General features: G+C 36.5%; 1 protein-coding gene and 1 long non-coding RNA gene across 2 annotated transcripts; both read right to left on the bottom strand.

The window, feature by feature from the left end:
• Positions 1–12,155: 12,155 nt before the first annotated feature.
• Positions 12,156–29,666, bottom strand: LOC125692389 (uncharacterized). The gene is made up of 3 exons (XR_007376634.1): positions 29,607–29,666; positions 24,663–24,730; positions 12,156–12,458 (listed from the first exon to the last, which is right to left on the bottom strand). It is a non-coding gene; the product is annotated as an uncharacterized LOC125692389 (long non-coding RNA).
• A 26,811-nt stretch (positions 29,667–56,477) lies between these two features.
• KCTD8 (potassium channel tetramerization domain containing 8) lies at positions 56,478–141,720 on the bottom strand. Its single transcript, XM_048942796.1, has 2 exons — positions 140,802–141,720; positions 56,478–57,801 (listed from the first exon to the last, which is right to left on the bottom strand). The coding sequence occupies exons 1-2, from the start codon at positions 141,643–141,645 to the stop codon at positions 57,341–57,343; spliced, it is 1,305 nt and encodes a 434-aa protein (XP_048798753.1). The 5' UTR covers positions 141,646–141,720; the 3' UTR covers positions 56,478–57,340.
• Positions 141,721–144,179: the final 2,459 nt, after the last annotated feature.

Below are 144,179 nucleotides of genomic sequence, written 5' to 3'. Positions count from 1 at the left end.
AAGTAGCCCTGGAGATGTTCTGCAGTTAGCATGGGACCTGTTTCATAGCATGGGCTGGATTGCCCTTTATAGGACCTACTCCAGTTGCCTTACCTTCAACTGTATGAAATAAAGTATTGCTGTCTATTTAATACTGGTGCTTCCACCAAGGACAGCCTCCCAAAGAGTTTGAAAATCAACAAGTACCACATTAGAAGCAGAATTGCACTTGAAAGTAAAAAGACATATGAGATTATGCTTTCAGCTGAAAGGACCCGTGAGTGGATTCTACTTGAACAGTCATCTCTTAGGGCTTGTTTTGTTTCTTCTTTGTTGTTTCTTTTTCTAACCTGCTTCTGTTTGCATTAATACAATTTATTTCTGATTAATTTATGGCAGTAAGAGCAAAAGTAGGCACTAGATCAAAATCCAAGCTGAATTTGTAGTCTGATTTCTTAATGCAAATCACCAACGGAGGAAAAGAAATAAATCAAAGGAACAAAACACTCTTCCATGCAGAGAAGAAAACATATATATTTATCTAATATCTAGTGAATTTATCCTTCTTTTCCTTGACTTTCTATGTAGTCTTGTCTAGATTTTAAAAACATGTCTGAATTTACCAGATTATATTTACAAGTGAAATATTGGAGAATTCCTACAGTCACTACTACAAATCTTTATTTGCACCATTGATAAAGCTGCTTTGGTCTATGTACATCAGGATTTAAAAAGAAAAAGCGACACAGAGGAATATTTCAGGTAGAGGAAATGGGCAAATAGTATTCTTTACTCAGTCAGTCATCACATATTTGAAGCTACTCTTCAATAGCCAGAGTACTGAGACTAGAAAATGTATACCATTATACCTGTGGAATAGTACATAGACAGCAATATCCGAAAAATCAAAATGCATTTCAAACAACTGTATAGGCAGGATAATACAGTTTATCTTCCCTACCAACCAGAAAGAATGAATATCCCCTAGTAATTGCTTCCAAATTTTACTAAGAGAAAGCAGAAAAGCTACATTAACCTGGTAAGGAAAACTGAAAAGAGTACAGAGCAGTGTAGCTATTGTTTCCTGGCATTCAGAAACAGTGACTATAAGATGGGCTTTAGATAAAACGTAGGTGTAAGTCTACATTCTTGGCAAATTCTAAGGTCAGTAGGGTTAGAATGAAAAGGATAAGTAAGAAATCAAATACTTTATGCAACTTTCACAGAATTGCTGATGTTGGGAGGCACTTCTACACATTATCTAGTCCAACCCCTGTGCTCATACAGTCTGAGTCCCTACAACTCATTAACACAGGACTGTGTCCAGAAGGCTTCTGAATATCTCCAGGGAAACAGACTCCACAACCTCTCTTGGCAGCCTATTCCAGCGCTCATCCACTCACATAGTAAAGAATTTTTTCTTTGTGTTTGAATGGAAACTCCTATGTTCCAGTTTGGGCCTATTTCCCCTTATTCTATAGCTGGACATCATTGAATAGGCCTACTGTTAGAGAGTTATAAGCACTGATAAGAATCCTTCAGTCTCCTCCAGGCTCAACAGACCCAACTCTCTCAGCCTTTCTGCATAAAGGAGATGTTCCAGGCTCCTAATCATCTTTATAGAATCACAGTATATCCAAAGTTGGAAAAAACCTCCAAGATCATCTAGTCTGTTTGTCCACTTATCACCAATATCTCCCACTAGATCATGTCCCCAGGTAGAACATCTAAACGTTTCTTGAACAACTCAAGAGAGAGTGATACCACCACCTTCCTGGGCAGCCTGTTCCAGCGCCTAACTACTTTTTTGAATAATGTCCAATCTGAATCTTCCCTAGTGCAATTTGAGGCTTTTCCCTCTAGTCCTATAGCTAGTTACGTGGGAAAAGAGGTCAACCCCCACCTTGCCACAACTTCCATTCAGGTAGTTATAGAGAATGATAAGGTCTTCCCAGAACTTCATCTTCTCCAGACTGGACAATCCCAGTTCCCTCAGCCACTCCTCATAAGAGTGTTGTGCTCCACCCCTCACCACCTTTGTTGCCCTTCTATGGACATGCCGCACGGCCTCGATGTCTTTCTTGCAGTGAGGGGCCCAAAACTGCATACAGTACTCAAGGTGTAGCCCCACCATTGCTGAGTACAGAAGGATGACCACTTCCTTGCTCCTGCTGGCTACACTATTTCTGATATAAGCCAAGATGCCTTTGGCTGCCTTAGCCACACTACTGACCAGTTGTTCATGAGCACTAACACTCCCAAGTCGGTTTCTTCTACTCAGTTTTCCAGCCACTCTGACCCAAGCCTGTAGTGCTGCCTGCGGTTGTTGTGGCCAAAGTGCAGGACCTGGCAATTGGTCTTGTTGAACTTCATCCAACTGGTCTCAGCCAGTCCATAACCCTCTGTAGGGCCTCCTATCACCCACACTTCCTCCCAACTTGGTTGCCCTTTTCCTTTTCCTGCACAGTCTGTACTTAATCTAAACTACTTTCAGAACACTCAACCTTGTGGGTAGAAAGGATCTGCTAAAGTGCCCATTTCAATAAATTGATGCAGTCAGGAAGCTCCTAGCAGAGAACTATTATTAAATAACAGAGCAGCACTCAGTATTGCAGCACCTGCTTACTGAAAAAGCTTTTTTTCAACAATATAAAACTATATGTTACCATTTTGAAATATTTCAAAACATCCCTTAAAATTGAGACTTTCAAAGTACAGTTCAGAGGAAGTGTTCAATAAAATTGTTTCCTCTTTAGAATTACAAAATGTTGTTGACTGAACAAATGTTCTTTTAGTAATTTCATATCCTAGGAAATACTAAAATTTTTACTTTGGGGAAAGAAAATAAATGAAAATGGAAAGTCCTGTCCAGCACTAATGAATCTAAGATTCTTTTTAGGATGAATACTTTTGAAATGTGTTCCTTGCAGCAATCTTCATGGTCAATCATTAAAAATATGTAAAAATAAATACGTTATGATAGGATTAATTGATACACTCATTCACCCAAAAGAGTGAATTAGGTTCTAGATAACCCTAACCCCAATCTTTTAATATTTTCATTGAGGGAAAAAATGTAGTAAATGAACCATGGTAAAGGCTAAAGTATGTACAAGAAAATAAAATCTCTGCATACTTCACTGGGTATTTTTCTTCTAATCTTCCATGCTGTGAAGACAACACTCTTGAGAAATAGGTAGATATATATTGCACATTCAGTAAACTCAAATATAGTCTGAACAATTGAACACACATTTTTTCTGTAGAAAATTATTACTATTATAAATGATGACCTGAATCACTGGAAACCTTAGAAATAGAAGTCATATGACAATAACTTGTCCGTGTTCAGGTAACTCAGATATAAATTCAGAATTACAAAGTAGTATATATTCTTTGCTTTAATATTTTAAGTGTAAAAATACTTTCTAAAAAATCTGTCTACACTGTAGTTCAAAACCAGCATTAATTAACGCTTAAGTGGTCCCAGATACATTCTTAAAAATACTCATCATATTTTTATATATTTTCTCTAAAATTTTAATGCACTGATAAGCAAATTTCTCCTAACTGAAAAATCTAGCACTAAAATAGACAAGGACATAAGGTTCAGGATTTAATTTAGAGGTGAAATACCAAAAAGGGAAATCCATGTTTAAGGTTTTTCTTCTCTATGTCAGAAACACTACTGTTGGAACAATTAATAAGAATTAAATGAAATTTAACATTAAAATAAAATAGCTTCTTGTGCCAGCATATAAATACATTAAGTGCATTATGGAATATTATTTGCTGAAAGGATTATTCAGGAACTTGTGTTGCTCAAAATCAGATTTATCAAAATGTTAAGAAAGAATACAGATAATTGTTTGTAATTGGTCGTGCCAGTCTCATGATCTAACACAAACAGAAACACGATCATATAACATATACCACATATACCAGTCTTCTACATAGAATCATAGAATGGCTTGAGTTGCAAGGGACCTCAAGGATCCTAAGGTTCCAACCCCATTGCCACAGGCAGGGCCACCAAACTCCAGATGTGGTACCAGGTTGCCCAAGGCCCCATCCAATCTCGTCTTGAACACCTCCAGGGATGGAGCATCCACATTTTCAGGGCACCCTGTTTCAGCACCTCACCATTCTCTCTGTAAAGAACTTCCCCTGATGTAAAATCTAAACCTTTCCTCCTTGACTTGAAAACCACTCCCCCTTGTCCTATCACAATCTACTCTTGTAAAAAGTTAATTCCCCTTGTTTTTATAATCAGCTTTTAAATACTGAAAGGCTGTAATGAGGTCTCCTTGCAGTCTTCTCCAAGCCTGGTTCCCTCAGTCTTCATAAGGGAGGTGCTCAAGCACTTTGATTAGCTTCATGGCCCTCCTCTGGACCCTCTCCATATTCAAAGATTACTTCACACAGATATATTGCCATATCACACAAACCATAAATATCAATTAGATTCATTTTTATTGCTCTGTTTGAAGGAAAGATAACTTGTGATAGAAATCCATTAACCAAACTGCCACAGATTTACATCCCCTGCTCTCCTTACTGCAGGCATCCAGGCACCCCAGTGCTACACCCAGATAATTAGCTCTGTGATTTAACCTTGGTCTACAGGACCTTTCAAATCACTGCACTGCTTTGAAAGACATCCACATAGGAGCCAAGAAAAGGAAGCACCTTAGAGTAGCGAAGGAAATCCTTTTGGAGCTGAAATCTTTTTTGAAATATTTCTGGATCTGAAGAACCATAGGCAAAGAAAATGATACAAAGGACCTAGTCATAGAGGTGCATAAAGAATACATCCAAATTGAGACATCTGATGTATTAAAGATGTGACACTATGAGATTGCTAAAAAGTAGTGCCTCTAATTTGTGGAAGAAAGTATCCTGTAGAAAGAGTAATATGACATCAATTTAGGCACTGCCATTTCTGAAGCAGAATTTGACTGGTGAGAGGTTTCAAGATGGAGGAAAAGCACAATTAAGAACAGAAATTATTGAGGTAAGGGCAGTACAGTACAGATATACTTGAATTAAAGAGGAGAGAATAGCACTGAGTGGTGGACTAGCAGCTTTTTTTATTTAAATAAAAAAAACAAACACACACAAAAACCTAGATCTGTTACAGAGCACAATGAATAGCAGCTAGACTAACACACCATATATCACAGCTGGCTCACTTATATCCTGGAGTAGCTAATCACAGAAAATGGGTCATAATTTGGGAATGACTCATTGTGACAATTTTTGGCATAGCTATGTCAAGCTCTTTTTATTTACAAGCTCACACACTAACAGAAAGCTTCTACCAGCAGCAGATTTGACTTGTGCTGTGGTGAACTCCAGGGCTGTATGACTGCATTTTTGTAACAGAGACCATCTCACAGCCCTTCATTGAAACACAAATCCTCCCTCTGCAAGTCTAACCCTTCTTTGTGTGGGCCTATAATAGGTAAAACTGGGCACATTATGACTTTAGGATTCCAGTGGTTATTACGTTTGGCACCCTTATTTTTATGTTTATAGTGGAAATGTTCAGGTTCTGGCAGTTTCGTGTTACAGCCTCACTCGGTAATAGCGAGGAGACAGAGAAAGTGTGAGGCTGCTGGCTCGTAAAATATGTGACATCAAAAGCACGGTTTGTGAGCAGGAGTGAGAGTCTCTTTAGTGTTTGAAGATACCAGATGGAAGAAGCTTTGTATCGAAAGGTAAGAATCGGTAAACAACTCATATAATGACATGTCCCTTGCCTTCCTTTGCTGACTGTTCTTTTTCCTGTAATTTATTTGTAAGCCAAAATTTGTGAAGAAATGACCACCTTTAGTTCTAACGTGGACTACCCTTTCAAGCAGAGAGATTTGTCTAAAAACAAGCTTGCTAAGCCTTATTATCCTTCTTTAACAAAATTGTAACAATCTCCAAAGCCAGACTTCATTCTGTTTCCTGTCTGGTTGTCCTGTAGTACTGCTGTTTTGCCTACTCTCCTTCATATGATCCAACCTGTCACTCACATATTGACTGTAATGGACTGTAAGGAAAAAAAACAGACTGCAATTTTGAATGATTTTTGACAGTTTGTTTACATCTCAGATCCTCACTTCTGTCTGCAATATGGGTAATGGGTTTATTTACTTTCCAACAAAAGAAAAATGTGGGATCATGTGGAGAGTTGTATATCAAATTAGGTAAACAGTCTGATGTGGGTCCTATGAAGTCATCAGCGGCTTTTCACTAATATATTTTCTCTCTAAAAACAGTTAAGAGTTTTGATTGTCATTAGTTACACTTTAACTACAAGATCTGGGCCAAAGTAATGGCTTCCCTTACCCCACAGTACAGTCAGAGTGAATTTGCTGAAGTTATTAATGACATCACACCAAAGGTCAAATGATGTAGGGAAAATGAGATTCATGCCCTTCATGTTAAAGGTGATCTCTGCTATGCATGCACTCTGTGAAAATCTACAGCCCTCAGGCAATTTGATTTTCTGCCTGAAAATTACTGAAGAGACTTCAGTATCTGTGAGGCAATCTCCTTTATTTTCCTCTGTAAAGGATTAGTATGAAGGTCCGAGGGAAGATATTAAAGATCAAAACTGAACTAAGAATCTGGTATTAATAGTCATTTAGCTGTAAAAACAAGGCACAGTTCAGAGGTGCAAGGGCAGCTTGTGCAAGTTTGGTGGTTTCTGATGGCACAGAATCTGCTGACTGCATTTTCCATCTCATTAACCTGAGGTTCCCTAAGGGGAGAAAAACTCTGCGGTGCTGGGGAAGTGTCAGGCACAGCTAAATCTGTCATTTGTTTGCCTTGTGAGAAAGTAAAAACATTACTTCAGTATGACTGCTGCATTTCTCCTACACTGCCCGTGGAGTATCCCCAGCAGCTGTTGCAATCCCTCTACTGGTCATGTGGTTGGACACAGGACGAAGGACTTTCCCTTTCTCAGGTATACTTGGAGAAGACACAGAGCTCAATAAATAGAAAAATAAGCCAGAAACAACATCACTGTGGTCCAGGCAACAAAATAGAAAAATTAAAGGTGAAACATAGCCTTTCCCTCTCTCAAGCTCCATCGACCTGTACAGAAGTGGTAATAAAGGACCACAAGGCTTCCTATGTGGCTGAACATTGAGAGACATACATAGGAAATTCGCAACAGAGCTAATATACAACACCACAGCAGAGGCACCCATATGCAGTTGCTAAAACCTCCTTCAGCACAGGATATGACAAACAGACCTGGCCAGAGGTCAGCCACTGCCCAGGCATTCCGGGTCAGCTGCAGGTGGCAGTAGAGTGCATGGAAGGCGGCTCCCTGGTGGCTGCCAAATCATGGAAGCTGCCTGGAGTGCACCTACAAGGAAGCCAGGCAGGACAGCCACAGCTGTCACTGTGCAATGAAACTACTTAGCACCTCAGAGTAGGTCATAGGAGCCTAACTGTAGGCACTCAGATTTTAAACACTTATGCTAGTAAGGATCATTTATCATATTTTCTGTATTATGCAAGTGGTTTATTTTTTTCCCCAAAACTAGTTGTCAAAAAGTATCAGGAAAAGAAAGATTATGGTCTCATTATGCTGTAATTCAAATGATTTATTCAAACCAGATCTGCCAAACATGGCTCAGTGACTCAGAAGCTAGCACATAACTCCCCAAAATTTCTCTTGCTCACTCTTATTTCTGTTTTGAGTTCATGATGAAGGACAAACCTCACAAGCTCTGTTCAAATTTGCACCACTGAGACTGAGTTCAAACTGCATTCAGAATAAGTAAAATGTATCAGAAAATAATTAAAATACTTTTGGTGCCACAGAGCCAAGTCTTGAAGGGCTCAAAGAGGAAAGAAAAGCAAACTGAGAATGTGCTGAATTGCAAAATTGTTCTTGCTTCCAGTGAGGAGAAAGATACAGAGAGAACTCAGAGCAGAAACAACTGAACTCCAAGCAACCATACGCAGCTTAGGATAGAACACCTGGAAGTGATGAGGTGTTGCAGCTGTTCACAAAGAAGGCAGTTTCCAAAACATGACCTGGCTGACCAGAGGAGTTCAACATTGGACAAATGCATCACATGATCCAAACATGAGATCAAAATAGGGAGGTGCATGATGAGGTTGGACTGAGAAAAAAAGAAGGTGCAGAAGTTCATGAGACAAAAACTGCAACACTAATGAGTTGGACAGAAGGCTTGACATGTACAGCCTAAGGGGAAAATGAAAAAAAATGGAAATAGATGAAAGAGGATATCTGTTTTGATAAATTATCTAAACTTCAGCAGCTGAAATAGAAAGCACATTTTATACCTTGCTCATCTTTCTGCTGAATAACTGGAGAAATTTAGCAACAGCCAGTGGGTGGGAAGGGAAAAGGGGAGTCTGATTTAACATTCTTCCATCAAACTTGAGAGTCTGAGACCATGGTAGAGTTATCTTACAGTGATGAAGAAAAGGGAAATGGAGAGGCAGAAAGCAAATTAAGAAATATGACATTTGTATAATGTTCTTTTTCTGTACATGTAGGAATAATTAATAAAACTAGGAATAAAGGCATATTTTATCTTCCCATTTCCTGTATCTGTCAAGCACTGACTACAACACAGTCCAGTAATGGCAGAGCACTATCTGTTCTCAATGAGCAAGGATGAGGATAATTCATTTTTGTGTCATGTATCACTCACAGCTGTCTGCTATGATTGCAAAAGTCAAATTACCCCATCCTACATTCTCACTAAGCCAAATTTGTTTGGGAAGTGTGGGACAGAAAGTGGGAGTGTTAATAGCAGATAATTTGCTTCCTGAATATATTCAGGTCAAAATGGGAATTTTAACAGCCTTGCCTGGTATCTTGCACTATTGTAGGTATAGGACCAATTTTCTTGTACTGCTTATTCAAAGTATAACACGCAATAGTTTAATTTTGTTATACTTTAGAATTCTATACCATCTTGTATTTTTCTCTGTTCTTTCTTCTCTTTCAGTTAACTTGGTATATTCTTAAGAAAACATCCTAATGGATCATATTCCTGAGCAAAATTCAGATGAAAACCAAATTTATTAAAATGCAAATAAAGGGGAATTTAAAGGATTAACCATTTGTGCCAGTTTGCCAATGCTCACTGCTGCACTCTCAGACACTTTGGAGATTATCCAAAAGTACATCCTTTGCAGTCTTTTGCTTTAGGTATATAATGTGAAATAAAATTCAAAATAAAATAATGTGTGATTCTTTAGTTTTGAAAAAAATTCAGTGATGATCAAATCTCTTTTCTATTTCAGCTCTGACTACTGTTATATCAATCAAAAATGTATGTGCTTTTTCACACACATAGTTGCGTGGCAATAGAGTTGGAATGTGAAGGACAATTTTTCAAAACAAAAGATAGTGCAATCACTTTTAAAATCCCAGCCTTTTCAAAATATATATATTTTTTCAATTCAAACAGTAAAGTCTTATTTTTCAGGAATCACTGAGGTTGAATCATCTAAGATCATCTATTCCAACTGTCCACCTACCATCAACAGTGCCCACTAAACCACATTCCTAAGTACCACATCTAACATTTCCTTAAACGTCTCCAGGAATGGTGATCCCATCATCTCCCTGGACAGCCTGTTCCAATGCCTTGCCATTCTTTATGAGAAGGAAATTCTTCCTAATATCCAATCTGAACCTCCCTTGGCTCAGCTTGAGGCTACTCCCTCTAGTCTTATCACTGTTACCTGGAAGAAAAGGCTGACCCCCACTTTGCCACAATCTCTTTTTCAGGCAATTGTAGAGAGCGATAAGGTCTACCCTACACCTCCTCTTCTCCAGATTGAACAATCCCAATTCCCTCAGCCATTACCCTCGGACTTTTGTTCCAAATCCCTCAACAGCTTTGTTACTCTTATTTTTCTACAGACAAGCTGGATTTGTCATCACAGGTTCTGTAGATTAACATAGCAAGTGTAGAAAGTGTCATGTCTTCTCTCCTTATAAAGTGCAGTTGGACAGCATATTTTCCTTGAGTTCAGCATGTCCTCTTGCATGAAAGACTATTTTAAATGCTACTGGTGTTGCTGCCCACTTAAAGGAGGCTGGAACAGGAACTGAGCCACATTTAAGACATTTCTTCCAGGAACCATTATTTGTCAGAAAAATGGCTTTCCTGGAAATAGCTGAACATCTGCCTATTTCATTTTCATTGAGCATGAGGCTTTTGCTTTATCTAGTAAACTGTCTCTATCTCAACTCACGTGTTCTTGCATTTTCATATTTCCAACTCTTTCCTGTACCCTGCAGTGGAAGGAGTGTGTAAACAGCTGCATTCCAGGCAGGAAACTCAGCACTTATTTTAATAGCTCTTCAATCCTTTAGCAGATGAGAGCTGATTCTCTCTTTTTAGGGGCTGTCTATTTCCATCAATTCTGATGCTGTCAAAACACCCTGCCAGAGAGTAAGAAGAAAAATCAGAAAGATTTCCATAGAGTAGTTCAAAGACCTCAGTACCCTCTGGTATCAGTCACCATTTCTTAGGAGTTTCACTTAAAGGGCTGTAGCACTGCCAGTTATACCAAAACACAGCTGTACAGAAGATATTTTGTTTTTCTCTATTTACAAGAATTTGAAAAACAGGGTGAAAGATGAAAGCTGTTCGAAGAGCACATTAAAATCTTATTTGGTGAACAACTACAGCAGTATATTTAGACATCATTTTGTTTTCTAAACTCCTCTGTCTTCCTAAATGTGTATTCAGAAGTACTCTATAAGGATGACTTACTTTGCTGACATCATAAGCAGTATTTTATTTTTTCATAGCATACTTTGTATGAGATTTGATTTAAAATATGTGTCCAGAAAACAGAATAACTGAAGAAAAGAACTAATTATATCAATTATCAGCCTGCAATAATGCCCTTTTGCTTCTTCTGAAATTCGTATTTTCGGAACTTACAGTTGTTCAGTGACTCAAAAATTGTAATTGATAGTGCTAAATTGCCAAACAAGTGTAAGTTATCGGGCAAATATATTTGAAAGATACAAACTTTCTTCTAAATAGGAAGTTGATCATAAAAATAAGAAGGTAACTTATAACGATGTAGTAATTTAATGTAAGAGAGTATAAGTTTTATAAGAATTTATAAGTGAATTCTATCCTGTCAAGAATAAAACAAGTGTTCAGAAGAAAAATTTTCTCTTCAGAGTTTTAGGACAGAAAGATTGAAAAAAGTGTATTGGAACAGAAAATTTTAATAAGATGCCAAGCATAATAATTGAAATTCCATTTTCCACTGGATACACAAAGGTACAAAATAGTCAGTTGTTGTTGATCATGTGATTACATTTACAGATTCCATTTCATTACAAACTGTATTTGGAATTCTAAAACCATTTAAAAAATACAAACAAATGATGCATCCCATTCCAGCTCAAATGAAATATTACATTTGACAGTTTAATCCTCTAAAATGATATCTGACCTATGCTTTTTTTTTTTTTTTTTGTTTTGAGGTTGGGCTTTTTTTTTTAGGGGGGGGGGGGGGGGGGTTATCTCTGGTAGCGCTCAAGTCGTAATAGATCCAAATCAGAAATTGTACCTGCATTCTTACTGGCAACCAGAAGCACTAGTTTATTGCATTGTCAAATTGCAGATTCACTTGACAGAGTAGTTTAAAAGGTAGATTCAAAACAACACAAAGGAAGTTTTGAATCTAGAACAGAAGCTTGAGGACTTCACACACCAAATAGATCCACAAAATGTACTTATATCATGGAAAGAAAACTGTAGCCCTAAGAAGTCTTGGATTCTAATTCCTCCTAATTAGATTGCTCTTCATCAACAGTAAACTATTTAATACAGGTAAAAATATCTTTATTACTAGAACTTCACTCTCCTCTAGTTCCTTGAAATAATATTTAAATAAAGACGATATGGATGAATTAGTACGTTAAGCAGAGGTACTTAGGATACCTAAATGTAACACAAATGCAATAGGAAACCCACCTTTGAACTGTTACCTTTTTTGGTCATCAGTCTTGGATTACTTGCTCCCCTCCACCCCCCTCCCACAGTAGAGTTTACATTTTTCATTTTTCCTCCAATGTGTTTGATTTTGTAGCATGCATAATACATAATTTCATTAATGAATGCTCACTTTTTTAGTATTTAATGTCTGGAAAGTGCGATTTGCAAAAAAGTACAGCAACATATTTTGATCCTCATGTAATGGAGGCTGAAATGTGCCTTAAGAAGAAAATGGAAAGTTAAATGTATAAAAAAACAAACAAATCTTGTATTATACTCTATAATCCTCAGTGTATTAATGCACCAATGACATCAGAAGATCCGATTTAATATTTGCTTTCTACATATTAATGTAAAAAATTAGTAAGATGGTAACATTTCCTGTAAAGGACATCAAGGATGATTTAAATTATAAGATGACTTTGTTATGAGAAGTACATTGATAGACTTGGGAGTGTCCTGAAAAAGAAACAAATAAAAGGGAAGATATGAGACAGTTCTTTAAATCATTAAGTTATATAAAGAGGGTGAATAGAATGAGAGAGAATCTGATCAGATATTCACTGTCTTCTCTAATTCAGTAGTAACAGGCCATCAAATGAAATGAGAAGGTAATTCCCAAAGCAAAAATAAACAAATATAAATAAATCACATAATTACTTCTTATGATAAGTATCTAAGCACTGGAAAATGTAGATTTCTAGTTTCTAACAGGTGAACCAAAATTCACTGGACAAAGATGTTAAAGAAAAATCCATAATTACTATATACAGATATACCACTGACATACCAAGGAATTCCATAAAGCTCCCCCACTCCCATAACTTACAGAAATTCAAAGCAGAATCTATGGGAGAGAGCACTCAACCAAAGCTCAGAGCATTAGAGCTCCTCAGATCTTTATATCCTTTCCAGGAAATCTTAGCCAAAAACTGCCCTTACAGAGGGTACAAAAATATGATGCTACTGAGCTTATTTTCATGTAGTTTTATATTTAAGCTAAATTACACTATCAGCTAAAGTAGTGCAATACAGTAATTAGCTACAATTGATCAGAAGAATTAATACGTGTTTCCTACTTTCTTCGACCTGACAAGTAAAGGAAATAAAGAGAAGAAAAATGATATGCTCATCGTAGGAGAAATAATTTCTCAATAAATTTCACAAAAACAATGCTTATAATAATTTGTGAAGTGACTAAGGGGATGCTTATGCCATAGAAGGAGACATTAAAATTCCCTAGTAAGATTAAAAATGAATGTATGTGACAGGTACTAACATGTTATGAAAGTGTGTGCAAACTTAAGAAAATTAAAAGAATGTGCTCATGCACTTGTAATATAACGTGAAAAGATAGTATGTCTTAGTAATTTAAAAGTGAAAGTTAAATCATAACTTTTAAACTGCAAACTAAAAGAAGCTAAAGAAAATACTATTCTTAGTTGTAAATAATTTTATGTAAGGTATCCTTCTGAAAGCTAGATTAGCTGTAAGGTCTTTTTTTAAAAAGCTGAAAAACTATAATATCTTTAGTGGAAAAATGTTTCATGTTTTCAACCCCAAAGGTCTTCAGTTAATAGTTTTTCTTTGCCAGACTCCAGCCCTGCAGGTTTCTTACACAGGCCTGGGGTATGAAAAGCATCCTGGCTTCATAGAACACCTCAATGAATGGGGACCTCTGATTTAGTTTCCTAAGAAGAGATATGAATTACCTTAATAACTGCTTTAGAACATGCTACCACTTCAAAGTACAAGTGACTTTTCTTTCCCTCCCACACCAGATGACATAACATAAAGGAAAACCGAAAAGCACTATTGCTGAAAGCACCATTTTGTATCTCTGATTTTTTTTTCATTAATTTACTTTTAGACCTGGGGGACAGCTGCCTACATCACAGCTTTTCTTAGAAACAGTGCTGTCATAACTTCAAAAGTAGTGAAGAAGCTTTGAACTGTACAAACAGTTATTTCCTTTGCAGACCATAAACAAAGATGAAGAAATAAAAGTTATTAGGATCTATAGCACATACATACATCATATAAAAACGTTTTAATAGGGACTTAAAAAGCAAAAAGATTTTATCTACATGCACACTGAGCAGTTTGTTTGTTATAGCTGTTGCATCCTTTAATTAGCCATACACAAAACGAAAACCACACAGTCTTCTTGGTCCAATGCTTCTTGCATTGGTTCTGAATCTAACACATTGCCTGCTTACTTGGTTTAAATGCACTCTGTTGTACAAACCATAGAATATCCTGAGTTGGAAGGGACCCACAAGAATAATCAAATATTCATCAGCAAGGCATAACACGAATCCATCCTGACTCAGTATTTTCTTTTACATCCTTGACTCATTCTTTTCTGTTTTGAGGAGTTTAGTAAAAACTACTTTATTATCTTTTTATCAAAGCAATGCTATTTCTACAGAATATCTCATTGTTTTGAATTTACAATCTTTTTTTTTTTTAATCAAATTCAGTTTGTATCTCAGAGTCACTTCATATTTATTTGTGAAGAGTCGGATTTATTAAACCTCATTTTGACTATCTGAAAGTTAATAACCTATCTGTGCTAGTTATATAGTTCTCTTGAAGACAGTGGAAGGAGGTGAGCTTGAGTCAGGAAATTGTTCAGGTTGTGAAGACAGATATACAAGATCTGTCTCCATTGACTGAGGGAACATAGTTGTTAGATAATGGATAGCTATCTTAGATGAGAATTTTTTTGGTAGATAAAGCTAAGGGAGATGCATTTCTGTTTCTGTCTTTCATTGGAAGATTACTGGATAAAAGTATCAAATCTAACAAGGAATGAAGTTCCTCTGGTAAGAACATGGAACTTCTGTCCAAGTTTCAGTGAATATTATCTATATGAAAATAAAAACTTCTAAGACAGAGTGAGGCAGATATACCCATATTTAGCTTTGAACACTGTGGAGGTGTTCAAGGCCAGGTGATGGGGCCCTGGAAAGCCTGGTCTAGTATTAAATGGGGAAGTTGGTGGCCCTGCCTGTGGTAGGGGGGTTGGAGATTCATGATCCTTGAGGTCCCTTCCAACCTTGGCCATTCTGCAATTTAAAAAAAAAATTTTTTTTTTTTTAAGCATCTTTTTGGATTTGGGACAATCTTTCTAAAAACTCCACAAAAGCCCTGTCCCAGTCCTAAAGAGGATAGAAACACAAAAATAGAGTTCTGAATCTAACACATTGCCTGCTTACTTGGTTTAAATGCATTCTTTTTTGATGCAAAACCCCTGAGATAAATTATTGGTGTTACATTTTAAAATGTTGTAACTTATTCTGTACTGAGCTGTTCCTTCATCTCTTATATATTGCGGTATACAAGATTATATTTTGAGGAACCTCTTACCACAAATTTTTGATTTTTTTTTCCTACTTCCCTTAGTATGGGCAGCAGCTATAGTTTCTTGCATGTTATTTGAAACTCAAAGAACCTCCTGGACTTCTCCCAAGAAGAAAGAACATATCCAAAGAAAGCAAAGTGTATAAAAATACGTTCATCATGTACTTGAATTCGTCTGAGGACATCCAAAGAGAAACCGGTCATCTGGGTTTATTTTTATCTAGCATGTGACCAAGTCTATACCTTACTGAAGTTAATGGTATCTGTTAACTGCTGTGACACCAGGATTTTGCTTGTGCAGCTCAGCATTGTATCTGAAAGTCTTCGAGTTACAGACAGCATAAAAATGTTATTCAGAAGTATGCTTAGAAAGAGAGAAATCACTTCACAGTAACTTCTTATGATAGAATTTGTACTACAATACCTTATTTCAACAGGATGTGGGAATTCTCCCCCCCACCATGACTCACATTCTCACTATGAAGAGAAAAGATTCACTTAGATATTTAATATTTTCTAACACTAACATTTAGTTTTTTTATTTTTGGGGAAGGAAGAGAGTAAAATTGAAATTAGGAAAATTGCAGACATGAAAAGCAATTGTTTTGTCAATTCTTTCAGTTTTGTACCTTCTTTTCCTGGAAAACAATGCCATTATCAGTTTAAGAAGGGATGCTCTCAATTTTTCTTTCCTTACTGGTGAATTAAAATTAGCAAATATGTCTAAAGAAAACATGGAGCGGTTTTTTTACTTCAAGTCACATTGGATGAAATTTGATTTCTATAACAAAGAAACCTCTATAAAATCATACATTATCATTAGACATTAGTTGTAAATATCCTTTTTCACTTTATCAAATTCTCTAAATACAACATAATCTTAGCTGTAGTAACTTTACTTGAAAACAATGTAGTCCCTATTTTTCTTCCATCCAATTGATGCTAGCAGAAAAATTTGAAGTACTGGCAGTACTTGATACTTAGAATGTTTCTGGTCACTGAATATGTCCTATAAAAGCCAATAAATAGTCGTGCACGTCTGTTTGCAGCATTTAGTATTAGCTAACATGAAATTGCAGAGCCAGGAGATGGACTTAATGGTCCTTATGAGGCCCTTCCAAACTCTGATAGAGGAATAGAGATTCAATTGAACACTCCATGATTTCATGATTCATTCTAACTGGAATGAGAGATTACACAGATGTTGTACCTGAACTACCAGTCAAAATATGGCTAACCAAAGTGGTACCACTTTTTTTTTTTTTTTTTTTTTTTTTTTTTTTTTTTTTTTTTACAGTTGAACACAATGGATTTTTCTAAGTTGTTTTGGAAATATATAGCTGCCATCACAAGTTGGTTCATATCTCAACTTGAGTGGGATAAAGAGACAGGACTTTGTCTTGTATCCACATTCTCTCCCTGTATACTGTAGATGAATTTCTGCAATGGCTATGTTTAAGGATAAATCATTCAAACTGCTGTCTTTTGGCACGGTGTTCTACTGATACCTCTCTCATTAATGCATACTGATGCTAAAAATGAATAACTTCTCCTTCAGTGAAAAGCAAGGAAGTTAAATTGTGCCTAAGAAGAACACTCTAAGCTTAGCGCCAGAGCACATTAATAAGAGCAGAGCAATCCTGCTAGTGGTATCACCAAAGGCATTATTTTAGTCAGTGAAAGGGAAATCAGAATATTCCTTACTAGCAACTGCTAATCCATTTTAGAATTTAATATTGAATTGTGGAAGGATGTCACTCAATTATCAGGTCTCCACTGTGCTAGACATACAGTCCTGACTGGCAAAGCTAAAGTTAAAGCTAAGCCTTTTGTCTTGCACAAATGAATTCTGGGTTTGATAGCTGGTGGTTATGAAACCATTGTTCAAAATTCCATGAATAATTCAAAATATACTTTTGTTTGCAGCAAGAAGCCCAGAGGAAAGAGTTCCTGAATTGCTTTTGTAATTTTCCATGAAGCACACCTGACTTTAACAGGAGATAACACAGAGATAAAACTCAAAGAGGTTTCCATGTACTCTAACTACTACTGGGGCTGAGTATTAAGCATTAAAATTCAGAATTATCTTGATTATCCTTGGTTTCAGAGTTGGTGTGATCCTGCTCTATTCTTTGAAGTGAAGGCATAGTCCCATTCTTTGAAAAAGCATGTTCTAGCTTTGCTGACTAGCAACCTTAGAGAGCATCTATCAGAAAAGGTATCACCATTGTGCTGACATCTGAATTCTCCAAGCAAGTCACACAAAAATCTCTCTGATTTAGCTCTGCATCCTATTCCAGGAGGAAGAACCAGGAAAGGTCATTGCAGTAGAGCTGGCAGTGTGTGAATAAACCCCCCCTACGTAAGGTGACTGCAGAAGTAAAATGACATATATTAGATATGTTCTGGGAAGAAAGCGTATATTGAACAAGAAGAACATACTGCAAGAAGCTAAACTTGTTTCCCAGTGGTCTTCTGGGAATGCACATTAAAGCATGATGAAAGGTAGCTCTGAAACCCAACCAGAAATAGGCTCCTTGTGCTTCTCTTTTATATCACCTCAGCCTGAAGGGAGGATAGATAGTGAGGACTAGTCTGACTCACATAAGGGCAGACATATGTTGGCTGTACCATGCTAAAAATATTGATAAAGCTGTAAAAGTAAAATCATCCTTCAAAATGAAATTCTTTACTTATACAAGTCAGAACTGCTTGCAAAACATTAGTGCAATTAAAACAGATATTCTCTGTACAGGTGCAGCAAATTACCATCTGTAACTTCCTGAATCATGCAAACAGGGTGGTTTATAAAAATTAACAAAATAAAAATTTCCCTGCAGTGAGGCCTTTTCAATGCAAAAGGTAATGAAGGTTTGATAATAGAAAACCTTTAGGTGTACAAGACGAAAAAAGACTGCACAGAAGGATTATATCATTGTACAAAAACCTACAAAGCTGGAATTTGATGCTTTGTCAATTGTCATATTTATTAACTCTAATACATCAATATTACCTAGTTAGAATGGGAAGATATATACATTAATTTAAAACATCAGTTTACAACTATTTTATATAAGTTTTCTGAGGGATCAGTAACATATATTTTTTTTAATTTTTTATTTTTTTATTCTTCCACTACTAGATCAAAACTCTTTTCAGATTGTATTCCCACAACAGAAGTATTCTTATTCTAGAGAATGAGAGAAGTAAGATAAGGCCTGCCCTGTTCTTTCCCAAGAAAGCGTGTCATATAATGTTTTGGGTTGGACAGGACTTTCAAGATCATCTAGTCCCAATCTCCCTGCTGTAGACAGGGACACTTCCTACTAAACCAGGTTGCTCAAAGCCCCATCCAGCTTGGCCTTGAATACCTCTAGAAAAGGGGCATGTAACAAGGGAACAAATATTGTATGTGATATTCATGTAAATATATCTATAAATTAATTCAAGGCTCCATGAAGCTGAAGTACATATGCCAGTGAACACATTTTTCTATACATTTTGGAAAGCATAAATATTTGTCCTTTTTTGTTTAGGACACAGCTTTTCATTAAATATTTATTGAAACAAAGATCTAACAACCCAGTTCAATAATGGATTTTCACTTGACTTCTCTCAAAGTCATTTGAATTTTTGAAGGGGCAAAGACTTCTGCTTTCTGGTAACTAGCCTGCAAGATACAAATTCATCTCCAATAACATTGATGTACTTCAATTGTTTAGGGTGTATTTTGATCTCTATAGCTATCTTCCTTATACGTTGACACATTTCTCATATAGTCAGAAGAAATAATCCTACCTCAAATTTATTGAAATATATATATGGTTAGTACTGTAACATTTTCTTATCTCATTTTCCTTGTTTTCAGATATAAGATAAGCTTACAGTTAATTATTTTAGTGTTGTAGTCAAATATAAAATGCATGAAGGCAATGAAAATTATGCTTATGTTGAGTATTTTATATTTTTTATATTGAGTTTATATTGAGCCTCTATCGCGTAGAGGTGGGATGCAGATTGTTTTACAAAGATGTGACATACACAAGAGATCTTCCTATCAGAGCCTCATCATTTTAGGCAAGCTTCTGGTTAATTTACTTTCAATCTATTTGGCTTTTTAATTCAGACCTGACTGCAACGTACCTAATTTCATGCAATTAACAGAAGTGTTTATGTTAAAATTACAACCACCCTAGGTTTATTTAACAGTCAGTGGAGAAAATAAACACCTTTAGACGTCCTAGTTCATCAGACTTCTCAGTTTTAGTTTAAAGAGGCTCATTCCGCTGTCTTCCTGGCACTGGGAAGACTCCAAGGGGACAATATCCCTAACTCCTGCACTTTACTGCAGTGGAATTATTTCAGTGAAAAAGTGTGAGTTTGTCCAAGCTCAGACATGGCCTAAAGCAAAATTGAAGTAAATATGCTGAATCTAAAATTCAAGCTCCTTAAAAACATTTTATTTTTCTTTCTGGTTTGTACATGTACCATTCTGAAAAAAATTTATTCAGAACTGTACTGATGTATTGAATTGTTACTTGGGTAATGGTTAAAGTTATAGATCCCTGTTACCATACTCCTCTTCCTCCAAACCACATTTCATGGTAGGTCTTGTCATTAGATTGCACAGTAAATTTCAGGTAGTGGCAATGTAATTATATGATGATTACTGTAGACATTACAGAAGAAATAAAGCCAGCATAGTTTACACAGCAATTATTCCTTGCCCTACTGAGCATTTTACCAAGTAATCTGTAAGAACATGTAATTATATTATCATGAAAGAAAATTAAATCTACCTTCTTAACTTCCACATTCTTCATGATCTCCTTATAGATTTGCTACATGTTGATTCTGTGTCTCGCTCTGCTTCTGAAGCCACTCATTTCTGTCCCTTCCATTACATTGTAAACATCAAGATAAGAGTTCCCTATCTTGTCATATTAACATTTACAAATGCAAACATTTGCATTTCTTATTTTTAGGTAGCCATTCAAGCATAAATAAAATACTGCTCACATTCATGCTCTGGGAAGACACAGAACCATTAAGGAGGCTTTGTTTTCCAAATAATTTCTGTGGAAGGATTTCTGCAGCTTTACAAGAGATTACCACTTTTCTACTATAATTTCTGCTAGTGTGAGCTTTGAAAACATTTTAGCTACAGCTATACCTAAGATTTTCATAGTTCACAGTCAATATACAAGTCTTTACATAGAAAGGAAAAAAATCATGTGGCAGAAACATAACATTTTGTGTTATATTTTATATTTCTACTACTTATCTGATAGTTAAATATCTGATGCTTGAGGCAAATTGTTCAATATTTAGTATAGGAGAAGGATAACAAAGACAAGCCAGGAAAAAAAAAAAAAGGAAATATTTCCCACTGAAAAATGACGTACTTCTAAACAACTGTTATCTTTACTTGTGCTCTCATTGCATTCTCCATACCTACTCTTACATTCATCCAAATTTCCTTCTGCTTCACCATGCTTGAAATGCTTGTGCAGTTCAACTGCTCCTTGTAGGAAAAAGGACTAGAAAGAGCCACTGAATAGGACTGCTAAATTTGTCCTTTCTTGGGGTTCTCCATTCAGTACAGACTTGTTTTATGGCTACCAACACCCAATGACTTAAATTAAGGGGTCTCAAACCTTTCCCATATTTATTATATTCTTCTTCAACTTTTTTTTTTTTTTTTTTTAAACAGGATTCAAAGATCTAGCTTGCATCAACGTCAGGAAACTATTCTAGAGATCATAATCCACCAGGGTTGAAGAAGTTTTTCGGCACTTTTTCTTTTGCTGACATTTTTCTTTCAGTTAAAATAGGAACAGTTGTTGAACTACTTCACTAGGATATGTATATGCTCATTTGCAGCTCATTTCCGCCCCCACTAACAAGCTTTTCAGCAGCCATAAGTACTTGGAAAGACAATATTCGCAGCTATTAACAAAGGCACTGTTTCATGACATTATAACCCGTCCTGACTGGAGCCTTTTACTAGATATTGGATTGCTTGTTGAAAGTCAATTTTAAAACAAAATAAACACTGTCATGACAAATTTCACTGTTTTAGTTTTATAGATGTAGTTATATTCCCTCCACCCCAAAGAAAAAAACAACGTGTGCAAATGAGTTTAGATACACAGCAACTGAATTTCCAGTGGTGATATAATTAAGGTTATAAAAGGAGTGTACATACATAACAGCTACTGTGGGAGCCCCTCTCGTGCTCTTCTATGAGTGACAACGATATTTTTCTAGGTTTGTTGTCACATTTACTTGCCTTTTGGTAAAGTAACCAAATTATTCAGTGTCTAAAAAGTTTCTAAAAGACTGAGAAACACAATAATTAGACCACTCACATTCAAACTTTGCATTAGAGAAAAATAAACATTGCTGAATCAAAATGCATCCAATTTGTCTGTGTTCTCACTATATACATATGTACCTCACGAGAACAAAGTTAACTTTTCTGTTTCCAATTCTTTTCCAAGATGATCACCTGATGTCTGAGATGAGCGTCTATTAGCTATTTTAAGAGAAAATATTGGTCCACTTTGGCTTCACTTATGATTGGGACACCACCGAGTAGGCACAGTGCAGTACTTGTGTATCAAGGGAGGCTTCATTGCTTTTTTTTCCGCCCCTTTACTGCTACCAAAGGAACTAAGTGCTGCAATTACAGGCACAATTCATCTTTCTGTTCTCTTTGTTCATCTGAGAAAGCAGAAAATAAGTGATTGTGGCTCTCTGTCAGCTTTATAGCACTAGGACTGAGAAAGGGGGCTGCTGAGTGTTGTAAGCACAAGAGTAGAAGGAAAGACACCTAAACACAATGAGCTGAGATCCATCACTGATCTTAACTTTTTAAAAATATATTTTGGAATTCATGAATAAGAACGTATAAAACCAGCAGTTTTAAATTTCATAAATATTCATAAATTGAACTTCACTCTGTATTATGAAGTGGAGAACTATCTCAATAGATATTCAGAGCCACTTTTAGCTCATGTTCTGCATGTAAAATAAATTTCATAGATTTCTCTGGCAGCTTTGTTTCACTGGGGAAAAACTCAAAATGGAAGAACTAAATAAAAAAAAAAATAGATTTTCTGTTACATAAGAAAATGAAATTATTTCTCTTCCATCACAAACTAAGGAAGCAAGCATGATACTTAATAGTCATATCAGGTCATAAACATTTCACTCCTATTAAACTCAATCAGATTAACCAGCGCTTTTTTTTTTTTTTTTTTTTTTTTTTTTTTTTTTTGCAAAAATAACTGTTTTTAAAAGAAATGTTGATATTATGTTAGAAAACCAAGTGCTGGAGAAATGAAACCTTTGAAGTTTTGAGAACTCTGTATTTTCCAACAGAAAAAGGAAAAACAAGCTCGGAATTTTTCTGCTGTGAATTATACTATTTAATTGAATTCTAGCTCATAAATCATGCAACATGTCCCACATCTTCATTAAGAGGTGATAAAGAAATGAATAATGTGAGAAGGAGTCAGAATGAAGAACCCATCAAAACAGAAGAATGAGATTATAAATCCTGAGCAAAAATTATAACAATGCCTTCACTTGGCAAGTGCCACCAGTTTAGAGAGACTATTTCAACATATATAAATTTTGGATTAGTTACTGAAAAATTGAACTTTTCCTCCTTAAAATTGTGAAGTATCAAAACACTCTCAAATCTATTAAAATAATTTGCTGCATTCCTTTTTATGTAGTATACATGCTCACAAGGCATCACTCTGCACAGGATGTAACCTGTTCTTTATTGAAACTATTATTCCCTTGTTGCCAATTGAAATACCAAGTCCAGTGTTTTTGGACTCTTGCTTCACTTTCATTAGAGATGCTCATGCAGCCTCCATGGTTAAATCTCAGATTATATCCTCATCGCAGCTGTCAAACAATCATAGGCACATTCACAGCCAATACAAGTAGTAATGAAGATCTAAAATGTGCTGTTAAAAAATAATGTGGGGCTGCAAGGGTGTCATTCAATCCATTTGTTGTACATTACTGCTATTCTTTGCAAAAAAAAAAAAAAAAGTCATTTTGGAGGTTTTGATAAAAAGAAAAGTTTTTTTTCCTCCCCTACCCCTAATTAACCATTTAAAAGTTCTTCATAATGTCCTGTTCTCCCTCAAAACACCTTTAAAATAACATTAAAAATAATGATATTTCAGGTTGCAATGCCCAAATAACCTTGAAGTCATATAATCCTATTAGATTCAGTCAGTATGCAATAAAGTCTGTCGCAATATTTCCATTCAGCCATTTGACTGTTTCAAAGCTTCACAAGTTCAGAAGTGAAATATATCAGCTCTTCATAGTTTTCTATTCACTTGCTACTAACTCCAAAAACTTTTGTCAGGATCAGAAAAAAAATCAAATATTTTGGTGATCACTTCATTGCCTACAGAAGCATATTTGGATGCTTGAGAACAGTTTACAGAATTAGATCCAACTGTTTCTCATCATTCAAAAGTGACAAACAGCTGACAATGTTCCATACAACTTTAAAATACTTGGAAAAAAAGAATGTTCACAGTGCTTGAACGTTGCATCATAGCCCTGGGTTGCTTCCAGTATTCTGGTTGTGATTTTTTTTTTTTTTTAAAGAGTGAATGTGCAGGCTCATTGAAATCTAAGTTTTGCTTCTATCCACATAAAAAAAGAACAAAAGGAGTCAACTCCATAGTACGACTACAGAATCTTTCAAGTTTTCCAGACCTTGTATGATATCACGTAGTACAAAAGTATACTCTGTTCATCCTCAGCTACTTAACTGATCAGTTTGTTATGTGATAAAGAAATACCAAATGCTTGGACACACAAGAAAAAAAAAAAAAGTTGGTGCTCTGTGGTTCTTGTGGCATAACATGAGAAATGTAGTAGCATATTCAGAATGTGTTCCATTTTTGACTACTGTTGCAGTAGCATGTGATTCCAGCAGCTCTAGACTTAACCTCTGAGCTTGCTTGTTATTAGAAATCTGTTGCTTATCTGTTATGATTTTCTTGTACTTCCATTACTGTTGTAAGCAATGGAAAGCATAAAAGAAATGCTGACTTCTGAACATCTTTGGAAGTGTAACAACTGGTTTCACAATAGTGAAGATGGTTAAACATATAAGAAACTCACAGCTGCTTGGTAGGTATACCTTATTCCAAGTGCAACAGACAATTATAAAAGTATATAAAAAGAGAATCTAAATAACATTTTGCTGAAAGCAGAGAGCAGAGGGAAACACTTCTACACACAGGAGCTTACCTCACAATTATTAATGTCTACTTCTCGGCAGTTACAATCAATTTGTATTTGATACTCCTTCAAACTGTCTGAAAAATGCAAAGTGAAGAGTCATTAGATTATGCATGGTATATAATGGATGATATGATTAATGATGTCTCATGCTTTAATATAGATATTTCATACAAACAGTAACACTGCAATGCTAAAGATAATCTGAATGAGGAAATATTCACAGACATGAGCAAAGGGTACACAAGATCCTGATATATAATTTTCTACTGACTTAAAAATGATAGTTTGATTCCCTACAGTAGATACAACAAAAACAGAACTTCGCTATTCTTAGAAAACCAGAAGATTCACTTTAGATGTTAAGATGAATAAATATTGGAAAACATATTAACTACAGTAGGTTCTTGTGGTTATGAACCTATTTGTCAGCTACTGATTAAGACAACTCAGTTTTGTTATTGCTTTAAAGAGAAAAAATGCATTATTTTGAGAAGGGAGAAAAACAGATCAGGAAACAAAAAGAAATAAAAAGAATCTTTATGCAGAAAACTGTAAAGAAAATATTACTAAGGAGTAAGGACTTGTTTGAAAAAGGGTGACTGAGATCTGCACATTTACAACTGTAAATAAAATTCCCACTCAAAACTACAAAAGATGACACACAACATTGGAAAGTCACTGTGTCTAACTCCTTGTCTGAGTAGGAAAAACAAACAAACAAACAAACGAGATCATTCATAACATTTTCAAAACTTCTAAAGTGATAAAGAATCCTAAGGTCCTCTCCTTACAAAAATAAAATATTTTCTATTGGGCTTAGTGGAGTTCAAGTTGAAGTGCACGATGTAAAAAATAATTAAATGTCCTCCTCCGGGCCTCCCAGCACATCCCAGGGTTGGAAGCAACGTGCTCCAGTGGAAAGTTCTGCATGAAGTTACTCTTTTATTCAACGCTGGTCCCATTATGCTGTATAATAAACACAGAATTAACGTATTTTGAGATCTATGTGCATCTCAGTTCAGATGCTGAGAGTGATTTCAAGAACTGTGTTGCTGAAACCATATGTTTTGTCCAAAATAAATGAGTGATGGTGAGTACTTGTTTTCCAGAAATGAAAACTAGGAACTGAACCAGAGAGAGAACCAGTCTGGATACATTTTTGTCTAATTATTTATATAAGAAGTCAAAATAAAATATTCAAAATACAAGGCTCATGGTGGTAGAGTTTTCGTATTCCTAGTGACAGATTTCATCCCTATTTGCTACATTTATTTTCTATTTTTTATTTTCTATTTTTATTTATTTATTTTATGTATACAAATACATAATTCCTTGTATTACATGTAGTTTTTAATTCATATCAAATAAAATGTAACAAATTATTAATTTCAAAATGAAAACTATGCTTGCAAAGACTGAATATTTTCTCCAAAACAAGTCATTCCTGGAACCACTTTCTGCTTAGAATTTTGTCCTATATGCATTTTATTCATAAAAAAATTTTTGTGTTGCTTGGTTGCTTGGAAGATAAATTACTGCTGTGCAATGAAGGTAAGGGCTTGGCTACTCATTCAACCATGTAACTGATCATTCTGAATTCAGATGGTTCTGTTGTTCATAGAACAAGGGATCAGCAGAGCTAAGCAGGAAGGTAAGAGCTGTAGCCTTCACTTTAGTCTACAATATTATATTAAGATGTAATAAATGCGTTAAATATAAAATGCCACAGGTCAGTCATAGTGCTGATCAGTGGTTTATAATTGGCTTAATAGTACTCATAACCTGTTCCCACTGTATAGTCAATGGATATTAAGATGTTACAATCACAAATAAACAAGAGAGTTAGGCGAAATAGACTATGATAACAAAAGAGAATAAATGGAAGGCTTACCCTTACGCTGGGCTCACCCACAAAACACCAGAAGGAGGGATCTCCAGATGAGATCCTTCCCCACTGGTAGCCAGCTCTTAAATAGGTCTAGGAGGGGGGGAGCCAGGCTCCACCCCTTCCGGCAGCACAGGTGAATTGCCTTCACCTGTGCTCCTCTGGCTGGCTCATGGCTCGTCTCAGGTGATCAATCAGAGGTTCAGGCCGTGACTCAGTAGTTCCCATACTCTCCACCCCTTCACGGCGTGAACCAATGATCAGGTTAACTAAAGGGTAAGCTTTCCCTAACACAGAGATCCGGTATATCGTGACGCTTATACAATTTTATTGTGACGTGTGTTGGTACAATTCAATACGAGTGATGATCAGTGGATGTCCATATTCTTCTATGGGCCAGTGCTCGATGATGTGACTGGAGGCATGAGGTCCTGAGGTGCAGGTTCGTTCTATGTTCCAGCAGTCCCATGCAGACCATCACCGGGTGTTGTACGTGATCTGACAGCAACACTGGAACGCTTGATGGCATTTTGTTCCTTCCAGTGGTCCTGAAGGCTCACAGACTCACGGGGAGTAATACAGATGTTTCAGAGGTACCAGGAGGGGAAGGTCTGCTCTCCAGGGCAAGATACAGGCCGCATTTCTATCCTGGGTCAACACTTCCGCCTGTACTGGGGCACGTCCTGGCCGCCTGTACCACACCTTCTGGCCAGATGTCTGCGGTGCATAACGATATCAGGCACCAAAGGAGGTGTCCTGATCTGCCACAGGGACATGATGGGGGTCCCTTTAGTGATAAAGATCGGAGTGTTGACCACAATATCAGTAGGCCATGTACCTATTACTGGAGGGACTACTGAGCCTGATCTTTCTTCTGCTCCGTGCCAAACCTGAGACCAGAAACCAATGGGGGTCCGAACAGAGCTCTGGCGTTGCCACAGGCCCCAACCAAAGCAGTCTCGAGTAACACAAACGTCCAACTCAGCTGGGAGGGTAGGATCGAATATACCCAATGCCTGGGCTTGTTTAACTGCCAGTTTTGCTTGTTGGAAAGCATCCTGTTCGGTTTTCCTCCAGTCCCATAGCTGCCCCTTTTTTGTGAGTCTGTATAGTGGCCTTAGCAGCTGTGCTAGGTGAGGTATAAAGGAACGCCAGTAACCCAATATACCTAGAAACTCTTGCAGCTACTTTGATGTTGTAGGGACTGGGAACGCCCGAACCTTATCTATGACAGCACTGGGTAGCACTTTGGTCTTTCCTGACCAAACCACCCCCAGCAATTTTATGGACAGGCCTGGACCTTGCACCTTTGGGGGATTTATAGCCCATCCCCTCTGTTGTAAATAGGCAGTTAATGAATTTGCCGCCTGTTCTACTGCCTCCAGTGAGTCGGATGTCAGCAGGAGATCATCAATATAATGATATAGGTTAACATCATCAGGTTTTGTCCAATCAGCCAGGTCACGCGCCACTAGATTGTGACAATACGTTGGTGAATGCACGTACCCCTGTGGCAGGACCTGGCAGGACCTCCCATACACCCACACAGTTACATAGCTTAAGTATAGCTAGGCAATAAAAACCTACAACCACCAGAGGATGAGAAGGTCGTATGTATCATATTAAACAAGAGTATCAGGGGCAGAAAGCAGTCACCATCTCCATCAAAGCCAATTTAATAAGTCAGTGATTATATGATTGTTCTTGGACTTCATAACCCATCAACAAACAAAAATTACAGAAAAAGTACTGAAATTCTTTCAGTTGCATGTGAGCTGTTGGTTTAACCTGGCAGACACAAGATTTTTAGCTGCAGTGAAGCTGTGGTGCTTCCTTGGAGTTAAGCAGAGGCTTTCTTATCCTGCAAAAGTCTCCCTACCTAGTTTTAGAATCCTCTTGCATTTGTTCACACAGTGCTCATCAGTGTGTGAAATTAAAGCATGAACTGATCAGGATGCAAAAGTGAGGTTCCTAGAGTTAATTATAAAGGGATGCTGAACACATTTAAGACTGACTGCGCAGCCTGCTTAAATGAGCTACTACCTCATTGACAGCAGAAACAGGAATGACTGAAAGTGTATACTGGCTGGTATTTAGTTATGCCAGGCAGATATTAGCAAGTTATTTAATAAGGAAAATTAATTTCATTTTGTTAGGGTGGCTAATATTAAATCATATCTTTAAACATGAAAAGTGAGTTCATAGAAGCTCTGTTTTTACTGTAAAGATGTATAGCTTAAAGACAATATTTTCATCTGCTGAAATTGCTTACATATAAACTGCAATTTTCTACTTAAGTTATTGAAATCAATGCTTGTATATGTAGTTATATTATCTGTGCATTAGGAATACTAGTGCTTTACCTCCTTAAAGCTATTTTGAAGCCATAATTGGACATACTAGCTTAAGTTAGCCTGGTATGCCTAAATAAACTGTATCACTTTCATACAGTTAGCTCTCAAAGAGACTGTGAGCCACATGTGGAACCAGGAACACAATGAAATGAAAAACATAACAGCATGCAAAAATGTTGTAGCTAAATGCTCCATTAGACATTAAATCCTACGGAAACTTAAAGTCTCTGGGAAAGATTTAAGCCATAGACAGTGTACTGATAGGAAAACAATAAGAAAGTAACTTAACTTGCACTGGTAGAAAGTTCCTGTGCACTGGAGATGTCTAGAGAGACAATTGTATATGCCAAACTAATTTTGCTGGAGATGGAATACCTAGCACAGTTACATCGGACTTGATTGAGATCTTATGCTCCACTTTTCAATGAAGTGATGGGCTTTGACAGAGTAATATATAGGTACTCTACAGCACATGGTAAGAAGTATTACATGGAATTCTATGGATATGATGAATAATAAAAATAATAAGGGGAAAAGAAATAATTGTACAACTTGTCCCACACAAGCATATATTTACCACCCAAGTGGGATGAGGGGGAGAATTAGTAATACACTAGAACACTGATAATAAGATAAAACCTATTTAAAAGGCAGCAAAGGAGAAACAGAAATAAAAATGAGATAATAACGATCCACAACAAAATTACTTACCATCCAATGCCCAGCTAGCAATTCACCTGCCTTTGGACAAACAACCTACAAACCAATACCTGCCCTCCTCCTCACAGCTTTATGGACTTCTGCTTGTCACCTGGTATGGAATAGCCCTGGGTCTAATTCAGGACACCTGTCCTGGCTCCACCCTGCCATAAAGGCAGTGGCTCTTGCCCAAGTGTGTGCCTATTACTCACTAACAACCAGAAGAATTCTGTGCTATTAATATAGTTTTGACTGAAACTAGAATAAAAACTATGTTCTACTGAGAGCTTTACGAAGTTTAAATGCTTGAAACACAAACTTGATAAAAGCGTCCTCACAAATTTCATGAATACACATAAGAATATGATTCCCAGAAAACTGTATGTTTCCTTAAACATTTGAGCAAATCAAGATTAAACTATTTTTGCTTAATTAACTATTGAATTTTCTTAGCATCTTCTTTTCAGGTCAGCGTCCTAAAAATGAAATTATATTGACATAAAAGGTTTTCACAGATCTACTTAAACAAATTTTCTTTCAAGAATACTGCATAGTAGCATTTTGATATTTTGGGAAGATGAGATTTGTATATGCATTTTGAAAATTAATATTTTGTTTCATTTAGAAATACATACGTGATAGAAATCAGAATATTGGCTTTAAATTCACAATTGTTTATTTGTGATTATTTCAAGCAATCAGACAATTTTGTTTCTTTTCTAATGTTGGATGGAAACATTTTCTGAAGTGTAAATTTGTGCAAAAGAAAGTAGACAGTCTCAATTTCAATGAAATTCTAATTTATCGCGCTTCAAAAATCAAATCAAAGTTGAAGCCTTATTATAAATGATGGCATTTTTCAGAGTTAAAAATACTAAGGCAAGTGGATTCAAGACTTACAACAAGGAGAGGATGAGAGGATGTTACTTAGAAGTAGAAAGAAATACATGTTTAGAAGTAAAAAAAAAGCCACACAAATATACCTTGTATAACAACTTCAGTGTAATTAATGGAGCTTGGTGTACTGCTGTACTGAAAATAGAAGATGTACTTCTTGTCATAATCTCTGATCTGCTAAATTCATAAATCACAGCTAAACATATCAGATAACTCTCTCCAGTTCTTATTAATCCAATTTTTAGCTTGCTTTTGTCTGGACACACTCGCGTCAGCTGAAAGAACACAGCCACTTTTGCTCCTGTTAGGACAACTTTTATGGTACCCTTTACCTTAGAAGAGAAATGAAATTTTCCAAGTTTATTTAAAAGCAAACAGGTTTGTTAACATAAAAATGGAAATGTGATCACCTGTATATGTGTAAGTTGTACATAATTTACATTTTAAAAGTCTGTAATCCTCTGTGTGCTTTTATTGTTTCACATATAAAAGTACAACCTCATGCACAATTAAATCATACAGAGAATACATTAAGGGCTCTAATGCTGCCTTGTATGGCTTGTGAAATAATGAACATGTTCTGCTCACAGCCTTGGCCATTATAATGTTATTACATAGTCATTAAATTGAAGCTGTTATTCCACTTCTAAAAAAACTGATCAATATCCATTACCATTCAGTGATGATGCCAAAATGCGATTATACTGCAAATGAGCCACAGACAAGGCAATGATCCCTCCACTTCAATATATTTAAAGGCATTCCCTAAAGCAGATAATTTCCTTAAGAAAAAGATCAACTTTTCCATCGTCTCCAATGTAGGTGAAAAAAACATGCTTTAATTATCAATAACCTTATGTAATATGGTTTGTAATGAAATAATGGTGTCCGAGGCAAAGATAACTACTGCTTGATCAATTAAATCATTTCTAGCTTCCATTGAGCTCTGTAATTTCTGCATTTTTACATGCTATGTAAGGAGGTTGCGCTTATGCCTTACCTAATAAACTTAGCAATTGATATAGGCTAGAATTCAGTGTCCCTTAATGAGATAAATTTTAGTTTGTTCAAAAACAACAATAATAATGACAGGAGAAATTTCTTTAGAAGGATCTTTGTGTCACTTCCGTATGAAACCCAGTGTAATTTTGCTGTTCCCTTTCTAATGATTTTTAAAGTTCTGTTTGAATCTCTTTCAAATTGTTCTTGGATAGTTCCTTCAAAGGCCCTTCAGTCATTGAACTGAGATATCTTTCCTATCATCTCATTGGCTCTGTAAGGTATTTATTCATTCATTCATTCGTTCGTTCGTTCGTTCGTTCATTCATTCATTCATTTCATTTATTTATTTATTTATTTATTTATTCTTCCTTTATCTCAGCCTGATATCCTCAAAGACAGATGTCTTACAGTACAGCATCTTCTTTAAATTCTGCATTTCCTTATGGTACGGGCTACTATGCCCAGTTCTGGTCTCCTAGTTGGAGAAAAATAGGGACCTTCTAGGGAGAGTGCAGCAGAAGGCCACAGAGATGATGAGGGGCCTGAATCACAGAATCAAAGAATCACAGAATTGTAGGGGTTGGAAGGGACCTCCAGAGATCGAGTGCAACCCCCCTGCCAAAGTAGGTTCCCTACACCATGTCACACAAGTGTCCAGGCGGATCTTGAGTATCTCCAGAGAAGGAGATTCCACAGCCTCCCTGGGCAGCCTGTTCCAGTGCTCTGTCACTCTCACTGTAAAAAAGTTCTTGTGCTCATTTCCTATGTGAGTACTTCCTATGCTGCACTTTCTGGCTGTTTCCCCTTGTCCTGTTTCCACACACTGCTGAAAACAGCCTGACTTCGCCATTCTGCTACCCACACCTTAGATATTTATAGACCTGGATCAGGTCCCCTCTCAGTCTTCTTTCTCAAGGCTAATCATCTTCCATATAAGGAAAGGGTGAGAGACCTGGGACTGTTCAGCCTCAAGAAGAGAAGACTGAGAGGAGAACTTCAGAATGCTTGCAAATATCTAAGGGATGGATTTCAAGACGATGGGGCCAAGCTTATTTCAGTGTTGCACAGCAGCATGACAAGGAGTAATGGGCACAAGCTGGAACACTGGAAGTTTCATACAAACATGGGGAAAAGCTCTGGGGGTAACAGATCACTGGAGCAAGCTGCCCAGACATGCTGTGAAGTATACTTCTCTGCAGATGTTCTAAACTCACCTGCATGCTTTTCTATGCAACCTGCTTTAGTAGGGGCTTGGACTGGATGACCTCCAGAGGTCCCTTCCAGCCCCTACAACTCTGTGATTCAGTGATATGCAGAACAAAATATCAGCATCTTGCATCTGTTTTTATCTAATCTTATAATTTTGCTAATAAAGCAAAAAGCTTCACAATTAAACAAATTGTAAGTTTATTAATATTCTTGTGATATATAGCACAGTACTATATTAATATAGTAATATAGTAATTAATATAGTATTAATATGGTATAATATATTAATTCAGCATATTTTATTACTGTATCTCAAGTCAGTTTTCCATTTTTCATTTGTTTTTCTTCTTTATCTGCTGGATTTCATTCACATATTTCTGAGACTGGCTGTTGCTTTATCATACACGTACAATTCTCAACTTCTTCCAAGTAGCTCTCTTAGAACCATAATTTTTATTTCTTTTTACTTCTGAACTCAATCTTCTGTGACTGAACATATTCTAGAATACTAAGAGCACTGTAACCCTCATTTATACAAAGCAGTTGAAAAACTATAGCCTTACTTTTGAAAGTGTATTAACTATCTGGAAGGAAAAATGACTAGCAATTATGATTGGATTACACAGGAAATTTTACATTAAGTATAGATGCTTCCAGTGTCTAAAAAAATACTTCCAGTGGTAATGTAAAAATATTGGAAGTCTAAAAACTCTTCGTTGCACACCTACTTGTTCCTTGGAGACTTAGTTTCTGTTATAAAGTTCAGTCTGAGTTCTGCAACAAGATCAGAAAGACTTTTGGGGAGTCCAAATGTCAATTTCTCTGCAAATGTGGTGAACTGAAGAGGCAACTTGTAACCATAAAATTAAATAGAAGATACAAAGTGGACATGCTGTTCATCTGAAGTACGAAGTCAAAAACCCCTGTTGTTTATAGGCTGAGTTCTGATAGCAGCATTTGCAATTGCTCTCTTCTTTTTTTAATGTAAAGCTATGAACTCATATTTTTCACAAAGGGCATGTTTCCAGGACATTTCTTTGAACAGGTCATCTTTAGTTTCTCCTTCATCTCATGTGTTCTTTTTTTCTTTTTATGAAGTTTTCTCTCTTATCAACCCCATTTGCTATCTCTTACCAAACACAGCTGTTTTTGTTTTTCCACCATTATGCCTGAGGCTTGAAAGAACTCTACAAAAATATTCAGTGAGTTATTTCCCAAACCTCCTCTCTTTAGAAGCCTTGAATAAAACTTTACTAACTTTACCAGATAGGCAGCTGGTGTTCTGTGACTACTGTGTGAAATACCAAGCCTCATTCTACTATTTCACTACACTGGCCATACTGGCATTATTACACCTTGCTATACATCATCACTTGTCCACAATGATGTTCAACAAATGTTTAGCTGCCTAGCTTGGTCACCACCACCATCACTGTTGCACCACAGATTTCAGTGGGAGCACTGTAAGACCATCCAGGATTGCAGGAATGGGCTGAGACAGCTGAGCTAACTGTGTATGCTACAGTGATTTCACTGTCATGTTACCCACGGTAGAATGAGCTGACTCAGGCATGCCTGTTATGCTGTGTTCCTGCCTCTGATTGCTCATTAAGCATACTTTCAATTATAAGTTCCTTGGCAAAATTGTGTACTCTAGTGAGAACCATTGGAGTCCATGGCTACTCTGAGGCACAATAAGAATATCAATAATAAATGATAAACAACAGCAATAACCTTGCATCATCTGGCAGCTCAAAGGCATATTTAATGCAAAAATAAATAAATCAGTGTTGTGAACAGCCTTTTACAGTCCCTTCTATACTACTGTATTCTGCTTCATTTGATATAAAATATGCATCCTGGACTGACAGCCCTGATAGCAGAGCTGTCAGAAGACTTAGTGGAATTGTATGATTTTCCTTCTCTGATCAAACTGGGAAGCTCCTTGTCTTGGCAAATCTGTAATGAGGTTTTAAATGTTGACAGAAGAAGGGCATGGTAGGGAGAGGCACGGGTCATAAAAACTATCTAATTTAATGAATATTATAATTCTTATTAAGTTGTGTCTTTTTTGTTTCTTTCGGTTGTTTTTTAGACAGTCTTCGAGTGTTCATTTATGTATTCTATATGGATGCACTAATTACATCTCAGCTTTCAGAGATCTGAGGATTGTGCTAGTAGCAAAACTAGATGCTCCTATTTTTAACAACTGTTTGATCAATAATATATTGCAGATGCACAGCCCATAGTACGGTGTTACAAACATACACGTGGGATGCCTTCTTACAGCTCCCGCACTGTGGTAACTCGCTTTGCAGTGCCCAGTGTTCTTTACACCAGATTAGAAGCCTGTGGAAATCTATTTAATTGCATGACCGTTAGAACAATACCATAGCTTAAATTACAGCTGATAATTAACTGGTGAACAGGCAAAGCCTGAACAGGAGAAAGGAAGTGTGATGTTATTTTTATTGCATGAAAAGAGTAATTGTACTGAAGATATAAGGATATTTCTGCTGTTATTTCAGACCTATATAATCTTTAGCTTTGGCTGAATATCATAACAATAATAACAGAAAAAAGAAGAACTCAATTTTCTTTTACTTACATCTGCCTTGTCAAGACTAACTACACTGCAGAAAATATGTAGAAAAGTATGTAGGGGAGTTGATTCTGATGGGTTGATTCCTGCTTTTATGACATGGATGCCAACTGAATAGAATTTCGTTCTTGTTACTTCATTAAATTTGGATGATAAAATTGAGAAAAATCACCAACATAATGCTATGCATTATAGACTGCAGGTATATTTAGATCTGTTGTCATTACAGCAAAAAAGATATTCTATCTGGCAAGTGATAATGAACAGCCTATAAATGCCTCAGCTCAACACAGTGGCTTAAATAGCTCTTAGCTACATACGTAGTAATGAAAAAAACATGTTATTTTTTAAAAATAAAGATTCCAAAAGCTTTTTCCTACCTAAAGTAATAGCATTTTTTCCAAGAAATCAGACACCTTCATCTGTACTTCAAGTGCTTAGATCTGTATTAAATTTCTCTCTGAAGATATTCAACTGTCATTTTCTCATCTGGATGCAAAAACTTTCAGTAAAATTCTACTGCTTTTGTTAAACAGAGCAATATAATGGTCTCTTTTAGTTTTGGAGCTAATTATATTACCTTTTATAGCATTACTCTTATTATTTAGAACAGTATCACACATAAGCAGCACATTCAACATTGCTTACATGGTAACTCATGTTAAAATAAAGATGTTTTCTTGTTTTCAAAAGCTAGATTAAAAGTTCTTAACAGATTAAACTGAAAAATTTGCTGTAATTCTTAATTTTTCTAGCTTTCTTTTCAATCAGTCTCTTATTTTGTCTATTGCCATACACTATTTTGCACAACTCCCATTGTCTTCATAAATGTTTTAGCCATTTCACTGGGACTTGACATAATTCATTTTAATCAATTAATCTTAACTGAGTGGACAAAGATTCTGATGTCTGAGAATAATTCAGAAGAGAATTGTTTTCTGATGATTTATTTTAAGATATATTTATTTTAAGATAGTCAGGTCCGTCTAATGTACTAAAGAAATTACAGGCTTTGATTGGCAACATCATTCTATAGGCAAAATACCTACAATAATGTTTAGAGGCTAGCTGGTAATCATAACTATCACATTAAATTTTATTTTAGTTTTTTAATATTGGTCTCACCTATATTTCTGAGTAAAATCGTGTAAGTTTATATTTTGGTGTTTAATCTTGCTGTTTTCCTAAAAGGTTGTTTTTGTTTTTTTTTTAATTCTTTTTTTGTGTACTTAACAACAAAACAATGACAACTGTATAGTGTTTTATATCTATGCAACACTTTAGTTTATAAAATGAAAAGAAAAAAAGACAAATTGTACCAATTCATCTGGGTTTTCTTGCCTTCTAAGCACATCACTGATGTGTGTAGTGTTGTCTGTGGGATATCCCTAAGTTATTGATGATACTTTTTACTTACCTAATACTCTAAGTTTTTAGAATAAAATTATTTTTTTCTAATGGAGTTCACCGGAGTATGAACATCATCAGGGAATGTATTAGCAGCTTTTAGTTTAAACAGTCCAGTCCTGTTCTAAATGAGGTCAAAGAAATATTTCCATTAATAACACTAGTTTAGACTACAAGAAATTCAGGATTAAAAGTCATAAAGCATGAAGATACAGTGGCTAGATTCCAGAATCCTTTATACCAACTCTTATGCGTGTAAATCTGTCAATATCACTGGAGCTTCTCCAAATGTACATTGACATATAAAACAAGTGGGCCCATCCAGAGATTAAAATAGGTCACGTGAAGCTTCACCTAGTAATTCTTGTTCAATGCAGTAATTCTTGTTCAATAAAATAAGCAATTTAATTTCTACAGGATTACCTCCATAGACTAACAGGTACAAAGTTCAATACAAAGCAATAGGTATCTACAGTTCTTCTGCACCATTGGTTTAACCATAGTGGAAGATTATATGAAGGTTTTATGCATCCATATGTATGTTAGGCATGTCTCTGAGGAGTTGAATGTTCATGACTTTGCCCCCAAGTAGAAAGGGGAAAAATGCATCTTTTTCTTTTAGGAGCTTGATCTACCATCACGCTAAACACATAATGGAAATGTCAAGGGCTTTGAATTGCCATAAAAGTCAGAAGTTTGAAAGGTTGAGTCACATAGACATTTATTTTATAGCAATTAATACCTTGAGACATGAAGTCACTAAGATGCTATACATCTTAATTAGAAGCCACATCTCCAGTTCAATTTAATTACCCTCCTCTTTCACATCTTCAACTCAATTATTTTCTTTTGCAGCTTGAATGACAAAGGTACTATTCTATGTAAGATTTACACTGGATTTAATTGTTGTTTTGTTGTTTGTTTATATGAAACTTGATGAGAAGATGGATGAATAATAAGTGATTCATTTACACTCTCCAGTTTTTCCTCCCAGAAAAGCCCATTCCTTAAACAGGAGCCTCATGACAATGCCCACATCTTAGACCAACATTCTGAACACACACCAACCACCAATGTCCCAGCTTTTCACTTTCTCATGTATGTGCTACAACAGGAGTAAGTACTCACACACCTCTGCCATAGTGTAGCCTCCTTTGAATAACAAGCTAGTCACTCAAGTCACGGGTACTATAAGAAAACACAACAGAATATATACATACTGGCTCATCTTCCAAATCTGCTTCAAAAACGGATGCTAGTACGTTCTTTTTTAGCAGTGGCTCAATGACTGGATTACTGCTCTGGGCTGGGTTTTATGTCTTTTTCTGCCTCAAGGATTTCAAACTAACATCTCTTCTTCTGTGAGCTATACTAGCATAAGGGGCTCTTTCCCCGATGAGTCATTCCAGTCCATACAACATACCTGAAGTCTTCCTGATAAATGAAGTGTGAAACAGCTGTGGTCCTGTCTTCCAGTGGTAGAATGGGAGAAAAGGAAATTGCAGTGTTGGGAAGTGCTCTACATAGTTTACTTTTCATTAAAAGATAACAGAAGGTGTGAACTATTGTGAGTTCAAGGACCAAGACAATTTGCTCTTGCTGAGGGTCAAAATCTCTAGTTTTCTCTTTAACTCTTCTGAAATATTTAATTATATTGAAAACTTAGGAAAATAACTTGAACAAGGTAGAGTTAAAACAGCTGTGCTTCCCTAACAATTCTATTACTTGGTGGGTACAGCACATATGGTTTTCTATTATAAGCATGAAACTGAGGGCTAAGTTAGCTGAACCCAAATGTCCCACATCAGTGTTGAATATGCTAATCATCCAAGTTTAATGGAAGAAGGAGTTAGCTATCGAAGTATAAAAGCATAGATCTACACATTTACATGACACTCAGAGAGGTTTAGATGAATACTAAGCTGAATCCCAAGGAAAACTTCACATAAATCCTTTGCTCAGTTTTCCTTCTAGTAATTTCAGGCCCTCGGTGCTCAGTGTCAATTTCAGTAGTCTCTGTGTTGCAGTACTTTCTTCATATTTTGCATAAAGAAGCCAAGATCTGTAAATCAAGGCTGTGGATCCTGCTTCTATGAGGGCTGCTAGGAAAATAATTCCTCATATTCTGTTATGTTGGCCCACTGTGTCAAAGGTGTTTCCCCATCCTTGGAGACATTCAAGGGCAGGCTGGACAGTGCTCTGGAAAATCTGATCTAGCTGTAGGTGTCCCTGTTCATTGCAGAGGGGTCGGACTAGATGACCTTTTAGTATTCCTTCCACCTCAAATGATTCTGTGATTCTGTAGAAATATAAATGTGTTCATAGACAGTTTTCTATACAATAGATACCTATCAAACATAGTGACCTTTTTTATGTCAGGAAACCCCCAGCTGCTGGAGGATTGGGTGTGAAGATAAGGAGGCTCTGTCCATGCTGTTTCCAGAGATGCCTATTATAAATTGTATTCCAATACAAGTCATATACAGATGTTTAGACATCTAGATTAAGATATAGTTTGATTTAAGGTACTTAGGTTGCCAGAATAAATTCAGATTGAGTCATAGATATCTGAAAATAGAATTGTCAGCACTGGAGAGATTGAATTTTGTCAGAAATATTATCCTCAAGCAAAAGGCAAAATTAATAATGATGAATTCTTCAGATAACAAAGTTCCTTCAGTATAAGGTTAAAGATTCCTTAATTATAAGGTTTCTTCCTTAATGTAGTTCTTTTTGTCCCAGTGAACTGTGCATTAAAAATCTTAACTTAGCAGTATCGTAAATAACAACTGAAAATTATATGTACATACATACATGCATGTGGATTTCTGCTGATTTTAACTGTAAAATATTAAGACACAAAGTGCTGATGTTAAGGATATATTGACAAGAAGTAGAAACAATAGAAAAAAACTACGCTCTTTAAATAGTAGCTTTAAAAGTTACACTGACAATATTAGGAATTCTGTGAACACGCTAAGCCACTTTTGTCCCATGAACCCTCCTAAAGATAGTGGATGTTTGAACTGTTTTCTCTGATTCTTTGTACAGCAAACTGATAGATAGAGTAAATCTACCTTTACAACCCTCCAAAGACAGTTACTTTCCTGACATTTTAATAGCCTCAATTCACATTTGATTACCATTGTTGTAATGCCAGAGCCTTTCCAAAAACGGGGGTATTCTCAGCAGCTGTGTTTCTATCTCATTGCTTGCAAATGTTAGGCCACCAGTTCTTAAATATGTTGTAGAAGTAGTGATCATGAAGTGTTCTTCTGTTGGATGGTTCACGTCCTGAGTTCCAAACTGTTAGATTTGTTCAAGCTAGTAAAATAAAAGTGAAAACAATTCATGGATTGACAAAAATGACATGCATTGTTTTTCAAAAATCTACTTAGTAGAAAGTTTTCTCTAAGAGGATTTCAAAATCTATTTTGGCAGAGCAGACACACATCCCAGAAAAAACAAACAAACAAACAAACAAAAAAACAGAATAACCAACAGTAACCCTTTATCCATGTGCAAGGAAGAGTTATACATGACTAAGTAAGCTTTTACAACCTGTTGAGAGTGGCTCTTTTCCAGCTGGTGTTAACTTTGCCAAATCTGTGTTCGTGAACAGATCTTTCCCTTTTCCTTTTCAGCAAGATGAAGGTGTGGGAAGGAAGTGGTCCAAGCCAATGGAGACACACAGGCCATCTGAAGGAGGAACAATATGAAAAAAAGAGAATTTGCAAATCATAACTTCAAAAAGCAGCAGTATGAATGATTGGGGTGTATGATTGACAAAATCTACAGCAAAATATATGATTTATCTATATCTCATTCAAATTTATTCTTCCATATCTTCTTTGAACTAGGTCTACAGCAGGATTTTCAAGCATCACTGACAAAGAATCCAGAAGAGTAGCATTGCTCTCTTCACAGGGTATGTTCAAAGTTCTCCCATATTTACAAGACAATATCTCAAGGAGGTCTGCTGGTAATCTGTCAGTCTGCTGAGCAGCCAAAGCCCCAAACTGTCCTTCAGCAGCATCTCTGAGCAGCCTGTTCCACTGCTTCACTATACTTATGTATTTTTTTTTTCTCCTTATATCAAGTTTAAATCTCCATCTTTTCGTTTGAAGCCATTTCCCCTTGTCCTACCACAGATCTTGTCCTCTTCTTTCTTATAGCCCTCCTTTGGATACTGAGAGGCTGTTTATGTGGTTGCCACACAAAGTGAGTGAAAGGCTCTGGCATGCCACATCTGGTGGCCTGGATGGCTGCATGTTTGTCTGGGAATTTGGTCTGGAAATCTGGATGCTCCATCATTTTTACAACAGGACATTCCTCTGCTGATACTTTGCTATCCCTTGTGCATTTTTCTCAGCCTCCACATTGTGCCCCTCTTTTGGCATCCCTTACAGTTACATCAGTTATTAGGATAGGAGCAGAAGAATAACAATCAGTATATCATTTCTCCATGTTAACTTGTATGAATACAATGAGAAATTTTTCTCTCTCAGATCAGATCTAGTGAGAATTCAGGAATTGCCACAGGCAAGAATGCATCCTCTTATCCCTTTTTCCAGTGTGACACTTTCAAGACAACTGTGAGGTTTGCACTGTGTTGCTCTCCTGGGCAGAGCACTATGGTCAATGGATGTTTTGCCAGGAACATTTCACATCCCTACCGTGATTCCATTGTTCACTGGATTCTCTGCCTAAAACATTTTTATCTAATGGGAGTACTTCTGATTCAAACAGCCCAGCAACTTCAATCAGAGAAACAATGAGCTGCACTCCAACAGGTACCTACCTGCCAATTAATGGTGCACGATCCTTCATAGCAGCTACTGTAGCACCTCCCTGAGAAAAATCATGTCCTGGGAACTAAGGGCAATCACTACTCCAGACTCTCAGCTGTTGGTACAGGGTGATTTGAATCCTTCAGGTCTCTGAATACCTTTAGGCTTGGAAAAGCCTATCTTCAGAGTATCTCTTCATGTCCTAAGTTCAGCAAATGATATTCTTCCTAAGACTCATTCTAGAATGGTTAAAATCCATTTCCATAAATGTTATGGATGTCAAAACAATTTGCTTTCTTTGCTTTCTTCCTTTCTTCTTCTTTTCTTTTCTTTTTTTTTTCTTACCACTATATTAAGTTCTACACCAGAGAACGTGAGCTCCTGAAAGCACCTGAGCCTGTGTTATTCTTTCAGATGATGTTCAAAATAATAAATGAAAGTACAAACTCCAGGATAAATTCAAGAGATGATGAAAAGCATTCAGAGATTTATACATAGTATTTTCAAGTACTTTGAAATAAGTTAATTTAAGAAAAACAAAAATCACAAAAACGAGAGTCCTCTGCTGCAATTGAGTGTACAGCTGCATGACAGAGGGAGTGGGGAAGACAACTTCTCTGCAACTTTTGGAAGCATTTATGATTAAGAAAATGACAATTTCTCAAATCTAAATTTTTAAAATTATTTAATATTAGGAACAGTTGGCAACATGGCATATACTCATCTTGTGCATTAATTCGCAAAGGCTTTTCTGCGTCATGTGAGACGGAAATTTTTGGATAATACTGATAATATTCATAGTGCTTAGTGAAGACAGGTTGGGTGAGATAAGTATTTTCTTCTTCATCTCTGAGAAAAAATCGATTACAGTCAACTGCTCCTTATGAAATATTCTCCTTAGAACTGTTTTCCTACTTGGAAGAAGGTGAAGAGAAGACAAAGACAGAAGATGAAGAATTTCAAAAAGCTAAAATGATCAAAGAGGCCTCAGCTCTTGAGAATGCCCGTTTCCAGAAACTGATCTTTCAAGTTGTGAGTAGATAGAAATCAGTACAAATGATAGATGCTTGGTTGCAGTTGTAGCTGTAGAGACCTAGCTAATTAACTTGCTACTTGAAGCCAGTAGTACAAATGCAGATCCACTGTTATAATGATTCCATTATTTTGTTTTCTGAATATACTTATAGGTTTAAATTTTATAGAGAAAGGATGATCTCAAGTACTGTCATATTAAATTGGGACACCAGTTTCACTCTGCTCACCTTAATATAAAGAACACTAATAAAGATCAAAATTCAACTGCCTTTGTGTTGCAAATTCTTATTAAAGTAGAAACTGGGACTTTCCAGTTTAAAACTGTTACTAAACAGCTGAATCTCATCGGGAGACAAAGACCTTATCTAAAACGTATTAACATTGCTGTGAATGACCTTGCTAATTTTAACTGGCTGCAAGAAATATAAATAAAAATGTACCTCTGATTAGGAAGAGAGGGATTCCAGGATCTCTGGGTCATGCATGATGGCTAGAGGTTAAATTTCATTCTTAAACATCTTAGTTTGAAACTGTAGTCTACTGTCTACTTTTGGTATATTGACTTTGTAATTTTCCTTGTTCTGATCATTATAATTTGTTCCATCAGAATTGATAGAAAGTTTGTTTAGATTATTAAGACAGCTGGAGCTGTCTTAAAAATCTTACAGTTCTTCCTTACACTAGAGAAAACAAATTTGCAAAGGCAAAGCTCCATTAATCAGATTGAATCTTAGTCATTAATGACTGGTAATTACAATTTACAAATAAACAAACATATCCCTCAACTGTTTTGTTCTCTTCCAGAGAGATTCCTTTACAAATTTTTGCAAGTTAGATTATTTCTAAAATAAATATGCTCCACTTCACCAGAAATATAATTTAATTTTAATATAATATGCTATGATTCTAAATAAAAGTTTCTGTAAAACAGTAAGATATTTTTACTAAGATAATGATTTGTGTTTCACTTTATTAGCATTCAATTTCTATTCTTATGATTTTAATATGATGCAAATTAAGTGATTTTTCGCTGAAACAGAAATTGTTATTCCAATCAGAATTGCTCTATACATCAAAAAGATTAATGCCTGTTAATTATATATACATATCTAAATTATATATATATAATCATATATAATTAGATATACATAACTTCCTTTCCCCAGTGCTTCTTGAATGAAATAGTGTGAAACTTTTACTTCAGAGCAGTGTCATACTAAATTATTAGAAATCTGTCGAAAACAGAGGGGCATTAAATTTTTATAATGGCAAATTTTTCAAGTAAGAACACCGCTAAGTTAAAATGTTAATAGTAAAAAAAGAGGAAAACCAAAACTTCAACACAAATATCTTAGATAATTTTCTAATCAAAGAAATACCTTAGATAGTTTTCTAATCAGAGCCTCCAAGTTAATGAAAACTCAAGAGGACTCTGTCAAAAATACTTGATATCTTCAGTGTATTGAGATAGATTCAAATGCAACTGAATCTCCATCTTTAAGAATCAGATAACTCAATTTGCATCAGTAGGCTTTCAAAGACTGTATTAAGTTTCAAAAACAATTCAACATAATATGGCTTCTGCTTCTCAGTAATGTTCAGTTCACTTCTGGGAAGGGACAAATAACTTCATTATCCAACATTTGTACTAATACCTGCATAGTCTCCTCATCTATGGCAGCTGCTGTGGAGCACTTGCTCCAGGTTTGCACATTTCATAGTTTATACTTATAATTTGTTTGTCCATAGTCTGTTATTGTCAGTAAATTTAGCTGCAATTGTCCCCCCAACTACAGACTTATAATGTAATACTTTTCAATCTTTCCTTCTTTATGAATAAGCAAAAAAAAAAAAAAAAAGAACTTCTTACTGCAGGTCACTGCTGTGAAAGGAAAACCTATTATTTAATGCTGTGAAGTATGTAAGTTTTGCTAATATGATAGATGGCTAAGAAGTGGAATTTAATTATTTACAAGAACTTTAATTATTTAAAAGAACTAGTGTTCTAAAAAGTAAAATTAAAAATGCCATAGGCTCTTGCAACAACAAACATGAAAAATTGTGCATGGATTTTTTTTATTTTAAAAGGCTACTCCTTTCATTTACAGTTATAGAAAATAAATCTGACAGAGTATATGATGTGAGAGGAAAAGAATTATGGAGTATGAGCTGCAGATCACAGAGGGAGAGAGATGAAAGAAAAACTAAATGGAGAATTTTCCCTGATAGATTGTGTAGTTACCTACATTTTACATACACATAAAGAAGAGGTTGTCTGAATTGTACACCTCTGTTAGAGTGATATGTTATCCTTAGTTTTAAAATATGGCGTTATCTTAACGATATATTTCAAAGATTCTTCAACAGAACTTTAGGCAATATATGATGGCAACCATATACAGAAAAAAATAGGAACAGAGAATTTTAATTGAAGCTTTTAGGAAAAAAAAAAAAACAAAAAAAAAACTCCAAAGATAGAAATAACTGCATAATGATTATCTTGAAGGAGTTAGAGTGGAAGGGATTGGAGGTGGTATTTATTTGGCAGAGCACATCTGTCATATGGACTGATGTGAGTACTGAATAGGAAGGAACTCCAAAATGTGGCAAGGGAGATAGATGAGAAATTTGGGGTATCAGGGAAACAGGTTAAACTGCAGTGCTGCTGCAGGTAGCTGAAATCACACTGATGAGCAGAGCGTGGCGGAAGAGCAGGGAGCAGCTCCATAGATGACACCCACAGGTTTTTGCACTTTTAAAGGAGTGTAGAAGGGAAGTAGACGCCACAAGTGACACCAACAAGTGCTCATAGAGTCAGTGACAGATATTTGTATTAACACAATTCCCAAGTTACATTCTTCCTGGGCAGAATGAAAGAAAACATCTGTTGCAGAGAATGCAGAAGCTTTGCATTTAGGAGACATTTGAGCTTTTATGCACAATTCAGACTTTTATGCATATTATGAGACTTTTATAGCGGTGCCTCAAATAAACTGTGTCTCCCTTGTGAAATTTCACATTGGATTGGTGATGGGAAGCCAGTAGCCATTACAATGGTAATTTGAGCAGGGACAGAGTAATAGCACCGCATTATGAAGGAGTAATGGGATACTAATGTTTGTAGTGCACCCTGGCAGTGCATAATAATGAAGGGGAAATATAAGTTTAAAATCAATCCTTAATTAGGTGAGTGACTTTCTGATTCTGAGAAATACTGACTCTTGCCCAGAACTTCAGTACTGATTCAATTTTTTTGCAGTTTTCTACCTTACAACACACAAGTTACCTGCCCAGTAGTTTTTTAGAGGCCATTTGCTTTAGCTTTGATTGAATACAGCCACCTGAGTCTCTGAGTAGCTTCTCAAATCCCTTAGATTTGCACACAGCTTTATTCCTGTAGTGCAAATTATTTTATGCCATTTGGCATCACCTGCCAAATGAACAAATTGCATGATTCTAGCAGAATGAAAAGCAATGAAAAGGGAAAATGCTGGCATTTCGGGTGCACTTGTCTTCATTTTGATAAGTGTGAGGAAACAGCTGCTGAAAATTATTTCAGTAAATACAGTCTAAGTGTACATCCAAGTGCTTCAGGTGCTTCCCAGCATGGGTCATAGCAGGCCAAAAGATTAAATCAAGTGGTTGTGTCAGATCCAGTGCAAATGGCAACTGCTGGCATGATGCTGTGGCTGCTTTCTTCAGTTCCTGGATGGCCTGAATATCATGCCTTAGTCATACATGGTGGGGGAACTGGTAAAATAAACAGATATATGGCATGATTAAATCTGCCATAGTTCTTACACTTGGCCCAAAGCCTTTTATGCTGTGCGCTAGCTTCAGTCAGTATAAGTGGCAGTGAGGTTGAGCTCCTCAAAAGCCAGACTGCAGAACTTCATTTTTACTTTAATATTTGTGATCCTTTTAAATTATTTATTTATTTATTTATTTATTGCAAATGACGTGTGAGAATTCTGCCCATGAGTTCAGCTGTACCAGCTTCATAGTCCATTAAGTTAAACATCCCTACTATTCTCACTAATTTTATAGACGTGGTGTATGGGTTGGGCAATTCTGCTAAATATCTTGCAAACACATTATCATCTGAAGACTACATATACTGTATATAGAGCATGTTCATCAATCTATGCCTTCACACATCTGGAAAGCCCAGAGCTTGCTGAGCACTTGTAGCACAAGGGAATCAGGAGTTTAGGAAGGCAGCAAAACAGAAGCAGAAAGCAAGCTCTCCTGTTCTCAATTCCTGCTTTAAATGCTCATTTTGGGAATTCCTTCATTCATAATATTACTTGAAGTCTCTGTGCTGAAGTCTGTGGGTGTTCCTAGAAATGCACAGAAACATGTTTATAATGGTAATGGGCCAGGGATTAAATTATTGTGTTTTCATAAATTAGTGCATTTTCTTCTCCTTAGATTATTACTATTTCCACCTCACACTGCTATTTACTGCTTGCTCACTGGTTAGGTCAAGTAATTTAATTTTTTACTGTCCAATCATGATTTTAGGTCATTTAATTTAGGGCAATTAAGTAAGCTGCTAGAAATTTCAGGACATCTCAGGTCATTTCATTAAGTTTTATAATTCTTCTGACGTTTAAATTTAGTACTTTTCAGCTGAATTACAGCTCTAATTAATTATCCTCTACACTTTGCATCAAAAGCAGTAATCTGCTCCTATCTTAATCTGTTAATAAATGGCAGTGTTTATGAAAAAGAATTTGCCAGATTCTTATTTTCACCAAGGCACTCCAAAAAATGACAGTAGAAGAGGCCTTATAGGGATGTAAGATGCAATGTCTCTAGTTTTAAAAACAATTCTCTACTGATATAATGGACAGGTTTTTTATAGTATCTAAATAAGGAAAGATCTAAGATTTTGTGAGTGCAGAGGCAAAGACGCAAAAAATAAAATATGCTAGTTCTAGGATTTAGAGCCCATTTTTGTGTATATATATATATAAATATTATATATATGTGTACGCTCCCTTTTGTTTGATATAATGTTGTATACTGGTATAGGAAGAGATCTTTTCTCAGTATTCCCAGGGGCATGCCTAACTCTCTCCCTGTTGACAAGTCTTTTTAAGGTTCATATGTTTTCTTCTACCAGCTTCATTGTTTTTAAAAGCCAGCCTGAGCAGTTTTATAAATCGAAGAGATTGGAGTGGGAGTGGGAGGGCAGAGAATGGGGTTATTTTTTTGTTTCTCTGACAAACGGTTATTTGCAGAAACATGCTGACAGTTCATCATCCCTAGGTCTTCTCTGGTCTGGAAGGAGAGCTATATTTTGTGTGTGATTGCTTCTGATCCAGGAAGTAACAGCTTCATTCTTGTCCTGTATTAGTATAAGCACATAACCTCTTTGTCCTGAATAAAATAATTATGAGCTGTTTAGAATGCAAGGAAGAAGGGATGAACAGGGAGCAAATCTGTCCAAGGCAGGTATTTGCACAGCTTCTATTCTCTGACCTGAAAAATATAATAAAATTGGAGGAAAGAGATTATTTTTAAGCAACCAAAATTGCATTATGACTTTGCATTATTGCTGTTACTGAATTATTGGTGTTTGTTTTTTTTTTTTTTCAGTACTATTTTAGTGTTCCAGTCTAATTTTTATTCCTAAAAATAGACTTAGTTAAACAGCTCTTGTACACATATATGTGATCAGGAACTTGAAGCAGGGGGAAACTGAGGCCATCTCAACTCCTCACTTAGGACCAAGGCAAGCAGAGGGCAGCCTGGAGCAGCCACAGTCCTAGGTATGGGGCCCTTCTCTGGGATTGGGAATGGAGAAGCCAGATGTCAGACCCCAAGTAGAATACCTTAAGAAGCAGAATGGCAGCTTTGTTTGCAGTCTGGGCATCCCAAACATTGTTTAAACTGTAATTCATCTTCAGCCTAACCCTCCAGGTATCTGCTTTTTCATCATCACATACATGCCAAAGTGGCTGCAACCTGAGCACACACCAAATGGTCACACTCCAGGCCTGTACCCAGCAGCAGTCCCCAGCTCATCCAGCAAATGAGCACCTGGACAGTCACATCTGCTGCCTCTTGGAATTCCCTTGCTGCTCCAGATTTCTCAGGAAGACTGTTTTCTTCACAGTGAGGAAAGGAAGGGACCCATCATGCAGTCAAGCTGAAGCTGAGTAGTCAGTCTCCATCACAGAACCATGTCTCACAGTTAGCCCTTCTGCTAAGCAGTCCTTCAGAAGGCATGTGAGGAAGAATATCCCATCAGCAAATGGCTAAGGGGGGCACTACATTTACCTCTGGAGGCATGTTTCTACTCTCTGTAGCTTGCAAGGGATAAGGAAAGAATAGTGTTTTGTTTCTCATTTCACACTCACCATCTGACCAGACTGTTTATTTTATAATGTCCCCTATTCTAGCCTCAACCCCTCACACAACTTCTCTCATACTCCCCAGAGCTTCTGATGGCTTCCTCACAGCAAATTCACTATTTCCACTTCAGCATGCACAATCCACACTGGCTGAACACATCACACCTGTTTCAGCCTCTTCCAGGCCCCCTAGGACCACTTAGTGGTGATGCCACGACAGCACTTCAGCTCTGTGTGCCTGGGGAGAACTGAGATCAGTTCATCAGAATCACTTCCTGGGGCTCTGCTTGGCCAGAAGCCTCCCTTCTGCAAGTGGCTGACTCTCCATGTAGCACTTACTCAATGATCCTTTCTGTAGGTAGCACCAAATCAACTCACCACAGCCTGCACAAGCATCACTTGGTTGATACAAGCTGTGCAGTCTTCCGCTGCCCTCTCTGCTCTTATTTTTATTCAAGGAGAGACAAAGTTGGCTGCAGGCCCAGATTTGCAGCTGGTGTCTCCAGAAGAGAGCTTACAGAAGGAAAAGAATTACAAACCAATAAAGAAAATAACCCAAATTCCATGCTGAATTTGCAGGCAATGCAGCCATGTAAGATACTGGAGATGTAGAAGAAGGTTAAGGCTTAAGCTAAGCAGAGAATAGCAGTAGCCACTTTTCTCCTCTGATTAATAAGCTGAGAATCCCAGGGGAAGCAGTGCTTTTACTTACATGGCTTTGCTGTGCTGTCCAGGAATTACAGTCTAAGAAAGAAGAAAGAAAAAATGGGGATTTGCTGACCATGATTTGCAGAGAATACAATGAGCTTCTGTCATAAAATACCCCCATTGCCTGAAATAAATTGTTGTCTTGAAAAAAATATATATATATTTAAAAAGCAGATTGTTTTCCCTCCTGAACTGTACATAAAACAGCAGTCAGAAGGTAAAGAAAGGGATATTCTGCAAGGAGGAAATACAGCTCTTTTCTACCATTCAGCATCGTGCTTGGGTAATTTAAGCAAATGTAAGCATTGCAACAGCTGAAAATAGTGATGGACCAAGAAAATTGTTTTGGACAAGTGTGTTCCACAGAGCTGAAGCAGTCTATTTTCAGAGGCATTTTTGAGGAAAGTGGATTATCCTATATGAAAGTGAGCAGAAAGATGCCCCAGTAATTGAAGAACTCTGTTGTGTGGCATCCAGATCAAGAGATCCTAACCAGAGTCACAGGAATGATCTGGATCTCTGTTTTTACAGGCAGTTGAACTCATAGAACTTCTAAATGTTCACTTTTTGTTGTTGTTGTTTTTTATTATTATTATTCTTTTGAAAAACCTTGATGCTCTTTCAGCTATCATTAGAAACCTTCTTAAAGCTTACCTGATGACACAAGACAAAATTTCTCAGATATCACACTCCAACCAGAATGTTCGATGCTGGAATAGGTTGTATGTGAAGCTTTTTTCCTCTGTGTTGCGTTCATATGACGTAACTTCTAAGTTAGCTGATCACACAGTTGGAACAGCCTAATTGACAATGATTTTCATTGACTTAAAAACAAAAGATTTATGAAGGGATTGTGATTGCACTCCACACTGTAATAAAGTTAAAATACCCATTCGAGGGAATACTAATGGAAATGACATGGAAATAAACAATCTCATTGCATTTATGTTATGTTCATTTCAACAGTCTCAGTTCCTGTTTTGTCATTTCCAATTGTTTTAAGACGGGAGACAAGTTTGTATCCTTAGCTGAAAAGCACTAACCATGTATCTCATGCAAAATAAATAAAAAGTGAAAGAATCATGATAGGCATTCTGTGTTATTAAGTAAATCAGCACACACCTACTGCATCAATAATTATTTCTACCGAATATCCTTTGGTGAATGAGGTGCCATCAGGGAAGGGGAAAAATAAATAACATATTTTCAGAAGTGGAAGGAAGCATCAAGCAGATAATTGCACAAGCATGCATACAGCTTCCAACCCTGATCACATAACAGCTGAAAATAATCCCTTAACAGCTAGAGTAAGAACAATATATAGCAATTCTGGACATGAGTCCTGCTGTTTTGCTGAGATTTGAATTCAGACTATGATGGGATGTGGCGTACATCCAAGAACATAATTCCTGTGGGTAGTATACGCCTTTCCCACCATTATTACAAGTACAATCTATGAACTTACCTCCCTGATTTCTATGGTGGTGTATTGAAAGTTTTAGGGAGATGAAGTCCGTGATGGCTATTTAGAAGTCAGGCAGGATCTCATCTCCTGTGTACCAGCTATAAACCAAGAACCAACTATAAACAAGAAACAATAAACGAGGCTCCAGCTCACAGGTTGTTCATCAGTGGAGAATCAAGGTAACCAGTCATATGCAGAAATACATTCAAAAAACCTAAAGATCTCTGTGCTTCCCAGATACTAAGAGTGGAAGAAAGGTCTCAAATCACTTTCAAAGCAAAGCCATGCAGAACATTTTTGTCCTTTTTGTTTGTTTTTTGCTTTATTTTTCCACTCTTCCCTCCCCACATCATCTTCACTGTGTGTAGACTTAGAAAGGGAGACAGAAACCTTCAAAAAGCTTTTGCAAGTTTTCAGAAACACTGATGTACATCTAATGTATTGGTAGCTTGTATGTATGAGTTCTCATTTCTGTACCTCAGAGAGCAAGATGGTGGCTTCCCTCCTGCTGAGATGCCTATCACAGGCTGCTCAGGCAATTGCTGTTTACAGCAGTGTGAGAATGAGACAGACTCACAAAGAGTATTAAAACATAGCTCTTGTCAGACAAACTTGATTATTCCTTTTAGTAAGCACTGTAGAGTAAGTGAATGAAGGGAATGTAAGGATATAATCATGTCTGATTTTAATGTTAAGAAACCTTGCTGGTATGATAAATTTAAATCGCCTTGGAGTGGAAGAGGAAAGCTGTAGTTAAAAATGATTGACAAGTCCTACTGAGATGAGGGGAAAGGCATAGATGATAGGAGTTTTTCAGAGGTAGAAAGAAAGTTAGGTACTCAAGTCTCAGTAAAGCCATGGAGAATCAGGTCTTTATCACCAGTGTGACTTTGAAAATCTCTCATATTTTTATTTGCCATCTTCTCTAATTATCTAAGATAAAGTAAGTGAGATGTTCATAAAATTAAAAAATAATGAAGACAGGAATACTCATGAATAATTAGAATTGTAAAGAAAGATCAAATGTATCTGACTGTGAAGAAAGTGATCTGGTCAGAAACAATTGAAAACTGGTGTATTTGCAGGGGGCTGAAGTAACCAGGAATACGAACTGAAAGAGAGAACAAGAAAGAAAGAAAGAAAGAAAGAAAGAAAGAAAGAAAGAAAGAAAGAAAGAAAGAAAGAAAGAAAGAAAGAAAGAAAGAAAGAAAGAAAGAAAGAAAGAAAGAAAGAAAGAAAGAAAGAAAGAAAGGAAGAAAGAAAGAAAGAAAGAAAGAAAGAAAGAAAGAAAGAAAGAAAGAAAGAAAGAAAGAAAGAAAGAAAGAAAAAAAGAAAGAAAGAAAGAAAGAAAGAAAGAAAGAAAGAAAGAAAGAAAGAAAGAAAGAAAGTGATTCCAACCAAACTTCAGGCCAGACATGAGTCTGCAATACAAAGAAAGTAAAAAAGTGACCATAAAATAATGAATTTTATAAATGTGAACAACCTTTTATGGTGCAGGAATGAAATATATTTTTTTTTCTGCCTCTGCCCATCCATTACTAATCAAAACAAGAATTTGTGCATCTGTGGGTACTTATTTCCCAAAAAAAGTATTGAACAATTGGAAGATGTTCAAGGAAAGTAAGAAGACACGTTTAGAGATGGAATAAATCCCAGTGTCAGCAGAGATACTTGCCAGGGAAATTCTGGACAACTATTTGCATAATTTAGTGACTGGTCATAAAAACAAGAGCCAAAATTTCTTTCTATTTAGGGACCAGGAGGACATTCTGGATCAGCATCATAAAACCTGTGAAAGAGCAACATTTTCTTCTGCGAAGACTAGGCTTAGTTCCGTGAAATGGTGAAACCAGGCTTTCCTTGGGGAAGGGAATCCATAGGCTTCACATCTCTCCCTGCCTGGAGAGAGAAGCATCACAGGCTGCATTCCACATCCACAACAGCATGGAGGATTATTTTTAAAACTGTCTTCTTAAAAACCCATTTCCCTGTGCAAGGTCTCCAGGGCAGACTGCATGGCAATTTTTTCACCACTCAGCAGTCATCTCAATTGCTGTTGTCAGAAGCTTACGAATGTAATTTAAATCAAAGGTAGGTATAAATCAAAATAATTCAGGACCAATGTGCCAGTGACTGTACTGTACTGCATTGAATCTTATACTACAGTCACAGATAAATAACATCAAATGAAATTCAAAATTCACCTAAATAGGAACAAAAACAGAAGGAAAAAAAAAAGCATTTTGGCCACTGATTGATGGTTCCTACACTTCATCCTAGGCCAAACTAGCAATCTAGTAGGGATAAGAAATATTCCACAGGTGTGGCCTGCCATCAGAATTTACATTTACTATTCTCAATATACATTTATGAACTAAACAGCCTGTCAGAATTTTAGCATGAGGTGCTGGGCACATTATGAATTGATCAATATTAAATTAATGAATTGCATGCATGATAAGCAGATAGTAGATAAAGTGATGGCATTTCAGAATTAAATGTTGCTTCAGAATCTAGAAAGATTATTTATTACCTACTGTGACCTCCCTTATTTTTATGTTAATTTAATTTTCTTCCTGTTACTGTCCTTTATTATTGGGTGAATTCTTGCTAAGAATTACAAAGTATTTAAATCAAAATGCTTACTACGTTCATTATTAGAACTTCATCCAATATATGTATGAAAGATTACACAGTCTAGTATCTCAAAACCAAACAAACCAAGTATTACTACACTCCTTCTATCTGTAATAGGATAAAGCAACATTTTAAATAAGCATGGGATTTTCTTTGGGAACCTCAATACAGAACGAACACTGATGTGTGGAAGCAGGTCCAAAGCAGGGCAAAAAGGCTTGTGAAGGGCTTGGAGAATATGCCCTACATATACAGAGGAGCAACTGAAGGCACTGGGGATGTATAGTCTGGGGAAGGGGAGGCTGAGGGAAAACCTTACTGCTCTCTTCCAATTTCTGAAAGGTGCTTACAGCAAGACCACAGTTGGTCTCTTCTCACTGGTGACAGGACAAGGGGAAATGGCCTTAAGTAGCACCAGGGTATGTTTAGGTTGGATATCAGGAAAACCTTCTTTACTGAAAGGGTTGTTAAGCACTGGAATAGGCTCCCCAGGGAGGTGGTTGAGTCACCTGGATGTGTTTAAAAACCATTTGGATGTGGTGCTCAGGGACATGATTTAGCAGAGGGTTGTTAGGGTAGTATGGTTAGATTGCAGTTGGACTTGAAGATCTTTAAGCTCTTTTCCAACCTGAACAATTTTATGATTCTATGATTTTTAAAAGGCAATACAACAAGAAACCGAGATATTCCCACTACCTCTGTCACTTTTATTATTGCTTCTCACTCTCTTTCCCTTTCTTTTCTATCTGAGGAAAAGAGATGGCCCAGCAAAAACTGGAGAACTTATCAGGAGAAAAATTTCAAACACTTATTCTCTTACATATATTATATGTATATTATATACAGTCTCACTGTACTCAATTTGTTCTTTTCCCCATTTTACAGAATATGGTGTATGTAATTGAGGGATGCTAGGGTGCCAGGCTCCAAAAAGATAGGACCACAGTCAGTGCTGTTCTGGGCACCATCTGCACTCTATTTTCTCAGCATCCACAGTGCATCACTGTGAGGTCAGCTTCAAAGATGGATGAATGTGCCAGCGCAGCAGAGATCTCCATCTTCTGCTTTGGAGCTGCACACAAAGATATGGTCCCATGGAACAACTGTCAGTGCAAATAGTGCTGATCCAGCAGGATTAACCAGCAGTCCCAATTCAGATGATCAAGGGCTTGCCTCTGAGAAGGCAGATACCCACCACAGCCTACGGTAGATGGTGTACCTCCACAAAGAGACATACTGCATGAGTAGTAGCTCTTATCTGCTTTGCACAACATGAACTTGGATCATCTCAGCTGCAGTACCAACACAAGGCATGTATGTATGGTAAACTGAATGTTGACAGTATTGGACTCCTTATGTGTGGATAACACATTTTTTTATTGCTTCATTTAATGATCAGACAGCACTAAAAAGATGTAGAGTGATGCCCCTGATTTAACCTTCCAGCTTGTGCCAGGTCAAACTAGCAGTCTAGGAGGGATTTCTCATCCCCACTAGAAATGAGAAATGTTATGCCAGCAATGCTTAAGGTTCTTCAAACCAGCAACATTCCCTGGTGTGCTCAGTTTCCCTCACCACTTTCTCATACAAAACTTGCTGTAGTCCCTTTCAAATTTGGTTATGTGGCTTCAAGTAAAGAATACATAATTTCCTAAATAAAAGTAATTGTAAGAAAGTCCATAGGAAAACAATGGAGAAAAGAGAGAAGCAGAGTAAAAACATATGAAATGGGATGAAAATTACTTCTAGGTAACAGTGCCTGGAAAAAATAAAACTATTTGATGGCCTGCAATATATAAGATGAAGTAAAGTGTGAATGCTATTTTTATAGCCACACCAGTGGTGTCATCCTGCTAAAAGCTAAAGACTTCTTGAGAATTTCTGAGCACTCCCAAGCATCTTGGTTCACTTGTAGAGTGAACCTAACATTGCCCTCTTGTTACCAAGTATACTAAATTGAGTCTTCCACCTCCAGAAGGAAGTGTAATTTTGAATATCTTTACTGGAACCGTAAAGACAGCATTAGAAAGTCAAATGATTTTGCACAAGCACAATTTTTAAAGGTGGACACAAAATGACATCAAACTGAATTCTGAAGTACACTTCAAATTAATTTCAAATCATATGCTTAGTGATACTATTACGAACACTAGTGATTTCTGTCAAAACACTTTTGCTCATCTGATATTTTTCATAGATTTTTCTTTCAGTAGATAAACTGAAAAATCAAATCCAATTCTTGTAAATTTAGGTTGGTGGAAGAAAAGTTCAGAAATAATTCTTCATAATTAATCAGCCCACCATGTGATTATGACCTTTTTTCACACATTTTAAAGGTACCAACTGAATTGCATGTACCACTATTCCCCATCTGTTCAGTTAGGACAATAATAATGTAAAAATAGGCAAATATAACATCCATCATGGCCTAAATTAATTTTTATAGTGAGTAAACATGAGCAATAATAATTTATTTATTTATTTATTGCAGATACTGATTAGAATAGAGTAGACTAGACTAGACTAGTTGTGTTTGTGAAAATGCTTAGTTTTTAGGTCATACCCTCTCTGCTTCCTAGCATATCACTCTTCCTTCTGGAGAGTCTGCATGGTGATTGCAATTAAATAGCACTACACTAAACATTGTTCACCCACTCCTGAAAAATATACTTTTTTGGTTCACTTTGTTGTTTTTTTTTCCAGCAAAGTGGTATGAAAACATTAACAAAAAATAACAATTGACAAGAGATAGGAGATACCAACAGCCAAGAAAATCTACTAGATGGTTCTTTCAATAAATACATCAAGGTCTCTTTTATTTTTCTCCAGTTTTAGCAACTAACATAACAGAAACTTTCAGACCATCAAACCAGTTTTCAAAATCTGCCATAAGTTTGAATTTCACAGAAATAATCCTGACAAGCACTAATAGATGAATGTTGTTGGTGCAATAATAAAACAGTATAAGGCATATTTACACCATCCTTACGTACAGAACATTTTACACACAGAGAAATCACAGACCCAGAACAAAGCAAATTTAATCCCTTAGACATTTTACGCTTATAGACTTGGAGTCAAACAAATAATTCTCCAAGCAACAGACAACTCTTGTTCTTGTGTGTTTTATTTGCAACATTGTGCTCATGCAAAATAGGTATTTGCTTTATTGCGTTGACATTGAAAAAATATTGGGATTTAGTTCTGAAACCAGTTCGATCAAATTTTCAACCCTGTTTCTCTTCATCCATAGCAAGTCTGAGCCATTTATATTTGTGACATAAAACGAGGCATTAACTGATGATTGAGATTTTTATTTGACAAGTTCCAAAATGATCATGAAGCTCAAATGACTACAGTTTGAGAACCATCTTTCTTCACCATGCACATTCTTCTTCGCTATCATGAGGTGGTTTAAGATGAGACACTTCTTGTATTTTTAAGTTTCTATCTTTTTATATATATATATTTTAAAGAAACGATGTACTATCCAACATCCACTGTTCACAAAAAGAAATAAGCAGCAGGAATAGCTCTGGTGGCAGCACTGGCCGGAAGAAGGACATCAGTAAGTTAGTGGCAACTTAATAAACAACAAACGTCCCAGAAATATGTCACGAAAGAGCTGAGTACTATAACCCATATTTCTGTAAGAGTTCAGACTGCCAAGGACGTTTGCGCTCTGGGAAGTAATCTGGAATGTGGATTTTTTTAAAATCTTGGATGCATTTTCTCATTTCTTCTTCAACGCTCAGCTTCTCGCATACCTTCTTTTTGGAAAGATTTGTTTCTCTGGACTTGCTAATGAGAGTTTGAAATAGTTCACTGTTCCTGCGTTTGTCTGGTTGTGGCATCCACTGCACAGGAGCCTTCTTAGATGGACGATCCAAAGTTAGAGTGTTTGGCTGGTGGGCTGTGGATTGTTGAGTGCCAGAGGCATTTTCTTGAGGAGTGCTTGCATCTGAGTGGCTGTCGCAGCTCGAAGTGGATAATTCGTTACAGGAAGTCCCACTTTCACTTCCCTTGTCCAAGACTTTGTCGTGCTTCCTCTCCTCATGGTCTTGTTTGGGGGAAACAGTTCTCTGTGGGGGCCCTATTGCAAAACAGGAAAGAACGAGTATTAAACAAGTACTGGTTTACACACAGAAAAACTAATTAGTTAGCATTTAGAAAAACATGACATGGAGTCTTGGCTGGGATAAAATGGTGGTGGCATTTTGCTTGAGTAAAAAGAACTATACTAGATTGGTGCACATCTTGAAAGTCTGCTCCTACACATAAGTTCAGCTGACAATGTTCTCACACCTAAAAATGTCTTAGGCAAGAATTAATTCACTGCTTGACTAAGAATTCAGGTAATGAAATGTACATAATCCTTACAGATTATCTGCACCACAAATCCCTGCAGGCAAGTTTAAATGAGCTATTTTGCCATTACACTCCAACAAGCTTATTATGAGAAATCAGATTTTGTAGTATTAGGAAAATACTGCCATACAAACTGCAAACTTTCTTTTTCTTAAATAAAAATATTCCAAGGGCATCAATATTTTTTTGGAAACTCTAATTTACATTCTCACAACAGTTGACTGACAGCATGCCTGCAGATATCAAGTATGAGAAGCCCCAGCCTGCAAAAGAGTATTAATCCTGAAATAACAGAGATTGTTCTCTACTGACAGTCTTTAAGGTGTTTTTTTGTTCTTTTTCTTCTCTTTTTTTTAATTTTTATCGTATAGTTAGTGATTTCACTGCACTTCTTACTGTCAGTTATTATCCTAGCCTTGCTTCAGTGCAAGTTCATGATTCAGTAGTACATCTCTTACTGCATAAGCTGGCAAGAAAAAGAAGGCTATGAAGTTATCAGCAAGAACCACTCTGCAGCAGCAGAGGGAACGATCTGGTGGCCTATCAGTAGGAACCGCTCAGAGCTTTGTGCAGCTGAAAGTGGGATCAAGGCTGTATTAGCACCAGATATTAATTTTGCTTTGAAGTCCTAAACAGAATATGAAAGTGAAGAATTAGGTGGTTGTCGCTAAATCTTTACAAGCATTTGCAGTTCCAAAACCCTTTTTTAAAAATTCAGCTGTGAAATGATGCTATGCTGACATCACATGAATGTTGTGATCTCAGTTCAGGACAATATCTAAAGCTCACAGGAATATCTACAGAGCTTAACACGCTTTGGATCAGACGAAAGAGAAAACTTTCAAGATGTTTAAACATCAAAATGAAAATGAAGAGTGGGATTTCAGTGGCAGTTGTGTGTCTGCTAGGATTTCTGAAAGAGTCCAAACAGTTTTAAGTATCTAAATGTCTTATCAACCTTGCTTATCCTTACAGTTTACCCAAGAATCACCAGTGTCAGTTACTGTCTTTGCCTGGACCAAATCTACAAGTATGACAATCCACTCCTAGGACAAAGTTGGAAGGAGATTTTAGAGTCACTTGCTATTGTTTTTCAGAATTACAAACTAGTAAGATAATTTAAATTATAAAGAATGCAGGAGCAATAGGAACACTCTAGTGTTTTTGATGGTGCAGGTCTATGATTCAAAGAAGATTGCAGTATTTTATATGAGACACGGGAGAAAACAAAACAAAGCAAAACACAAAAGCAGATAAAAATAACCTAACAACTACAGCACTCAGCAATCCCCTTTTCTTTTGTTTTGAACAGCATCCCACAATACTATATCACATTTCTGTAGTCCACCTAGAGAAACTCATGAATAATCAAGATCAAAAGATGAGAGACATTATCCATCAGGGCTTGACTTACATTATTCTGAGTGGAAATCACAAGTGATTTTCTACTTCTTTGTATTCACTCCAAATACTTAGTGCATAGCTGCATAATTTCCCTCCTCCTTCCCTTCCAGAAATATGTTCCCCTTCTTAAATAGATTTACATGCCTGCTTTCTTTTATTATATCTGGCATTTCATTTCATACCTCAATACTATTGCATGAAGGCTTAGAGTCAGCTGACATTATGGAATTACTCTGGCTGTACAGCATGTGATTACAAAACCAAGCAATTAATCACACAATGATTTCAGTATTGTTACTCTGATTTTCAATAACATAATTAACACCAGTGTCTAGCTTACAATCAGAGCTTCTTCAAATGTAACAACATACTCTATGACTAAGAAATTAGTTTACTGCTAACTACACTCTGTATTCTCTCCAACTCTCTCTTGTGTCCCCCCCTCCCCTTTTTTTTTTTTTTTTGTAACTTCATGATTGATGTCTAGTTCCTGTATTTATAATTACTTCCTCATTGCTCCTGCTTACTTCTCCAGGACTCAAGCCTGCAGTGTTGTAAGGTTCTAGCTCAGAAAGACATTGAAATATACATACATACCTTCAAGAATATGAAAAATTCCATTTCCTGCTACAAGATAATTCAAGCTCTTGACATTAGCAGGTATTTAAATGCTTTTTTTGATCAGAGCCCTAAGGTTCAATGCCTTTCAGCACTGAGCTCTCTATGCTTCACTGAATTGCCTAAATTCACAATGAATTTAATCCATGCAAAGGTTTTTCTCACACCTTTCCTTTTAAAAATTAACAACTACTCCCTCAGAAAGAATTCTTTGTATGTTTCTGTACTTCTTTCTCAGTAGTGTGTTATTAAAGGGGTGACAGTTCTGCTGGAGGAGAGTTTTTTTCTCATATTTTCCGCCTACTGAAAACCAAAAAGAATTTATAAATACACAACAAAGGATCCTCAGAAGGCATGTGTTTTATTTTCAGAATTAGGGATCATCAGACAAATTCCCGTATCTCTCTAATTCAGAAAGCATCTACTTATTGTCCTCATTTGTGGCTGGGACAGTGTGGTGGGATGCTGGCTCCACTATACCTCCCCAGCCCTTCAAGTTTATCATTAGAAACATTCAAAAAGACCAGTTAAACCTATTTATTTTCCAGGAGTGTACAAAAACTCAAAGTATATTTACTCCACTATGCATGCAACTCTAAAAAGCTTTGTACTGATTTCCAGCTTTCACCCTTTCCTGCCTCTCCCTCTCCTGCCCTTTTTAGAATCTCTTACTGCTGCTGGTTCTCCAGTTTAGAGAACTGAAAGATATAGCATTATGCAAATGCCTCTTGAGCACTGACAGGCACAAGGCATCAGCCACTTTGCTAGGAAGCCTGTTCCAGCATTTGATCACCCCCATGGTAAGGAAATATCCAAGCCTCCCCTGGCGCAGCTTTGCGACTTTCTGTCATTTTGTATTGTTGGTTCCCAAGACCTGGAGCCTGATACCTCCCTTTGTTTTCCCTCCTCGGAGAGCTGCAGCGAGCAGTGGAGTCACCACTCAGCCTTATCTTCTCCAGACTAGGCAGGCTAAGTGTCCTCAGCCTGTCCTCACAGGAGAGACTTTGTCACCAGCTTTTGTGCCCTCCGCTTTGTGCTCTCATGGACCTTAACATCCTTGTTATATTGTAGAGCCCAGAACTGCACACAATATTGAAGTGAGATTGCACCAACACTAAATAATAGCAAGAGAATAACCTCTCCAACCAGCCAGCTAAACTGTGCTTGATGCACCCCAAAATGCAGCTTGTCTGCCCTCTTGGTTGCCAGGGCACAGTGCTGACTCACACTGAGCTGCTGTCACCATCATCCCCAGGTCCCTTTGTGCTGAGCTGCCACTCGTCTCCTGGCCTCTGCCTGTGTCTGCCATTATTCCATCCCATGTACGGTATCCTGCATTTTCCTTTGTTGAACATCGTTCTGTTGCTTATTGTACAATGCTCCAATCTACCTAAATCCATCTGAAAGATCTCTCATCCCTCCAGAGAGTCAACAGCATCTCCCAGTTAGGTATCATACTCCTCCAGTATCCAGATCATTGATAAAAATGTTGAACAGGACTGGCACTAGAACTGAGCCTGGGGAAAAACTTCTAGTGATCAGCCACCAGCAGGTGTAGCCATGTTCACTACAATCCTATGACTCCATGACTTTATGTTTCTATGATTCTAAGACACTTTGAACTCTGCCATTCAACTACTTCATTATCCACCATAGTGTGAACCAGTTTATCTCACAGTTGGATAGTTTGTCCAGAAGGATAATCTGAAGGCCAGTACCAAAATTCAAAAAGGCTATAGTGGAATTCAGTGTGGTACATAACCCTGTAAATACCCCTGACTGAATTTTTCTTCTACTTATTACATTATTACATTATATTGAGTGAATATGACATGCATTCCATTGTGTTTTATGTTTATTTTATGAATCTAAGTAAAATTAGTTAATAAATTATCATAGAAAAAATACTAATTAAATCTTACATTGTGATGGATTCACTAACCTTGCACATCTAGTTTAGGCTTTTTTAATTACTTTCCACCAGCATTCAAAATATTAGACTAAACTGAAAGCTTACAGAGAAGTCACCTGTGAAATCTAATGAGAGGTTATGGCTACTATGGGAACATTTTCATTACCAGACATTTGAGTATTTAGCATCATACTTAAACGGTAAGGAATTATGTTTCATGTCTAATTTCACTTGGATTTTATTTTCAAAAAAGATTTTTTTTAGAGTTAAAACAAGGTAGTTCTATAAACCCAACATTTTCTGTGACATCTTAATGATATTTCCTTTGTTAGGATAAAATCCTGTTCACAAAACCCAGGTCATTCCTTGAGACCAGCATAGGATTTAGCTAGCCTTTCACTACCAGAGCTGTAAGTTAAAATTAGCAACTGTAACTTCTGTGCTATATCATCTCTGTATGAGCTTTGCGACAGATAAACTTACGAGAGGACAGCTGCGCTCTGTCCTCTTTAGTACACAGCAAAATAAAGCCATGTATTAAATAAAGCTGGCCAGAAAAAAAAATAAGTAATTTACTTTGTGTTTTTTGTTGGTGAGAAACTATATAGTTTCTCAAGAAAAATTCTGTAGCTATTGTAGGTCCTGCAGTTTATACCTAATTTACTCCTGTTGGTAGAAAGAGGAGAAAGGCAGACATACACACACCACTTAATTGTAGTTGTGAGACTACTGTTCAGGTCTACATAGGAGTTAAAATGGTACTCAATCACAGAAGCACAGCACAGCTGAAGCTAGCAGGGACCTCTGGGTCACTCTGGCTCAGCCCAGCTCCTGTAGGAACACCAGAGCAGGTTCCCAGGCCCAGTGCCAGGTGGCTTCTGAAGATTTCCAAGGAGGAGACACCTCAGCCCCTGGGCAGCCACTGCCAGTACTCTGTCACCCATACAGTACTTATCTCACATCTTGCCTACAAATTAATTTTATCTAGTTACCATCCCAAGCAAACAGTACTACTAAATAACCATTTAATGTAGAAATATCCAAATGCCCTTGACAAATAACACTCTTGACTAAAAAGTTCAGTATCCAAATTTCAGTGGAGCAAAACTTTGTGAGTCTATGGAGATAAGTGCTTGGCCATATGGTTTCAGATCACTTAAGGCAGTAAACAAATAAATAAATAAACACAAATTCAGTTTTCAGTTTGGTCCTTGTCTGGAGCTAAGTTGTAAGCCACTTTTTGGTTAAAGGCCTGATCCAAAGAAATGCTTGGTATAAAATAGTGAAGTATTTTTCAAAAGGAAGGTTGAAACTCAGCTTTTCCTATTTTCATCCTCCTTTCAGATGAGTGACTAATTACCATAGTAGCCAAATGCTTATACTTTTATTTACTTTGATCTAGCTGAGACTTGGCTTTAGTCAATGCAAAGCAGAAGAGCTTCAATGAACTGAAAAGAATGTTTCCTTCACCTGCAATTACTCCAGAGCTTTCAGGGTAATGTCCTCAGTTGGAAAAAGTGAGTTAACTTCCTTCAAACACAAGAGAGAATTAGTATCTGTAAGGCTTTGATTTATTAATACTTGAAGTCCTGAACTCTTGTGTTAAAGGCCAGCACTGTTGACAGACCAACTTTAGTCCTTAGAGCAGAATCTTAACTTTATGTGACCTAAAAAATCCAGTCAAGTCAGCTAGCAGATGAAACTGCCACAGAAAAATCTTGTAAATCTCAGCAGGGATTCATAACATGAAAGTAGCACTTGAGTTACTCACACTTTATTGAAACAGATTTGTAAATATGACCTATGTCCTGGCAAAGTTTCAAGTTCCTATCTGCAGGGCATTGGTTTGGCTTCATAAACAAGCATGAATCTTGTTCCAAAAGTGCATGCATTTAAGTAAAAAAAAATTTAGATTAAAATGTTGACCTCATTCAAGACAGAGGCAACATAATTTGCGACCTTAAACTACAAATGATTGATTGCAAAAGAAAGTGTGTTCTTCGTAGTGTGAACACAGAAAATCAATCAATCAAAGATCTTAGAAGGAAAGAAAATTAATGGTGAAAGTACAAGGGAAGAAAATATGCTGTCTTTTAGGTCCCAAATATTCGTGCAGGAGCATGTGAAAACATTATGCTCTAAAGAAAATCTCAACATAGAAGCATCATCTTTGGTAGAATGGAGAATCTATAAAATAGAGCGTTTGGTGAGTCTTTGCAGGAAACCAAAGAAATTAGGAGAAATAAAAAAAATAATAATGATTTCATGGCTATTTGATGAAGGCAAAATATATTCCGTGAGTATTTTGCTACAAAATTCAGTTTTCCCCATAATATTTCCTGTTCTCTATTGCCAGGCTCAGGAGGCATCTCACATAGTTCGATTTCAATACAAAATTTCAAAGTGGAAACCATACATGAAATCTTGTTAATGTTTAGTATCATTAAAATTTTTAGGACTGTTTACATGTTTGAATACATGGATGCTTCAATAGCAAGAATATGAGTGTGACTGCACACCTGATGAATCTTTTATTTAAATACCCTTACCTGCCATGGGAAGTTTAATAAGCGGTGCGTAGAAACTAGCTGTCCTGGGCATAGCTCCCAGAGGAGAAATTACTCTTTAATAGTGTTAAGCTTGGTGGTGTGTGAATGGTTATGTGGTACTTGGAGGGAATGAACCAATTCATCTTTCAAATTAGGACCACATGCCTGAAAGTGATAAGTGTTGTCTCAAAAGAAGAAAATGAACACAACATATTTTTTTTTTTTTCAGTCACATTTACTACCATCTGATGATAAACTAACTTCTAGAAAAGGTACAGTAAAATGAGTAAAATAAATCAAGAAGGATTTTTTTTTTTGTTTACTTCCAGTTAGGCTGTATTTTAAATATCAACATCATTCACAGTATAAAAAGATTAACTTACATAGTGGAAACTATTTTTGTTATTTGGAATGACTGAAGATAAGCAACAAACTCCCCTGTGCCCAACTTGAATTCATTAGATAATTCACCCTAATCTTGTTTTGCACAGATAGCAAAACCATACTCTTTCCATTTATTAGTTTTCAGAGTAGTTTTTGTTGTAGGCAGAACAGTATTTCCATAAAGGAGTCAGTGATATTCTGACAATTTGTTGCATTCTAGTACAATCAATGAAGAGCCCACTAATTTGTTTTTATGTATCTTAATCTGAAAACTGTGAAGTTGTTCTGAGAAATGCCTTTTGACAGACCCATATCTTAAACGCATGCATTTTCAGATTATTTTGGTACTTCAAGAAAAAATAAAAAAGAAATGCATTGGTATATGTGACAAATGTGAAATACTTTCATAAAAATCAAGTGTCTTCCTGCAACAGTGAACGGGAAAATCTGATTGCATTTCAGTAGTATCTCAGCAACTTCTGGTATACATCCTTATTCATTTTCAAACTGTCAAGTTGGTTTGTGCCCAGCTCTGTGTGCCAATATTGTCTGCTCCCTTTTTGACTGGTTATTTTTCTGTGGCTAGCAAAGTTAAGAACTAAAATCTTTAGTTCTGTCAGTGAGAAATGTTAATTTGTTTTCAAAATGATGCAATATCATTTAAAGAAATAATATTAATTTCCTTAAAGAAATAGCTCCTTAAAGAATAGTTTTTCAAGGAACAGTTCCCCTATCTAGTGCTGAAAGAAAGCTGTAAATATCCATCACTGGACATTAACCCTTGACACAGACCCCACACTTCCATGTCCCACTTGAAAGCTAAATGGAAAAGTGCTTTCTCAATTCTTTCAACACCAGAATAGTGGTCACTTCCAGAGAATCTCAATTTCAAGGATTCAGATGCCTTCAAGTTGTTCTGTCTAAACTATTTTCTTGAAATCATCTCTACCACAGCACTAAATTACAAGAAAAAAAAAAAAAAACCTACTAAAAAGTACAATGTCTTTATGCAGGCAGAAGTGACAAGAAAAGACAGTCACTGCATCTTTGTATGGCAGAAACAAACCTCATATTCTTCTGCCCCTGAGGATTCACAGGACATACTAAAAATTACTGCTCAACCTACGGGTTTAGTGACTCATTATTCTCTTTCCTATTTTATATCCTCAGACTGTATTCAGAGAAAACAGCTGTGGTGCTAGGGAAGGACAGTGACTTTCAGATCCCTTTGCTTTTCTTGAATCTCTGAGGTTGTCAGGTATCATCACTGACATTCCTCACTCTCTTTCTTCTAAGAACCTATTTATGGATGATCGGGAATTTCAATATGTCATTTACTGCATTACTAGCTGCTGCCTTCTGATTTGTAAATATTTATATTGCTTGGACATTCGCTCAGCAGTGAAATATTCTTCTAGCCACTGACTGTGTTTGGTAAAGTCCTAATCAGGGTTTTAGTCAACGTGTACGTGAATCACTTTCCACTAAGTTAAGCCACACTCTTCTTCCTAAATTAAATTTAAGCTCTCAGGTGTCCAGTGTGGCTCCTTACATGGCCACACAAGTGCTTGTGCCAGAACAAAAGACATCAGAGGGACAGGGACAAATACAAGGCAAGAGATTGAACTTTTCAGCAGCATCTTATGGAAACTTGAATCTGTAACATGTTTGCTGATTTTTTTTTTTTTTTTTTTTTTTTTTTTGTGGCACATACCTACAGCAAATATACTGACATGTCCTCATCAAAATATAGATTAATTTCAACAGCAGTATGAGTATTTTATATCATTAAAAAATACCATTCCAAATAAGATTTACCAAAGACAAACTCATTTCAATGAGATTTCAGGGATTCTGTCACTGCTCCTCCCTTAGAAGCTCAAACATGATTTCAAAACTGAAAGAGAGGGATTATGACAACTATCTCCAGAATCTTTGTCATAACATTTGCTTTTAGTAAGTTCATTCACAACTCTTATGCTGCTAAGTGCTCTTCTCTTTGTGAAGAATATTGTGAGCAACAGAAAAAAAGAATGAAAAGGAGACATTCAGTTGTCACCTTTCTGGCTCACTTCCTGATTCAATTTCAGATACTAAACCAATTTTTTTCCTCCTTAATTTTAATTCCAGTTTGTTTGGTATCATCTAATATTTCTTTGCTTTAACAGCTACTTTAGATAAAATGTGTAATCTTCACTTCTTCCTTCCAGCTCTTTCAATTTTACAGATTTCTTTCCTACTGGCATACAAAGTAAATTAATTTTAATGTGAATTTACAGAATATGTCCAAAGCATGTCAGCAGAAAGTTGCTGAAATACCATGTGCTGGCTTTAGAAGAAGCGTCTCTTTAAGGAATTATTTTAGACACCACAAATTTCGGCAGGCTAATATGATACTAATTATAGCATTTTAGGCAATGCACAAATACGAAACAATGAGAGATAAACACTTAAATTAAGTCCCCATTTTAATTTTGATTATTGGCAATTAGCAGATTAACAAACAGAATAAGAGTTCCTAGTGAATTTTTCCTAAAGGTTCAAGAAGTAAGAGAGCAGCAACTCAGAATACAGACAGACTATATTTGTATAGCTTTATGTCTTTTCTTGCTGGTTCCTGGATAATGAAAATGTGTCAGTTTTCAAGAATTCTATGAAAAAAACAGAAATATTTGCTGAAAGTTTTTCCTAATGGCCATAAACAAGATCCTTTTCACTTCTGTGTACAAACTTTGAAATAGAATTCATAAATTTTATCATTAAGGTCAGTTATATGGAAAATTTAGTAAAATACTACAAAATGAATGGGTCGTTGCATTCTAAACTATGTGAAAGACATGCTCATAATAATACATTACCTTTAGATCTAAATTCTAAGATCAGCCTTATGGAACATTCATAGCATGCACTGTAATAACTACAGAAAATATGAAGACATGGTGAAAACCAATCTAATTTATATACTATATGTTTAAGCAAAATAAAAGTTACTGAATAACGAATTCACCCCACATACATCTCTTCAAAAACCAAAAGAGCGCAAATGATTTGTATCTAAAAATATTCTATTCCATACTTCTACAACTAAAATATTATGACTATGCTATATAAACCCACAAACAGATACAAACGAAGGAAAGCTGAATTCCTTAAATTAATTAACCCCGAGAAACACTGAAACTTCAGAGATTACAAGAGCAGTGCAGTAAAGACAGTGTGAGATTCTTAGCAGAAATTTTGAGTATTTGCAGAAGAGCAAACTACATTTGAAACAACATACAAAAACGTTTAAGGAGCAGAAGTACACCAATCGTATTTAAAAATTCAAAACATATCCCTAACAGCAACATTTGAAACATTACAAAACTTTCTTCTTGAATAATATTTGAAGATAAAAGTACATTATATATGTTCAAACAAATATTATCATCTAATCCTATACAAGTAATAGAAACAAAGGCCCAGAAAGGATTTACCACAATAAAGGTGGCTGTGATTATTAATATTTATTCTCCTTGCAGAATATGTATTCCAGTAATGTGCTACATTGCATACGATGTAGTTGGACTGCATCAGCATTAATTAATTGATGACCTTTGCCACCAAACAGTTAAAAATCTAAGAATAAGAGGAGAAACAACAGATGGGAAGATAAAGACAGATGGGAAACTACCAAAAAATGTAGTATTGGTCAGCACGATGGCCTGCTTGTCTCAGACCTCCAGCTGTCTAATCTTTTGTCAAGACTTACATGAGCAGCATAGAAGCAGAGAGTTTTAAAGAGGATTTTGAAGGAGAACAACGAAAAAGCTGCTCAGATTTAAGTGGTATCTTCTCCATCAGATAAGAAGCAAAATCAGAGATAACATGAACGTGAGCAGTAGATAAAATCACCAATGTCTGGTTGGAGCTAAGAATAATACGTAATATTTGGGGCGAGGTGAGGATAGTGAATCAAAGGCCCGCATGAGGACAAGTGGCCCGCATTTGGCATGAAGTGGAGAGACAGAAACTGAGAAACAAGGCTCAAAGAATGAAACTACAAAAAGGATATTTTTATTAACAATATGAAGCAGATGCTCAGGAAGGAGATAAGTTTTGTTTTTCACAGTTAGGCATTTAAAGATTGGATAGAAGAGATGGAAAATAAAAACCCTTTCTTAAAAATATGATTTACTAATTAATATTTCTAAGAAAGTCTATGTAAGACTAAAAATCCATTTTGTTGTTAATGTACATAGTTATTATTATACACAGTTATATACACAATTGCCCTTGAGCAATTTTCATTCTAGCACAAGAATCTGCTTTTTTAAATGCATCTGAATGTCATCTGGATATACCATTTGCCAGAAGTTATATATTCATTGTTGAAAATACTAGTTACCAGAAGACTTTTGTGTGTCCTTGGTCAAGCAACTTGACCTATGTCTGTGGGCATAGGTTTATGCCTATGAGGCAGGCTGGTCCTGGTTAGCTTTTCTATCCTTTCTTCAATGCTCCCTAAATACTTTCTTACGACTTTTATAGCTCTTAGTAACGAACACTTCCCATCTTATTGCAGCACCCAAACAAGGAACGAATGACACCAGAGCTGTTCTGGGCAGATTTGTAAGGTTTGTCCTGCTGATACTATATAGCTTTCTGATTTTTACTAGCTTATGCATGCAATATAACATCTACTTTATAAGCAGAGAGATTTTGCCTGCAAAATCTATTTATTCTATTTATATAAAATCTATTTATCTAATTCTCTCATCAGAAAAAAATGCTGCAAGGTGCTTTTAATAGTGTCCAATAATTGCATTTACATGTGACATTTCCAGTCCTGACACTGATTTCTACCTCAAAGGAAGCTAAGATTAGGAAGAGTAGTAAGAAGTAATCTACCTCCTACTTCCGAGGTTTCAGATGCCTTATCAGGAAACACAATAAGTATACATAATTGAGATATTTAATCACTTAACACTGTTGTAATGAATAAATTATGCCCAGCTCAGAATGAAAAGCGTCTATTTAAACTCTTTCTTTGTTGAAATATTAACTAGGTTTGAAAAGATTTTAAATAAAAATGCTAAATAATAAAACATGCACTGATTTTCTTCTATCCCACAAATTGAATATAAAATGAGTCCAAAAGATTGTTATTTCTTACATTATTGTTACAATTTGGGTTTTTATGTAGCATACCAAATCTTGAGAGATTTACAAAATTTGTCTTAGCAGTACTGAAATATAGGTTCTATTAGACAATATATAATCTAGCCCTAATAGAGGCAACACAAACAAAAAAACCTTTATGAAATAATAACATGAGAATTTAAGAGGAAAAGTACACATTCGTTTCTACATTTTACAGTAATCCTACATTCCAGCAAATTACCTGAAGAGTGCAACAGTTAACAACACAGAGGGCTTTGTAGCTTCACATGGAAGCCAAAAGAACAAGAGCTTGAAAGGAAAAATATATTAAAAGTAATTTTGGGAGACTGGACAGTACTACTGAAAAATTTTTACATCAAATTTCATTTGCCAAACAAATTGGAGCAGTTTTCATTTTAACGTGAAATCTACCTTATAGTAAAAATACTTCGCAGATAATTATAACCTCAGTCTGACCATCACTAACTGTTCTGTCTTAATATGATCGATATAAGATATGAAAACACTTCTTTCTTCTAATAACCATAAGGCTGGGGAATACTTACTCTTTTAAAGTATCTATCATGTAACAGATGGCAGCAGAGGGGCAGTCTGACAAAATGGCATCTGACATGGAAGAGTGGATGAAGCAAGGATGTGTCAATGAATTCCTTCACGTGAAGAAAACTGCACACAGTGACAGTGGGTCACCTTCCTGGTACAGATTCTTATGAGTGTGGTACGCAGGTTCTTGTCGCTCACTGGTGATAATACATAGCCAATGGTGGTGACTACATCAAAAAATAGTTTTGTAGCTAAGAATTTTCTATATCTAGTAGTATTATTGAGCTCTTTGTAGCTACTGTAGTCTCAATAGAAATAAATAGGAGGCATTACTTTTGGAGTGGTCTATGTATGATGGAAAAGAGCAGATTTCTGTTTTCTTTTCCTCAAGGTGTCATTCACTTTTTCTCTCATTTTATGATAAATTTTGCCATTTTAGCAAGTAGGATGCTTGTGGATGCTTGTCCTGTTTTGTATATATAACGTAAAAGAAGAAAAAAGTAATCCATATAAATTAAAAATAAATAAATTTATTAAATTAGATTCCAAATCTTTGGAAATTATTTGTTTGCCTTTTGCTTATTTGTTTATAAGAATAAATTCAGTTAAATTTGCATGCTTCAAATGTTTGAGCTTCTAACTTTTAACAGAAAAAAATATTTTAGTAGACTTTTCTGAGCACCAGCAATACCACAAATATTTTCTCCACTTTCTATATTTCCATATGTCTGTAACATAATTAAATTGCTAGATCCACAGATTATTCCCTTATAATATATTTCTTAAGCAATCTAAAGTCTTTATATGAAAGACTAAAAAGAAGTACAAAGAATATGGATAATTTTAACATATATTAGAAAAAGAATATCTATGGATTATGCAGAATCCATAGATAATACTTTCTGTATTTTCCATAGATAATGAAGACATGGAACTTAAAATACAGGTGTATGAATGCATTGATACTAATGGCAAGGCATTATATAACATAATATACAATATGGCACTTTTTCTCAAAAAATGGAGGCAGGCAATTATTTTACAATCATCATGTTCTTTGCTTCTAACTACTATTGCTGCACTCAGTAATATTAATTTCAGTTCTGGCACATCCATATGCATAATCTGACAGTGTGGATCAGATCCTGATTCAAGTTGCACTGCTCTGAATCCAGCTTTACTTGAAAAGTGCTGAAGAAGGAGCTGTGGTCAGGCTTTAAACAGAATATGAATTAGGTTCAGTGAACAGTTCTGATTTATTCTCATGCATCAACCTGAATATATGCAGGAGATCCACAGTCCTGTATTCATAAATGTTATAGTTGGACCTGAAGGAACATCGCACCCTATGAAACATCTGTTTCCAAAAACTCATAAATGCTTTCACAGTCATCATTAAACAGCACTGCCAGGATTGAAACCAATGTATTGCTCCTGCAGTTCATTTTTTATCGTTTGCTTATTTTGATATATTTTTAAAGCATAGCTCCTAGGAAAGGATTCATCATTTTTTGATGATTATTTTCTGCCTTGTGGAACAATCTCAGCAGGCGGTCCAGGCACACAGACATGGGAAGCTAAAAGCCTGGAAAATGGAAAACTGCTATAGATCACAAGTGCATCCAATAACGAAGCAATAGCTGAGTCAGGTTTTTAGGGTTGATGCTTTTGAACTTGTCTGAATTCATGAATGTATGCCTAAACCTTATGGTTTTTTTTGTTTTTTTTTTTAAATATGAATTTCCCTTTTTCCCTAACTGGAACAAAGCTTAGAGATATTTAAAAAATAATTGTTTGATGGAAAACTGCCATGTAAGCAATTGACAATTCAGTCATGTTTTCCTCCCTCATATTTCTTTGATAAAGACTTCATCAAGTATATTTAGAGTTTCAGTTTAGCCAAAGTACTTAGAAAAATGTTTGACTGTGAAATGAACGGGTGAAAGACTCTTGGAAATGGTAAATGATAGTGCATGGTTGATAAGGTACTACATGGCGCTTCGCACCAGCAGAATCCCTAACCCGTGCCTGAGTTTTTTTTTACAAAGTAGACACAGGTGAGAGCCCTCTTTTTCAGAATGAAAATAAAGCTCTTGCTTGCATCAAGGAACACCCTGAGAATGGGATCAATTTATGGAGAAGCAAATATTGCCTGATATGCACCATTTCAGACATAAGAAATAGCGATAGTCACAGAATGGGAGTTGTCAGCATTAAACTAAACCCTCTCTGTGAGCAGCATGTCTTTTCAGGATTAACAATTTATGAAGTTAATGCAAATCTAAGTATGCAGCTGTCCTTTTTTATATTTAATAACCAAAAAGAAAGCATCACCAAGTGAAGGGAGAAAAAGCTGCTTCTCAGCTGGGTCTGCACAGAAAACAGTGGCTGCGTTTTTTTCTGGGATGTAGAATGGTACTAATTTTGCCATGCAGCTTAAACGTATGAAGATAAAAATTTTAATCCATTTTCCCTTTGTTTTATTATTAAAATGTTCTTTGAATGAACTTTTTAAAACTGATCATAAGATAGATATGACTTTGTCATGGTGTGGTATAAACAAGCATTGCTACTCTAAATATTCCAATATTCCATTGAGTTTTCTTACTGTTTTACACAATAATTGATATACATGATGCCTATCTTTCCATGGTCATTTAAGCATGAAAAATCCTGAAGTGTCTTTCAAAATTATAAACACAAAGGAAAACCTTTCAGTGTTCAAATTCAGCAGTCTGTGTGTGGACTTTGTATAAGTGTATTTCTGTTCACTACGGGTTTGGTGGTGGGTGCACAATAAATACTTCAATAAGAATAGAATCTGCAGCTGCATTAAAAGTTTAATTCTGAGCTATAAATATTTTAATACATCAGCACAACTTCTCACCCTTTTGAAGAGTTTTGTGGAACTTTTATACCAACGATGTGCAAAAAGCCAGACAAGAAGAAGACTGATCCACAAACACAGAAGTGGCTACAGCTTTGACTAAATGGGAGGTGAAGATGCACTGCAAATTGAATTGTTGAGCTAGAGAAAAGTGACAAGTGGTTTCCCCTAGGAATCATTCTTGAGAGGAAAGTCTCATTTAATATTAGTAGTAATGACCCCTGTGCAATAGCATGCTGCTAAAATATGTTGTTGACACAAAGCTGTAAGATATGGCCATTAAGAGGGAAGTTCAGGACATAGGAGAAGTGAAGAGATGCTGTAGACCAAAATGATAAAATCAGGATCAAGATTCTGAATGTTATTAATTTATTCCTTAAGCATCTAAGCTGGGAAAAACAGGAGAATAACTGGTTATGATAATTGATCACAATGCCTCTGAACAAAGTAATGTAGACATTTAAAGAATGAGATGTATGCAATTCCTCAGCAAGACAAGTAAGGCACTCCTAGAAAAAATACTGAGCAGCTCTATGAGGAAAAGGTAAGTCCTGACCCAGAAGTTAGCATTTAATTACAGCTTTCCAAACTCATGAAAGACAGTTTCAAACCAAAAGAACTGTAGGAAGAACTACTATCTTTTTTCCCTTTCTTTCTTGTTTTTGTTCTTTTTTAATTTTTTTTGTTTCAGAAATGACAGAGTTGGTACAAAGTAAGTTGATTTTAATCATTTATGAATACTGTAGCTTTTAAACAAGCAAAACAAGAAGTTTTTTTTTTGAAGTTTGATACATTTATGATCAGGGGTATGTATTAATGCCTGTGATAGCACAGGAACAAATCCAATAAAATGGTAATTGTTTTCCAGCCATATATACAATGAGCCATCCAGATGAGCTACAGCTCTGGAGTGAATTTGCTAAGTGATTTTCCTTATTGATACTTCTCAAAGGCTCTTATTAAATGAGAAAAATGAAAAAAAGAAAAAATGAACTGGTTTCCTTAAATTGTTTGTTATAAGCTATCAGATTTTTTTCTGAGAATTGTACATTCTGCAACTTTACAGACCTTTTCCCTTCCAAGTGACCCAGTGAATGCACCAGGTGGAAGCAATCCTTCCTTCCTTTTCTTAGCCCGTAATAAAAGATTGCAGAGTACGAGCTTAAGGAAAAACAAGTTCAACACTTGCTGTCATGACTCCGTGCCCAAAATGAAACCAGTCAGCTATACACAACATTTTTACATAACTCCTGCACCTTGATCAGAAAAGCAAGCAAACAAAACATACCACCTTATAAGAGTTTCTGAGATTTTGCTCTGTAGTTCCCAATAACACACATATTACAGCGTGATGCTGAGAACACAGGAATTTTGGCCAATCTGTGGGTCCGAGACCTTTAACCACCCCCAGGAAGAAGAAGCTACAAAATACTTTGAAGCAAAAGGAGAATAAGAAAAACAGAAGAGTAGAAAAAAATGTATTACAGTTCAGACTTCCTACTGATGCAAGACAGAGGATGAGACTGCATTAGAAATGCTGCTGCATTTGACCAACTTTATCTATTTAAAGCAAAACTTGATTCCCTTGATCTTTTGATAACAGATGTCTGTCTTATCAGCTCAGTTTGAGTGTAATGACTGTGGGTCTACTACTCAGTGAAACCGTTACCATAATTGCTGAATATGTACCAATGCTGTTGATTTCCTAAGATTTCATCACCTCAGTTGCTGTCAGTCTCAGCACTCTCAGCACTATGTTTCCTCCTCCCACATTCTCCTTAATTTCCTTAGGATAGGGCACATAGTGGAACACAATGCTTGTGCTGCTATCTCTGCTGCTGTAACTTCCACATCCAATGAAACGTGAGATAAGTAGTTAAGCCATTGTGAGAATAACATACATTATGACACAGGTTACTTTATTATAAAAAGCTATGCAGAAATGCTGTTTTTAACATAAAAATAGCTTCACTTCATCACAAAAGTCTGCATAAGACCAGTTAAAAGTCTGGTAAAAAACATATTCCAGGGCCATTAATACTACAAGTTCATAAATAAGTATGAAAATATTTGTTCTAATTCAATAATGCAACTAATCCAATGCTATGTTAATAACCTGTACATTTCCCCAGTGCATCTGTAGTAAATATCAATTACTCTGAAAACAACAGTCAACTATGCCTCTTTCTGAGGCAAAGTGAAACATACATCTATCCTTTGAAGATCTCAGTAGCAACTGAGTGTAATACAACGATACAACATTCACTACCGACTGGTACTAAATATATGCTCATGGGAGACAAATTTTGGAAGTTTCTTCCATGTTCATCCTGAAAACCCAACAATTCTATGATTCCAAGGGGGAAATTTAGACTTTTCAGTCCCTCTAGAAGACGAAGTGTTGCCACAGCATCACTGTGTATTTAGACTTATACACTTATCTATTCTTCTTAGGATATTTATAGGGCAGATACCACCATGCATCAGCTCAAGCAGTCATGAACAGGGATAAAATTTAAGGGCAGTATAAAATTAACAAGGACAGACATACTCTGGTGAATCTTACAGAAGAGCGACAGAAGATATTAAGGTTAGTATCATCTGTTCTCTGTGCACCTCTGAAGAGGGTATGGATCCCTGAAGCAATAGGAAAAAATCAAGGTAGCTGAGAAAGCACATTGATTACAGCCCAATAGACAAATTTATTAATTAAAAAAATATATATAAAGTGTTGTTCTAAAGGAATAAACACTAATGAAAATCTTTCTTGCTTGGTTCCATCATCATACATCCCTTATATCGCTAAAATTCCATGCATTTTTAATGTAACCAATAGTTACAGCCTGCTAACTTCTATTTCATATTTTTACAGTCTTTTGCTGAATTATTCTGTAGTCCACATTCTGTAGTAAATAAATCCCAAAACTGATATGTAACAAATACTTCATACTCATAACGGAATATTTTCAGATGACTTCATATATTCTGCAATTTCACAATTAACACTGAAAGTTAAGAAAAATGTGGACAGGTAGAGCACCTTAGTAATTAGCATCACAGTGTGTGCAAAAACCATCCACAAGAATACAAGATATTGTATATTATACAAAGAGATTGCAAAGAATAAGATTGAAAAGAATATTTATTATGACTAGCACCTTGAATTTAAATATTAGATAGTGTCTATATAAAATAGTCTATATGGTCTTGACATCAATGCTATTATGGTTGTTTGTTACAGGAATCTTATCTGGACTTACATTTAGTTTTCAGTTCTGTATGTTGCCCAGTCTGACTTTAACTACTCTGAACAGACATTTAAGTGTTTTATTTATTTATTTTACAGCATGACCCTTATTAATGAAATACACTGCAGTCCTTGGATCATAGCATAAGTCTGAATTGTGCAAAGGAAAGCCCTGCAGATAAACACTATTAAATATAGGAGAATTCAGCTAATGACCAAAGACTGTCCAGAATGTAAAATTGCAAGAAGTTTTCTTTGGACAATTATACCAAATGCCAACAAGATATTTCCAAGCAATAACCCTGCCCAATAACCTAACCCCAGTCATCCCCAAAACTCCAATAAACTAATTCTAGCCTGGAAAAAGGTTACACTGAAAGTAATGCCACCTTCTCATTTCTGTGGAAACTACAACTGATAAAAAGAACAAAATAAGACCCTATAATAGATCAAATTCTCAGCTGCAGAACACTATCTTTCAATGTAGTCACCCCCCATTAGCTATGCATTTTCACTGGCAATGAAAAAGCGCCTGCATGCAGTGCTCATAAAAATCTGCATGGCCGTCCAGCATGTGACTTGTCTTTCATGTCACCATCACCACTGCTGAAACGTACCATCCACCACCTCACTGTGCTCACTTCCACTGTTTAGTATCCATAAATATTCAGCAAACATCAATGAATGTCAGTGGGTGCCACTTTCTCCTTGTGGAGAAAAATCAGTGACATACCTTTGCTTCACTCTTCCATGTTACGTGCAATTTTTTCAGAGTGCTCCTCCACTGCCATCTGTCACACAGCAACAAAACGTAATGGCATATTGGTGGGAAGATTCCACCCCTACTGCCACAGCACCATACCATCTGCCTCTGACATTGTGGACCAGCATAATAAAATAGAAGACATTACTTTTGAAGATTAGCTTGTCAACTTAAAGGAACTATTTTGGAAAAAGAGAACATAAGTGGATAAAAAAAAAAAAAAGGATATGAGATGCCTTCCAGGTATATAAGTGTATGTCTTAATGTGCTGGATGCCTCCTATATGTAAAGCTTTTTTTTTTTTATCCCCCCAAACAAAAACCTCAACATATTAATTGAAAAGAAGTATGTCGAAAAACTAAGGAAGAAGCATTTCCTAATCCTACAAGGTAATGTAATAAAAAGCCAGCTATAAGTATAATGAGATAAGGAATACAGCCTAATTGGTGATAAAATGTCAATATTCCAATAGATACATACCAGCAGTCCATTAGATTTAATTAGGTTTCCTCAGCAAGCAATAAATCAAGCAAAAGACAAACTGGAAACAAAATCAGCTAACTGATGTGAAGCGCTCATGGGCTGGTTCACCAAAACTAATCTCTGGATAAATTAAGGACCAGTACAGACATGTTAAGCTGAGGATTTGAAAAAAAGACCAATGTCTAATATTAGTACAGGATTAAGAGATTACACATGAAGATCTAAAGGCACCATTGATCTGCTCAGGTTTTAATTATGATCTCATTTATTGATATTGTAAATAAGAGTTAGGAAAGATTTGAATGAAGTGAAGCATTAGACTGGAAAACCAGGCTGCTTACACACAACCAGGTTATAGAAACTGTTAATAAGTAGTGTGCAGCAAGAAGATGATGCAGCTTCATCCTGTGTTCAGAAGGGATCAATACGCCTGCCTCTGTACACACTAGATTAAAACCTACAGTTCACAGTGCATGAAAGGAAAATGAAATGCAAATGACTCAGAGGCCTCATTTGCAGAATTAGGGCAGAAGATTGGGAAGTGCAACATGAACTGACTGAACACAAAAAACAAGAAAGCAGAGGGTATGCAACTATGAAATAATCAAAGCACTCTTTCTTGGATTTTGCTAAACAGTGAAAATCCAATAGGACATAACTCATCTGTCTAAATTAAAATTACTTTTAGATTGAGATCTAGGGTGGGATTTTATGTTTCCGTGACTCTTTATGAAAAGATGTCTGAAAAAGATGTGACATTTTAAAAAGCTTTCATCAAGGACATAAGCAAGAAAAAGAAGTGGAGGTTTCGTGCTAAAATTTGGTAGAAGCCAGAGCATGACAGGAGTAAGAGAATATAAGAAAACACTTTCAGACCAAGTGCAAAAGCAACTTAAAACATTTTTTTCCCAAGTTTATCTAAATAGTTGAGCTTCTACTTTATTTAAAATGGATCTGATAAAAATGGGAAAATGGGATAGAACTGACAAAGTTCAATTTCCCACAAGTTAGACATGCTCTAGTCATGTGCAAAGCGCAGTAAATAATTCTCATTTATTCAGAAGTGATGCTCTGACAGTTTGCATTAAGTACTGAGACAGGTATTTAGGCTGCACAGTATGAATAGGATGGGACTGGAAGGAGAGAATTTTCTGGATTTGCTCGTTTCTTTTTTTCTTTTTTTTTTTTCTTTTTTTTTTTTTGGCATCCTGGTAAAATTCTATATTCTTTTAAATCCCTGGTCTTAATCTACCCTCTGGGAAATTATGGGGAGGAGGAAAGAGATAGGAAGTTAGAAGTAAAGTCTGGCAAATGTTTGTTGCATATAATTATTACTTTGAGCTTGCTTTCTTTTAACTATATATTAATACTCTATGAAATTATCTCAGCAGTAAAAACGCTAACTGGAACAGCGATTTGCAGTGAATAATGGAGAATAGCAGCAGAAAATAAGCTTTCAATTTGTAATCCAGTAAACTCTCAATTTGTCTCTCTCTGTGGGAGATTGCCTTAATGTAGTATCAAAAATATTTAAAATTGAAAGTTAATAACCCATCTGTCAGCACAGTAAAAATAAGTTGAATATTGGCCTTTTTAATAGTTGAGCTCGACATCTGCATAAGACTGATTAAGGAAGAGAAATTCTGTACTTTTAAAATAATTCTGCTTTTAAAATAATTACCTACTCTTCTTCTGTACCCCACACCTCTCTCTGTCAAACAGCACTATGATTTCCTCCGTAAAATATGACCTCTCAAAAGAAACCACATTCAGATTGGAAAAAGCAGTCCTAGGGAGTTCAGTATAGATCTGGATTGGGTATCCTGCACCCTCTGAGTATCCCACTTTGCAGAGATCTTGGCTCCACGTTCGCAAAATATTTGCCCTGTCTACTTATAAGAAAAGTCTCCTACAGAGGCTACTTTCCAGTTGTGCTTCATTTCTTGACATAGCAAATAGCTTAATTCAAATCCAGGTGTCAATAACACATGGCTCACTAAGTCTACAACAATACTGTGAGAATAAAAGTAGTGCTTAATATAATGTGCTGCAGTCAGGAGCATGGATTTATTAAGTTCTTTTCACTCCAATAATAACCATTTGCTCAGTTAAACTTAGGCCAGTACAAGTTACAGGCAGATAACATGTTACAGCAATAAATATCTATGGCATATTTTCAGTACTATACCTTATCACCAGGGTACTACTAACAAGCATCAAGTATATCATTTCTGGCATCAGATGAGCTTCATCAGCAGTAGCTTGGAGATACGCTCCACTTGGGAGCATATATGCCCTATAGGTGGGAAAGGATATTCAAATGCTGGTATATCTCAAGCAGCTCATTCTTCTTCATTTTGTTCTTCATTATTGATTTGGAGATGTTCTTTGTATTTTCCAGTTGTAGAAACTGAAGCCTCTCCATACAACTTCTACATGGTTATTGTGTTTTATAGGTGTTACTATTACATCGGTAAACTACGAATCTACATGGGAAAATTTACTAAATGAAAACCATACAATTGCTCAGGTTAGAGGAGATCTTAAAGATCATTGAGTCTAACCACAACTTAACCTTACAACCCTAACTCTAACAATCCCTCACTAAACCACATCCCTGAACACCACATCCAAATGGTTTTTAAACACATCCAGGCATGGTGACTCAGCCACCTCCCTGGGGAGCCTATTCCAGTGCTTAACAACCCTTTCAGTAAAGACATTTTTCCTGATAACCAACCTTGTATAATCAATGAACATAATGATGCTATATTCATGAAATAAACAAGAGAGTTCAGCAAAGCAGACTATAATAACAAAAAGCAAATGGATAGAAAGCTTACCTACGTCCTGGGCTCACTGCAAAACTCCAGAGAAGGGATCCCCAGAAGAGATCCTTTCCCACTGTTTCCCACTGGCAGTCAGCTCTTAAATGGCTTTAGGAGAGGTGCAGCCAGACTCCACCCTTTCCAGCAGCACAGGTGAATTGCCTTCACCTGTGCTTCCACGTCTGACTCATTGCTCACCTCAGGTGATCCATCAGAGATTCAGGCTGTGATTCAGCAGTTCCCATATAAACCTAAACTTACCCTGGTGCAATTTAAGGACATTTTCCCTCATCCTGTCACCAATGAGAAGAGACCAAACCCACTCTTGCTGTAAGTGCCTTTCAAATACTGGAAGAGAGCCTCAGTCTCCTTTTCCCCAGACTAAACAGCTCCAGTTTCTTCAGTTGCCCCTCATAAAGCGTATTCTTCAAGCCCTTCACAAACCTTATTTGGTAGTAGATAATATTTAGGTATTGTGTGGCTTCTGAAAGACTGGATCTTGTCATCTGTCTCTTTCTGATAAATAAGGACTGTTAAACGTCCATTTTTTCACTAAGTTTCCTGTTAAAGTCTATGTTTTTCCTGGGGGATAAAGGTATTGAAAAACTAGAATTCTACATATAAGTTTATTTGTTGGATTTTTTTCATGATTACGTTCATGAATGTCGCATAGATGCTAGAGCTCAGCCTTCTGAAAGTATTAAAGTATTTAGCTATTCAAATTATTGAATAAAACAACCCTGAGAAAATTCTTCAGTTAGGATTTGTACACCAGGGCTGCTGCAGCTTCCTTAGACTCATTTAGAATATGTATAAATATAGACCATTTCTGTTATTAGCTTGAAAATCTAATTGGTTTGATTATTAAATTTAAGTTCAGTAAAGAATAATTTGCTGACTTGACTTTGCTGTGATAGAGTGCTTAATATTTGCTCAGTTAAAAACTATATACAGTAGCCTAGGTTTAGTGATGTGTTGTAAGTGTTCTATCAAATCTTACTAATGCTGTCCCATTTTGTGAAACAATAATTTGGTTCATAACTTTGGAGGGCAAGAGAACATTAAACTCTTACATAAATCAGCCTTAGTCTCAGTTATCCTGCACTGCTTTTCTCAAGGAAGTTACACACCCAGAATTAAGTATGATCTGATGCTTGTGAACCACCCTGAAAAATAGTTAAATTAATAGCTACAAATTATTCACCCTGTGGGAGTTGAAAATTTGAGGAAGAATTTGTCATTTAAATCCTGTTTCAAGCTACTTATGTACACTGATGAAAATAATAGAAACAAACATCATAATTAAACTTGATCAATACATGACAGAGTAACCAAGCTGAGAAAGCACACTGATGGTGTTTACTGAAAATTGCTCACATGTTTTTGTTGATACATATACTATCTTTTAATAACTATTGAAAATTATCCCAGGCGAAAACCTATTTGGCATTTTCTGAAACTAAGTCTGTACTCAAGCAATGAACACCACATACTGCCCAAATCAGCTGCAGAGGTATCTCTGAAGTATTTTCTGGTAATGGAAGAAAAGCTATTTGAGCTGTGAAAGCTAGATAGAGGATTGAAAGTAAGGTATGTCTATATGATCCAGAGCTATTTCTCTAAGCCCTACAGGCTAGCTTCATAATACAGATTCGGCAAGGCTAGATGAAACTCACAGAATCACTGAGGTGAGAAGGGGACTCTGGGAATCTTCTACTCCAAACCCCTGCTCAAAGCAGGTCAACATAGTTGTCCAAGGCTCTGTCCTAGAAGAAGACTTCATAATCTCTCAGGGCAACCAGTGCGAGCATTCATCCAACAAAATCTGAAAGGTGTCTTTTTTGATTTGTTCATTTTTAATGTTTAAATGGAATTCCTTTTATTTCAAGTTCTGCTAACTGCTCTTGTCCTGTCACTGGGCAAAACTGAGAGGGATCTTGTTTAATTTTCTTTACTCTCACCCACCAGGCATTTATGCATATCAATTAAATTCCCCCTGAGACTTTTCCTTCCTGAGTTAAACCCTCCTAGCTCCTTCCACCTCTTCCTAAATGAGGGATGCTGTAAGTTTTTATTATCTTTGTGGCTAGACCTGCTCCACAACAAATCCATGTCTTTTTTGTGCTGGGGAGCCCAGCACAGAACACAGAATTCCAGACACACCTCACTGTTTTGAGTAGCTGAGCCATGTTCAGGATGTATCATAGTTGTTTACACAGACAGCATGAAAGAATTTTGCTACCTGGGGTGGTTTCTTAATCTCTCGATTTTACAGGTGACTGTAGGTGGTTGAGAGGAGACTAAAACCCAAGTTTAACAAAGACATGTGAAGAAAGAATCAGTAATAGCTTTTACTATTAATTCCTGCTCTCTCATTGGTTTTAAGCAGTTCATTTTCACTTAACTAATTACAAAATAAAAAGTTGAAAAAATGCATGGTACTACTTTTGCTTTCTCAGAATTCTGTATCACATTGGAGGAAATTCTTAGATTATCTGAACTAACCTGTAGAGGACCAAGGGCACTATTTCACTTACTCGAGTCAGAAGTAATCAAAAAATATTCCTCAACATTGATAAAATTTATTTTAATTATATTTTCTGAATTTAGAGTTTTGCATGTGATCCTCATTTCATGTGGAAATCCAGAAGAAACTCAAAGAAGAGGTTGAAACCACCCACCTATAACCTGGAATGTGTAAACCCAGTCAGTGCTTCGAGAAAACTTTATCATGGAGATTTGACAGAGGGTAGATACTGAAGCAGTTACTTCTTAGCATTTGTGAGGCTGCTGGCAACTTACCAAAATTTACAAGCCTTGTATGGTAGCTCTGGGGAGAGCAAAGGAGTAACAAATTATTCTAGTCTCCATTACTATACAGAAGGTGGGAAAGAGAAGAAGATAAAGAATGGCCCTAATAGGTTGATAATTTAAGAAACTATTTAACATATCATCACAATTAGTGTTTGCTTCAAAGTTTTCTTTTCTTCTATGAGTGTGCTCATGATCACCTATGCCGCCTTAATCCTTTCAGACAAAGAACAACAATACTTTGATATTTAAAAAAAAAAATAGTTGTAATTATGGAAGACTTTTATCAAACTATCAAAATATTACACCATTTCTAATAGCCATATCTGCAAAATACAAAAATGAGAAGTAGAAGTGCATGTGCATAGCATTATTTCTTTCAAAATATTAACTGTCTCCAACCCTCCATGCATCCATCAGAAATGTGAGATTCAGGAAACAGTATCCCTGTTTCAGGTATCTTTTTTTCCTATTTATGATACTTACGCGTCACTGCTTTTACAGTACCACTACTGTACTGTATGGAAAAGTGTTTTACTTACCAAGAGAGAAAAATGGGCAATAAGCCTCTATTTAAAAAACAGAAAAATCAGTGATTCTGAAATCAGTGTCTGTTGGAAATGTTATATGCCATATATGACAGTTCATTTCTTTTGTTCACTGACTGTTTGTACAGATAATATGAATATGTTCTAATAAACTAAAAAAATATATATATTCACAAGGAAAATGCTTTTCCTTCAGGACATATATTCAGTAGTTCCACCTAACCCGTATCAGCATCCAGCTAAATTCCATGATCAGAAATTGATATTATCTATTCATGGTGTAAGGTTTGTAATTTGTGACTGAATACTGTTGTGGGTGTTTTTAGATATGAGGCAACAATTTCCCAGTAGTCATCCTTCTAAATGAATCTGAAGAACTCTGAAGGTTAGGACTTTCTAATGTTCTGAAGGTTTTAAAGCTGAAAGAGATTTTTAATAGAAAAATGCAGGGTACAGGAAGCCTAAAGGGGGTTTTAGGTTAGGCTGAAGTACGCTTCAAACCATAACTTCAAAGATATTTGTACAAGGTACAGAATAACATTTTAAAATCTTTGAGGGTTTTTTTTATATATATTTTCAAATTTTTAAACAGTTTGAATCACAGCTATATATGACTAAAAAAGGTTGATAGCTTTACCCTTTGATGATAAATCATTACAGTTTGGGGATACATTTATTTGATCTGTTCATTAAATATACAATTTTTCAAAGCTTGGATTTCTCATGTATTTTAAATAAATGAGAAAACACTATGAAAAGGTATGTAATCTAGCACACACACTCATTTATATATAGGAATAGGTAGTTTTTTTCCAGTTTTAATAAACTGCAAAGAAAGTCAGAAATAGGGGCAAAAAGCTTAATGAGAAAACCATTTCAGAAATATTTAGAAAGTACTTTTTTGAAGAAAGAAGTCTCAATACAGAATATCTTCCAATGTACAGAACTTCATCTGGTGACCACAGACAGAAGCAGTCATGGGAATTGGGCACCAAAAATTTGAGTTTTAGGACCCCAATCCAAAGGTTCACAACAACTAGTGCAGAATACACACCACCAGATTGAGCACTCTCCTGGTTGAATGATATTTCCTCCTTTCTAGTTATCCATAGACAGGGTGACTAGCTCATTATTAACACAGTTGTGTAGAAAAGTGGCACTGAGCTGGAATTTCTCAGCTGTGCATGAAATCTTTTAACAATTCAAAGTTCAACAGCAGGATGCTTTGCTGTTCTGCCTAACCATCCTAACTTCTGAAAAGTGAAAACATAATATACAATGAATATAGGTATTCACAGAAAATCAATTATTGTTTATTGATCCAGATTCCACTGTTCCCTTTTGAGATAGGTAGGGTCGTACTGTACAGAAGGTCCTTGGATATCTACTGCAATGTGCTTGCCTAAAAAGCTACAAGAACTGAAGAAATAAGAAAACTCAGTCCCCACAGTGGAGATGAAGACAAAAAACTAATTTTGACTTTTTTTGATTTCAAACAATACTTAATAATGTCGATGACTAAATCTCCTCTACGGAATCTATAAACTGTCTGATAATGGAAACTCACTGAAAGATGACTTGTAAAGCTGAAGTACTGCATTTTATAATGCATACTTATTGTCAAATCTGTTATCTAATAGCAGTAACTCAGTATTATTCTAAAAAATCTCACAGTGACTAGAGTTGTATTTTGGATACTGGATGAAGCAGCAAAAAAAAAATAAAATATGACATTATTAAACTTAAACATAAGTCCCTTCTTACAACATCTAAACTTCGCAGTCTGAGAGTTCCCAACGTATCCTCATGACATGTTCTAGAAAGAACTATTTTAATTGTATACTAAAAGAGCAACATAGTGAGATCATTCAAGTGATCTCACTTGTAGACATCACAGCCTGCACAACACTGTTTTGTGCAGTGGCAACCAACGTTTTCCATTTCAGCTTAGATGCAGATGGCATTTCATAAAGTCAGTCATTTTCCTGACCAGCAGGAAGCAGCATGTACATGAAGCACTATCATCTTAGCATTTTGTAGATACTAAAATTCTTCCTCCCAGACACCTCTTGACTTCACACTACCCACCAGTTACCACAATTTGCTCACCTACAGAAAGTATGCTAAAATGACTAGAGACAACAACAGAAGTGGAAGAAAAATAAGCTGAAATTGGTTATTTGAGTATAGAATCTCATACTCAAGAGGGACCACATGAGATAAAAAGATAAAAACCTGGTTTTGAAGGAGACAGTATGTGTATGGCAAAGCAGATCTTGAGGTAGTTTGAATTTTCTGCACATAGTTTCAAGCTCTAGATTCCTTGTTAAGTGAATGCTAGAAAAGCCAGTATATCCATAACAGGAAAAAACACATTTCCTTAACTAAATACACATCCATTAAATCAAACAAAAACAAACGTTCTATTAATGTAATTTAACAGAATATATGCGACTGTGACTCAGATATGAGGATGGCTGAAGCAGCTCTGTACAATGTGAGCTGATGCTAGACCTTGCAAGGGCATGGAAAAGCCATTAAAAATCTAATTACACTAGCTCAGAGCTCAGCCCCTGCTCCACACGAACAAATTTACTCTGTTGCTTGGGTAATGTCTTGCCAGCCTGCTGCCAATGCACAGCTAGAAACGCTGTCATGAAGTCATGGCAAAGAACAGCAAAGACTGCAAAGGAAAATAACCCTATTCCTTGTAACTGGAAGAAGGCACTCAAGGTATTAAGTTCGTTAAAGCAATGAGGAAGCTTACACATCTTGGAGAATCATTCCAACATCTTCAAATTGAGAGGTGGAAAAAGATATGAATTCACCCTGAATATCCTCCTCCTCTTCTTCTCTCTTGTGCACTACAGACATCTTACGATCTAATAGTGCTGGTAAACAAATTAATAGTTTGGTTGAAGTCTGTGACATGGAAACTTCAGAAATAAGTTTCAACTATTTTTTCAGAAAAGAAGCATCACAGTGAGAAGAGAAATAGCTGCCAGAAAGATTTAATTCACTGAGAGAAATGTTTGCTGGGATGATATAATGTTTGATATTCTTATCAAAACACAGCAGTTCAAAACAGATTTACACTTTATGAAAACTAATTGAACAATTTAAATCATCTCCAGTAAATAAAAATCAAGGAGGGGTAATTTCTTGAGAACAGACTAGGGAAGAGTAGTTATTTGGCCGCTTCAGGCCAGGATTTCAGGAATTAGCTCTTAATATTTGAGTTATAAGAAGCATCCTGTCAGCTCAGGAAGTATAATCAACCATTTTATGGGAGAATATATTTGATTAGTTTTACTTCAGACTGGCAGGTCTTGAAGGACAGACAGACGATAGAATGATTTACATACACATACAGTATGCTAAACAAAGGAATTACAAGGTATAACTTATAGCTCAAAATGAAGTACTTGGTAGATAGCTCTGAAACAGCAATTCCAGGATTTCTCTTTCAACATCCTCTCCCTGTTCCCCATTGTGCTTCATCCCCAAACACAGAACAGCCTCTAAGCGACAAGTCACTTTACTGTTTTCTTTTCCATTTAAAAAAAAGTCAATACATTAAGAGTATATGCAAACTACTGAATTCTAGACTACTCTTGATGTAACTGAGCAAGTATGTGATTTTACCATAACAATAATTGCAATATATTATTATTCAGCTTCTATAAAAAAAATATGAAATTCAAAGCTAAGTTGCAAAATTCAGATAACTATTTCTTTAAATTTAATTTATACAGCTTAAGAATTATGGCAACAAATACTGTAATAACTCTTTTAAATCTGTCACCAAGTAATATTTTATTAGTTCTTTGGATGCTCCTTTGTAAGGAAGAAGATTATGATTTTTGTTGGAGATGATGTGTCTATAGAGTCTGTCTGAAAGTAATCTGAACAAGTGGAATGAGTCATATTCTACATCCTCTGCTGTAAGACAAAGTACAAAAGCATATTAAAGGACCAATATATATTCACAAAAGTAGAACTGGCTGGAGAGAGAGAGTGAAAATCCAGACTGAAAAAAATAAACCAAACAAACAACCAATAACAGGCATCAGAGTAGAGCTTGGATAGGATTACATTCATAATTCTTAAATCATCCTGAAACCTCTTTAGAGTTTATTGCCTGTAAAGTAGGCAAAAACCTATCGGATTCCAGTATGTAAGAGCTGGCTAAACTTGAACAACATATAGTAAGTAGTCCTCCAGCAAAGTCAAAGCTCTATAAGTTGCTAGATTTAGAAATGCAATCTTAGACATTGCTTTTCAATGCGCTACATAACTTTGACAGTTTTCCTCATAGGAAGCCTAGAGAAAGCCACTGCACTACACTTGTTACCTATATAGCGTGACAAAACCAGGTGGCCTTAGAGAAAAGTATGTCCAAGACAGTGAGCATTGGTGACATAGAATGAATTTCTGGCAAACCAGCCTCAGCTTACATTGCAAAGCAGAATTACTGTGCAGAATTTGGATAAGAGCAACTCAGAAAATGGGCACGTTCCATTTGCAGGTTATCCTGGAACAGGGAACACCCGCAATAGAGATATGCAGACAAGGGCTCCTATGTGCGCTCATTACAAAGCATCAAGAGTCATCACCACTTTCTCATAAATGACTTCCAAAAATCTGCATTTTTACCTGTGCAATTTTCAGTAACAAAATACATATTAGTATTCTAATAATTCTAATCTTCATCCTTTATGAAGAAGAAAAATCTGACTGATCATCAGTAGTTTTGTTTTATTTCATAAAATTTATGGAGTACCCTTGAAGAAACAATATCATTTTTAGATAAAATCTGTCTTTATCTAAGGGAACCAGAATCAGTTTTAGAATACTAATTACAGGGCAGGAGATACAAATCAAGACACCCAATCAAAATCAGGAAAGTAATAAGAGCAGATGGCCTGAAATAAGAGTTCTTTCAGGCAGTGCAAAATCTCTTAATCCTTAAAATGGAAGAAAAAAAAAAAAAAGCCAGTTTCTAAAACTATTTGGCCAAAAATGTATATTTTTAATGTGATAATCGCTTCTCGTAGTTTTTTTTTTTTTTACTATAGTCTCCAGCATAGGCTGCAATCTAATCAAAAATCTAATTCAGAGAGGCTTTGTTACAATTGTACATTATTTTATGTAAGATTTTCCATGTTATTTGATCTCAACCTCTTCTATTTGCTGAAGTCATACTGAAATAGAATATAGCAGAAAGTCCAGATGTATTCATAAAAAACTGGAAAATCTACACAGTGGCTGACATAGGCAAAAAATAGAGCAGCAGTTATGAAACACAGCTGTAAGTCTGAGAAGAGTAACTAATCTCTAGTATCATAGAACAAAATCATGATATATATATATATATTATTTTTTTTAAAGCCACACGAGCTCCAAAATCATGGCCTGAAGACTTTTGAGTTCTTCAGCCCCTACCATTTGGCTCTTATTCTACGAGCTTTCAAGAAAGCTTTAGGTGAATTCAAGATTTTCTCAGGGTTTGAAGTTAGTGATAGCATATCTGTCACAAATGAAGTCCAATTTTCAAGTACCATTATGCAAGCCAAATAAAGAAACAGTAATTCACTGCTTCCTCAGCTAGGATGCCTTATAAAGTGCATATCATTTCTTAAAACAACAGTGGTGCGCTAATTACTAATTAGAGTGCCTAAAAATCTGAATTGAATCTATGAGCTCAGTTGCACATCTTTGCAGGACTACATCTAGCAGTATATGAATAGATAGAATCAAATCCAACCAATGCTGATTGACAGAATTAGGGTGTAAATGAATGTCTGGTAAAGATGGGTAATTTGTTAACAAAGCTATTTCCTTAAACATATATTTATGAAATAAAAAAGATACCAATTTGGAAAAATTCCTTTAATATTTATACAATTTATATATATAATTATTATATTAAATAAAATATTTATATTTTTATAATATTTTAATATGTATTATTGTATTTTATCTATTTTAATCTATATTTGTAACTATTCCCTTACTCCACTGCTTAGCAGATGGAAAATTTCATTACTGGACTGAGAAGTTGATTTTTCTGACCTCATTTTGTAGGGAACAATCCAGATAATACAACCTGTGTGTTGACAGCTTTAGATACGAAGCTGATCTTCACTCCAGTTGAAGCCTTGCCTGCTCTTTGATCACACTAAGCAAAGTTGAATTTATTTTACCTGAAGGTGTACGCTGTAAAACTTAAAAGAGTAAGTGCTACAAAGAAGCAGCAGAAGCATCCATAATTTAAACGACAGCATGTTTTATACAGAGAGATGTCAAGGAATATAACAAAGTTGTGGAATAAACTGAACAGAATTTAAGGATTGTTGTGTGAAGTTGGTAAAGCTAAATGAAAAGGTCTAAAATTGCTAAGTAAAATAAAGTGTATTGGAAATTTAAATAGTTGCAGATGTAAAATAATGTTTGCTATTGCCTAGCACACTTCTAGTACTACACAATAAAAAATAATTGCCAATTAGGAGAAAATAATTAACATCTTAGTAAAGAAGAAAATTGGAAGACAGAAACTAGAACAAAGAAAAGACTTAGAATATGAGGCAGACAGCAAAGACTTATTCATTTATTGGTAAAGGTTCTCCCTCTGGTTGAAGTTATGCTGATGAACACATGTCAGGGTCTTAGACACCTCAAGTGGCCTGGCATAGGTGTTAGCCAGGAGATGCTGTATGAAGACATTATTCAAGTGAAAATGGAATGACTTGCATTCATTTATTCAAGTTTTTAGTGCAATGCCATGCAACAGTAACTCAGGCATTTTATTTTGTTTATGGTAAATAAACCAAGTTCCTTTTTCTCTCTCCAATGCATGCACATAGCAGTCCTAAAAAAAATATGTTGGACTATAGATATCAGAATAGTGTAAAGTTATCTAAAAATAAAATTTTATGCTCTAATTACCAGCAAGCTCACAAGAGATGAAATTACAGTAAGGAAAGAAGAGCCCCCTAAATGAATGAAGCAGTGCAGACATCCCAGGGATATCTTCCATCTGTACTCATATCCCTGACATGTCCTCATTCGCTCAGCAGTATCTCATTAAGATGAATGGGCCACTTCACAAGTCTTTGGAGAGTTTCTGGAAGGGCAAGGAGACACGAAAGAGAAATGATAGTATTTACCTTCTGCACCATTTAATGAGTATTTACTTGCATGGTGATCAGGTACTTTACATTTTAAAGAAAAACAACAGAAAGAATGACTCAAGTTCTTAGAGGTGTTTTACTGTAGTTGCCAAACTTCCCCATCCACTACTGAGAGCTTTGTTCTATGTTGTTTAATTTAACTAACTAGCTTCCTCTGTTTCCTCTAAGACGTGGTAAACGGTGAAATATATGAAGTTACTATTGATATCTAAAGCAACAACACATCATCAGTAGGGTAAAACTAACATGTCTCACAACGGTCTAAACCCAAAAATATAGCTCAAATATAACCCTCAAATATAGCTTTATGACAGGTAGGCGCAGCATAAATACCTTCAGTACATATAGGTTTAATTGAAAGATCACTAAAGCAGCACACTTTTGGTATTACCTAAGGCATCTTCTCCAGCTGATCTGAAAGTTGTTCATTTATCTTTAGAATTCACTGTGACTGAAATGCAAGCAATACCTAAAACAGCAGGATAAACCCATTACACTACCTTAATGAAAATTTAAGTGCACTTATTAAAAAGAAATGGTAGTAGGTGAAGTTCTGGTACAGCTCTAATTATGCTAGTGTAACATTCTGGGAAGCTACAAGCAATTAGCAAATTTCAAGTCAATCTTATGTTCAAAAAAAGCACAGATAGTAACCTGCATCCACCACACTTTCTGACCCAGCCAAGCTCCCTCTCCTCTGAACCATGTTGTCTCATGATGAAGTCAAAATTCTATGAATTTGTGCCCAAGAAGGCAGTGCAAAATTGGAATATGTGGCTCAGAGAAGCCTTGAAACCTTTTCTCTTACAGTTTTCAAGACTTAACTAGACAAAGACACATCTGACTTCATGAGGCTGGTGACATCCTGCTTCAGGCAGAAGACAGAGAAATGAGGTTATTTCCAACCAGTATTTCTCAGATTTCATGAGCATTATGAACTCAGATAGCTGGAGTTGGATGCCTTAAGTCAACCGTTGGAACTGTATTTGAATTGGAAGTCAGATGGCTTGGAGCATTTGAATTGCCTTCACTCTGGGGTGCTCCGGAATACAGATTCATTTCCAATGAGATTTTTCAAGTACGTCATCAGTAAAGCTTTAGCCTTAAGGTATCTATCAGTAAGTGTGGGAACATGAAATCTGAATTCTCCTGTTTTTAAAACCATTGCCAATGCCATAGTGTGATGTAGGTGACAACGGACTAACTTCTTCCTGAACTGGAATTTCTTGTATTTGCATTTTAAAAATACCACTAGATACATAACACTGCAATCAAACCCTCAGCTGTATACCGTAACACTCTCAATGTATGGAACACTTAAAACTTCACACTGTATTAAATTTGCATAAAGATTTATATGGTTTTATATATATACAATGATAATTGAACAAATTAGCTGGAATTTATATGTGTTGAACATATATGATTTTCTAAATCTTCAGTCTCTGTTGCTCTGGAGAATTAAGCCTCTAGCACTGCAACATTTTGTTGAACACATCACAAATGTATGAATACAGAAGACCTGAACATGTATATAATATTTTCATATAATATTTGCCATAGCAAATACTTAAAAGATAACAAAAAATTAATTGAAGCATTTTCAGTTAAGTGGCTGTAATATTTAAATTTCCTGCAATGTGTCTAATATGTTGTGAAGTTACAAGTTCCCTAGGATTCAATTCAAAAAGAGAGCAAACAATGTGTCAGAAGATCATTTATTCTCTACTGTGTATTTTGCTTTGGATATGTAGAATTTCACTAAGTATGCGATGATTAACAATATTTTGATGTTAAATCTTTCCTGTAAAGAAATTCTAAACTTACTTTTAGAGAAAGATTGATTATGCAAGCAAATTCCCAACTAAATCTATTCAAAGTATCACTTGTTTTTGCACATCTTTCTTGGTTATAAACAAAATACTACCCTGAAACCAAAAGCCTATATTCCAACAGTTTTATAAATGCAAATTCACTCTAAGTGGACAAAAATTCCAACATCTGTATCTGTATGATTAAGTCAGAAAAGAGAAAATAGAACACTTATAAGCAACTGAATAAATAAGCATTTGGACTTCATGGAAAAGAATCATACATCTATGGACATTAATAATAGAATTAACATTTGTGACAATAGCAATGTTGAGTAGCTGGAGGACTATTTACTAAAATATTGATTTTAATAATTCTCAGATAGAGGAAGTATATTTGGGAATCTCCTCAGCTTTTAAAAATCCTAGTGATATGAGCAGCTCATGTGGAGACATTTAGCTTGCTTTTTTTCTATGTTGTTAGTTTTGCAGTTATACTTGGTATAACAGTTTTGATTAAACATTTTATATAATTGTAAGCTTCCTGAAGGGACTTAGAGTGGAGCCATCGGGTGCTAGGGCTGCTTTCCAGATGGCAGGAGATTTGCTCAGCTTCACACTTTTCTTCCCACTGATGATACTAAACCACTGTGGAATTCATTTGCAATTCTGGGATAATTCTGGGAGCCATCAGGTTGAATTTAAAAGAATTTTAAATATCATCAACTCTGCTTTTAAAACAAAGCAGATGAGTTGTTGTGGCTGGTTTTTTTAAACAATTTCCAGGTTTTCCCTTGAGTAATTTTAAAACTGCATCTATATGCGTTACACTTTAAATAAAAATTGCTGGAGTTAAGGTTGCAGGTGAACTGAAATGGTCATCTACAGTTAATCCTTTTCTAATTTAAATTGTATGTGAAGCTAAATAAATACTATAATCAACATTACCTGGAAGTGGATAAGTATAGTAAGGGAACCAGGAGAAGGCAGCACATAACCAGATTCATTTGGGCTACCTCACATCTGGCTTAATTGAGAACTAATTTAACACAGAAAGTAAACTTCTGCAAGAGAAAACTAGGAAGGGTGTATTCTCCTCTGCAGATGTAGCATTCAAAGCTTCATTCCCAAAATTCTTTCATTACTAAAGATTACTAAACTCTCAGTAGGCACTATTTTGACTTGAAATCCACTACTTCTGCCACACACAAACATGATCCAATCTAAGTCTACTGTCTATTTAGCTTGAATTTGACATTCTTTGACTTCAGGACCCTAAGGCTTCACTAACTGGATTTCAGGCTCAACATGCAGCAAGAAAACAGCCCTTTATCCTTCCATGATCAATAATTATCTACTATTTACTGATAATGCATGAAGGTGAAAGAACAAATACTTATTTCAAATTTAAGTTCACTTGATGCTTACGGTAAAAGCTATCAAGGGCCTAGCACAGCTTCAAATGGACTTCACTGGAATGTCAGTAGGCTTCAGCTTTCAGCCAAAGAGTCACCAAAATATGTAACTCATTACTCTCTCTGAAACAGCTGAGGAACTTAACTGTGGATGGTCATTTGATAAATTAACAACAGCAGTCTAATGTCAGGCTGTCTTACCAATGTAATTCAAGGCCAAGCAACTGAAACTTTGAATTTTATTTTTTTTTATAAGGACTCAGCTATTTTAACTCCACTTCCGTTTGCATAAGCAGAATAGAGAGCCATGCACTGGAGATACTTAACAAAATAATAGTATGAACACAAAGTGTTTCATTATGAGAAAAGACCTCTGCTTTCTTATCACTACAGTTCATAGACATTACCAACAACTGACAGGAGAAGAAAATGTTAAAATACTATTTCACAACAGGATTTTTTGAATCAAAGTATTAAGTAATGTTAACTATAAAGGTCAGGTGTATCTGATCTTGACAGATAAGGATAAGGAACAGCAACTCTTTAAAGTTCCTAATATCTCAGGAAAAAAATTAAAAAGAAAGGTCAACAAAGGATTGAGTCAATTTGCCGATGAGTAACACTTTAATGGAAAATAAATCTTATGTTCTATCAGATGATTAAAATGTCATGCCTGAACTATATTACTTTCCAAATTCGTAGCAACAGTTCTAGCAACATAATTGAGAATTAAAAGAACAGTCTTTCATCTCAAAAATATATTATTTGACAAGTATAGGAAATTTTAAACCATGATGTATAGATTTACAGAGTTTTTCATTAAAACAATCTTTAGAAACTAGTGCAGGAAAATCCTTATAAAGTTAAAGTTAAATCCTTTTGACCATATGTATTTTAATTAAAATTTACCTTTGAACTCTGTTTTGAACTCACTATGACCGGGTCCCTCTGGTGTGTTGACCATATCCCACAGCTTTGTGTCATTAGCAAGCTTGCTGAGGGTGCACTCAACCCCTCTGTCAGTGTCACTGATGAAGATACTGAAGAGTATGGGCCCAAGCACTGACCCCTGTGGGACACTATTTGACACTGATCTCCATCCAGACATTGAGTCATTGACCACCACTCTCTGGACTCAATCCAGGAGCTGGTTCTTAGTCTGTTGAACAATCCATCCACCCATCAAATCCTTCTCTCTCCAATTTGGAAAGAAGGATGTTATGGGGTACCATGTCAAAGGTATTACTGAAGTCCAGATGTGTGACAGCAGTAGCTCTTCCCTTGTGCTTTGCTACAGTAACACCATTAAAGGCCACTGGGTTTGGTCAAATAAGGATTTGCCCTTGGTGAAGCCGTAATAGTTCTCCTATATCACCTCTCTGTCTACCACGTGCCTTAGCATAGCTTCCAGGAGAATCTGCTCCATGATCTTTCCAGGCACAGAGGTGAGAGTGACAAGTTGGTAACTCCCAGGGTTATCCTTTTTACCCTTCCTAAAAAAAGAGTGTTGTTGTCTTTTTTCATGTCACCAAGGACTCTACCCGATTGCCATGACTTCTCAAATACTGTTGACAGTGTCTTGGCAACTACATCAGCCAATGCCCTCAGGACTCTGGGGTACAGCTCATTGGGACCCACACACTTCTTGATGTTCAGGTTCCTCAGATGGTCACAAACCTGATCTTCACTTACAGTGGGAGGGACATTGCTTCCCCAGTTTCTTCCTACCAAGCCGAACATTTGAGGGCTGTGTGATAAGCAATGATCAGAGAAGAACGAGGTATAAAAGTTGTTAAGTACCTCAGCCTTCTCCTTGTCTCATTACCAGCTTGACTGTGTTACTCATTAAGAGGGAGTACACCCTCCTTGACTTTCCTTTTTTTGTTGAATTTTTCCACACACAAACATTTGAGCACCCATATATTATATATTTCCTCATATTCAAGTTTTGTCCCTGCCAAGACTTGTCAGAAATGTCTAAAGCAGATCATTTTTAGGCTGTCTCAGAGCAATCTTTATATTTTTATGGATTTCTGTTTTATCATTCCCCCTGAAATGCTTTAAGGTACTCAATAGAAGTTTGCCCATTCTTGTATGGATAACCCAATAAATATTTGGAGAGGTTTGAGGCCATATGAAATGCCAAGATAGTATGAAGAGAGAATAAAATTATTTGTATCTATATGATGCTACTACATTGATGTCAAGAAACAGCTTTGTCACATTAATAATACTAATACAAAAAATAACTAAAAATTAATTATAGACATGTCTACTTCAAGCGTTCTGAATTTTCATCGCAGCCAATTTTTTTTTCTGACCAGTTTTAGGGTATGTTCTCTACCACTGAGCCAGAAAAAATAACTATTGCCTACAGTGAGATTAAATTGAAAAGTCCCATGAAGAAATTGTTAAAGGCATGAATAATTTCATAGCTAAGAATGATTTCTCCTTTTTTAAGAGCTGTGATCAGTCTGAGCCCAGGGCAGCCTGATTGACTTGCTAGTTATTTCAGGTAATCAGAAAATCTGTAGGGAAAGATGTACTGATAATGAATCTGTTTTAATGCTTTTTCTTTAATGCAGGCCTGGATTGTCCATTGCTTTTGGATGCTTCAGGAGACACACATGAATGTTTCAAATAAAAATGCAACAGTTTCTTAAAAATTTACATTACATACATATTTCAAAGAGCAATTATAGGTCAGATGGTCCTTGGCTTCTCTGAAGCTAGAAAGAACTGCAGAAAGGAATAAATCCTCCTTACCTTCTTTAGGAAGAGCAACAATTCCAATTCTTAATAACACAACAGTGCTTTCTGCATTTTTGCCTTGAGACAAGTGTCTGGACTGTTTGGACAATCCTTGGAAAAGCCAGATGGAAATGAATTTTCTGGTCTCTTTCAATAGGTGTTGCTCGAGGTGCACATGACCTGAGCACCATGCACCTTTGGGAGGTCAGTGAAAGATAAGGATTTTTCTGAAGGATTCAAGAGAAAGGAAGTACACTGGCAGGCTGGGATTGCTAAAATACTGTTTCATGTGTCAGTCAAGTGTAAATAGACCTGACCCTTCCAGATATTCCCATGAAAATGAACTTGGGAGAAAAGTAAATCTCCAGATATTCTAAAAAAGGAGAAAGGAAATGGACAATTTTTTAGTTTCCCGATTATAATCAATGTGAAATAAAGGCCCACTCATCACTTGTAAGTCAGTGACAAATATTAGTATTGTCTTTATCCTCAAGGCAAATGAGATTGTTCAGATTAACAATGAGAACCTCCCATGGCATACAGTAAATACAGAGTTGTCATTTTCAGGACAGTGGCCAGCCTACACAAAAGATTAATCTGAAGTCTACTGAATTTGGCAGTGGGGTGCTTTTTTTTCCCCCCTGAATGGACTCTATCTATATAGTTTCCTTACCTCAAAAATAATTTTGTGATGAGAAATTCTACATGGAAGAAAAAGAATTTAAGGATAAATGAGAAAAATATATCACTGTATGTAACACTGGTAGAGTAAATCACTTTTGTATTGTCTTAGTCACAGAGCATCTGACAACTACCGTGAAATAATATTTAGGAAGAATGAATGAAAAGGAGCAGAAAACAGAATGAGACAATATAATGTTTTTTTTTTCAAGACATACTTAAAAAATTGAACAAATCCTATGTATAAGTTGCAAGACATCCATTTTCCCCTCATACAAACATTGTATAGTGAATAACAGGTACAAGTAATCCAAATTTGATACAAGTTTCTAATCAGCTAATTTAAAAAATACCGATGCCACAACAATCTTCATGAACAAATGAGAAGTTTATATATACTCAGAAAAAGAACATTTTGTCATATAAATTACAACAGTGTAGCTTTAACAAGTTAAAATACTTTATTAAACACCTAGGTATCAAACCATGACTACTCTCTATGTCACCCAGAGTTCTGTGCATCCCTACATAGCAGTGTTTAGCCATTTTTCATTTAAGATTTACAGGGGGAGTTAGCACTGCCCTTTCATACTCAGTGCACTTATTTGTCCAGAGAGCAATATACTTTAGCTGATCCCCAGCCATATATTTTTTTTTTCCCAGCATGTATTCCTTTCTAGCAATGTGCTGGGTAGATTTTCCACTGTCAGTTAGGTAGACACTATACCACAAAAAAATATACAACACCATTGTTGATTGAAGACAACAAGAAAATTGAAAGCTCCAACGCGCTCTCAAAAAAAGTCGTAGTAAAGAAGTTGTAAATCTTACTAACTGCTAGGTAGTTCTTGCTATAACCAGTAAGATTTGTACTTCAGCATACTAAATCTGCATGCAACTGTGGTGAACTAGAACCTCAGGGCTCATCTTTTCCTTTCTAACTATTAAGAAAAGCAGTTTTATTTTAACCTCTCTAACATCCTTCTACTCTAACAGTATTATATTTCAGAGATCAAAACACGTGGAAAATATTCACTAACAGTTTTAATAACTGATTTGATTCTGAAGCTGTTATTACTGCCTTGGCCTCAGATACTTGCTAAGCTTATGAATTTCCCTTAATTGTGCCTAAAGATCATAGATGTGACACTAATGTGCAGTTCAGCTACTATGCTTTATCTAATGACATTTAAATATTTTGTACAGATTTTTCCAAAAATCAAGGTTAATTTTTTTTTTTTTTATCTTCATGATAAAGAAATATTAGTTTTACATTCCAATTAAGAACAATCATTGCAGAAAATTTCCAGCTGAATATTTCCCTCTCTGCCAAGGTATTTATATATCCTATGGCATATTTCTCTATTCTTACATCAGCTAAATATTTTTCCACAAAATGGTATAAGTTGGGTTACTAAGAGCTGTGATTGAAACAGTGAAGACAAGGAAATATAAAGGCATCTGCTCATCTTGTATTTCTTATTATTTCCTTCATATATTCCTTCTTTTCCACCTTAGGTAATAATCATAAACTTCTCAGTCATCCTGAGACCACAAAAGCTCGTCAGCAGGTATTACCATAGTATCTCAGAAGACTCTGTACCAGAAACACAATCTGTGTGTTTATCCAAGAAACCAACATCACTCACTACAAAATGCTGCTTACCCACTGTATAATCAATGGATATCAAGATGTTACAATCACAAATAAACAAGAGAGTTAGGCGAAGTGGACTATGATAACAAAAGAGAATAAACGGAAGGCTTACCCTTATGCTGGGCTCACCACAAAACACCACAAGGAGGGATCTCCAGATGAGATCCTTCCCCACTGGTAGCCAGCTCTTAAATAGGTCTAGTAGGGGGGGAGCCTGGCTCCACCCCTTCCGGCAGCACAGGTGAATTGCCCTCACCTGTACTCCTCTGGCTGACTCATGGCTCGCCTCAGGTGATCAATCAGAGGTTCAGGCCATGACTCAGTAGTTCCCATACACCCACATCTGCCATAGCACAAAGTTATAATCAGAAAACCTCTAATGAGCTTGTTCCACATCTCAGATAACACTGTACAAAATATGCCTGACCTTAAAATTATTCATCTAAGTGAGCACAATGCCATTCCTCTGCCTAAACAGAATTTCAGATATTCTCTCCAGATAACCACCTTTTTTCCCTTACTCATGAAATATCTTGTAATCCTATCTTGATCCATTTTTGTTGAATAAGATCTTATGTAGATTCAAAGTTTAATAATAATGTTTTGATACAAAAGACCATTTGTATAATTACAATTGGAAGACATGAAACTAATATTAAATACAAAATTGTAACACGCTCTATACATTAATACTGTTACACTTTCACAAAGCATCTGTAAAGGTTTCCTTGCATTCTTTCAGTGTTTACTTTGGTGAGATCTGGTCTCATCCCTCTAAATTACGATAACTGTCAGCAACTATTTGCAGCAGATGAGGTGTAGGAAAACCTTCTGAATAAGGAGGACGAATAGAAGAGAGGGGACAGAGGAGAGAAGAGAACCTCTTGGAAAGGACCTTCAAAATTCACCTAGCCCAACTGATGCCTGTATGTCCACTACAACTGACTCAATAATCCATTCAAGAAGCAACTATTTGAATATAAATAATAAAGCAGTCCCTTTTCGTCAGTTATTATTAGAGAAGTTTTTATTCAACAGAGGAGTTAAAAAAGTATAGAGGTCTTTCTGACTTTAAGGAAGTCTTTAGAAACATAAGCAAACAGGATGCTGCACCTTTGCAAGTTGAGTTTGCTTGTGATCCAGCTAATTTCAGTTTATGAAACTGATGCCTGTATGACCACTACAACTGATTCAATAATAAGCTAGCCCATTAATGAATAGCAATGGCTGTGAACCTCACAGTTCAGCCCAGGTTATATTGGGAATCCTACAAAGGAGAAACAGACAGTTCCTGATACAGAGAAAACAATGAAAATTATTTATCAGATTAAGAAATGCAATGTTTTAGAAAACCTTTAGAACAGTTTCTGACCTGTTATACCAGTACCAATCTACTGCAACTTCTTGTAATTCATTCTTTCTACAAGGTTCCAGACTAGTTGTGAAATGAATCTCCCGCTGTGCATTAAATAACAAACATCATTGTTCCCATTAATTTCTAATACAGCTTTTACTTTCCTACCAAAATTGATTTAAACAGAGCATAATCACTCATACATTTTGACAATTAATTAAAATCCATTTTTATCCATTTTTATATCAACCAGTACAGTCTTTTGGACTCTGTGATGTTAACAGATATCTACACATCACCAATAGGAAGAAAATGCTAATTTCTAGACCTGATTGCTCATGTAACTAATGCTTTATCTATCACATGATACACTGGAGACAATGATCAACCACAGCAGTAATCAGCAGATTTATAAAGAGTTTACACTGTAACACAAAACTGTTAAGAAACTATGATAATTATCTGTTCCCAATGTGATCTGTTCAATGAACAGTGTCTCAGCCATCTGTTGTTTCCTGGCTTATTTGAAGATTTCTCCTATCTTTCCCATACTTTTTGGGAGAAGAAAATAGAAACAAATGAAATAGTACCAGACAGTGATGCATATCAAAACATGTCCCAGCAACAGCAATCCAACTACAAAATTTCTCAATGTAAGCCAAATATTTTGTTGATAGTTACATATTAAATAAATGAGATATGAAATTTGTAATCTTGTTATATTTGCTATCATTATTAACATTGTTTCCTGTTAACTCATTTTGCTTTATTTTTTCCTAAAATGAAAGATGCTGCTGTATAATACACGAAAGTAGATAAATGCCCTGCATTTTTTTCTTTGCCATTATGCTAATATTTTATTCCAAAGTAAATCTCCGAAGGCTTGCTATAAGTGGACAGAAGATGGAGTTGATGAATACATCCATACGTAATCATGGCTGCTTTTATTCTTTTTAGTGGATGGAAAACTTCCAGAAGTAATATATTTCTACACAGAATTGGAACTGAATGCACTTTCCCTTTTCAAAGATTTATTTCTCAGTAAGGTGCAACAAAAGACATGGGAGCATTCATCTAGCATTGCTGAATGTTGCCTGTGAGGATGTGAACTTTTTTGACTTTGTGGTAAGTCAGTAAAGATGGAGACACTCAGGGCTTTGATGCTAAAACTGACCTTTGATAATTAGCTAGAAGAAAGAAAAAAAGCAATCTATTAAATGCATGAATAACCTTATCTTAATTGCCAGCAAATGAAATCAGTTTTTTTTTTTTAATGCCTCAGACTTCATTCACCTTAAAATCTAATATTTGAGGTTTTTGCAGGGAAGTTGAAGTACAAGAGAGACAGTTATGGTGACCAGATCCATTCCGAGAAAGGCAAGAACTGAAAAAGAGTAAAGGCTTTGATCTGAACCCCAGACCATGTGAGAGGGCACATATAATGAAGCCTCATCACAGTTTTACTTTACAGAACCGTGCAATAAAATGCTGCCAAAAAATCAAATCAAATCAAATCAAATCAAATCAAATCAAATCAAATAAAGGAGTTAGGGCTTAACTCATGTAAGAATGTGACGACTGGCATTGTGCCAGTTCATGATTTTTGGTTATTTTCATAGGACTGTGTCTAATAGATTGATTTTTAGTAGATTTTCAGGATTGCCTTTTTTTTTTTTCTTTTTTTCTTTTTAAGTTTTAGATTTCATTTCAAAAACTTTTACAGAAAATTTCTCTCAGTACAAATCTCAAGATGTGTTTTCACATGCACACAGGTCTTTCTGAATCCCAAGCATCAAAGAAGTCACATGAATACAAATAATACCAAATAAGTTTCAGTCAGCAAAATCCCACAGCAGAGTTCACTGTTTCAGCTTGTTTTAGCTGCTATTGGCCTTCCAGATGAACACGAACTCACAGTGAATTATTATTATTATTATTATTTAAACAAGTTAGTTAAGAGGTTTAATTCACTGTAATTCTGCAGAAAGAGACATATGGACATACATAATCAGTTCTGACAGTCTGCAAACAGCTCTCTCTCTCAAAGCGTACTTACTCCTATTTTGAAGTATAAAATTATCATGGAATATTTAAGTTCTCCATGCAATCCCCATATACAGTTGATTTACTTTAGCATACTTTAAAAGGTAGACTTAATTATGGGAACTGTTGGGTTCTGCCTTTTCTGTGAGACTGAGTACAAGGAACAAACGTGTACTAGACTGAAGAGGCAAAAGGGCAACAAATCTGATGAGGGATTTGGAGTACACATCTTACAAGAAGGAGGCCAAGGGAACTTTTTCAGTCTAGAGGTGAGAAAGAACAGGGAAGGCCTTATTGATCTCTATAAGTGCTTGAAAGGATGCTGTGATGAGGTGGGGGTTGGACTCTTTTCCTGAATAACTAGCAATAGGACTAGATGTAATGGCCTTAAGTTAAACCAAAGCAAATTCAGCTTGGATATCAGGAAAAAAAATCTCTCCTCAGAAAGGCTGGTAATGCATTGGAAGAGGTAGAGTCACTGCCCTTGTTTAAGGAAAGAGTAGACGTAATGTTTAGGGACATGTTTTAGTAGACAATACTGGTGGGTAGGTGGACATTTGGATTTCTCCAACCTTAATGATTCTGCGATATTTTAAAATAAATAATACCAATTCTAAGCATCTGAAATCAAAAGGCATAACCATCATAACATCAGCTTTGAGATGTTCAGAGAAAGAAGGAAATAAGATTTGTCTTTTACTTTCATCTTACTAAGGTACACCTTTCATGCTTTTCCTTGTAATCCAGAAATATCCAGAACTTGTTTCAAAATATAATTAAAACACTTGAATTTTAAGTAACAAAATGAATCTAGCAGCTTGATTTCAGTTTTCATAGAAAGAAGACTGTAATGTGGCTGGAAAGTGTAGCAATGACAGCAGACTACTGAAGTTCTAGAGTTGTTCAAATGCAACAACCATAAGGACAGAAATAAAGGAAAGAAACTGCTTACTTTCAGAAGACTTCAGGTACATAGGGATCTTCAGCAAGATATCTTTGTCTCTACTGTCAACTTTTCAATTAAGTCTGGGAAGGGGTGGATTCTAAGTCCACCCCTTCTGGTCACTCAGGTATATTGTATGCACCTGAGCTCCCCTGGGTTGGCCCTGCCTCCCAACCAGGTGTTCAATCACTGCTTCAAGCATCTTCCACTACAAGGACTGAAATGTGGCAGGATGCTCTTGGTAAATCACAGGACTTGTCATAAAATCTGGGCTGGGCAAAATGTTACATTATTTCCATTTCATTTTTAATAATTAGTTGCACATTTCTGAGTGGATATTAAAGATATAGTCTTACAAGCAGATAAGAAAACATTTCATGAAAGTAACCAAAACCATTACAACAGGTAGAAAAATTGAGGCTCAAAGGATTGAAATGCCCTGAGAAAATGAGCATCCAGAACCCTCTCAGATTAAAGTTATATCTCAAAAATTCCACACAAGTATTCCTTTCCTAATATTGTCTTAAAATAGGCATCTCTGTGCTTATGGATTTTAGTCATAGATGATAAATTGACCAACTTAAATAAAAGCCAACTTGTTATTACGTGCAGCATTGTGCAATTTGCCCATAAATTTTTCTATAAATCTTGTCTCAATGCATAGTAAAACTGCCTGATAAGAACCATTTTCTGCAAGCCTCCGTTCTAATCCAAATATAAAAACCTGTTCAGAATGTCTTTCTAATTACAGAAGGCTTTCAGGACTTAAATTAGAGTAAAAATATACTCCCAAAATCCTAATTGCTTTGACTCTGTGCCTTTCACCCCAGTGAATTAAGTAAGGGCAAAGTACAAAAAGAAAAGGGAAGCAGGAAGGATGATTTCAATGTAATGTTTAGTTTCATCATTTACTTGTCACTAAGGCAGGGTGAAAAGTTAAATCATTGGAAGACTCAGCCTAGCACAGCTGTTAGTAGTTCAGCATTGCGATACACCAAGATCTCCTCAGAAACATTACTTTGTCTTTGCTGTATGCAATGGGTTTTTCCCATTGTTTTTTACAAGGGGTGGTGTATCGTTAAACTGAGTTTATCAAGTAGAATAGTTTTTCAGTATTTAATTTAAATACTTGCAAATACTTTTAATACAATCAGCATTAAAATGTCATTATGCAATCCTGGAAAGACCAATGTTCAGGCTTAACTTTAATGCTTGAAGTTTATAATATGCATAAATCTTTGTGATTATATTTAAGTTAACCATTTAATCCTTGTGATATAAAATAATGTGCCTCTATGTAACATATTGTATCAGTCTAATTGTTTTCGGAATAATTTTTTTGTTTTGTTTGGAAGCTCACATGGGTGAGGAAGCATTTCCAGGCATGAACACTTAATACAAAAAAAGTTGAACATAAGAATATTTAGAATCATCAGAATTACAGCTGAAGGTTTACAAATCTCAGTGATTTGGGAATATAAAATAATTTTGCTGATTATTTCCAGGTTGCAGCTATGGCCTACCTATGATCTGTCATGTAGGACAATAAGGTAAGTTCCAAAAGAGAAAAAATGAAAACACACTTGAATAGAAGCTTGGCCCCCAAAAACAAAGTAAAAACAAAAACAAAAAACAGCTTACGCTTTTCAAGGCTCAACTATATTTTAGAAAGAAAATATTCACAGGCAGCTTCCATTCATGGAGTAAGTTTCTAATTTCCTGCTGCTGACTCACAGCAATTATGCTAAGAGACACAGACCAGATAAAAAGACTCTTGCAGAAAACTCACAACTCAAAAGGTTGGCAGATTAGCTCATAGACAATGGTGAAATCAGCTCTAGGGGAAAGAAACCATGAAAACCTGCAAAGGGACAGTTTTCATGTGCTTTGATTTGAGAAAGGAAAGAGACTCATAGAAGAACTTTGCAGCCAACAACATGCTTTTAGTGGCAGCAGACAAATTCAGAACAAAAACAAGCAACTGAAAACAGAAGCATGTCGATAAAGCACTGGGCTCCTCCTCATCTTGAATGTTTCTTTAATGAAGAAATTCAGCTGCATTAAAGACAAAGTTTGCATAAAAAGAAATGCACTGTTCTTTCAATAAAAATGCAACCCATATAAAAAAGATTTAAAAGTGTAAAGTTGCAGTGGTGCAAATCACAACAGGAGTCAAGTCACACAAGGGGCTTTTGTATAAGATCTTGTGAAATAAATACTGAGGCACCAAGTTTTCAATAGTTAGGTATCTATATGAGGGCTGTTCTGAAAGTAATGCCTCCTACTTTATTAGATTTATTTACAGTATCAGAGGTGGATGTTGGTGTTATTGCAGGAGAGATGGAACCTTTCCACCAATATTCCATTACATTCTATTGCTGTGTGACAGATGGTAGCAGAGGGGCAGTTTGACAAAATGGCACCTGACAGATGCCAGAGAAGTGTGTCATTCAATATCTCCTTGTGAAAAAAAGATTGCAGTGATTAACATTGTGATTAAACAGTGGATGAGAGCACAGTGAGGCATTTCAGAAATAGTGACAGTGACCTGAAAGACAAGCCATGTTCAGTACAGCCATGCAAATTTTTATGGGTGGGGGATGCAAGCTCCCTTCATTGCTAGTAAAAATGGATAGCTAATGGGGGTGACTGTGTTGAAAAATAGTTGACAATTTTCTCTATCAAACAGTGTTATTATGCTCTTTGTATCTGTTGTAGTTTCCATGGAAATAAATAGGAAGCAGTACTTCTGGAGTGACCAACATATGTCTGCAACAGTTTGAGAAATACACTGTTACAGTAATTGCAGACCTTTTCAGACAGCTCCAAACATTTTATTCTATGTGTTTTTATTTATTTCTTCACTGAGATCAGCTGTGAAACTAAGTGTCTGTAGTACAAAATAACAGAAAAGTCTAGATAATTATAGGCCCCTACTCCTATGTTTGCACAGGATCCAGCTCAGATCTAGCATCATAGAAGTGCAAGGACCCAGAGGAACTAGCCTGTATCAGCTAGGTGGGACAAAACCAATACCTTCCACAGCACACTCTTATAAGCATGACCATGATAAGATTTCCAGCACCTCACCACTCTCACAGTAAAGAACTTTCAACAAACAAAGCAAAAAGTAATTGTTCCCACTTCATCTCCAAACATTTGGAACAAAGCAAATAAATGATATAAATCTGGTTGGTATCCAATTTCAGAAAAAAATACTGAATACTAGTAGAAAAACTGCACTGGAACAAACATTCTGTGCTTAGTTTTGTAAGTAAAAGTATGTGTCTGAAAACAGATCTATGCATTTTAAATAATAAATACCTGAGGCTAGAGCTTACAAATATTTTTTCTATAAAATACAGAACCCTTTCATGTGATGTTTTTTTCTTTATGCAGACTATGTTAATAGCTTTCACTACCTTATTGCCATTTAAAATGTTCAAGCACATAGCAATATTATTTAGAAGTCAGAGACTGTTTATCATTCTCAAGGTCAGATGTTTATCTACAGCCAGTTAGACGTTAATCAGTGCAACTTCTGTGTGACAGTAAACAACTCAGGTTGTGAATTGCTATGAAGAAAACACGAGTCTTTTTGAACATGAATTCTACAGAAGTGCTTATAGTTCCCTGCTACTAGTTTCTATTGCTTGTCTATATTTTTTTTCTCTTCTCTTACATTTCATGTGTCATTTATCCTATAACAATCTTCTACTAAGATTACAAACTTAAAAAATATATTCTATTTTTCATGAGCATTTATGAGCATCCCCATCTGGAGTACTGCATCCAGGCCTGAAGCCCCCAGCACAAGAAAGATGCAGATCTCTTGGAATGGGTCCAGAGAAGGGCCACTACGATGATCAGAGGGCTGGAGCACCTTTCCTCTGAGGAAAGGATGAGGGAACTGGGCTTATTTAGCTTGGAGAAGAGAAGGCTCCAAAGAGACCTCACTGCAGCTTTCCAGTATTTGAAGGGCGCGTATAAATAGGAAGGGAAGCAACTGTTTACATGGGTTGATAGTGATAGGACAAGGGTGAATATTTTAAACTAAGACAGGGGAGATTTAGGTTAGATATTAGGAGGAAGTTTTTCACACACAGAGTAGTGACACACTGGAACAGGTTGCCCAAGGAGGTTATGGATGCCCCATCCCTGGAGGCATTCAAGGCCGGGCTGGATGTAGCTCTGGGCAGCCTGGTCTAGTGTTGGTGACCCTGCACATAACAGGGGTGTTGAAACTAGATGATCTTTTAGGTCCTTTTGAACCCAGGCCATTCTATGATTCTAAATGATATGATTCTCCAATGAAATAATTTCAGTATCTTTGGACAGGGACCTCAGAACTCCAGACAGAAGATCACAAAGGCAGCTAAAACTTGAGATACAACTGTCTAAAGATACAACTGTCTAAAGAAAATCATTATTTATTCTCATTTATACTACAAGTGTGATGTATAGAGTGACTGTTAAGAGACAAAAATATCCTATCAGTCCAAACATGTCAAGTGTTCGTGAATTCAATGACAGCTGACAAAAAAAAAACCTACTGACTTATGAACTTATGACTTATGAGCTATGAACTTAGCTCAAAACTAACTCAGTTCTCAGTTCCTAAAGTATTTTTTACTTTGAAACTGTTCTATGTGAAGTATTCATGAAGGAGAGAAAAAGAATCAGCAACTAAATTATGAATTATTTTCTCTGTTCTTTTCAAGAAACTACATGATGTGCTTCAGTGCCTCAAAGTTTTCTGAAATTAAATATAAAATTGATCCGATTTTAAGATTTAATGAAGAAGTCATATAGAAATTACAAAGGATCTGTTAATGAAGGTTGCCTTAGAAGTATTTTAGGTAGGTAAATTGTTCTGTTGGCTTTAAAATAAGTAGTTTAGCATTTGTCAAAATAGTAATCTCTGTTTTTACTGTTAGATCATTTTCTTTTGGGTGAGATACACTAAATTCCAAGGAAATTGCTTAATTTGCAAAATTATTTCAGAAGAGTATCCAGAAATTTATTTGCTTTGGTATGCTAGCATTTATGTTTCAAATACTAACAGAAAAATATTTTTTCTACCCTTATATATAAGTAAAAGCAGTATCAGCATTGGATCACGACGTATTACTAAACTTTTCTAGGCATTTTCTCACATTATCTCACCTGTTTTTCGTGACTTTCTAACTAAATACTATCTCCATTCTCAGAATTGCAGAATTATAGAATCATTAAAGTTGTGAAAGACCTCTAAGATCATAAAGCCCAGCTGTCAACCCATCCCCACAGTGCCCACTAACCATGCCCCTCAGTGCCACATCTGCACATTTTTTAAATACCTTCAGGTGACAGTGGGTCTGCCACCTCCATGGGCAGCCTGTTTCAATGCCTCACCACTCTTTCTGAGAATATTTCCCTAATATCAAACTTGAACCTCCTCTGGCACTACTATCTATGCAGACACTTGGTTTTACACAGCACAGCCACAATAACCATAAAACTCAAGGCAAGATGTACAGACTATATTTCATTTGGCTATATGAAACTTTTTACTCACAGATTTTCTTCGTTTTGATACTTCCTTATGCTGTATATGTAACTTTCCTTGGACTAAGCTTATTAGTAAAGAAGGCTTTATTTGAACAAGGACCTAAAAGCAACAGTATCATAGCACCAAATCTATCAGTTCTTACTAGAAAGAATTTACTTCGGATTACTGAAATAATACACATGTACTTTTTTAAAAAAATCCATTATATGGTTAAAAATTGCTTCTAAATAAATATTTTAGATATTAATAAAGTATTAAAACTTTTGTTTAAATTTTGTATATTGTACTATCCATTACTATTATTTCTTAGTTATGTTTTAGCACCAGCGAGTAATTAATTTTCATCCTATTTTTCTACTTGAAAGATTTCAAGAACCTAAAGGCATTCTGTGGAAGCTTTGAACTTTTATTTCCTTTGTACTTTGCATTTCCCTCCCTGTTCCGGTGGTTCATACTTACACACTTAATGATATAGCAAAAAGGTCACCAGTGAAAAAGACAGCATTAAAAATAATACATTACTGGAGTAAGCAGAATGAAAAGAAAATCTCTACAAATATAGTTCAAAAAGGCAACAAACTGTTGTTGGAACAGTTTAGTAAATTACTCTGTAGTGATACTGTCATCAGTAAAGCTTACATCTCATCTTCAAAGCTACTAAACCAAATGTCCTTGGAATTTGAGTTTTGTAAACCATGTGAGTGCAATTTAGTTCTCTTTCATTACTACATCACTACTGATTTAAAACATCAGTTCTACAAATTTCCCCATGAATCTCAGACCTCATATGAGAACCTCTCCTTTTATTCATTATAGATGTCTCGGGAAAAAAAAAAAAACATTGACTGTTCAAAATTAGGATTGTCATTTTTTATATAAACAAGTAAACCATTCAAATGTATTAAATTTTATAGTCTTCTAAGATGAAAAAGCTACTGAGCTTGTTTCAGAGCATTTCCAAAAAGCCATGACTACATAATATCCAGGTGGAATAACCAGCTTTCTATAGCAACAATTCAATAAAGCACACCTAAAATCTACCAAAAACAGTTATTTAGGAGTAAGGTGTTCCTTACTCATGGAAGGAACACCTTGACAGTTGCATACAGTTACATGGAAGCCTTGACAGTTACATACTTTATTACTAATAGTATTTATGGCATTGTAGTCTACTAGCGTAGTTATATTTTTCATAAAATTTAACAACTTTTTAAAAAGCAGTAATATTAACAGCACTGTTATCAATTTTTTTCCATTAATTTAGAAAAATTAAATCAAATTTCAAAGTATAACTGAAGGCAGTTAGTAAGCAGCAAATATATTTATTGCCAACAGTTTGCATTTCCAGTGCCAGTCGAGAAATGACATATGGATGGATAAAAGCAGACAGGCTGCTAACTCACAAGCGGATAAGTCAACAACAAAAAGTACAACATTCTAACAGTCAATAATGAGAGTTTTCCATATCATGCTGTTGGCAAGTTCTTGAAGAGATGCTAACACAAAAGAAGCAAAGTTGAAGAGAAACCCTGGTACTGATAAATGCAAAGAAGGAAACAATAGCAATAACATCTGGCAGCACAGGTCTTGCAAATTTTCTCTCTGAAGAATGCAGCAGGCTCCTACATAGACAAGAAAATAAAAGTAGGAGGCAGAAAGCGTGTAAAAGGACACAGAATATCCTATATACAAATATTTGGATGAATTGTCACTGCTGTATATGCAGAACATTGTTTCTTGCCTAAGAGGAAATAATATCACGCACAGTCCCTCCCATATAAAGATGTAGCATGAGTGGTTTTGTTCATTTTAGTAACTATAAAAAGTCATATTTTCTTGATTTTTGCATCTTCAGCCATATATATGAGCCCCAAATGCTGCTCCAGGGCTGTTAGAGGAAGGGTGGAATCCCACTGAGGAATGAAAATGAGCAACAGGAACGTGGCATTACTCCACAGGGAAGGAAGCAGCAGTCCTGAGCCTGAGCAGCTCTCTGTAAAGATATAACGTGTGTGCTTATAAATTAGATCAGCACAGCTGGGATGCATTGAGGAACACAGTGTAAGTGCATCTGCATCTTGGGATTTGGTTTCAGAAGTCTCTGAATTACAGAATAATTTTGAAACAAGAGATTACTCCCAAGTAAAAACATGCTGTTCTTTCAACTGCACGTTTGCCATTACAGTCACTTACTGTGCCTTCTGGGCTGAAGAAAAAGTCATGAATTGGTATCATAGCCACTTATATTTCTGCCTAAATCATCTGTCATTGACTTGGGATTTCAGCTCCACAAATTTGGTAAACTGATGAGGATGCTGATGAGTTCTACTGCACACTGCAATGTTGGTCATTCTTTCAGCTTTCTGTTGCAAGTCTGTTTTTCATCCATGTATTACTTCATTGTTACCTCTGAGATGCATCTCTGCATTTGACGTGTCGCTAAATCCTACAATTCCTGCAGCATCTCTGCCCCTCCTTGTCAGGACAACCAAGTCAGAGAAATGGCTGCCCTCATTCCACCACCAGAACATGTTCTTTCTGAACACTAACAGGAAAAATATCTGAAATAAAGATTCAGAAAGGAAAAATCATATTTCTGTTCTTAAAGCCACTGAGCCATCTTAACCAAACTACAGCGTATCCAAAAATTCTGTGTTTGAAAGCATATCCAGAAGGAGGTGATGAATGAGTGTATCACTAGGCAGATTATTTTATATGACTTGCCAGATGCCATCCAAGTTGTTGCCAGTCTGTATTGAGGCCTCCAAGATTTTTGGAAGAAAAACAACAACAACAAAAATGGGCAAACTATAAATTAGTCAAGATCATTAACCCCTACTGAAGTAGATTCTGCTTTTTGACTAGTGAGTAACCAGGTCTTGTCACCTGCATTTCTCATGAGTTTGAGGACTTAGACAAGAGATTAGCTCAGTTAAGCTATCATCATCTCCAATCAAATGATCAGGGTGAATAAATTATGCAGACAGGTGAGAGTAGCTCACAAAGATCTGAGGGGGACCTGCTGACAAGGTATGTTAAATTCTCATTCCATATCAGGTCCTTTCCACTGGACAAGGAAAATCTCAGCAGCACTGCAACAGCTTCCACAAGTGTCTTTACTAGGCGTATGGTACTTTATTTCAACACTTTAATTGACACATGGATACTCCTTACTCCCAGGCATTGCTCTTCAGAAAGACACACTGCTGTTGGGCTCAAGGTACATGGGAATGGCAGTCTCCTAAGAAATGGCCCAGCTGAGGGAAGTAGAAATACTGTCACTACATTCTGTAAGTCTGTGTTGTATGGATAAGTATTTTATACAGGGAGTATGTTTATGGATATGTGATAGTACAGTTCTGATGGATAGGATGAAAGTCAACAGCAGGTAGGTAGATATTAAAAATATATTGGGAAGAGTTTTATCCAGACTTACAGATTTTTCCAGTAACCTCCTGGATTGAACAGGCAGACAAAGCTAGAAAAAGAAGTCACACATATCTGTTCATAAATGCACATGTACATATGCTGTAGTTCCATATGATGTGAGCAATCATGCAGCTGTAGTGCTGGCTATACACAGAATTTCCCTGTGTAGATGTTAGAGCTTTGCTACAAATTGGTTAATCACCAAGTTGCCCAGATAAAGCAGCCCTGAAGATGGACCAACTTCTGTCATCAGTGGCCAAGTTTCTAAGGTAAGAAAGACTAAACATGGGGAAGAAAATACTGTGGGAAAGTTTCTTCCCCGTGTTTCAAAGAATCTTCTTTCCCCTAGTTTCAAAGAATCCAGGAGCATAGGATAAAAATTTTAGAAGAAAATGGAAAAGTTGTGGTTATTTCACATAATCTGGTTTAGAGCAACCCAAGACTGTCCAGAGGAATTATATTCTTCTGTGCTTATGGTTCTGAGCATGGGAATACTTAGGGCAGAGCAGTGCATGCCACCTATTTGAATTTCCACCCACTTGTTCTTTCAGCTAGGAAACTGCCAAAATGTGCTCTGATGAGAGATAGGCACTTTTTAGTCCCATATAGTTTCAGAGCCAGAAGGGATGAGTGAAGCTTAATGCATTCCTCCTTACCAGCTGCTGGCAGGCAGAAGATCACTGCAGGAATAAGTACACAAAACCAATACTCTTAACAGCAAATCAAGATACCTTCACAGAACCACATAGCAGAAGGATTTGCAACCAATGCGATGATGCAAGTGTCACAAAGCAGTGTAATAAAGGATTCAAAACATAAGACAGAAGTTTTTGCTTCTGCAACGGAAAGCCTCCTTCTCTGCTTTCTGATTGTTGTGTGCACATTTCACAGGCTTATAGCTACTCACATTTCTTGGTGAGCTTAAAGGAAGAGGTATTTCTCAAGATGGATGCCTAGGTTCCTCACGTACATCTTATGTACAATGAAATTAGACCATCTGGTCTGAAGCAGCTATATAATGACCGCAAGTAGGCACTTAGTTTTGATGAGGTGTCTTAGGCACCAAATTTCCTGTATCTATGCCACCAGAGTGAATTAACTGGAACCTTATTAAAAATCAGCGTAGAGGGAGTTTTGCAACACAGATTCAATATGAAGCTGCAAAATCAGATGCTGTATGGTTACCATTGGGGGCAATGATAGTAAATTGACCTCAGTGGTCACAGAAATGTGCAAAATGTAACAGAACAATTACTCTTATTGACCGTGCATGTGAATAGGAAGGCTAAGGCTTGAAGAGCAGAAACAAATGCTCTAGGTATGGACAGAAAAGATAATAAAAAAATGGGCATAATGGAAGAAAGATGGTTCAGCTGGGAAAGAAAATGACTGAGAGCTATTCAACAAGAAGCAATCCTTGTCAGAATACATTTTATTTATTGTTCAAATGCTGCTTGAAACAAGTGTGAAAATAAGTTACAATTGCAACAGCAGAGTAAAGCCATACAACATCATGGCAAAGACTTGAAAAGCACAGACTGCTGTGAGGCAGTCAGAAGTCAAAACTCTGGGCTGATACATGCATATGAGTTACCAGTGAAGTTCTTTCCTAACAGAAATTGGTGGATATATATATTATTCTTCTCTTCTCCATTCTTCTTTTATATATAAACATTCGCTGAAGATTATGATGAAAGTGTCTAGGAAATTGAAGACAAATAGCTCACTTTAAGAGCAGAAGTTATACTGATTTTATTGGCAGTTGTATGCTAGTAACAAGGAATCCTGAAAATTAAAGATTTAAATATGAAACACGCTCTTATCTTCATTACCATATGTTCCTAAAACAAATGCTACCTGTGGTCTTACTAGCAACATCAAAGCTTTTGAAATTTTTGTGAAAGTCTTACATTTTCCATTTGGCTCAAAGACACAGAGAAAGGCTCTGCAAAACCTCTGGGAATATATTGCAAGCACAGTTATATTAATAAGAAAATGCCCTGGCCTTGTAACAAAAAGCCCAGCAAACATATTATTGCCAAGTCCAGAGGGACATATGCAGGTGAACTAATAGGCAAAATTACTGATACCAGCTTATTTCCATTTCAACAGGAACCTGATTCAACATAATAGATGAGAAAGTTGGAAATCTTTCAAAGAAAAATTTGCTTGTTATTTTAAAAGCAACTATCATTTTAGCATATTATGTGGAAATAAAGGCCAGAGGAAAAGATTGTTATTCAAAACCCTCATTTTCTTCTTTTTTCCATTTACTCATACATAGTCTCTGACAGAGACATGCGAAAATGTAGATTTTAGCCTTTCTGATATCTAGCTCACATTTCACTGACTGTAATATTACACTGTCACATTTCTCTGTGAGACAGTTGAAGTTGATTAAACAAATGGCGTCTTACGATTAGACAAGAAATGCCACTGATTGACCAAGAATTCAATTATAGGCAGCTTAGGGATAAAATCTGGAAGACTGCACAGTGGAGTGTTATAACACACAATATATATTACGGAAGTAACCAAAAAGTGAGAAGATTTGAACCCAAAGTAGAAGTTTAATTAGCTCTTATATCTTAGAATATAACTCAGTGGCTATCCTAAGTATTTAAAATGTGCTTCTATAAAAAAAAAAAAAAAAGTTCCAAAAGTTCACATTACTACTAAAATTTACAATTCTATTTAATTTAAAAGCAATGTGAGTATTTTAAATGGCTTCCCATTCTACTGTTCTGAAATAACTTTGTTTAATATAGTCTATAAACAGAATAACAACTCAGAAAGTACAGATGAAGTTTGTGGTTGAGAATCAATGGCTATGACAGCACCAATGGTGACTTCTGTTAAAATAAAATATCATTTCACAGTCTAAAATGATGTAGGAATACATTTGTACAATTGCCAATCTAAAACTCATGACACATTGCGGTAAAGCATTCAAAACAACCGATGAGAATTTTGAAATTCTGAACGCAAAAGTGAAAATATTGTAAAGCAGGGCTTAATTAATACTTGTTGTGAAAAGCATTTTAAAAAAAACTGTGTGAAATTTAAATCTCATGCTTCTGCCTTTTTATTCTGAAGTTCACCTACTCCACACAAAATTCTGAAGTGGTCTGTCTTATCAATTTTCTGCAGAATAATTACATTGCAGTGGTTTAACTTCAGTTTGCACCAAAAGCCCAAAGCAAGCAAATGTCTAAGTTAGTAGTAAGAATGCTATTTTGCCACCAGAAGAGATAATGAATCCTATTACTAAAACACAGCAGTATGCCTCATTTTGAAGTCACACACAAGTTATAAGTTTAACATTAGCATTTTTAATTTTAATCCTATCTTTAATAAAGCTTCCTAGCAAATTTGTACGTTATAAAAAAAAATTGTGAAGAGAAAACAGCATGCAACAATCAGCTCTAGATTATATGCTCTCTGACTCTGAAGGGGCTGGATAACCTAACTAACCCAAAACCAAATATAATACAAGATATGTGTAAAATGAGACCCTAAGAACACAGGAAATATGTTACGAGTGAATCACCAACCCTACCAAGGCAGCACCAACGTGCATCCAAGAGCACACCATGCATATGCATGAAGATTGCTGCTGAACTTTCTAACCAGCTGACTGACTACCATGCTAATATTATTTTGTATTTACCTGTATGAAAGGTAGAAAGTTGAGATTACTGTCATGTTCCTTTCACTAACACATGCTAAATTTGTAACTATCTTTTAAATTATTTAACTAGTATCACTTTTAATATAAATAGAGTTTTAAAACATTCAAATGTTTAAGAATTCTATGCAGCTAATTTTCTTGAATTTCTATGTTAAAAGCTTAGTAAAAAAGAATGCATTGGTTAGCACCTACTGTTTAAATATTTAAAAATATATTTTAAAGACAGGATAATTTAGTGCTAAGTGTACAATGTGAAGTTATTTCAACGTTAATGTAACTGTATGGCTACCACAGTCCAGTAGCAGAGCTGGAAAATATAATTAGACCAATACTTTTCTGCAGAGAAATATGCTTCTGTTATCTCAGTGGGAGATAACCCTGGCCTTTAACTTGAAATAACTCAGCACGTTACCTTCCTGATAAACAATGCAATATTAATATCACAGCTGGGAGCAGTTCTATGAGCACTCACAGCAGGGATCAAATTTGTTGTTCAATTTTTGTTGGAAATATAGCATTTCTTTCTAATGGGCATCTTTAGCTTCATGTAAGAGAACAAGTAGAGTTCAAGATATAATTAAAGTAATGTTGTATTAAGGTAGAGCACTCCATGGAGCAACAAGTATGAAATCATAAAAAGCATAAATGTTAAAGACTGTTCAAGGCACTATGATGGCATGATGCAAAATTCTTAGTTTCAATACACTTCTTAGAAATAAACAAATAAGCATATAAAAGTTGAAAAAACACTAGAGAAGACATTTATGTATGAGTTCAGTTTACATTCAAAGTCTATGTCAAACAGCACAATATATTATGATATAACCAACACTGTCTTAAAATCACTTTGAAAAGTAATTCAATCATAACCTCAAGCACACTTTACTTTTAAAATAGAAGAAACAAAGCTGTTTTGAATCAGAAAGGGTGAAAAGTCAAACACGGCTATTTATTCCAGTTGCGATTATCACCAAATCTAACAGTCCTTTTCCATATGTTTTGAGCCACAAGATCAGTAGTTTTCCCTATGGCAATGCATATAATTTTGCAACAGACTGAAATCAAATGCAATGCAGAAGTGCAGCACGCTGGTCTTCTCAACTTCCAGATTATTCTAAGTTTCATAACTTAATTCTCTTGGAAAAATATTAAGCTGAACGCATATAAGATTTTCACAGCTAGCAATTTTCCATTAGCAAGTTGTGACAAATGCTGCTAAGTGTTATGCTGTTCTTTCATCCTAAGCCCAGGTTTTTTCATTTTTGCATTTATCACAGATTTTCTTCCCCTTCCATTAACACCATCTTTACCTTCTATAATCAAGATCAGGATTTAGTGTATTAGATAACTAAAACATGAAAAGCCAGAAGTTTCCCAAGGAAAAAAATGAACTTTGCAGGAAAAAAATTGCCAACTCTTGATTTTGTCTCTGACGTTTAGCACATAACATTTCAATATGATGGTCATGCTGTGGGGACTTCTTAAATAGCATTCAGAGTTTTAAAAAGCACTTTATAGATTGCTTCTAATTTCCAAAGAATGAGATTTTATAAAGTGCTCATGAGCTTGTATTCACACATCTAAACAACCAAAAAGAAAGTTCAGAAATCTCAGACAGTTGCTGTTATCTACAGTTGCACTTAATTCTACATAAAATAAGGTGAGATTAATCAGAATGTCAGCTGTCCTGCCTGTCCATGTTATCTGCTGATGGTACAAACACACCACAGAAGTTATACCCTACATAGTCCAATGCATTAAAAAAACACCCAGTCAGGGATTTTGCTTTGCTCAAATCTTAGCAACTGTTGAGATTAGATATTATACATGAAAGTTGTCCAAAAGTTATTGCTATATTCCCTACATTTCAAAAATGCCCTTTTCCATTGTTGCTGCTTTTTAAAATGAAAGTAATGCCAAGAAGCCATGGATGACTGTCTCTAGAAGCATTGGTAGGGCACAACAAACAAGACTGGATCCAAAGCAATATGAAGAACTTTCCTGGACAACAAAAAGGCTATTCTGAATGTCTACATTGTGATATCTGCACTACAGCTGCAACATAGTTGCAAAAAGGCACAAGAGCTTATAAACAACAACAACAAAAAGAACAAAACAAAACAACTAAGCAGACACACAAACAAAAAAATATTTGCTAATCCTTTCAGAAAATGGTTTTCAGACAAATCAATAAGCTAAAATCAGAGTATCATAAAAGAAGAATTTATGTCAGGGGAATTGCAAGAGGATGAAACACAATACCAATTGCTAGACTAACATTTTCTCATTGAATTTTCTCAGTTGGAGAAAACAAAGGAAGAGAAATATATGACTTAGTCTCATATACTAATGTCTGTTTGATGACAGCTTTGGGAAAAAATATACCTTATTCTAAAACATGTAAATGCCACAGTAATCACAAAATCTAGTTGGATGTACTCTATTCTAATAATTTTTTTTGCTCTTTTTTTTCTTTTTCACTCCAGAAAATTTGCAGTTAAGAGGATCACAGGCAGAAAAAAGAGCTACTGGGAAGATAAGAGGAACAGTATCAAGTAAGAATACACAACAAAATCATATCATTCATGCTAACAAACCAACACACAGTAAAAATCCAGTTGTTCCTTACAGTGGAACAAGTAGACCTTTTTAAGCCAAAAGCAAATAACGCATATCATAAAAAGAATAAATTGATTCTTGCTAGAGCTAAGGCTGGATATTTCAAGGTGGTTTCTACACCACAAATGTAGTGACAGTGGACAAAGTGGGAAGTTTCAAATTGACATAGAAATGTTAACAGGACTACACTTACACTGTTGATTAAAGAAATGAGCTGGACCTAAGATGGACCATGTCACTTTCAGGCTTCTGTTCACTTTTCCTACAAACAAACCAGGGCAGCTGAAATTTGCACAGAGTGCAACAAAGCTTCAGATGTCTCAATAGATTATTTATTATTTTGTCTTCTGCCTTAGAATACAGAACATACTCCCAAATGAACATTGAGAGAGCAGATAATTCACCTCACCTGATTTTTAGTGATATATGACCTCTAATCACATTTGGTCTTTTATGAGATATGGGTTACTTCATCTTTCTTACAACAGGACATGTGGGATTACATGTAAAACTTTACATGTACTTCTCAGAGTGAATTCTGAGATGTGTGAGTAGGAAAGCTGATCCTGGGAGATGAGGAAATACATGTGCTATCACTCAGTCCCCACACAGACACATCAGAAAGACTAGAATCTCTAATTTCAGCAGACAACGGCATAACAAGTGTTATCAATTGTAGTTCATCTCACAGAAATAAAATCATTACTACACTCTATTATAATTTACTTATGTTTTAAGCTACATAAACATGCATCAGACTGCAACCACTTTCCCACTAAACATTAGTTGAATCCAATCCTTCATACTCCCCACAGCAGAATTGCTTAAGTATGACAATTTTGTAATTTTTGTGCCTACATCTGTACCAGAGGTACTGCTTTTCAAAGAACAAAATATTGATGTAGTATGTCCTCGTGTTGAAAAGCAGGCAAGACATTTTGGTAATTTTGAAACACAAAAGCATGGGACACAATACTTCAGGAAAAGAAACAGGTTCTGGAACAAAACAAAGCTAAGTATTGGAGCTATTTTCCCTCAGCTCTACTGTCATATAAATATAGCAGATCAATAAAAGTTTCATGAGAATTAGAAGCGAAATCTCTACACAGCTTGCACTGAACACTTCTGCCTTCATACACACTTCAGGCTGACTGCTGCTTACACTGCCAGTTTGAGTCAGAACCTAGAGAAAAGCAAAGCATGACCCATAGATCCAAACAGATCTGTTCAGACCATACAACAGAACCACAGAATCAAGTCAAATTTTGCAAATTTTCAGTATATAAAAACTAATAAGCAGGTCTTTTTTTTTTTTTTTTTTTTTTTTTCTTTTTCTTTTCAGATGTTCAATTTCCAGTTGATACAAAATCTTTTTTTCAAATTCTTATAGGTCTTGAAAATCTCTTGTAATCTGGAGGAAGGAGTGAGGTAAAATTTCTAATTTCCTTCGACAAAAATAATAATAATAATTAGAAACAAATTCCACCCTCCAGCCAGGAAAAGGAGTAATTCAGCAAAATCCTTCTAAATACTTCAGTCAAAAATAAACACTCCTGCCACTCCTCGATGATTAAGGAATGCAAACAGAAAAGAGGAACACTATATGATACATGATTTACAAATTGATAGAAAACAGTGCTGTAACTTGGAAATAACATAGGGAAATCAGAATTTTTTCTTCACTGCATCAAACAAAAATGCAAATGAATTATTTTCATTTGGTTTCTCCGGTAAATTAAATAAAAGGTATGGATTGCAGGTTTCAGCACAGATGTTCTATTTTGGAAGATTTAATTCAATTGATACATTAAGTGTCAAATAGTGGAGTGAGTACATGAAGAACAACAATGACAAAATATGAGGTATGTCCACAAAGTCCAATAGAAATATTTGCATGAACACATGACATTCTGAGTTCTGTACTACTGGTTGACTAAACTCTATTTAGCCACTTAGAAAAGCACTAAAAACCCTCTCAACTGCATTTGTCCTTGTCCTCAGTTTCCTGTGCTTGCTCTTCCAGAACAGAAGCACCTCAATCTCCCTTCCTGCTGTGACCACCTTGGTTTTCCCAAGGAAGAGCCATGCTGGCCCAGGCTGCCCACTCTGGGTGTCCCCATCAGCCTGGTGAGTCTAAGGCAGCATCCCAGGCTGATGGCTGTTTGCACTGCAATGCTGAAATAAGAGAAAGAGTAATTTTAATAGTGATAGCAAAGATCCTTGGGACCAGTAAATTGGAAATTTAAATTAAAATGCCAGTTCTGGTTTTGTCTCCTATACATAAACAGCACTGTGATCATTCCAGATAAATATCCCACGTCTTTTGTGGCTGACTTTTTAAGACATATGATCCTTCCCCTTAAGCAATTCCTCTTGAATTTTAAAGCTTTGTGATTCTCTTGCTATCTTGGTAGGAAATATTGTTTTCCATAAACACTCAGGTAATATTAAGTTTCACAAAGTTAAAATGACAGGAAGGCAATGCTAAAGTTGCACACCTAAAGCTAGAAAATTAAGTCCACAGAATACAGAGAATAAAAATAAAGAATGAACATTAATTTTTAGGACAGCCATTTTCTATGTTTTCTTATTCAAATAATGTTCCAAGTGGATAAAATCAGCCATTTCCCGTTTATTTTCTTAGGGACATCTTCAAAGAAGAAAATTCATTACATAATTACATAGTAACATCAGCACATTAATGATTTTATTTCAACTTTCTAAGTTATTGTCTCTAACTGAATAAGACATAAATCTACCTCCTTAACTTTATTGCTACTCTTTTATATGAATTGTGGAGAATCTCCGAAGTGAGGGTTAGAATTAAGAACCATTACAAACAAAAACATGAAGAAAAACATAGACTCTAATGTCTTAGAAAGTTTCAGCTTTTGTGTGTGCGTGTCTATATTAAGAAATAAAAATGCACAAGACGTTATATTTATGCTATAAGGATATCCACAGGTTGGCTTTTCGTCTGGACTGAGGACTAGAACTACAGCAGAAAACAAAAGTAGAGAGAGGAAACACTTAACAGCAAGATTATATATTTCAGCCTCTATTTTAAAATAGAGATGGAAAGAAAGAAATAAGGAAGTATGACATTTTACAAAGAAAATACAAATCTCTTATCTCCACTATGTCACCCGAGAAACTTACACTGCTGTGGAACAGAATGTGACCACAGGAAGTAACAGTTAAAGATTGGAAGCTGTGTCCACGTGTCCAGCAGGATGGAGGTGAGAAAACAGACAATTAAGAAAGAACCAAGACTGATGTGTTTTAAAGATTTTAACTTTGTTAGAAATTAATAAATCATTAAATAAGATAGACTGGACTGTTTGTTAAAAATCCTTGAGTACGAAGTCTTCAATTGCTGGTAAAACACCTTCCATTAAGAAGCCTAAAAGAGACTTTCAAATTAAGCAAAGATACAAATAAAGACAAACACAATCCTTACAGGTATCGAAAGAAACAGAACAAAAAGAGCAAGAACAAAATACAGAGGTAGAAAAACAGAAAAAAAATTAAAAATGCATGCAGAAATTGAAACTGAGAAAGGTATAAGAAAGATGATGTCACAGTCAAAAGGACAATATACTTATTTATAAGCATCTTAAAAGGATGGTAATGGCAAACAGAAAAATATTTTATAGGTTCAAGTAAGAAGGAGAAAGGCAGAAACCAGGAGGACATCAGGAGTGCGTAATGAAAGTTTTGTGGGAGTGCCTATGACAGGAAAAGCCATACAAAACTAAATTTACGGCAGGATGCTTTTCCCAGTTCCAATGAGTCAGAAGGATATATCCCAGGCAATGTTTAGAATAATTCACATGTGTAATCTGCACAATTTGACTGGTAAGTGATTGGACAGCATACAAGCTGTAATAAGGAATGCTGATGTGAATTCAGGAACAGCAGTAACTCCATACATTTCAGAACCTGGAGGAGGCAAGTAAAATACTGAGGGAAAGCAGTAGTAAAAACTTGTAAATGCCTTGAATGTTTTCTTCATGAATGCCAGATTATCAAAACTCTATAGGCTCAATGTTTTGTTTTGTGTAACAAAAAAACAGCCACGGTAAACCCAGGAAAACAGCCTGGAAGAGCACTTTGCCTTATTGAGGGAATAAAACTAGGACTATGAGTAGGAAAAAATCTAACAAATAAGCATAATCCATATGCTTGCAAAGCCTGATTCTTGAAAGCAAACCCACGTTAAATCACGGATATGAATAAAGACAAGTTATCTGGGTGGTTTAAAGAATCCTGTCATTCGTTTTTTCTTCAGATCTAATCAGAACTGCCATGCGAGCAAGATAAAAATCTGCTATTAGAGCAAATTACTTGTGGCTTGCCTGAACAAAAAGTAGGTTTCTGCTGTTTCTCCAGTGTATTGGACACAGCTGTTTAAAAAAAAAAGAGAGAGAGAGAGAGAGAAAAAAAAAATGGCTGCAGATTTATTGATGAGATAATCAGATGAGATTATTTTTAAAATACAGATGTAATGTTCTTTTCCTACTTACTTTAAAAGCTAACAATTTATCTTTCTCTTTTTCAGTTGGATTTTGATCTGCAGACTTCATGGGTTGGTTGGTGGAGTATCTGAAAATGCAACTATGTTAGTATTAAAGAAATTCTAGCTGTGTGGGCTCCAGAGGGATCCTGCGTCTCCAGATGCTGTGTATCATCCAGTCAGTGAAACTGTGTGCTCCTAACAGAAAACAAAAGAAAGACTGAAACTCTGCAAAGAGTTCACTCGCTCTATTCCTGAAGATTTACATCAAATCTCAATTCATTGCCTGTCCACAAGATGTTTGGGAAAGAAAACAAAACTAAGACAAAATACAAAAAACAGCAATAACAACAAAAACCAGCACAAATCTCCTCACTTTCAAACTTCAGCATAATACTCATATATAAAAATAGTTTTTATAATCACTGATTTTATAGCTACTGCATACCACAATTCACATAAATAAATACTGATTTTATAGGTACTGATTTTAGAGACACTTATTTATTTAGTTATTTATTTATTTGAGATACCTCAGACCTTTTTCTTCTAAGTGCTCTGTGCCATATCTGCTCCTGATGTGAAGAAGCTTAAGTGGAAAACCACTTTGTCTCAGATTTCACTAGCCATAAGGCTTCCCATACCTCTTTTGTCCTTTAACCTCTAGGCAGGGGTCAGGAGAATAAACTGCCTTTCACTGTACAAGAGGAACAAGTCTAAGATGACTTCATGTGGCTTAAAGTATACAAGCCTATGGGGCTGGATGACACGCATTCCTGGGAACTGAGATAGCTGGCTGATGTAGTTGCCAAGCCAGTCTCAGTCATATCTGAAAAGTAATGGTTGTCAGGCAAAGTCCCCAGTGACTGGAAAAAAAAAGAAAACATCACTTCCATTTTCAAGAAAGGGAGAAAGGAAGACCCACAAAACTACAAGCCAGTGAGCCTCTCATTTCTTCCTAAGAAGATGATGGAACAGATCCTTCTGGTTGAGATGCTAAGAGAAGACAAGGTGGTGACCAGAGACCACCAGCATGGCTTCACCAAGGGCAGACTGTGCCTTACAGCTCGGCAGCCTTCTATCATGGGACAATAGTTTCAGTAGACAAAGATGGAGCAACTGATGTAATCTGGAATTGTGCAAGGCCTTTGATACACATCACACATCACAATCTTATCTCTAAATTGGAAAGGTACAATTTCACGGGCATAACTATTTTCAGTATAAAGAATTGATTGGATGATCACAGCCAGAGGGTTGTGATCAACAGCTCTAAGTCCAGGTGAGTGGTGACAATTTCTACCTCCCACATAATTGCCACAAGCATTAGGCTGAGTCTAGCACAACATTCCAGATAAATTAGAACTTTGCACCATTTGTTGCTTCCCCTAACTAACAAGGAATTGCTTAAGTAATACTTTCAAATAAAATTTCCATTGCATTTTTATGGCTAGCCAGCTGCATCTTCACCTCTGGCAGAATTATGAAATAAATTATAGGCAGGATGATCACTCCCTGTGATATGCAAAAAAAATGACAGCAAATTACAGCAACCTATTTTTCTAAAAGATTTACTTTCTGTGGACATCATGGTAGAAGACAGGTAAATATTCCTTTGGCTTTCCTTCCAGCAGCATTGATGAATTTTCAGCTACTGTGGCAGACCTGGTAAAAAATCAGTGTGAGAAAATCTGTTTTCCTGCATTTCAATTTGTTTTTATTCAGCTCATTCAGTATGGATGCAGCAAAAATAAATAAATAAATAAAATAAAGCTGAATAAATAAGGTAGAAGCTACACGCATTGAGGTCCCAGGAGATAATGATTTTAGTCAAATTTTCTTGAAGTAAACATATTCTCGGCAGTATTCTTCCCAGCCTCAGGCAAAGCTTTCCTAACGTTAAAATGCTTACCTCCAGTGAACAAGATAAAGGTAGTACAGCAAATTTATCTCCTGTAAGTATAAATTTGAATGAAACTTGAAACAATTACCTTATTTTTGAGCAAACCCCTTTTGTGAAAAGAAATTTACATAGGGAGATTTAGTTCTTTGGTAACAATTGACTTTCTGATACCATTTTTCAAGCTCTTTTATATCTTCTTTTGTTCCATCCTTTTTCATACAATCAATTATTCCTGTGTTAGATCTACTTTTTTTTGTGCGTGTTTGTTTGGCTGCTGCTTGTCTATTTATTTATTATTTAATCACCCCAAATGATGCATGTGGATTTTTAACTGCAAAGGCCAATCACATATGCTGCTTTTCAAGTTTCTACATCCACCTTATACAGGATTAGCTGTAGTTTTTCTTGCACAGCAGTAAAAGATGGAATTGAAAATATGAACACCAGAAGTTTTAAAAAAATGAATGACAAAGGGTTATGGGTCTTTTTGTTTGTTATATGGATTTTAACACGATTTAACTCCCTTATGCATAAATTTCATACACTGTATCTTAATTTCAAGTCAAATTTCAACTTCAAGCTATCCGTTTTCAACTTTCATGTCTACCACATTTATGCTCTCGGGGTCCAAATGTTTCTAACCATGAACATTTTTTGTCATCACAGTTTTGCAGACCTTTCAATTAGTCAAAAGGCTTCAAGTTAGTGAATCTACAGTCTTCCACCTAACACACAATCCAGGTGTGCATTCCCACCCATAAGAGTGAGTATGTCTTGGCTGCCCATTGGCACCAACACAACAATATGCAGGAGCCTCCTGCCATCTGCCCCTGTTCTCCATCTCCCCCATCTCTCCAGCTCCCAGTTTTCTTGGAAAGAGAAAGGAGCTGTTTTCCTTTCACTACACTTCACAGTGTAGACAACATATGGCTCAAAACTGTGAGGCAATCTGCTCTAAGTCTGGATGCACCCTCAATAAAGTGCTTCACATTAAATTTATAGATTTAATTCTCTGGGGAGAGCACAGAGAGAAACCTGGTTCATCTCACCTACAGCCAATGTAAGCCTGGTTCAATCGGCTTGAATGGATTTTCTTTTATACAAAGGAAGAGGGTAAATGATTCGTATCTTCCTTTGCATATCCATATGTAGCTGATCATAATCCAGCCTCCTGTCTGTAATTCTTTTAGCTATGTATGCATAAAGAAACATGAAACAGAAGGATTTCTTCCCCCTTGGACAAATTAAATCAATTCCCCTGTTTTGTGCTAATGCTAATGCACTGCCACCTAGCGTAGAAAATCAACATAACAAATGCAGGAAATGAAAAAAAGGTTTTGAAACACGGCAGATGAAATGTATCGGTCTCTCTTGAAATATTTCAAACACCACACATATCATTCATATCATAACATTAGTCATTCTTCTGAAGGACAATACAAATAAGCTTTTCTTTTCATAGAAAACTTCTTGACTTGATAGATTGCAACGGTTTCCATTAGAATGTACTGTGACAGGACAGAAAAGCTCATCAGAGCCCACAGTCGATGTAGCTTCACTTGCAGTAACTTTGTAAAACTGGAAACAAAATCCTACAGTATTTAGTGGCAGGAATCTCGTAGTTTAAAAAAAAAAAAAAAAAAAAAAAAAACCACCACAACAACAACTTCTTAACTATCTGAAACTTGGTATCCAATTTATTATGCCAAGGCTTCATTCTCTGACTAAAAGTATTGCACATTATCAGATGGACTACAGGATGAGATATCAGGAACTCTGAGTTTTGCCTCTCCATCTGCATTACCTGAAGATCTTCTCTGATTTTTTAATAATATTACTCTCCTTATAGACCTAAGTTTCTGATGTTTTGTCCCTGTGCAATTATCTGCAATCTTGTTCAACAGACACACAAAGAAACAAAACCTGTATTGCCTGTACAAATTTTGAGCTGCACATAAATGATCAAGGCAATGGAATTAACATATTATTTTACAGAAGTTACAGATTAGCTATAAAGATCATAAATACCTTCTTATTTCTACAGTGTACTGTAACCTCTATTACAACTGTGCTAATCAAGGGGTTTCATTACTCAAGTAACACTTTAATCTACTTTTTTTCCTGGAACTATATCATGATAATATGGTTGAGCTGATCTGATTATTCCATATCATCTGCACCACAACAAAACTCTGCTCTGAATCCAGGCTGTACCAATGTCTCTGGAAGTCCGCTAGCAAGATTCTGTATCTTGATTAAAATACTTGTTACCTTTGTCTCTAATGTGGCAATGAGACAATTTTTCTATCCAGTCAGGATTGGAACATTATAATTTTTAAAGTAAAACATGCAGAAGGAAAATCTTGTAAAAAAGGTAGAACTTGGAAAGGAGAATACACAAAGGTAGAATCACTTTAGCATAACTCTCTCTACTTGATAATACAACACATATATTGCATGTAGGATTTAGCACTACATAAAATGATTACTGAACATTTGTATTTTGACAACTGCATGTAGCCTGCGTGTGTATATTTGAACTGAATGCAAAGACTTCAAGATGTTTTCAACTAAGATTGAACAGATAACCCTTCGTTATGCAAAATAATCTAGGAATTCTTTTGTGTTACAAATCATACAGTAAATAAAATTACTTCAACACTAACCATGCTAATAAGCACATAGGATCACTGAGATATTTATCTGCTTAAGAATTTATGAAATAATGAAGGCCATATATAATATGGCAATGGCATCTTGAATCATGTTAGTATAACCTTCCATTTCTTAAACGTTATTTTTAAAAAGTAGTATCTTGCCAAGTGTTTAATGCTTGTCAATAATTTTATAAAGGAAAGCATCTTTCATAAAGTGCTTTACTTATACTTGTCTCAAACCATAATATGACTCAGTCAGAATATTGAGTGAGGTTATCATAGTTTAGCTAATGCCTTTTCTTTAAATATTTATTGATGCAATAAAATATATACATCTAACTAAGGCAAGTCATAACCTTAAATAACCTTAAATGAAAAAAAATATTTATTGTGTTGCTAATTTGTTATCATAGTTCCATTGGTAGTCTACAAATAAAGGTAGAAAGGGGAAATGAAATGTGCCAAAAACATGGATACTAGGCTTCTGATTCACATGATCACAAACACATAAAACGATTTTATTTTATAACATAAAACAATTACATAGCCTTCAAGTCTGTGAAGAAGAGCTTGAAGCTGATGACATAAACAGAATTATTAGAGCAACTAAATTCTGAAGAAACACCTGAAAGAAGTCCCGAGAGGCTGCCCCATGTGATCTGCTGAGAAGCTAAACTCCACATAACGCCAACGTAGGGACAAAAGGGACCTGCTAAAACACCATGGCTGCTCTTCCTCTGGGAAAAAAAAAATCTTTTATAGGGAGGGCGGTGAGGCACTGGAACAGGTCACCTAGTGTTGTGATTGATGCCCCTTCCCTGGAGACTTTAAAGGCAAGGCTGGATAAAGCCCTGGGCAACCTGATCTACCTGTGGTGTCCCTGTTCATTGCAGAGAAGTTGGACTTGATGGCCTTCAGAGCTTCCTTCCAACTCTAAGGATTTTATGATTCTATCCCTTCCTCTCCTCTCTTAAGGAGAGATCCTGAGGAAGGGCATGCATTCACCCTTCTATGTAAGTCTCTGTGAAGAAAAGGACAGCCAAGCTGTAGAGTTTTAAACACAGTGTCATATAAGTTCTGTATAATTTTTAATGTAGACAGAAGAGAACATATATTTAACACCATTATGACAGGCAAACTTTCTCTAAGTAGATGTAGGTGAACTCATAACAAGGTATTAGTACTAATCTGCCCAATTACCATGAATACTGGTGGAAAATACAGCATGTTAGCAAAACAAGCACTACCCCAGAGAATAACTTTCAATGAGTAAACATTTTAGCAGGTATAACTGTCAATTTCATTGACATTAAAATTGTTTTGACAACTTGCAACCTTTATAAGACCTGTCATAAGGTATTTTTATTATGCTTCTTCTCCAAAACTATATATGTATATTTATCTATTATATGTCAGTCAACACAAGCAATACTTCTGTTTTAATCTGCTGGCAAAAGAGATTTTTTTAACAGACAAAAAGACTCTGCAGCAGTGTGGGAAAAGCAAGAGGAACATCCACCACTTTTTGCATAATTCTATTGAATAAATAGATATTTATTCAATATATTCAATATTTATATTTATAGATATAATATTCCATTTTGATAGGAAAAAAAAAAATCAAGGAAATAAATTGTTTAAACATTTTAATAATTAACCACCTTGCTATACTGTTACACATTCATTCAGCTGGATTTACTCAGCTATACTGATGTGAACAACTGGTCTATGCATAAGACTGTTCTATCCTAGACAGGACAGAGTTCATGACTTTGAATATCTAGCAGTTTCTTTTATGTATAATACAACAGATGAAACAACAGTGGTAGAAACCCATAAAAAATTTATTCTTTTGTCAGAGACTGCAATCAAGATTACCGCAAGATTACCATTTTTCTTTTGCATGAATTATGGGGATAGTTAAGAACACCATAAGACACACATCTACACTAAAACAGTAAAGGGGCATCTACAACCTTCTTGGACATGACAGCACGCTCTTGATAGCATCTTATTGAAGATGTACCACAATGGAAAATATGGTGGGTATGAAGTCTTCAAGCAGCAAGGAAAGGGAAAAGGTTCTAATGTATTTTTTTCTTTTTTCCACATTGTGTTAGTTTTTCATGGTGATGAAACAGACATTGTGATAAAAGACTGATTAATAATAGTGATCCAGTGGAACACAATTAAAATACACCACTAATAAAAAACCACAAAATCAAAATAGAAATTGCCCCAAAAGCTCAACATATTCCCCATAGCCTGGCCCACCAAAGGCAAAGAGCCCTGTGCATAATTTTGGCAGCAGTGATCAACATCAAGTCCAGTCCTACAGTTGTGTCCCATCCCTCGGGCAAAAAATAGCAAAAATTTGGAATAAATCTAAACACGTACTTGTGCAGAAAACACAGGTTTTACTCAGCACCCTCATAGCAAAAGGATTTATGAAGAAAGTGCTTCCAGAGCTCAGCCATCAAGGATATCATTAGACAGCCAACATTTACCCTAATCTCTCCAACAGAGAATGTCTTCTTCTTCCTGTAATTAAATATGATTACAGATGCAGTTATTTAGGGGAATAATTTCACCAATTTAGACACCACTGCACATGAAAGGATGTGAGTGAAAACATGCATGTTGTTATGATTGGAGGCCAGGTTGATCACTAAGTTCATGTGAATCTATAAACTTGGTAGCTAATGGGATAAAACTTCAGGAATTCCACATACTGAAAACCAACACATTTCTGAAAGTTTGTATCTTTTATTATATGCAATTACAGAATTATTCTGAAGCTGAAGGATATTGCTATTTGTTATTCCAAACATTTTATTTGCTTACTCTGTAAGGGGGAGAGGGTGGAGGAAGTGGTAGCTTAAGGAGATGAACTTTGTCTGTCTTTGTAACATTTAGAAATGGTATATTCACTTGAAACAACCCCAGAGACAAACTGACAGCAGGATGAAAATTCACAGGAAAAAAGAAAATGGTCAGAGATTGATGTTCGTGAGTTACAATAGCACTGAAACAGGTTAATAGGAACATCTTTCTGATGAACTGCAAATCGAAAATTAAACTCTGTGGATACAAGGAAAGTAATTTGTAATTCTGCTTGCAATTTTTACATTTGTCTTAGTTATATTCCTTACATTTCTTTAGTTACTGTTTTTAATATGAGAAGCTTAATATATGGGTTACTCCAAGAAGCAGTGCTTCCTATTGTTTCCATGAAAACTACAACAGAAACAAAGAGCACAATATCATTCTCTGATAGGTCAAATTCTCAACTACAAAACACTATTTTTTTTTCCTCAACACTGTCATCACCGTTAGCTATGGATTTTTGAGAGCAGTGAACAAGAGCCTGCATGCTGTGCTCTTAAAAATCTTCATTTCTGTCCAGAATATGGCTTTTCTTTCACAATGCTGTCACCACTGTTGAAATGCACCACCCACCACCTCACTGTGCCCCTCTGCTGAGATTTGTCACACAGCAACAAAATGTAGTAGAATACTGGTGAGAAGGTTCCACCTCTACTGCCGTACTAGCAACATCTGCCTCTGACTGTCAGGGGCCAACATAATAACTGTAGGAGGCATTACTTTCAGAGCAGCCCTTCCACAAGTATACACACACACAGGGTTCTATGAACTGGTACTGTGAATGTATGTCACTCAAAAAGATATGAAGCCAAAATTTCAGAAAAGGAAAAATGCAGGCACAAACTTACTTGAACCTGTTTTACCTTGCATTATATATAGCTGAATCATTTCGTTCTATTTTTTTCCCAAGTCCAAGTAGCTTTGATAATATTGATCACACTTTTATAAGGTTGTATACTGCTATTCTTAAAATGGAGTGAGTGATATTTAAATTCCTAAACACTGGGAAGAGACAAGTATAGATGAAAAGGCAAAAATAGCTATGCCTCCGCTTTATTTCAGACCAGTTGAAAAGCTACAGTAGACATTAACAACAGAAATAGTAGCAGCTGTCTGCAAATAACTGCCTATAAATGGGTTTCTGTTAGAAACTTAGCAAAAGAAAATATATTTGTTAAGAGAAAACAGAAAAAAAGCTGTTTAGCTTTGCCTTTCTCTACTGTATTCTGTCCACATTACACTGATCAAGTTATTGGCACTCTATTTTACAGACTTACTTTACCTGCTTTCTAAAATTTTTGTAGCTCATTTTCATGTTTCTTCATATTCATAAGTTTCAATGAAAAATGAAAGAAATTTAGATTAAGGACCAGAAGCATTAAAGAGCACTTGTACTTAAGCATAATGGATGTTTATCACTGTTACTGTGGTTCTTCATGTATGGTTGGTTTAGTTGGGACTGATTTAACAAGTAGGAAGAAGAAAAACAAAGACACCTAAGTTCAAATAAACTGTAAAGCTTTCCACATGATGAAAAAGAACAGTTTTGCACATATTTATGATGGCTATATATGCAATTCTGAACCTCTTTCAGGCAAGTCATCTCTAAAATAGATTTCTCTTTACACAAATATGGGTACCACCCCTTTCTTACTGTACTTGTAAAAGACCAAGCCTATATATTTGAAACTCTATAAGTTTCATTCACACTGTAACTTATTAAGGAGCACAGTTAGGAAAGAATAAGTAGATTTATCTCTGGCTTTTTGATATTAGATGTATTATGAATTGGATTTTTTTCAAAATCTTTTGCTAAATTCATGTCTCTTTTCTGAAATTAAATATATCTGGAAAACAAAACCAAAAGTGCCTGTCCTGTCAATAAGGCATAAGTGCATACTCCTGTCAAACTTCTATCTTGTATGAGGCTTGCACCCAGCCTGCTTAGAGCAGAGTGAGAAAAGCACATGCAAAGTCTAGATCCTCAGTTCTGTAGAGAAGTGGGGAACTGACACAATCAGGTAAACAGAAAAACAAAGGAAAAAGCATTGATGAAGGAAAGACAGACAGAAAAAATATGGGTGACCTTAATAAGTTTTTTTATTCTGGAAATGTGTGGTGTTATTTTCATGGGAAAGGTTAAGAACTCTTTGAACACTTAAAATCATATTGACAAATAACATTGCACTAAACCACTTCAATTCTTTCATATTTCACCATCTTTGCCTGAAAGTTAACCAGCTCTTTTTGGTCCTCTTACCTTCCATCAATGAATATGGACATGCTTGCAGTAGAGTTTAGACATTACTATCTTGAAGTATATAAAACATTTACCGGTAAAAACCTGCTAGAATGATAGTACACAGTAATTTCTATGGAATTCACTGGCATAGTTATAAATCTCAAAAGAACCAGCAAATATCCAAATTCAATAGAAAATAAAGCAATTTCACTATTAACCTAAGTTGCAGAAGTCTGTTTGCAACAAAACATGACAAGAATCCCTGAGTACCAACTCTGCTGTCTCTCTGGGAATATCTGTTAATATTGCCAAAGTGTAAATCCCAGTAAGGATGAGGGAGAGAAGAAAAAAGCATCTGATATAATAGATAAAACATACTGATTTCATTTCTGAATATTTCTTTGTGCTAATGCAAGAAGAACATCTGCAGTTATTATGTACTGTGTAACTGAAACATGATAAGTAAAGATCTGGACTATTTAATTCTGTTAATAAGAATTAATGACAGTGTTGATTTCACTCTTTAGTTTTTCAATCTTTTCCTTTTTCCCCAAAGGAAATGTGCAGCATTGGATGCATTAGTTATTCTTATAGCGTGCATTCACACTTTGGATAGAGTTGTCTCTGAACTGAGTAATTCATAGTTTAAGAGGTGTTGTAGAATCCATTCCAAAAGGAAGCTTTTTTTTTTAATTCTATAATCCACTTTGCTTTCCTAACTAAGTGCATATCACCAAAATGATAAAACAGGTCAGGCACAGCATACTCAAGTGCTACAAACAGAACAAGCACACAGCCCAGAGGCATGGCAACCACCCAGAGGTGATAGTCCCCCAGAGGCAGTTGCTGTCTCTGTGCCTCTTTTGCTCAGAGACCTTGCAATAGCATTCACGTATATGAGGGAACTACCAGAAAGGGAACAATTGAATTTTGATCCAATTACTAGCAGTTGCAAAAAGATGTTGAAAGAATAATTGTAACAGCCATAACTGACAGTGGTCCTGACGCAGCTTATGACCTAGCAGTTACCCAGAGGGCAAAGAATTGGTAAATATGCTGACCCCAACCTTTGAATGCTGTTTTGTGCAACTCCAGCAAAGACAGTAGCACGATAATATTCCATAACAAAGAAAAAAAAACATTTTTAGAGTTCTGTGTTCATCTTCTTGCTAGCAAAAATGGAACACTCACTGACCCACTATGACATTTACAAATGTGGTGAAATCCTGTAAGTATTTAGAGAAGCGATTACATAAACAGGGTGGCACCTTGCAGCAAGATGCACCCTTTTATTCAATTGTCTTCTGAAACTAAATCAACAAGTAACAAATGTTTTCTTAACACATTCTGATAAAATGCAACCATAATTGAATGACATTAACAGCTACAAGTGCCACGAAAACTATAAATCATTGCTGCTTACCACCGGCCAGGATAGCGTATACTACAAACAATCATGGCATCACATAATTACTCACATAGTTTGAATCCCACTTTATGTGAAAGACTGGTGAAAGACTATTTGGTGCTTCAGTTTCCATGAAGGTTCATATTGCAACTGTGAATGGGTTCTGATTGCAAGTTTCACGTGCTATTTACAACTAAGCCCATTTGGCTTAGCATGAACCACCTTCCTTTAAAATCCATCCTGAAGCATTTGAATTGGTAAAGAAAAAACAAGATTTGCCAGGTAATTTATTTAAAAGGATTTTCCACTACACTTTCAGAGGCTTGGTTCATAAAAATGTCATTAGTATTTCTGCTGCTTTAAGTAATCCACATCTAGTGATGAGAAACAAAATAAAATCATCCTGAGATCCAAAAATAAAAACATCCTAACTTAGTAAGCAGATGTTATCTGGTATAATGACTCCAGATTACCATAACAGTTATATCAAGCCTAACAACCCTCAACCAAATAATCTCCCTGCGTTGTGGAAAAAATCCCATTGACCAAGGTCAACTCATCCCTGTAACAGACATGACTCCAGCAATAGAGCAATCCAAAGCTGGAGACAGAAAATGAGGGGGTAGCCTGGAGCACAGCCACGTTACTCAATTCTCCTGTAGTGGCATCCAGGATCCATCCAGCTGCTGATACAGTGCTAAGCTGGTTGGGAGCTAGAGCAGGAACCACAGTGGTTCTGAGGAGAGGTAAGGCAAAAATCACCTCTCATACTTTCCTCCTGCGTGCATTTCGATGCTTGGCTTAACTTGCCATTATACTAGTGGCCCACCAAAAAGTGATTGCTCATTTCTGGTTACATTGTTTAGGTCTGCTGAGGTTCACCTGTGCCTTGAATAGTCTCTTTCTTTCTACCACTTCTTTCCTCATGCACTAAGCCTTTCATCTTTAACAGCTTAGAGACGTATCTGACTGGCTTTTCATTTCTGCAGATCTGTGTCTAAATGCAGAACTGTAACAGGAAGAGGATAACATGAGTATTGTTCAACCCTTTCTCTGTGCAATGCTGAGTTCTTGTTCACTGCACTAATTCTCGTCACAGTATAATGAATTTGGTATTACTGTGAAGGAAAAAAAAAAGCAGCAGCAAAATTACCCTCATATCACACTGTGAAAGCAAATACATTGCAAAATATATTTGATAAGCAGTAATGTTTTAATTTTAATTCATGAGGCTGGAACAATATTTTATGAAAAACTTCTGTATATAAATTCTGTTCCTGAACAGTAGATAACTAGAAGTTCTTGTTGACAGTAAAGAAAAAATAAGATATGACTTGCTCATCCCACTATTGAAAGGCAAACATTTCCCTGCAACTACTGCCATAAATCCTTGAAAATGCATGAAGCGTTCTGACATCAATAAGCAGTTTTCCTGGAAAATATCACAGATGTAGCAAAGTCAGCTTCTCTAACACTGGAACTTTGTTCCCAAACAATGCACAAGAAGTACAAGCCTGGAAGAGTTACCAAAACCAGTGTTTCCATTTCCAAATACCATAAGCTGCTTGTATCAAGGCGTCTGTTACCTAGTATTGATCCTGGTATAAATAGCCAGAACAGATAACCACCATGTTTACTTTTCAAATACTTTGCAGCGGTACTAATCTTCAGCTCCAAGCATCACCATGGTTCAACATTAATTAACAACAGAACTTCATTTTTAGAAAAGCAGATTGCAAATATAATGATTAAAATGAAATCACAAGTCATTGTACTGAATTTTACATACTTCTATTCAATCATAGAATTCAATAGATTCCTCCTATAGTCGTTCTTTGTAGCAGGGTCTTTGCAAACTAGCTACAAAGGAATTCAGGGTTTTGTTTGTTTGTTTTTAATTGAAAAGCAGAATTTGTTCTAATTTCTTTTTCATTTCACATTTTAAAAATCAGTCTCTCAAACTGAGTTGCTTGATTGAAACTGTGACTGCAATTTCAACTACAATTTCAGTAGTTCAGATTATCTTACTGTTTCAAATGGCAAGATAAGATATTCTCATTAATATTAATTTATGAGTGTACTCTTCGATTCATCCCTCTATGTTTGGGGCGCGTATTTTGGAAGAATTGTAATAGAAATAAATAATAATATACTCATTATAAGTAATATTAAAGTTGAACTGGTCTCATAAAGCAGAATATCCTGAAGTTTTTTTTATCAGTCCTCCAAAGAAACAGGACTATCTGGAGAATCACTTTAAATTTTAAAAGTCTTTGTGCAATAGTCCTTCTAGGATCGATGTTTTTAAATTCTGATACTGTCAGAAATCTAAAGCTTACCTACATTGTGCTTGTGATGCAAGAAAACTTGATGGATTGAATCACACTTCCCTCTAGCACTCCACAGAGATTCAGTATTGTGTATTTTACTTTCTGGCTTAGCCTCCTCTCTCTTCTAAGCCTCGTTAGTTCCAAGTAACTTCATTTTATAAACACACAAAGGCAAAAAAAAAAAAAAAAAAAAAAAAAAAAGGAAGAGGAAAGGGAAAGTACTGCATCTTGGACCCTCCCTGCAGCAAAACTACCATCAGTTCAGCAATGATGGATGGATAGCAGCTTGGCTTGGTATTGCCACAGACCTCCCACTGGATGGTTCTCTGACAACATTCCCTCAGAACAGCTCAGGTTTACCTGCCAACCCACCATCCCCAAGCTATCCCAGTGTGATGTTGAACTGAATTTGGGCCAATGTATTCTCAGAGTGCTAAGACCAAGCAGAAAAATATGTGCCAGAAGTTCATGCAAATGTCACCTGTCACAAACAAAAGTAGGAGACTAAGAAACAGAAATATCACACATAGAATAGGAACACTGAGACAGAATACAAGCCAAAGTTTTTTTCCATGAAACATTACTGCATTCTTCTTAGAATACGCATGTCAATTCAGAACAGGAAGCTTCCAGCTGAGCACAAGGCTCTCAGCACCCATAAGTCAGATTGCATAGCAGATGTTAAATGCAAAATCCATTAAGACCAATTAGATTCTGCAGAAGAAAAAGACTACATAGTAATACCATGCACAGACAATGCTGCACTACACAACCATATCAAGAGATACAGTAAAACACAAAAGAAAGACAAAAGCTTAAAAATGCAAATTAGTCTTTCCTCACAAAAAGACCTGCCAACAGAAGGCCTGCTGAGCTGCCTGCAGCCATGTGAGGCAAGGTCCCCTCACTTCCTTTTCCACCTAGGTGGAACTTCTGTGAAGGCTATCACCTACTGCACACCAAGTAGCAATTAATTAATCAGTGGTCCTGTACTGCAGCCCAAAACTGTAATGAAGCAAAAGAACTTGGGCCCCTTTCCCAAACTTCATACACACTTCATGTTGTATTAACAGAAGTAAATCACTCTTCTGTTCACTAAGGTTAGAGCTTCCGTAGCTTAGAGAACATAGGGAGCCATCAGGCTCTGATTTTTATTTTTTGAAATGAAGTATGTAGCCTGAGAAAGACTGTTTCTGTACTTGTCAGGATGTACTGCCAAAATCTGAAGCATCATCTCAAACAAGTCCCCGTTCTTGAATTGGAATTAGGCTGCAACAACTTAATCCATTCATGGATACAAAGCAATCTACAAATTTAAGTAAAACATGTATAGTAAAGATAAGTTTAATCAGCCACAACATGTAGGAAAATAATTTCTATTTTTTAAAGAAATGAGACAGCCTTTTCAACTCAAAATACCTAATGAAGTTAGAGATATACTAGAAACAGAATTGAAATCTATTCCTGAAGCAGAGATGAAAGGCCATCTTTGGCCTTCAGATGTTCCTCAGAAGCACTCAAAAATCTATTCACAATCCAAGGAAATGGGTGGAGTGCATATATCCTCATGTATTCTTTCCAGACACCTTCAGAGTCATCCACATTTCCTCAGGAGAAACGATCTAAGAGGAAGAGGACTGAGTGGCTGCCACAGAGTCACAGACCAACAGCTAACAAAGTTGCTGGTTGCAGATGCTCATGCTGTGTATGAAGCCCTGGTTTTGTGAGTGAGTAAAGGAATAGTCCTCACAAATGCTCTTGGAAAGACTACAGCCAGTAACCCTGACCAGTCTTCTCATGCCAGCACGGAGCAGGCTCACGTGGTTTTCTACCCATTTGACAGACTTCTGAATTGGGCAAAGCTACAACACAGACTCGATACACCTAGGGATTTCATAATAAAGCATTATTTCTATCAGAGGGTTCCCATCAAATGGGCACTTAAATAGAAAAAAAAAAACCATGTTAAAATTACTTAAAAGGGTTTCTAAATGCATAACTAGGCAATCAAAATAACGTTCACTTTCTTTTCAGCCTGTATTAACTCAGCCAATTTTCGCATCCAGAAGTAGGAAAAACAGTTAATATTAGGCAAAACCAAAAATTTTTTGTTAAGTATCAAATTAAAAAATTAGCTACCTGCTTCACTTTTTATAACACAGTAAGCTGAAAGACTAAAAATCAAAACAAAACAGTGTTGTACAACATCCAATTCATCCCTGGCATTATTCCACATAAATCAGTGGTAATACACTGGGGATTAATTTGGAACACTGATCTGAATTAGAGCACTGCTCTACACAGCAGCCACCTCATAACGCACACATCATAACACAAAACATTCTAAGCATCACAAATGCCCACAAATAATTATGCACCTAATATCCTATGTCTGAGCAAACAAGGGAGGCTATCCCATAGTTTTGACAATAACAGCAAGGAACTTCTATTTTTAAGAATTATTACGTACATCTTTTTCCAGAATGGATATTTAATTATCACATATTTTACACCACTAAGTCCACTCAGAAGAATGCAAAGCTTCTCCAACAACTCAGTTTTTACCTTTCCTAATTAGATATGACCAGCTTGCTAGGTTACATAATGAACCTCCAAAAACTGTTTTAAAGTAGTACTTAAGATTGATTTGAAGTTCTCAAGTTTGTTCAGCAAAAGGTAGTCCCCACCTATGTAACACACATAACACAGCAGTATTAAGTATTTAATGAGTTTCTCCTCTGAATAGAAAACCGTTCACATTCACAGTGACTAGGTCCAGGAGCAAGTGGGTCGCTGCTGCTGGGGCTGTGGGTCACATCCCTACTGCCACAGGGACAGGTGATGCTGAAACAACCGCTCAGGCAGTGGAGCCCACACGAAGGCTCGTGTACCCGGAGAACAGCTTTCTGATCGCAGGGATTACTCAATTCTCCGAACACACGCGAGGCTTCAGGCTGACCTCTGCCTTTCAAAGGCGAACCTCGGCCGGGGGCCGGTGCTTTCCACCCAGCTGTGCTCCATCAGCCCGAATCCTGCCCTGAGAGACTGACCTAACGCCACCCCACCAGGGGACTTCTCACCTACGAGAGACTCGCAACCGCCGATGCTACGCGGAGCTAACCACCGTTGTTACCTACGGGCTGTGAACACGCTGCAGTTTCCGTGAGTTTTTCTCCCCTTTCAGGCAGGCTTCTCACCCCCCGGACAGCTGGTTGTGCCCTCGCTGTCTGCCTCATCACCCAGCGGCAGCGTACCCGCTGTCAGAACCCTGCTCAGTCCACAGCTAAGCCCACAGCTAACGAGAGACTCAGCAGTAACATCACCCCTCTCCTTCCCCCCCGGCCTCGCTCAGCTGATCGGGGCGACAGCGCGACACCTCCGGGAGACCCCGGCACGGGGCGGAGGCCGTTCTACCCCGCACGGACACCTCTGGGAGGAGAGGATAGCCCCGATATTCACGCGTGTGCATGGGGGGAAGGCTCCGGCGGTCCCAGGGAGCACTTACTGAAGAAGATGTACTCAGTGTAGCTGCTCCAGATCTTGTCGTCCCGGTACTGGTTGATGAAGGCGGCCGTGCCGGTGGAGTTGCAAGCTACCATGTGGAAGCCTGCCTCGGAGAGCCGATCGAACGCTTGCTCTAGGTAGGTGAACTTGAGGTAGAAGCGGGAAGTATACTTCTCGGGGGGGCGATCGGGGTCGCGGCTCTCGTTTAGGGTCTCGCCGAAGACCTCCTTAGCCAGGGCGATCCTGCCGCACACCATGATGCGGGCGACGCGGCGGAACTTGGCGTCCGCCTGGTTGTCCCGCACCGTGGTGTAGGAGCCGCGGTAGCCCACCGTGAGGAAGCCCGAGCGCTTGTCCAGTCCGGCCCGCTGCAGCCGGTCGCTGCTGCCCTGTGAGGTGCTGTCCTCCAGGTCGCTTTGGCAGCCCTCGTCGTTGAGTGAACTCTGCTTGGTGACCTTGGGCGAGAGCAGCTTCACCAGGTCGCCCAGCTGGAAGTATTCTGCCTCCCGCAGGAGCCGCTCCTTCTCGGGGAAGTGTTCGGGCAGTGCCAGCTGCTTGTCCCGCAGGTAATCCAGCACGTACCTGAAGAGGAAGCCGTCGCGGTCGATGAAGAAACGCGCCCGGCTGTCCCTGGGCAGCTGGCGGGCCGCCGCTGGGCCACCCCGGCACGGCGAGAACATGGTGGCCAGCATGCTGTCCGGGACGCTGAGCAGCGTGGAGTGCCTCGTCACGTACACCTGGCCCCCCACGTTCAGTTCTACAACCTCGGGGAACGGCGAGCCCGACGGCCCCGACACCATGTCGCTGATGGGCAAGATGCTGCCGCCCGCCTCCTTCAAAGCCATGGCTGCGAGCGGGCGGCCGCGAAGGAGGGTCTCCCTCCTAAAAAAGGCAGCCTGAGGCCTCCCTCCCCTTCACCCACCCCACCCCTCTTCCTCCTCCTCCTCCTTCCCCCACCTCCCGCCGCGCCCGGAAGCGCCCGGACGGAGCTGCCGCTCCCGCCGCCCTCCGGCACCGCACCGCGGCTCCGGGGTGCGTGGCTCCTGTTCTCTTCTACCCGCGGAGCCCCTCACTGCCCCGCGGCAGGACGGGCCCTGCCCCGCGCTGCGCTCCGCCCGGTGGTAACGGGAGCCGCGGAGTACCGCGCTGCTCAGCGCCGAGCGGCCGCCGGAGTCGGCTGCCACTCGGCAGAGCGCTGCCGTGCTGCCGGGCGCTGCCCAGGAGAGAGCCAAGCCCCTACCCCGGCTCCTCCCCTTCGCCTCGGCTGGTGGCTTTTTTCGGTTCGCTTTGGATGTTTTTTATTTATTTATTTTTCCCCACTTAAATTCCTCCCAGCCTCCCCCCTCTGCCTCCCTTATGCTGCTGCGCCGGTCGGTGCTTGTGGAGTTTTATCACCGCAATGATGGACATACATCCAGAAGTAGCATCCCAAAGGGTGCATTGTAGCAACGTTTTTCACTGTGTGTCAGCACACCTTTACCGGGAGGAAAGGGGAAGAATTTAACTGGGAGCATCACAGGGGCTGTGCCAAAGTGTAGGTCTAACAGACCACACCGGGATGCAACACTGTGCTGTCCTGCTGCTCCCCTGAGCACAGCACACACTGAGCTTTGTTCTCAGCACACTGTGGCAGGAGCTCAGTGAGCTCTCTGGCTTGACAATGGCATTGGGGTGATTTAGAGCAGAAAAGAAAGTCATCTGCCATTACGATCCAGGTGCCAAGCACAGATTTTGACTTGGAACACATCACTGCCTGATTGTTGGCTGTGTAACAGCTAAATTTCTGCTCTGTTTAAACAGTAGATTTTTATAATTTTTATTTATCTATTCCTAGCTGAAGCCACAGCTCACCTGCTTCCAGATTCCTGACGTGTGTGCTTTCAGATAGGACTGATAGAACGCACCAAAGTGCCTGGGTATTGGAAGGCAGACATGTGATTGCTCTTGCCAGTAAGAGTTGGGGCCTGAGACTGACAGGGGATGTGCCAATGCCAGATCCAAGTGCAATTCCACTCGGCTGGATAGTTTATGTATGGCAGCCCTCCAATTTTGTTGTTTATGGTTCCTTAAAAGTTAAGGATTCAAGCATTAATCGTACCATATAGAAGTGAGAGCCCATCCTGTTCATCATTTAAATATGACTGCACATCAGGCCCAGGCATTAAAGACCTAAATTCTCAGGTAGATCGTTGTCATCTGTTACCTTCTCACTGGAAAGTGCTGGTGAAGATGAGGAAGTTTCCTCACCAATCACCTGAATCTTGGTTGTGTTCTCTAACTTATTTGTCCAGACTTTTAATATGCTAGCACAGATATCCCTATGGCACTCCATCCTATCTGTCACTGAATCATTGAGGAAAAGACCTCTAAGCTTAGCTAGTCCAACCATCAAACTGTCCCATCACGTCCACTGACCATGTCCCTCAGTGCCACATCTTCACGTTTCTTGACCACCTCTATGGATGGTGACTCCACTCCTCTTTGGACAGCCTGTGCCTCTGCCTCACCACTCTTCCCTAGGATCCCTCCTTCAAGGCAGGATCAGTCAGTCCATGGTGCTGCCTTCTTCCTCCACATCGTCCAAATCAACTAGGTTATCCTTGTAAGAAACTCTTACAGATACAGGTATGTGTTTACTGCTGCTCAGTTCTGAAATGGAAATTAGGATATTAGGAGTTAATCCATTTACTTGGCTTGCAGCCCAGCCAGGTGTTGAACTGATGCACACGGAAAAGGTAACCTTGCATTTTAAAAATGTTTCTGTAATCTCTATGGTGAAATTCTATTTGGTTATAAACTGTTAACATTTAAAGTTTCTGAGAAAGTGAGGTGAAGGCCAGAGCTTCCTTCATGAGTGACTTGTCCCCAAGCAGTAATTGAGATTGGAACAAATATTTTAGAGATACATTTCAACCTTATTTTAAAACAAAAATAAAAACCTGTTACTATCCAAGGTTATTCCTGCTGTTGCAGTCTTATATAGTTGAATAATAAAAAATGAAAGATTCATAAACTCTTTTGAAATTAAATTGCAAAATACATCATATTCCCCTAGTGAAAATGAACAACAAAGTAGAAAATAACATTTAGGAGAAGAATAAACAATGAGATTAGATGCTTAATCGGAGGTTCTTAGAGAGAGAATTATGAAAACTCTGTAAATCCAGTAACTGAATAAATTAAGCAATTTTTTTTAGCAAGATGAGTCTTCTGGCAGACTTCCAGTGCCGTCAAAAGGAATTGTTGCTCTGTCCTGAACTGTAGAATCAGACAAGAAGAGTAGTTTTTCATGCAGAAAAAAAAAAATTAAAAAAAAATCCAGATGATTTGATGATAATGAAAAAGCCTGTAATAATTACAGAAATCATCTGATAAGCAT

This window comes from Lagopus muta, chromosome 4, assembly GCF_023343835.1.
Source record: "Lagopus muta isolate bLagMut1 chromosome 4, bLagMut1 primary, whole genome shotgun sequence".
Lineage (NCBI taxonomy): Eukaryota > Metazoa > Chordata > Aves > Galliformes > Phasianidae > Lagopus > Lagopus muta.
The sequence above is the reverse complement of the archived record's forward strand: the minus strand, read 5'-3'. Positions and strand labels throughout refer to the sequence as shown.

Excerpts from the sequence above, each read along its gene's own strand:
- KCTD8 (XM_048942796.1), bottom strand. The coding sequence starts at position 141,645 with ATGGCTTTGAAGGAGGCGGGCGGCAGCATCTTGCCCATCAGCGACATG. Across the intron at positions 57,802-140,801 it reads CACTGAGTACATCTTCTTCA|GGCCCCCACAGAGAACTGTT; the intron begins GTAAGTGCTCCC and ends GTTTTGCAATAG.